The sequence below is a fragment of the Lygodium microphyllum genome, chromosome 18 (assembly GCF_053477565.2).
Source record: "Lygodium microphyllum isolate KBCC chromosome 18, Lygodium_microphyllum_v1.1.10, whole genome shotgun sequence".
Classification (NCBI taxonomy): domain Eukaryota; kingdom Viridiplantae; phylum Streptophyta; class Polypodiopsida; order Schizaeales; family Lygodiaceae; genus Lygodium; species Lygodium microphyllum.
The window spans coordinates 14,258,183-14,402,361 of NC_141152.1; the positions used below are offsets into that span (position 1 = coordinate 14,258,183).

Here is a 144,179-nt window from a genome sequence, read left to right on the forward strand (position 1 = left end):
TTGATTTTTTGAGTACCTTTTAATGGATTTTAACATTCTCTTTTTAATTCTCAATCACACTAAATCATTTTCTTGAAATTTAATAGCCTTACACTTTTTTTTGGCTTGAGCTACATCTTGTGATTGCGATCACTTAATCTTTTCAATGACTTCCCTTAAAAAATTTATATGGTCACTAGCCAAAGTGCGAGTAGGGCTAGAACATTAGTAATAATTGTGGTCATGGGAATATATACTTGTTTTCCATAAATAATTTCACAAGGTGCTCTACTACTAGAATATGAGGTATTATTGTAAGCAAATTGAAGGATAAGTGTGGATCCTAGTTATTTAGTCTATCAATGGTGTAAGATCTAAGAAGGTCAAGGATAGTACTATTACTCACTTTAATCTAACCATTACTCTCAGAGTGGAAGGCTGAGGTAAAGATGTAAAGTCTATCTTAGAGCCTAGATTTTTAAATAATACAACCCAAAAATGATTACAAAATCGGCCATCATGATAAGAAAGTATAACCTTAGGAAACCCATGACGAGGAAAGATGGTATTATTGAAAAGTTTAGTAGCTTGTAGAGAGACAAAGTCTTTTTGCAGGGAATAAAATAAGCATGTTTATTGAATCTATCCACAATTTTCCAAATCATACCACAGTATGCAAATGTTGTTGGAAGACTAATAATAATGTCCATAGAAAGATATTCCCATGGACCATTAAATACAAGTAAGGGTATAAGCAATCCATATGATTTTCCATAATGATATTTAATGCATTGATATACAATGCATTGAAATACAATATTTGCAATGTTATGCTTCAATAATGTAGGCCAACAAAAATATTATCTACATGTAGCTATCATAGATTGGATTTCTCTATATCCCATGAAAGTAGGTGCATGCATTTGAGTCATAGCAATATTTCAAAAAGGTGTAGGCATACACAACTTTCTTTGATAATGAAAAATCCATTCACATAAGAATAATTATCAAAAACACTGGTGTTGGTATTTTGAAATATTTGCCAAATAAAAAAGAAATTAGGATTAGAATCATATACAGGAATCATCGCATCAAAAGTTTGAACTTTAATAATAGAAACATGATTTGAATACACACTTTTGATTTTATCAAAGCCAAGCAAATGGTGTGGTACAATATTTTCCACTGGCATACGACTCAATGCATCAACAACAATTACATTAACATGACCTAGCTAGTTTTGAGTCATCGGATGAATATTTTGAATAAAAGAAGCCCATTCAATGTGTCGATTAGAGATGAAAGATCGGTTCAATAAATGTTTTATTGCCTATTGATGTGTTTTGATGAGAACCTCACATCCCATAAGGTAATGTTTCCAAATATCTAAAGCATGAACTATAGCTAGTAATTCTTTATCATAAGTATTGTAGTTTTATCCTGAAGGTTTTGATTTACAACTCTCATAGGTAATAGGACAATCATTCTACATCAAAATTGCACCTATTTTTGAACTACTAGCATTATGAAAAGAAAGAAAGGTTGGGAAAATTTGGGCAATTGAAGAATAGGTGCATGGGTCAAAAAATATTTCAAAGTGTCAAATGATTTTTATTGACTAGGACCCTGATGAAAAACAATGTTTTTATACAACAACATACTTCGATGCAAAGCAATTAATGAATTTTTTTTGGCAAACTTGTAATAAGACCCTGATAATTCAAGAAAATATCAAACTTCATGCACACTTAGGATCAGACTGATCTTTTATTGTTTGAATTTTCTTAGGGTCAATAATGATATCTTGTGCAAAAACTATGTGTCCCAAATATTTAATTTGATTTTGAAAGAACAAGCTCTTATCATGATTTACATACAACTGATTTTTATGAAGTGAATCAAACATAATAGTAAGATGTTTCTTATGATCCTCTTTTGCTTTACTGAAAACAACTGTTCATCAAAGAAAAGAATTACAAAACCTTGATAATCTAGAAAATTTCTATTCATCATCCATGCATATATTGTTGGTGTATAAGTGAGACCAAAGGACATAACAATAAATTCATAATGACCAAACTATCTCCTAAATGCAATCTTAAATACATCAACTAAATCCATATGAATTTGATAATATCCTGATTTGAGATCTATATTGCAAAAAAGTTCGAGTTCCCTAAGTAGTCATGCATGCCTTTTGTTGCTTTGTAAGTGCTCTTTTAGCTTGTGTGTGAAAATAATTCAGTCACATCAGGATCACTGGTCAAAGAAATTGTTTGTCCTTAAAATTCAAAAGTTATCCATATGAGTGTGATAATCAATGGTAGGATTAAATTTATGTCTAAATGAGATATCAAGGATAGTGTCTGATGATTGAAGAGGTGCAACGAGGAAATCATGTTTTTCTTTATATGTATCCATAAAAAATTCTAACCCTTTAATTTCCCATGTTCCATTATGTCTAATGCCTTGAAATGCAAATTTAACCTTATATAATGAAGAACTAGTTTCTAGTTGTAACCTCTTAGCCAATGTTTCTGAGATAAAATCATGAACACTACCATCTTCATGAAGAATAATAACATCCAAATCAGTCGCAAAAGCTCTCATCTTCAATAAAGCAATAGGTGGCATGCAACTTTGCAGGCGGTCCTTCGCAAAGGTGCCACCACTTGCAGCTGACTTCAGTCACCCACCAAAGGCATTACAGTAGTTTAGATTGTAATTGGCTGATATTTTGTCACTCAATGGAATTGAGTTTATTATCAAAGTCTTTGCATCCTATCTCGACCAACCAGCATTGGTGCTCATCATCAAAACTAGGGACGAATGATGATACGTATTTCAAAGCTATCCTAATATCAAGTTTTTTGAATAGTGTAGATAGTTATTAAATACTTCCTTTGTAGTCAAGCTAGTGATCACATGCTTTTTTATATACAATGATATTTATGGAGGCTCAAACTTGCATTTTGTTCCGATATCATTCTAGAGCCTCGATTCCTACCCTCTACATTGTAGGTCTTCAATCATAGTGCATCGTTCAATGAAGCTGCAATTTTCCTCCTCCTTGAATGCATAGGCTTCTCCTTTCCTTCATGAAAACACAATCAAGGCCGCCCTTTCCCTTCTCTAATTATGGTTCAAAATTATGTTGCAAAAAGAGTGACAGCACATGCATATGAGCGATGCTCTTTGTCATCGAGACAGGCTCCTTAAATTGGCTCCTTAAATTTTAATTTTAGGGGTTTATAATCATGATATTAGCCTCCACAACAACGCAACATAGTTGATGCCATCTCTTATTTGAGCTTTCTATTTACCTGGAATTCAGAGCTCCTTACCAATTCCTTTGTTAGTAGGATTATGTAATCCTCATGGTAATTTTGTCGGATTCATATAGTCATGCAGGTTGTAGTAGAACTTCACGACATATTGTAAAGGATTGTGCTTCCCCAGATCACCTATCGATCTCCTATTGTGATACCCTATCCGAGTAGAAAGCTAACTAAGAAATCGACCTCCAAGTCTTCTTGTAAGCATCCACTCATCCCTTGAATTGGCAGTCTCCTCCTCTTTTTTCACACATGCGTAGCCCTTGCCCCTTCTTTTCCTCTTCTTTTTAACTCAAAATAGCCTCCCACTAACCTCAATCTTAGCTTTTGCCAAAAATCTAGCCCTTTCTGATCCTTAGCTAATAGGAATTTACATTAGACCACAAGACAATCATGTGCTCAAAGTTCTTCATAATGCATAAGTATATCTTTACCAATATCAAATCATTACATAACTCATCCTTCACAAACTTACACATGCTCTTAGACTTGAACATTCCCCTAACTTCATGCATTACCATGACAATTCGCATTTACCATCCATAATCAACCAAACAAGCTTCAAACAATAGTAGCACTACAGTCAACTAAGCATCTCAAGATCCCAACTAAAAACAGAGCTTTGTTTGGTTTTTCATAAGTGGACGTATCGCACTTTGACAACGGTTTATTTTTTGGTCCTTCTTGGTTTGTTGCGTATCGAATACACCCTTCAATATTTGAACTATGCAATCATCTTCATCTTGGATGGTGGAATTTTATTTACATTTGCACTCTTGAAGCATCTTTGTAACTTCGTTCAAATTATGTTAAAGAATATCAATCTGTTGTTGCAAAGTAATTTTAGGAAGAGGCAATTCCATATTTATTTCATCTACGTTCAATGGTTTTGACATGGTAGAAAATATTTAATGCATAATATTAGTCCTTTAAAAACCCCACAGAATAAAATTTACTATGTATGAATAGGGTTTTGTTGTTGGATAATATTTGTGCTTTACTCCACTAGAACATGAGATAAAATTGAACTTCTCACATGCAAAAACAAAGGCTTCCGAAATTGGATAATATATGTGATTTACTGCACTAGAACATGGGATAAAACTGAACCTCTCCCATGCAAAAACAAAGGCTTTCGACAGTGGAAAATACACTTTGAAGTCTCCCTCATCATGAGAACAACCTTAATATTTGGCTATAAAGACTAGATTATGAGAAAAAGTCTTTAGGCATAGGGGGTTTACTTTTAAAAAGTGGCCCCTCCCCAATGTTTGTTGCCTTTATAATAAGCATAAATTGAAAGAAAATAGTAGATTAATAAATTGCAAGGAAGAAGAGAAAATTCAAAGCTTTCACAACATGAGATTGGGTACAAATTTCCCCAGTGCATGGGTGAGCACCTCCTTCACACATGTATTTATTGATTGTATTAAGCTTTTATGCTCAAAATACATTCGAGGCATCTTTTTGAGTTCTTGCTTTTCTTTTTCTTGTAGGACTTGTTTTTGACAAAATAAATCTAGCACAACCTATTCTAAATAGCTTTACATTCAAAAATAATATTTTTATGAGACTTAAAACTATTGTGGATTGATTGCACTATTTCTTCATCCTCATAAACATCACCAAAATCTTGGAAAGAAGTAGGGAAATAAATAAATTGCGCATGTATACATACGAAGTCCTTTGCTTATAGTGCTCGTCTATAATATTTCCATGGCGTATAGCATACAATTTTCATTGATATTTCCATGCTATAAAGCTTATAATGTCCATGCATTAAAATGCACATTCCGAAATGTTAATTTTGTGTTAACTCTTACTAATAATCTACTCACCACAACACAAAACACATTAATATCCTTCCATTTATCTATTAGGCATAATGTGACCAATATCATATATATGTCTCATAAGATAAGTCACGAATCATGTGAAAAATAAAATAAAATCCCCAATAAATAAAATTAACTTATTTACATAATGAGTTTTGATAAAACATAGTGATTAATATAACTCCATAACATAAGTAACAATCTTTCTTAGAAAGATTCACTATCTATGTTTCCTAACAAGGATGGAGTCCATTTGTTTCTTTTTAGATATAACTCCAACTGAAGGGGGAACCTTTGATTGTTGTAAATCAAGGGTAAGATTGTTTTTATCAAGCTCAATGATGAGTGGTTGGTCAAGTGGAAGGCATCCTAGAAGATGAGTTACTTGATAGGCATGATGGTGCAATTGGTTGATAGTGTAGGGCCTATCTCTTCTTGATTCAACTAGGTGTTATGCCACCCTTTCTTCACTTTATTGGTGATAAGAAAAACCATCGCATTGAGGTGCTTTGCACACACATTTATGGACGAGTAAAACAACACACTACAATTAGTAAAGGATAAGAAAGAAAAGAAAGATAGCAACCAAGGTTGTAACGTTTCCACCTAAATTGCTGCCTAGGTGAAGGGAGGCGAGTCCTAAAGTGGAAACACAGAGTGGAAGCAAGAGCTATGATGAAAGGTGCAAGAGCAAGGGAGAGAGACACATAATAAGGGAACTCCAATAGTCACCAATGTGTGATCGGCCTTTCCTTTATTCAAATGTCATTAAAAGAATAAAGAATGAAGTAATAGTGATGGGTGTCCACCACCTGCAATGTACAGATGTGAAGATAGGCGGGTATTGTCAATGTAACTAATACACGGGCGGCTAAGCACATGCACCTTTACCCCCAACAACCTCCTACTTAAAGGCAAATGTGTCCCTAGTGAGAAGATAACAAGAAAAATGTGACAAAGTACAAATGAACATAAGTACAACAAGATGAGGAAAGACATAATCTCATCCAATGCCCATCAACTTTCTAAGGAAGTCGAAACGCTCTACTGAGAGACTTTTAGTGGAGTAGATATGCAAGATTTTGGTTTGTTGAGATCTTTGTAAGCTCAATGGACTTGTCCTCAATGACCTCTCGAATAAAGTGATAGTGTATCCAAATGTACTTTACCTTTGTTTGGAAGACTAGATTCTTAGCCAACTCTCGAATAAAGTACTAGCGTGCCCTCTACATATGAAACCACTCAAGGACATTCTAGATGTACTCCTTCTGTGACAAGTTGAAGAGCCCCTTAGAGCAATTGTGCATAATGTGCATCCCAAGAATATGTGAGGCATGTCCCATGTCCTTCATCTCAAAGCTCTTCTTGAGCTAACCTTCCAAGGTATCCAAATCATCATGAGCACTCCCAACAATCAAAATATCATCCACATGGAGGATCAAAATCATAAGGCTATCACGAGCCTTCTTTGTGTATAAACACAGATCCATATCACTATAGGGATATCCAGGTGAATGCATAAAGGCATCAAAATCATGATACCATTTCCTAGGTGCCTACTTAAGGCCATAAAGACTCTTTCACAATCTACCCTTAGGCTGCTCCATGTAAAACTCATCATGCAAGTCCCCATGAAGAAAATCTATTTTGACATCCATGTGATAAAGATCCAAGTCAAGCTAAGTAACCAAATCCAATACCAAACGTAGGGTAGTCATCTTCACAACAAGAGAAAAGACTTCATCAAAGTCCATACCATGCTCCTACTTGAAACCCTTAGCAACCAATCTAGCCTTGTATACTAGCTTGGGTTATCCAGGGGGCACACTTTCCACTAGGCAAAGGAACCAAATTCCATATATGATTTTTTTACAAGGAGTCATACTCTGATTGCGTGGCCTCTCCCAAGAGTGACTATCACCTCGGCACATAGCCTCATTATAGGTAAGAGGCTCACATGCATCTGTCACCATAACATAATCCATAGAGGGCTCAAACCATGCAAGCTATAATCTATCTCTAATAGACCATCTCAAGACAACTAGGGTGTGGAGCCTGTACATCCTATGGAGCATCAAAGACCTCGGCCAGTGAGGCATTAGCTGTTGTGATAGGCTGTCTAGCGTGTTATACAATAGCAAGAGGCTCCTCCTAAAATATCACCCTATGTACCTCAATGACATGCTCATGTTGCTTATGCATTTTCTCCTCATGGAAAGCAACATCATGGCTATGAATAACCTTCCGATCCAGTTGAAGGGAGGTGATGTTGAGATATCGAGCTCCACTCGTGATACGCCAGAGTGACCGCTGTGTATTTATGTCACCGACTTGTCAGTTGCAGACGCGGTTGGTACACCGCCCATGAATAATAGCTACATGATAGCTATCCTTATCTACTCTAGTTCGTGGCTCAGTTAGTCTGCCACCTTAGTTAGTTGAGTTTGGTTTGAGACCCATATATAGGGTTCTTCTATTTCTTTGTATAAGAGTTCTTTTGGCTTCCACAACTAAGAAGAGGAAAACTGTTTTTCAGCCTCCACCCTTGTGTGTATTCCCCCATTGTGCAAGCAAGAAAGCTACAAGTGAGACTCCTTCCTTCTCTCCCACAATCTTGACATGGTATCAGAGCCTTGTTCACGATAAGGAGCTTAAGAAAGCAAGCCAAGCTCGCGGTGTTTTGGTAAGAGGAGCAGTGTTGCTTTCATTTTCTGTTTTGGGAGCAGATCTCTACAGGTAGCACAGCCGGAAAGTACAGGAGTGCATTGTCTCAGGTTGAGACGCCCTTCGCGGTGAAGTAAGAGGGCAGTATATGCTGCGGGTAAGGGCTTTAGCCCTTGACGACCTTGTTTTTTTGATTTGAGGCCATTTCGGGACCTGTTTTGGAGGCGGAAGTTTTCTGCACGCACTCAGGAAAAGGCCCAGTTTTATGCTGTGCAGCCACTGTTCTACAGGTCGGTGAAAAGTTACTGTAGAAATTGCATCGTATGCTTGTGCGCAAAGACATTGGGAGTTACAGAATCATCCCTGTTGCCTGTTGATGCAAAATCGTCACTAGGAAGTGACTGTGTGGTCAAATACGACTTTTGTCAGTTTTGCAGATTTGCCTTTGTGAGGCTGAAGCTGTGTTCTTTGCAGTGACAGAATTTTTTGCAGTGTTCTGTAATGGCGTCTGATTCTCTCTCACAGATTGTCACTGAAAAGCTTGACAAGAACAACTTCCAAGCATGGAAGTTTAGAATGACGAATTTCCTTATGGGAAAAGGATATTGGGAATTTGTTGCAGGAAATGAAGAAGAACCAGTTCTTCCTGATGTTCCCAATCAACAGCAAATGCAGGCATTTAAAGCATGGCATGAGAGATCCAAGAAAGTTATGTACTGGCTGTCTATCAGCATTTCAGACTCTATGATTGTGCATATTCAAGATGCAAGTACGCCAAAGGAGGCATGGGATACTTTGTCAAAAATGTATAGCACAAATACGCAAGCCAGGAAAATGCAGCCCAAGCAAGAGTTGCATAATGTGCAAAGAGAAAATATGAGCATCAATGACTACCACATGAAGGTGAAGAAGATTGCAGATGCACTTGCTTCCATTGGGTCGCCAGTGGAAGATGATGATTTAGTTTCTGTGACCTTGAATGGTCTAGGAAAGGATTATGCACAGTTCCAAACATCCATTTCCGTCCGTGAAAGATTTCCTGATTTTGAGGAGTTGATTGCTCTTCTAATTTCTGAGGAGCAGAGAAATGGTGGTGCATCTTCTTCAGGAGGAACTTCAAAAGAAGCTGTCTTCTACTCAAATGCTGGAAGAGGTAGAGGCAGAGGTAGAGGAGGCCGATATGGAGGCCGTGGTAGAAATCAGAATATGCAGCAAACTCAAGAAAACCAGTCCTATGGAGGAGGACGTGGTAACTCTAGAGGCAGGGGGAGCCAAAGAGGTCGTGGTGGATGGCAAAGAGGCCAAAATGCAAACAGTAATGTTGAATGCTACTATTGTGGTAAAATGGGTTATATGGCTAAAGACTGCTATAAAAAGCAGAATGACATCATGAATGGAAAACTGCAACAAGAAAATTATGCATCCTCTAGTAGACAGGGTGATGACAGAAATGAGCATCTGTTTATGGTGCAGCATATGAACAATTCTATGACAAGTGCAGAAGAAAGCAACAATGTATGGTATGTTGACTCAGGTGTATTAAACCACATGACAGGTCATGCAGAATGGATGGAGGATGCAAGAAAAATGGAAAAACCAGGATTTGTGGAGACTGGTGATGATACTGCACATCCTATTGTGCAGATTGGAAAAATTCCTTTGTCTATGCAGGATGGGAAAAAGAAATACCTGTCCGATGTATTTCATGTTCCGAATATCACCAAGAATCTGGTTTCTGTTGGTCAAATGGTTGAGCAGGGCTTGCATGTCAGATTTAATCCTCATGGATGCTTTGTTGAGGATATGAAAAATAAAGGTCGCTTGATAGCAAAAGGAAAGAAGAAGGGCAGAATGTTTACATTGGATACAGACATGTCTGAATTGAGTGCAACAATGTTTGCACATGGGACCGGTGTAGTTGCAGATATTGATATCTGGCATAAATGCATTGGTCATGTTAATGTACAGCGACTTAAATCAATGCAGGCCCAAAATATTGTTGCAGGTTTGCCTAAATTCAAGGTTGCAGAAATGCATAAGGTATGTGAAGCCTGTCAGTTTGGAAAACAGGCAAGGAAACCATTTCCTAGACATGTTCAAGAGAGTGAGAAGCCATTGGAATTAGTCCACTCTGATGTGTGGACTACTAAAGCTGTATCTCTTGGAGGCTGTCATTATTTTGTCACTTTTATTGATGACTATAGCAGAAAAGTTTGGGTATATTTTATGAAAAAGAAAAGTGAAGTTTTTGGGCACTTCAAAACTCTTAAAGCTATGGTTGAAAAAGAAACAGGCTTGCAGATAAAATGCCTAAGGTCAGATGGAGGGGGAGAGTACCTCTCAAATGAGTTTGCAAGGTTCCTGCAGGAGCATGGCATAAAGCAACAATATTCATGCAGTCATACCCCACAACAAAATGGAATTGCAGAAAGGAAAAACAGGCATATTGGAGAGGTATCTCGTGCCATGCTCAATGAAAAAGACTTGCCAGATTTTTATTGGGCTGAAGCAGTTGCTACAGCAGTCTACATAATGAACAGGACTCCCACTGCAGCAATACATGGAATGACTCCAGAGGAGAGGTATACTGGTAGGAAACCAGATATTTCTCATTTGAAAATTTTTGGTTGCATTGCCTATGTACATGTGCCAGATGAGTTGAGATCCAAGTTGGATCCAAAAGCTGAGAAGTGCATCTTTATTGGTTACTCTCTGCAGCAAAAAGGGTATAGATGCTATAACCCTTCTACTCGTAAGTTTACAGTGAGCAGAGATGTTGCTTTTGATGAGATGAGTAGCTGGTATAAACCAGTAAATGTGATTGATGATGTAGATGCACAAAATGGTAATGCTGCACAGAATTCACAGCAGCAGTCACAAAATATTAGTGGACCTGGAGCGTCCTCTAGCAGTGGTTCACATTCTTCGCCATGTACAAGCAGATTGAGATCAGGAGAATCTTCTCAAAGTAATGCAGATAGTGGTATGCAGGTATCACGAAAAGGAAAAGAGAAGGTTGATCAGCCCATGTTTGATGTAAATGCAAGTCACTCTTATGTGGATGGTGAATCCAGTGGCTCAGAACAGAGCATTGATGATGAGTTGGGTATCCCCTCTATTGTTACACCTGGAGTAAGGAAGACCAGGGATGTTTTGAGAGCACCTGGAAGTGAACCTACTTTACGCAGGTCAACCAGAGTTAGGTATCCTGTGGATAGGCTGAAATATGATGGATTTACAGCCATTCACTATGCATATATGGTCAAAGTGATACAGGAACCAGAACCCACTTCTTTTGAGCAAGCCATGGGAAAAGAAAAATGGGAGAAAGCCATGGATGAAGAAATGGATGCCTTGGAAGCAAATGCTACATGGGAATTGGTACCTTTGCCTAAAGGTAAGAATGCAATTGGCTGTAAGTGGGTTTATAAGGTGAAGCACAATCCTGATGGTTCTGTGAACAGATACAAGGCAAGATTAGTAGTCAAGGGGTATGCACAAACATATGGCATTGACTATGAAGAAACATTCAGTCCGGTTGCAAGGATGGCAACCGTAAGAGCAGTCATTGCTATGGCTGCGTCAAAGGGATGGTCTTTACATCATATGGATGTAAAGAATGCCTTCTTGCATGGTGATTTGCAAGAAGAGGTCTATATGGAGCAGCCACCAGGTTATGTGCATGATGTTCATCCTGAGTTTGTTTGTAGGTTGAAGAAAGCCTTGTATGGCTTGAAGCAAGCACCTAGAGCATGGTCTGACAAGATAGGACAGTATCTTGTCACTATTGGCTTTCAGATTTCCAAGGCAGATTTCTCACTTTATGTGAGAAAAACAGAGAAAGGTATTATACTACTTGTCATTTATGTTGATGATTTGATTATGACAGGTGACAGTGATGAAGATATCCTTCATGTGAAAATGCTATTGAAGCAGAAGTTTGAGATGAAGGATTTGGGAGAGCTGCGTTATTTCTTGGGCATTGAGGTGATTAGATCACCAAGTGGGATACAACTCTTGCAAAGGCAGTATGGATTGGACATGCTGTCCAAATATGGGATGACAGGCTGTAAGCCTATTTCAGTTCCTTTGGAGCAGAATGTGAAGCTGAGCACAGATGCAGGTGAGCTTTTGGAAGACCCTACTATGTACAGACGCATAGTAGGAAGTTTGATTTATATGACTATTACCAGGCCAGATTTGAGCTATGCTGTTGGATTGGTAAGTCAGTTTATGCAGGCTCCAAGGAAACCGCATTTGGATGCGGCTAGACGCATACTCAGGTATGTGAAATCCACATTGCAGTATGGACTATTTTATGAGACTGGGGTTCAGATACAGCTGCATGAATACACTGATGCTAATTAGGCTGGTAGTATTTCTGATAGACAATCTACCAGTGGATATGTGTTCTCTTTTGGGAGTGCTGCAGTCACTTGGAGCAGCAAGAAACAACCTACAGTTGCCTTGTCGAGCACAGAGGCTGAGTACAGGGGTGCAGCAATGGCTGCATGTGAGGTAGCTTGGTTGCATAAGCTACTTTATGATATGCATCAGTCTATAGATGGGCCAGTTGTCATTTATTGTAACAACATGAGTAGTATACACTTGGCAAATAACCCAGTCTATCATGCTAGAACAAAGCATATTGAGGTGCATTATCACTATGTGCGAGAGAGGGTTTTACTAGGTCTTATTGATCTAGTTTATGTCAGCACAGAGGATCAGGTAGCTGACATATTCACGAAGGCATTGGGCGCAGAGAAGCTGCGCAAGTTCAGAGACCTGCTTAGTGTGCAGGAATTGGGATTGAGCTCGAGGGGGAGTGTTGAGATATCGAGCTCCACTCGTGATACGCCAGAGTGACCGTTGTGTATTTATGTCACCAACTTGTCAGTTGCAGACGCGGTTGGTACACCGCCCATGAATAATAGCTACATGATAGCTATCCTTATCTACTCTAGTTCGTGGCTCAGTTAGTATGCCACCTTAGTTAGTTGAGTTTGGTTTGAGACCCATATATAGGGTTCTTCTATTTCTTTGTATGAGAGTTCTTTTGGCTTCCACAACTAAGAAGAGGAAAACTGTTTTTCAGCCTCCACCCTTGTGTGTATTCCCCCATTGTGCAAGCAAGAAAGCTACAAGTGAGACTCCTTCCTTCTCTCCCACAATCTTGACAGGTGAGTCCTGAAGTGGAAGCATGAAGCGGAAGCAAGAGGTATGGTGGAAGGAGCACGAGCAAGAGATACACAATGTGGGAGCTCCAACAATTGCCAATGTGTGACCGGCCTTCCTTTTATTCAAATGTCCCTGAAAGAATAAAGAATGAAGTGACAATGATGGGTGCTCACCACTTGTAATGTACAAGTGTGAGGGTATGTGGGTATTATCAGTATAACTAATGCACGGGCAGCTAGGCACATGCACCTTTACCCCCAACACCAATCATATCCATGTCTCTCGACGAATTTCATCTCTACTCCCTCTTTATTATTATTTTGTGAGGATTACAATTATAGCAATCATTTTTTATACTTTTATGAGCATTGCAATTATAAAAAGGATAACAAGGCAAACATTTCGTTACTCTCTTAGTTTGGAGTTTAGTCTTTCAAATTTGCATTTGCTTCCATATTTGAAGGAACATTTACAAGTTTTCATTTGGTGCAACTCACATGCAAGACACTTCCACGTCCATCTCACCATTGCATAGAGAGAGAGAGAGAGAGAGAGAGAGAGAGAGAGAGAGAGAGAGAATAAATAAATAAATAAATAAAGGTATATTAACATCTACAAAAGGATACATCGACATATGAGACTAAAATGTTACATTTGAAGAGTCAAGGAATTTCCCAAGCCCCAACGTAGTTATCATTTAATGCTATGAATAACTAAATGGAAAACAAATAGTAAGCAATGCATAGCTCATGAGTACAAAATGATGTCTAATCCATATACAATGTGGAACTACTCAAGAGCTACTCTCATCCTAATATATCTCTCATGGATCTATCTAGCATAGACAAGCTCAAGCGGTGAGGTAGGGTTCCCCCAATGGCAATGTAGTATCATCTATATTTGCAAATGGTGCCTCCTATAGGGGCATGTACCAACTAGGTGCAGGCAATGGACTTTACATCTCTTTGTGATTATGTCTAGTGTGGTCCCTTATGGTGGGGTCGCCGGTCGATCTAATGGCGGCTCTACGGTGGAGGGAGTAGTCGATGCTTTATAGAACTTCGTGACTGTGTGCTAATGTGTAGTTCTACATATCTTCTCTTGACAGAAAATTGAGATCATGTTTTGCAATTGTTCAAGTTAAAAACAATGTTTTGACCATGCATATGATGTGTAGATTCGTTGTGTTTAGGTCTATGCAATAAAAAAGGAGAAGGTAGAGAGGCCCCATGTGCAATTATTATTGGTGTTTGTACAATCCATGGTGCTTTAACTAAGAGAGGGATAATGCTTTGTGTGTAGATACACATATTTGAATTTGTGAGTGTTTTGTGGTAGTTATTGGTAGAGTAATCAAAATAGCTTGATGTGAGCATTTTTATGTGTGTAGCTAAATGAGGGTTTTGAAATTTTTTTAATTTTAATATTCTTTTTGAGATTTTTCTATTCTTTTTTAATGTTGAACATTGTAAGACTATTATGTACATCTATCTTAAGATAAAAGCACACAAAAAAACTAAATATAATGAAACTATCTATGTTGCCAAGCTCCTATTTTTATCATAATCTATCGTGCTTCTTTACCATTGTCTAGATGTAATGAAGAAGAAGTGGGTGGTCAACTCAAACTCCATGGTTCTAAATGCCTTCACGGTGACCCGCCTATGCTGGATGCTCTAGGTCTACTACATGGCCTTTAGCCACCACCTCTTCCCCTTATGGGGCAAGGCTAGCTTAGCTCTTGTAGGCCTTCCTAGTGGTCCAAGCCATCCTACTCGAGACCATGGCTCCACCACCTTCCCTACCCTCACCCCCTTCTATCCCATGGCCACTATGGTCTTCCTCTGTAGTGGATTGATTAGAACTTTGTGAGTTTGTTTTAAAGAAAGTTGCCAACTTTATTACTTTGCCGACAAATGATGAAAGGGGATAGCTTGCCATGAATAGACGGCTAATTAGGTCAATGAACGACTTCAACAAAGCATATCATTTTTTATCGCATGTCCAAAAGGTGACAAATTAAGGAGAGAAGGTGCCAACAATTGTTTATGGTAGGTTCATAAGGTGACCAGTTAAGGAGAGAAGGCACCATTGTAAGTTGGAGAGAATAGTTGAATTTGACTAGCATTTGCCATTTTTTAACAAGAAGGAGCTTGACAAAAGACGAGGACATGTGCTAGAGGCAAGCTACATAGTTGATAAGCTAGTGAGTTAGAGTTGAAGAGTCCGCCCAAAACTATTGATTGGATTTCTCTTCCAATTGGGTGCCATCAACTACTCTAATGGCTATGTCATTCATGTCTCCATGGGAACTGTCAATTTTATGGCTGCTAATTGGGTACATTACTACATTGTTGTAAATCATGGCAGCGGTTAATCACAATGCCACATGTAGATCAATTTAATTACACCATTATTCATAATAAGCAAGTAAGAGAAATGAAAAATGGTAGCCCAAAGATTTAGATGAAATGTTCATTAGATGGATGTGAACAACGTCTTCTTCAACAGGGAGATTCAAGAGGAGTTTTACGTAGAACATCTCATTGTAGGATAGATCATGCTTTCTACTTATAATAAGCCTTTTATGGCTTGGAGCAAACCCCTCATCCTAATGTTTCTTGGCGCTGCATTTTTGGTTATGATGCTTTTGTTCATGTTCTAGACAAAAAATTGAACTTTTGAACTAGTATCCCGAGTATTTTCACTAGAGATATTTTCTCAATATTTTAGTATACGATGAAGTAGGAAGGTTACAAGGTTATGAGCTTATATAACTTTTATGATTGTTTTACAAATATATCTTAATAATAAACAATAAGAATACATAACTATTGGGATTAACTTGAATATAATCTAATCAAAACTATGTTTTGATCACATTTCTTGAATAAATTCATATTTCTTCGAATTCATATTGCTCAAAGAAATATGATGCTCCATCCTACTCTCACAACGTTGGTTTGCTCAAGTCTTATTTACTTAATATATGCCTACCTTACAAATTTAATATTGCTCAAAACTAACAAAGCTTAATCATTGCAACGCCAAATATAAATCGTCCTCCTAGTGGATGTCAAATTGTTGGACATCCTTACTCAGGAAGAAAGGAATTATCGTGCTATCCTTGCATCTTATGTTGATGATCAACATTGATTGTGAAGACCATGTCCTGGCCCTCATAGGCAAATAATATGTCAAAGTTGATGTTGCCAATGCAAGAGTGGAACTTCATGATTTGTGTGTGGAGGACCTCCTTAACGAGGTCCACACAGGTAGTGAAGGAGGAAGATGATGCCATATTTTTATTGGTGACTTGAGCAAGGATAAAGAGAACAGGGGATTGTTGAGGGCTTGAAACAACTTTGAGATGGCATAGGCCTTATGAATGAAGAAGGTCTATGGCTTTATAGGACCTTGATGAAGCACATCAAGTAGATATAGCCTCCTAACTACATGTGTGAACATGAAGGAAATGATGCATAATTATGTAGTCCAACAATCAATTATTTAGTTAGTATTAATTATTACTTAATTTGTGTTTTAGCTCAATAGTAGTTAGTTTTGGTGTTTTAGCTTATATACATACATACGTGCATGCATAATTTAAAACTAGTGTAGCTTGCTCATCCAGTTGTGTCTCATCATTACAGACTTTACTTTAATGAAGGTGACAACTTTTATATGTACAAGCTTTCACAAGGTTTGAATCTATATTTGTTCTTTTTTGTGATAATGGAAAGTAAAGAAAATATATATTCTTGAAAGCCAGAGAAATGCACCTCCCTTATAATTATTCAACAATGAAGAGACATGTGCCAACTCTTCAATATGCTACTTATGTAGCATGTGTATGCGTAGTTTTGTGTTACTGTTATGCTTTTATGAACTTATTATTTGATTCTTAACAAAATAATAATAAAATGTGAAATCTACCACATCTTAAGCTTTGACTAGCTAACTTTCTGGTTTTTTGTATTTTGTTTTGTAAGGTGCTCTTCATCAATATGGGATGTGAGGCTCTATGACAACTTTCCAATCAAATCTTCAAAAACTTGCGACTGTTGTGCATCTCATGTACAGTTTGAAACATGCATATTTCTTTCACTTAGATATGGCCAAAATGCACTGAATTGAGTAAGATTAATATGATCCATATAAAGACACATTTATTTCTCATAGATAGTATAAGAGACACACATTCATTTTGCTTGGATAGCATTTAAGACGAAAAATCATGTTTAATCATAGTGTTACATCCATGAACTAAATCTCTTAACTTCATTTGATTGTAAGTTCTTTTTGGATAACTTGTGCTTTTTAAAAATGCATTTTCTATTCAACTATTATTTTCAAGCAACGTCAAGTCAATCAAACTCTTATCAAAGTATTCAATAACAAGGATATGAACAAAAACCAAGAGAATCACAATACTTGAACCTTGTTGCATCTTGTCAACCTAGTTTTGCATAAAGTGTCAAAGTACATCCATGCAAAGTGGTGTGTCAGAGAGCATCTTAGCATGCTTTGTGATGGAAATTTCAACTCATGAAAACACTTCATATTAATGAAGTTCACATTGTAAGTATTTAACATAAGCTCATGGTATGGATTAAACTAAATGCATCTACTATGAAGGAATACACACAAATACCTTGCAAGTTACAATAGTACGAGGTGGACATGTCATGATGATCCCAAACACATCCAAGCATCCCTTCAAAATAGCATTAGAGTTTTCATGAATCAAAAAACACGAGGATTCTTGGCTAGGGTGTGAAAAGCACTCTGCTTTGGCAATAATGTGTGCATGGACCATAAAAGATTTATTAAGAAGTCGACATCTAAAACATCTATTAGCTATACAATCTTTATCTACACTAGATTACAATTAATGGTCTTCATTATAATTAACAGATCTCATAAACTACAAAAACCAATTAGACATGGTGTAGCGATAGACCAAACAAGCTTGGCAAATAAATTATTTAATTTCAACTTTGAAAATAACAAGACTATAGGTGGACTACTACCTCACACGCACATGCATGCATGCATGCACATACACGCATAATGCACATTCTGTCTTCTTTTTGTGCATGGTCAGGGCTTCTTGATGAGGGTTGACAATGTCAAAATCTTCACTCAATTTTTGAAGTTCAATGGCAACGTGGTAAGTGGTATGCATTGAATGTAGCATGTATTCTATTTCATCTCTTTTTTCTCTTCATCTAGTTTATTTTTTTATGTGCCATGATTGCATTTATGTAATCAAATCTATTATTTGATGTTAGTGCACATTTGCAATTAGCATTGATCGAAATGGTACCCTTTTAGATGCTAACGAGTTGCAAAACATATGTTGATGCTCTTGGTAGCTATAGCCATTATTGGTACTAATTGGCCTAGTCGGTGAAGCTCGCTAACCGCGCTTCGCACAATTGGTGTTGTTGTGAAGCTCACTAAGGTATGCCTCGCTTGCTTTGCATTTTTGTAAGAAAAAGGGAAGCAAACAAGTGATATCATCAATTGCTTCCCTTTGCTTTAAAAGATATCAATCAAACAATGCACTTTGCACACAACAAATAGCATGGTTCATGCACTACAAATAACACATGCCCCACATGATAATGCAATTATTGTTTTGTATATGCAAATCAAACGACTACTACTTTGTAATATTATTTTTTTAAACAACAATAAAAATCTCAGTCAACATTTTGATGTGTATTTTCAAGTTTTTTTTTTTGGGGGGAGGGGGGGGGGGGGGGGTGGTATAAGGGGAGCAATGATTTGATGCGTGACCTTTAGTACAAAAGATTTGCTCATTGGTATTCCACAATCTTTGTCTCAACATGGAAAACATTTAAAAGAGTTTCAAGATAACTTAAAGGTTGAGTATTACCTAGTAAATTTCCTAAAGTTGTGTAGTTACAGGTTATGAAATATTCAAGGATATGAAGGTTTGATTCTCTTCTCCATGCCATCCCTTCTCATGGCAATGTGCTCCACCTTCAAATTATTGAGCAAATTCTCATTGTACTTCCTCTTGCCCAAGCTAAAGTTATGGAAGGGAGATCGCAAATGCAAGTGAGGATGTTGGTGATGATAGTAGTGATGTGGATTCCTACGATCTTCGTTACCAATACACTCTTCTCTTTATTAATTAAAGACTAGCGTTCCATGCGCGCTTCACGTGCACGGAATGCTAGGCGCTTCGTGGCAGCTTCGCTGCCCCAAAGCGGTAATGCTATTGCACAACAACTTCACTCAATAATCTATTTCTCATATTTCTCTCTCCTTTCTAAATTTTTTATTTACTCTCTCTCTCTCTCTCCCCCCAAATTCCCTATGTCTAATTCTCTCTCTCTCTCTCTCTCTCTCTCTGCCTTCTATTTTAGTTTTTTTCTTCGTCTCATGGTTCTCTCTCTCTCTCTCTCTCTCCTTTTATTCTCCCCCTCTCTCCTCTCTTTTCCTTCTCTCTCCCTCTCCCTCTCCCTCTCTATTTTTCTTTTCTTTTTCTTTTTCTTCTCTCTCTCTCTCTCTCTCCTCTCTTTTCCTTCTCTCTTTCTCCTCTATTTTTATTCTCTCTCTTTCTTTTTAAATTGTATATTTTTTCTCTCTATAATTCTCTCTACATGTTCCCTCTCTCTCTCTCTCTCTCTCTCTCTCTCTCTCTCTCTCTCTCTCTCTCTCTCTCTCTCTCTTCTTATTCTTCTTCTTTCACTTTTTTTCCTCCCCTCTCAGTCTCTCTTAAAGTATGTAAATTTTTATATTTTCCCTATATATAATTCTCTCTCTTTATATTTATATTCTCTATCTTCTTCTCCTCTCTCTTTGCCCCCTTTTCTTGTACTCCCCTTTCTCCTATTTTCCCTTTTTTTCTTCTCTCCCTCTCTCTTTTAAATTTTATATTTTCTCTCTCTCTTTCTTCCTCTCTCTCTCTCTCTCTAAAATATTTAAAATTAAAAAAGACTTTTCTATTTTCTCTTTTTCCCCATCTCTCTTCCTCTTTTCCTCTTTCTTCTTCTCTCTCTCTCCTCGCTTTTCTTCTCCCCCCTCTCCTCTGTTTTCCTTCTCTCTACTCTTTTTTCCTTTCTTTTCTTCTTCTCTCTTATTTTTTTTCTTTTTTCTTTTTATTTTTTTTCTTTCCTCTCTCTATAATTCTCTCTCTGTGTTCAAATTCTCTCTTCTTTTTCTTCCTTTCTCTCTCTCCTTTTCTTCTCTTTGTCTCTCTCCTCCCTCTCTCCTCTCTTTTCCTTTTTTCTTTTCCTCTCTCTCTCTCTCTTCCCCCTCTCCTCTTCTTTCTTTTTTGCTCTTTGTATCTCTCTCTCTCTCTCTCTCTCTCTCTCTCTCTCTCTCTCTCTCCTTATTTTTATTTTCCTCTCTATTTCTCTTTCAAGTTTTTTTCTCTCACTCTCTTTTCTCTCTATATTTTGTTTCTCTCGCTCTCTTTGTCTCTCCTCTTTTCCCTCTCTATTTTTAATTTTTTTATTTACTCTCTCTCCCCCCCCCCAAATTTCCTATCTAATTTTCTCTCACTCTTTCTCAGCCTTCTATTTTAGTTTATTTTTTCTCCTCTCCTAGTTCTCTCTCTCTTTCTCGTTTTATTCTCCCCCCTTTCTCCTCTCTTTTCCTTCTCTCCCTCTCTTTTTTCATTTTTTCTTCTTTCTTTTCCTTCTCTCTTTCTCCTCTATTTTTTATTATATATATCTCTCCCTTTTTAAATTTTATATATCCTCTCTCTCTCTCTCTCTCTCTCTCTCTCTTCTTTCTTCCCCCTCTCAATCTCTCTTAAAGTATGTAACTTTTTTCCCTATATATAATTCTCTCTCTTTATGTTTATATTTTCTCTCTTCTCCTCTCTCTCTGTCTCTCTTCGTCCCCTTTTCTTCTACTCCCCTTTCTCCTTTTTTTTCAGTCTCTTCATTATCTATGTCATCATGAGTCTTGTCTTCATCTTCCACCTGCTCTAGATTCGTGTTTTTGACATGGTATATTCTCTTTCTCTTTTCTCCCCTCCTCTCTCCGTCTTTTTCTTTTTATCATTCTTCTTCTTCTTTCTCTCTCTCTCAAAGCGTGTGAAAAACTATGTTCGAAAAACTTTAAATTAATATTTTTTTTAAAGTAAAAAAAAATTAGAGAGAGAGAGAGAGAGAGAGAGAGAGAGAGAGAGAGAGAGAGAGAGAGAGAGAGAGAGAGAGAGAGAGAGAGAGAGCTTAAGCCCTATACATGAGAGAGAGAGGGGGGAGGGGGGAGGGAGGGAGGAGGAATTCAATTAAAAATGGGAGGGGGAAAAAAAAGAGAAAGATTGTAAGTAAGAGAGAGGGGAGGGGGCTTTAATTTAAAAAGAAAAAGGGGGGGGGGGGGGGGGGAGCAAGGAGACTTTTAATGAAAAATGGGAGGGGGAAGAGAAAATGAGAGATTACACATGAGAAAGAGGGGAGGGGAAGGGGTTTTGATTCAAAAGGGAGGTTTGAAAAAGGGGGGGTAGGTTCGGGAAGCCCTCTGAAGGTTCGGGGCTTTTCGAACATACAATGAAAATAATATAGTAGTAAGATGAGCATTTAAAGCATGGCAACACACATGACACCATCCATTCTTTGATGAAAATTCAACCGAAATTGAACATTGTGATGTAATACATAAAGAACACTCCATTAGGGCTTAATTTCTCTGTCTTGGTGAACTTGTAGACATGCCCAATTGATGCTTTTACTTCCTATTTATGTGTATGTGCATCTCCATATAGTGTGTTATATGGTTAAATGTGTGCCCTTAAGTCATATTCTTACACTCCCCTTCCTACATCCATGAGATACTCTCATGTCTGTACACATTACTATAGTCATACTTTTATATCCAAATTAAGCATTTGTGTCACGTGTAGCCAAGTCTTACCATCAAATTCACACACGCACGCCCATACATGCGTGCACACACACACACACACACACACACACACACACACACACACACACACACACACACACATCCTAATAACTATGTGCAAGATTAGATCTGCCTTTTCAATAGCGAAACATGCAACTTGTGGTTGACTTATAAATTCACCCACAAACTTATCCCTCCTTAATATATGTAAGCATCAAACTAACCACACGTGAGGATGATTGGATCTCCCTTCTTCGTAGTGAAACATGGAGCTTGTAGTTGACTTATAAATTCACCCACAAACCAATCACTCCATGTGTAAGAATAGGATTTAAAATTTAATAGCTTGAACTAAAATATATACTAAGATGAGGCATCCAATATGTAATGCATTTCATAGTCGTGTATGTGCATGCCTATGTGCATGCACGTCTTATATGGTTAGAATGTATGCTCTTAAACCATGTTCTTTTGCACCCATTCCTACATCCACGTCATACTCTCATATGACACATATTACCATGGTCAATCCAAAATTAAGCAACTGTGTCTCGCATAACTAGGTCCTACATTGAGTTTTCTCTATCTTTGTCTCTCTCCTCCCCCCAATTAATGAGCCACATGCAAAATTAGAACTCCCTTCTCCACAATGAAGTATGTCAATTGTAATCAACTCATAAACGTCAAATGAAATAGAACCATGTTGATTGTTTTGTAACATGGGCCAATGCCCAAATAGCCAATATATGTCAACATTTCAAAACAAACCAAAGATGGTGATTTCTCTAACAACTTGATGCAACATGAGCATAACTTGGGTTAGCTAGATATTGACGTTCATAGGCTAGAGATTACTGTCATTATAGGGGCCCCATAGCACGAACAACTACAATTGATGTAATGTGGGAGGCTAGCAATAACATAGTAGATGTGCATTGTAATCTCTTTTTCTACCAAGGCCTTGTGTGCATGTCCATTAAGATGTTGTCAGTAGGCCATCAGCTAAGAAGATCCCATTGCACCATTCACTTGTGTTTGGGGTGTGGGGGTGCTCATCAAAAGCTAATCTCTTGATGCACCATGTGCATTTGGGGTGTGAGGGTGTTCACCGGAAGCTAATCTCTCTCTCTCTCTCTCTCATGCAATAGAGGAAACAGAGAGAGAGAGAGAGAGAGAGAGAGAGAGAGAGAGAGAGAGAGAGAGAGAGAGAGAGAGAGAGAGAGAGAGAGAGATCTCAAACCTACTTGTATCTCTACAAATGTGCTATAACTAGTAGCTACCGAAGAAGTTAGATGAGGCTCAATTGTCCCTCTTAGGGCCACTTGTGTTTGTGCACTACATGCTCTTATACTCCTTCCTCTACATCAATGACATGGCCTTGATCCAGTACACTATGCCAACTATTGTAGCCAATTTTGCTACAACAACAAGTAGTCCTTCTCCACCTTTGTTGGCTACAACGTCACCCCTACTCTAACTCGCTTAGCACATGGCACAATGACATCTTCTTGGCCATAGGTGCCCACAATGACATCTTCTATGATTGTGTGTCTTGTAAAGTGTTCTACTTCCTTATGCCATGTAGAAGAGCCTATTGAGAGGGTAGAGGATAGGGAGGGTTCAAGGCACAAACACCTTTGTGTAGTAGGAACATAGCATCAATAGCGATGACAACTTCTTCTAGCTCTTGCATGGAGTTCTTGGGCATGGGGCAAGTGCACACAAGCTAGCTTGGTTGAAGAGCATGCTAGTAGCAGTTGTTGATGCCTTTGGCATGGCCTTTTACTTGAAGTTGACCTGGATTAGTTCAGCAACCTATTCTTCAAGTGAAATGAATCATCAGTATCAAGACCGAGAGGGTGCCTATTGTTGCAACATCAATCTTTAGATGACCTCTATTGTGAAGAAAGAAAGAGGGACATGACTAAGAAGCCCGACTGTTGTTGTTGTGACTCTAAAGTATACATGTGGAGAGAGAGAGAGAGAGAGAGAGAGAGAGAGAGAGAGAGAGAGAGAGAGAGAGTGCATGCTATATTAGATATGCATAAAGTTATATAGTTATAGAGAAATAAAAGCAAGCAATTTGGGAAACAAAATTTTTAATTAAGTTTGAGAGTATCATATGGTTGATACATAGGTACGATGTTAGGTATGGTAGATTCCTCAATTATAAGTTTACTAGATGGATTGTGTATTGGTTTGTCCCATAAGATATATTTGCCTTTTGAAAAGGTTGTGGAGTACTTTTTGCAAGAGAAATAGACATAAACTAGATATAGAATTAAATATTAAATTAATATCATCTATTAATATTAATATAGGTATTACAAATATATTAATGATAAATTATGATACATAATATTTATAAGAATGTATAACCAAATAAAGCATGTTTATACATATGAGAAGATATGTTCTTAAATACATAAATACTTATGCACAACACAAAAGCCTTTGGTATCTCTCCTAGTTGATTTCTTTGTGACTCAACTTGGCACACGAAACGTGCCTTAGGATGTGAGATATCCTGGCTGTTACTGGCACCAATGCTTCGAATTGGAAGAACACGGGCATGAAGCACTAGTTTTATTTATCCTCATCTCTTATCAAAACAAAAGAAAGTTTGGATAGTTTTCTACTTTCAATGTTTACTCCCAATCACCCCAAAAAAAAAACCTTCAAGGAGGTCCTCTATAACTAGATCACTTTTGTTTTCTCGCGCTCATATGCACAAAGCTTTTCATCTTCTTCGGTCTCCCCATTCTACAGCGGAGGGTGTTTCCCCTCCAGATTTTACCCAACTGTCTTTCACCTCTTCCTCTCTTCTTCAGCTCCCCATTCGATAGCAGAGGCCGTTCCCCCTCCGTTTGATACCGTTTGATAGCCGAGTCTGTTTCCCCTTCAGATTACTGTACCGTCTCCCATCCCTGCAGGATTGCGCTCTCTCCTGCCACCAACGATGCAGTTCATCTCTCACCAGAATGCACTTTCCGCAGTAAGTTCATCTCGTTACTTAAACAAGAATGCTGCTTTCTTTGGACGTTTGTAGTTGCTCGAGAGACCTCCCCGGATTCAAGATTCACTACAGGCTGAGACATTAATGGACCTCCCGTTAAAAATAATCCTCGATAAAAGCCAGGAATTCGGAACGGTAACTTGCCATTCGATTACATGCCCTTAAATCAGTTCCAGGTAGTAATCCAAAATCATAACATCATAGATAGCATTTAGCTAGACTTCCATCATTCAAGCTTGAGGTAGTAATCCAAAACGATAATATTACAGATAGCATCCGGTTAGACTTCCATTATTTCAAGCTTCACTCTAGGATGAGGCACACCGGACCTCCCTTAAATGATCCCTCGATAGAGCCAGGAAACAGTGTATTGCAATTTGATTATATGTCCTAAAATCAGTTGCATGTCGTAATTCAAAATGACACATCAAAGATAACTTCTAGCTAGACTTCCATCATTCAAGCTTTGCATTCCGCTGAAACATTAGTGGACCTCATGCTAAGTAATTCTCGATAAATGCTAGGAATTCAGACAGGAACAGTGTCTTGCAAATTTATTACACGTCCTTAAATCAGTTGCATGTAGAAATCCAAAATCATACATCATACATAGCATCTGTCTAGACTTCCATATAGCAGACTGTCATTGGAGATACAACATCCTGTTACCTCCCCTTAAATAATCCCTCGATAAGGTCAGGAAACATTGTCCTGCAATTTGATTATATGTCCTAAAATCAGTTGCATATCGTAATTCAAAATGACACATCAAAGATAACATCTATCTAGACTTCCATCGTTCAAGCTTTACATTCAACTGAAACATTAGTGGACATCATGTTAAGTAATTCTCAATAAATGCTAGGGAATTCAGACAGGAACAGTGTCTTGCAATTTGATCACACTTCCTTAAATCGGTTGCATGTAGAAATCCGAAATGATACATCATACAGAGCATCTGTCTGGACTTCCATATAGCAGACTGTCATTTGAGATACAACATCCTCTTCTTTCAGAAAGAAATATATAACTAAAGCATCATCTATGACCTTATACAAACCGCCGGGCAAAAATGGTGTTATGTCAAATCAATCAAATCCAAAAGGCAACATTTCTCTCTGCTCTGCCCTAGTTGCATTTTCTTTCCTGGCAGATGAAAGACAATACTTCCATAGGAGTTTAAACATTGGAAAGGATGTCAAATTGGGAAATGTTATGGTGATTGTGATTTTGCCAACTCCAACCAATGTGCATGACACAACAAACTTATTGTGGATAAATATGTGCTGACTCCCCATAATGTCAGCTTATCAAGGCAAATGGCACAAACATGCCAGACTTTTCATCAATTATAAATTTGTGATCAGTAATGAAGCAATATATCCGTGGATTTTTGTAGTGGGATTGTCCATATCACCTTGCAATAATGCGATCCGGATCCTGATGGACTGATTGTTTGTTGAGCTAGAAGCTAATCATATGTTGATTCCGAGAAAAACATATATGTTGGTGACACATGCAATGGTGTGTAATTTAGGTTGTTATTTCACTGATTCTTGTTTGAATTTGGTTGAGCAATGGTGGCAAATCCATGAGTAGAGATTTATATTCAGCCATCTTGTTTATCAGATTATCCCTTTCCTTTATGGTAAACTCCTGAAGCTCATATTAAAAAATTCTATGTCTATGGCTACCTTGAGTTGTGTACACTTAGCAAGATGAGCTCAGCAAGTTGATGCAAGTGGAAACTATTCTAATTGGTAGTGAAATTCTAGGCATAAGCCCTTGCATCAATTTGATATTTGTTGCAAACTTGCATGCCCGTCATCATTGGATCAACTTGAGATTGCTCCAAACAGGATTAGGCAGTGGCTCTAATCCTTGTACGAGTTCCAAAGACCGTGGGACTATATCACTTATTGCCTAAGCTTTCTAAGTGGTGAAATTCAACCACTTATTATTAAGAGTATTTTTGGCCATAGCAATGGGAATGTGTGAGCCATATATAGTATGAGGGCGAGTTGTGTACTTTGGAGTACACTTGGGGGATGGCCAGCTAGCTAATAATGATTGTAGACCACATAAATTAAGCTCCAAAAAAATGCTTTCATAAAATATTGTGCCTAAACCCTAACACATGAACTGACTAATTTACTAACATCTCTCTTAGATCACTCAAATTATGGATGATTTGGTACAATATAATATACAATGATAATTACTCATCATAGTACATATAGCAAGGAGTATCAAAATGGACTATGGATACGCAAGCAGTGGGTGATTAAGCCACCACTAAGGTGCCTCAAGGAGAACTTGATGTTGATATCACTTATACCAGCTCTTGAAGATAGAGAGAAGCATAGTAGCTCTCTATGTCTATCAAACAATGTGTCTCTAGTAGCACATACGACCATCCTTTTAGTAATGCCTCTAAGTATATATGACCATGGATTCCTTGCCTTTGGCCAAATGGCCAAAGTGTCCCCTCATGTGAGCTCGAACTAGGAGTCAAGCCCGCTCTTTGGCAAAATACTAGCCCATCATGAACCTGGATGTCAATCTTAGCTCCAGGATTTCAAAACTTGCTAGACTTTGGTTGACATGTTAGGGAATACTCTCTTTGGATCGTGTGTACAGGGGATAGGGTAGATGAGACTCAACTGTCCCACCTCACCATCTGCTCACACTTCCTCTTTGACACCAGAGAGTTATTTGGGGGGATTGCATCATTAGCACTAGAAAGCAGTAGGAGGGGCAACCATGCCATTCCTTTGCTTGATATAATATGAATCCTTTCGTGCCATTTGTTGAAGAGGATGTGCTAGGAGTCATGTTTGTCATGCCTTGTTGTCTCTTGCCTGTGAGCCTCAATCTGAGTTAGATGAGGACTTTAGGAGCTTTGACCTGTCTATCACTTGTTTTGACGGAGGGGGTAGCTCATTCTAGATTACTCAGTTTATTGCATTTCAATGCATTTTCTCCTCCAATTAGGATTTTATGTGCATTTCACAGGGCAGTTTCTGCATTCTTCGGCGTGCCTCACTTGTCAGACATTGTCCACTCTTTTCGGGATTTTTCTGAGCATTTCTAGCATTTTTACCAGTATTAATTGCTGGTCGGACAAATTTTGGGATTTTTGGCTATTTATAGCCATTTCCCACTTGGGTAGCCAGTTAGATTATCATCTTCCCTCCTTCCTTGGTAAGTGCACTCTCCAACTTTGTTATCTTCCTTCGTCTTCAGTGTTGCTGTCATCATTAGCCTGATCTGGTGCCCTCACTGACACCGTGGGCTGCGTGTAGGGATTGATTAGTCCTCCTCCTGTATTTAGCATTTGTTCCTTGTTCAGTGCAAGTTTTTTTTCTTCTTCTCTTGTGCAGATTGGCTCTCTCTTCCTATATGTTTGAGTTCTTTCTTCCATTGTGCACTCTCACATGGTATCAAAGCATGGTATCTGAGAGCGACACAGAGTTTGTGAGGCCATCCACATTTGCGTTTGCTGAAAATGCAAGCTCCTAGTGGCTGGTGATTGCATCTAGCGCTCAGGTGTCATCATCTGAAGTCTATTGGGTGGAGGGGATTGTCTATTGGCCAGGTGACTACCTTCTGTAGTGAAACGCAACCTTTCAGGAGCAAGTGATAGCATTCACATCAGCGTTTTGATGCTTTTGCATCCTTCGTGGCAATCAACAGCATTTTCTCCCTCAGGCGGACCTTCTACATCGAGCTCTCTATATCCTGTAGCCAATTCCTCCTATCTTGGGGTTGTCCATAGCCAAACACAACTTTTTGTGGGTGTTTTGTAGATATATACGAAGATGTCTTACCACCAATTGTTGACTTAGAGGACGAGGTCTCTGTTTCTTCCTTTGAGAGACGGAGAGATTTTTGCGCTAGTTCATGCGACAATCGGAGGTCACCTAGCCCGCTTGTACGAGATCCCTCTGCTCCCTATTCTCTCCATGTTTCACAGAAGGCTCGTTCTGCTGGCCTTCATATGCCTTCCATGGCACTCTCTATATAGGTGCGTGTACTCCCTTCTTTGCCCAAAGAAGACTGGCTTGATGGTTCCAATCACTTGTTTTGTTCATGTAAGGTGGAGTGTATTCTTGATGCCTTCGATCTTTGGGAGTTTGTTACCTATCCTATTCCTCATCTAGTGGCAGTGGAGGATCCCACCATTGGATCATTGATGGATCGTGTGGCCTTATGGAATCAGTTCAACTCAAGAGCTTGATCTTTCCTCTTTATGAGCTTATAGGATTCTGTCCTAGTGCATGTGCATAGGTTGCGAAAAGCAGCGGAAGTGTGGACAAAGCTTACTTCTTTGTACTGTCAGAAGACATTTGCCCATCGGATTACTCTCGAGAAGAAATTACGGATGCTTGCTGTCGATGATTCTTCTTCCATGAAGGATCATATCAACAGGTTGGAGGACATGAGGGATGAGCTTGCGTCCCTTGGCAAGTTGATCTCTTTAGAGGATATGGCCATGATTCTTTTGACTCAGCTGCCATCTCCCTGGGTTGATGTCTTCTACACCAACCTTCTTACATCGAGGACCCGTGAGAAGTTTCTATGGGAGGAGCTTACCCCGCTTGTTTTGGAGCATGATGAGTATGCCAAAGAGGTAGCCAGTGGATCCACCTGTCAAAAGATCACGTACCACCGAGATAGTAGGGTTGGCGGGGAGGAACACGGAGTGAACTCGGCAAACATGGAGAGGAGAAGAGAAGAGAGAAGAAACTCTGATGAATGGAATGATAAAGTTCTGAATCATGGAGTGAATGTGATACAAGGGAACAAGGGTGTTGTAGCACAAGGAAGATGATGAAGACAGCCATGAACCACGAACCGCAATGTCCTCCTGAAGGGGTGTGAAGGTAGTGGAGAGGCTGGAGAGAAGAGGTGACAGACTGAATGAATCAGCCGTGAGGAATGAATGAGAGAGTGGCCTATAAATAGGCACAGTCAGTCTAGGATGGCGCCCCTTTTTGGGGCTGCAAACTTTAAACACAAAAACACAAACTGAGGGTGAAGGGTTTCTCAACACCACCCCCACCAAAGCTTTTGTTGTAGGTTCGGCCGGGGGGGATAGGAGAGTTCCTCAGATTTTGACTCCAACTCGGAGAAGCCTAAATGCCCATATTGTGGGAAGGAGACACAAGCGAAGGATGGAGCTAAAACATCTGAGGCTTCTACCTTTGCTCCAACGGTTACCCATGAGTCAGTGTTCCTTTATATTGTTGACTTGGAGGAGCCTTCTTCAGTGGTTGCCCCATCTTCTCAGAGACCTTGGCTGGTTGATAGTGGAGCTTCTAGTCATATGACTCCATGAGGTGATTTGTTGCAAGATCTATGCCCTTTTGAGGGTTCAGCCATTGTTGATGACATTGCTTCGGTGCCTATTTGTGATGTTGGCACTTTGCCTTTATTTCCTAACCGCACATCGAGCTCCCTTTCACAGGCTCTTTATGTTCTAGACTTGGGCTTTCCACTTCTCTCAGTTTATGGCCTTAGAAGGCTTGGTACCTGATTTGTTTTCATCGAGCAGGCCATTTGTATTGAGGATTCTTCTTCAAGGGTTGTTATCACGATAGGTTGGCAGGAGAGCGGGCTTTACATGCTCCATTCCCCTTCTCTTATGCAGGGTCCTTCGATGCAGTTGTCTATTGCTCACCCATTTCTGCTTGTGCACCCTCGTTTCCACAGGTTCCTTCCCATCCCCCACCCTCTCCTTTGGTGGTTCCCTTGTAAAACCCATCCCTTTCAAGAGGGGACAACCTTGGTGATGCGGCTGTGGATTTTTTGGCCCCTATTGTTTTAGAGGGGGGCTTCCTAGGATGGCGAGGAGCTTCTTCATCGGCAATCTTCATCGACATTGGCATTCCTCTTGCCACCCCAAGATCCGTTTCTTCTTTGGCCTTTCACCACATCTAGGATCTGAGAGGGGGTGTTAGCAGTCATGTTCGTCATGCCTTGTCATCTCCTACTTGTGAGCCTTAGTTTGAGTTAGACGAGGACTTTAGGAGCTCTGACTTGTCTATCACTTGTTTTGACGGAGGAGGTAGCTCATTTTAGATCACTTAGTTTATTGCATTTCAGTGCACTTTCTCCTCCAGCAGGGATTTTATGTGTATTTCTCGGGTAGTTTTTGCATTCTTTAGCCGGCCTCACTTGCATGACATTGTCCACCATTTCTACGATTTTTCTGCGCATTTTTGGCATTTCTACCGGTATTAAATGCTGGTTGTAGCCCCAAATATAAGGCCGGCCAGTTTTTGGGATTTTTGGCTATTTATTAGCCATTTCCCACTTGGTAGTCAATTAGATTATCATCTTCCCTCCTTCCTTGGTAGATGCACTCTTTGACTCCATCATCTTCCTCCGTCTTTGGTGTTGCCGTCATCATCAGCGTGATCTAGTGCCCTCACTGATGCTGTGCCAACCAAAATTCTAGAATCCTATCTTTTTATTTGATTTTCTAGAATTATGTTTGGAGCTATACATGAGTCAAAGAAACTAGCCAGTAATTATCAAAAAATTTAGGCTCAATCTTTAGCTACATAACAAGAGAGTCCATTTTGTGGGCGTTGATTTTTCTGTAAAAGGTCCATTCTTTCTGGCTAGCTGACTAGCATGTGGTAGCAAGAAAGAAACCTACTTCTATTGGAAACTACAGATCTTCTCAGTTGTTTTTTGTTTGTGAAACTTGAAAGTTAAGAACTGTGAATCTACTTCCTTGTTTGGTAGGTCTGTTGTGCTGTCTTTTGGAAGATAGGGATGTATTCGAGATAATACTTCTGTGTTTCAGTTTTCCCTGGAAACTGGTGGTTCGTGGCTTATCACTTCTATGTTATCTGTTTCTTGCAGGGATGCCACAGCAATTTCCTGAGCTCTGCAGAGAGCTCAAAGCTCAAAAGTCATTATCTAACACCATGTCATTGGCAGCATTTTGACATTTTCTTATCAGGAGCTAAGTCTGCAAAATTTCAGTTGCCAAATGTAAGGGCGTATGATGAGTCTTCTGCAAGCTCAAGGTCAGCGAGGGGTGAGGTCAAGCGTGCTCATTCAGTTGGACAGAGAGAGAAGCAATACTTCAGTACTGCAGAACAAGAAACATCCCCCATTGTCAGTACAGGTTTTATTTTGCCAGCTGTTGGTGCTGGTATTTTTCTGGCCATTGTATATGGTATGATTTCTTTTAGCTTCACTTAGCTTTTGTGTACTCTTGCGTTCTCTGGTGAAAGATGAATAGAAGGAAGATTGTTAAAAGTCACAAAGGCAGCGGTTTGTTTTTTTAGCTAGCAGTTCCAGAAGCTACTTCATTGCAGGTTTATAATCGGATAATGTCCTGAGAGCCTTTTTCTTCTAAGAGTCAATATGTATTCTATAGCAGTTATACTTCTTAATCCTTCACCATGTCCATGCAAGAAGGTTTATTTGGGCTTGAACATTTGGCTGTTTTCTATTTTGTTCTTATTCCTTATTATACGTCTTGACATTGGCTCCTTTCTTCCAGTATGAGCCTTTTGTGATTGTTGAAATGGTGATTTCAAAGTTATGGTTGGCTTTATGTGAAATGGTGAAATGTTTCTCATGTGGGAACAGTTTTGAACTGGAAAACACTAGAAATTGCCTCATTGAGGAACATTGAGCTAGTATTTTATCGAAAAAGCACATGTGACTCTTGATGCTATTAGTACTATAAGCTTCACAATGAAACATCCATTGAGAAACTGGTTAAAGAGTTGAAACTTACACATGTACAGGGAGCATAGGGCGAAAGGGTGTTGCTTAAAGTGTAACTTAGATATCTCTCAGAAAAGGATTCTTAGAAGCAAAATTACCTGATTTTTGTTCTGTGTATGGTTTTTGTCAAGGACTGTTTTAAAGGGGCTTTTTTATCTTTGGATATCAGCAACTGTGAAATGGATGGGAAGAACTGGAGGAAGCTTACCCTCACTGAGCAGTGCTGCAGAAAATATTATGCCTGGTGCAGACAGGAGATATAGAAGAGAGTCAGTAGCTCGGTTAAATGAGTTTGCCAAGGAGCTGCGTACATTCCGTAATGTGGACATGAGTGGTGCGTCAACCTTCCAACCTTTCCTGATTCTGCATTGATGTGATGTGTTAATATTTCATGTTGGTTATCCCTGGTTATTTGGGACTTTGACAGTAACTTTGATTCTTAGTTGCTTAAGCATTAGCTTATAATTCAGACATTGTATAGTGTCAACCAACTTTTCAAGAGTTAGCTTATGGTTGTGGTGCTGCTTGGAACCTTGAAGACAATTAACTGCTGTTACACTTAGAAAGGGTGGTAAAACAAGTCTTGCTGAAGGCAATGTAGGTTAGAGGTTGCTAGATGTTGGACAAACTTTTTTGGCAGTCAGTAAACTAGCTAAATGAGTTGATAAGGAGCTGTGTACAGTTTGTGATGTGAACATGAGAGGTATCTTCCATCTTTATTATATTTTGTTGGGTATCTATGAGAATTTGGGCTTTGACAATCGTCAGTAATATGATATTTTCCTTAAGAATAAGCTCCTTTGCATATGCAATTCTGATCTATTAAGTATGTCCTTCTTAATCAAGAGGAAGAATATCACGTGGTGATTATTCTTACAATATAATTGTTGATGTCTTCTTCCCTCTGGGACAATGAAATGTAGAACCAATTATATTATTGCAAAGAAACATGGTGCATAAATTGAGCAGTGGGTGAATCTTCCATTTTCTAGGGTCGTTTTTGGCTATCTGTGGTATTTTGGTCTTAGACAATAACCTTGATTATCTTCCTTCAGAATCAGCTCATATACACACGTAATTGTGATAATTAAGTATGCCTTAAAATCAAGAGGGAGGATCTCAACACGTATGATTTATGCCTATGATACAACTGCTGATGTCTTGTTCATTTTTTGGTGAGTCAGTTCGAGGGGCAAAGGGTCCATGCAGCAACCATCTGTCCAGTAGCCAAACATAGCTGGCCATGCTACTAAAAGGACGTAGTGACCCTTACTGCATCAGTCACTATCATTGATTGGTCAGCATGATCAGTCAACATAATCCCTCTCTAGCTGCAGGATATGTGGGGACAAGGGCATCCTTGCTCTATGCCAAGACATGTGCTGGAGGAGAATAAGTATCGTTGTAGAGAAGATCAAATTATGGCGAAACTTGCATAGGCAAGCTGACAAACCCACCAAGTTCTGGTCTAGCATAGCCATATGGTGGGAGAAGTTGGCTTTTCTACTGGGCACATAACAACCATCTGAGTCAGTCCAAGGGGTCAAGGGTCCATGCAGCAGTCATTTGTCAATAGTTGAATAGAACTGGGCATGCCACCATTGCTTGTTTTTCAGTTAGGTACTAACAATAGTAGGGATCAACTCTCCCTACTAACAATACTAACCATTTTTTGTTCGGGGCAAAGACTCCGACAGTTCAACTTTCCCATATTGATTTTGGAGGCCACGTGACAGCCTTCCTTGAGGCTACCATGGAGGCCATTCATTTCACAAGGTTTCAGCTAAACACGCTCTTCACTCATCTTCATCAGATGCTTCCAACCCTATGGCATTGTCATGATAGGGTGAGATGGGGTGCTTACTTCTCTTTCCACTGTTCAATAATGAGATTGGCAAGTAACCTTCTCTTTGTACTTATAGGATCTAGGTCATTGTATTGACATCTTCATGCATTTATGTCATTTTTCATGTGTCTTGACAATCATGCTTGTAAAAGGGCGTTTGGCCAAGCAAACAATTTCCCTATGAGGGCACTACTCAAGCGGTACACCATACCAATGCATCATGCATAGCATTTTGTTTGAGCATAACACTTTGCATCATAGAAACAGGGAATGCCCGTTCCAGGCCTTAGGAATGGATTAACGCGTTCCGACATGTGTCTACCGGCGAAACGCCCATGGAACGTTCTTCCCCGTTCCCAGCCTCGTTCCTGCCCTTTCCGGGCCGTTCCAACAGCCGTTCCTTGTTTGGAACGGCCGTTCCTTGGAATCAGATTGTCCCGCTTGCTCCTGCCTCTGTCGCCTGCTTTGTTCGCTTGCCTCGCTTAGGCCCTACGTGCTCCTGTCTCTCTTGCCCGCCTGCTGCCTACCTCGCCTGGCCCTACCTGCTCCCGCCTGCCTCGCCTGGGCCCTACCTGCTCCCACCTCTCTTGCCTGCTATATATATATATATATATTCCTCCCGTTCCGGGGGTTCCCGTTCCCAACTTTAGCTGTTCCGGGGGTTCCCGTTCCCATTCCCGTTCCCGTTCCCCGTTCCCCATTCCTGGTAACTATGCTTTGCATTATCCCTTGCATCATCCATGCATTGGTATTGTGTTAATGTGAACCAAAACACTGTGAACAGGGGAGAAACGTGTGAAAGCAGGAGCCAATCCAAGGATGAAAACTCATTGCACTATGTGAGCATATCTCTATTTTACCTTGTGAAAGGAACGGTCAACTTGGATCAACCATATTTGCAGCACATCATCATTATGCATGTCCACTATGGCACTCACCACCGCAATATTGCCTCGTCATTACTTTCTACACTTTGTTACCTCATCCTTGCAACGATTCTTTGTATGGAGGATATAAAAAATCTCAAGTCTAACTATATTCATTTACAGCCATAAAAGAAAAGAAAAGGACACTGTAAGATCCATTTAATTGGGCATTTTAAAAGAAGATATACATTACCTCTATAATCATGGTAGCCCCTTTGGTAGCAGACTGCTGCTAGCCTATCAAGCCACCCTGATTTGATGCCTTGGTTGCTTTGAGGCCGGACCTTATGTGGTTTTAATCCCTATTTATTTCTCCTTAAAATAGCCCCAAAAAGCATTTAATGTTGATTACAAAGATAAATGGCTTTATTTTGTAATAGTATAACAAATGCACTAAAACTCTCTATAACTAGAGGATGAAAACGTGACTTACTCACTGTCCTAGGCACAATCTTTTTGCGCCCAAAAGGGGGATATTGAGCCATTTTAATCAAGGTTTCCACTAATCCTAAATCATTGTGCATTGATCTCTATTCAATTCTCCTTAAAGTAGCCCCAAAAAGCATTTAATGTTGATGATTGAAACTAAAGAACCTTATTTTAGAGCAATAGAACAAATGCACCATAATCATCTATAAATAAGATCAGTTGTTTATGCACCCTTCATCCTTCATTCATTCCACTCTCCAACCTTCAGTTAGCACACATTTGCATTTTTGCTACTCTTCCATCAGCAGACAATTTTGTTTTTACTGCTGCTCTTGGAGATATTCCTGGAGGCATTTCAACCAGCAAACATTTGCATTTTTGCTGCTACAAGTTCTCTCATCAATAAATAATTTCATTCTTGTTGTTGATGCCCTTGGAGCTCATGAATGTCACCATCCAGCCTAGTGGATCATTGTCGTGCTTCAGGATTTGTCATGAGTACAACATAGCCAAAGCCACTGTCAAACACCTCTGTCGTGGTCCTAGAGACATGGAGGTTCAAGGCACCTTGATTGTATCATCTACATTCTCATTCATTCATTCTCATTCCGCTTCTACATATTGTGTTCTCAATGTTGTCATACTTTTTGCATTATTTGTGTTTGCCATACCCTTTCTTCACATCAGCTGCCCATTTCAAAGAGCCTCTTTTAGTAGCTAGTAGAGATATTAGGTCTTGTAACCATAAATGGTCCCCTAGTTGTTCATCTCAAAATATGCCCTTAGTAGATAGTGGGTGATCATGTGTAATAACCATGCATGGTTCAATTATATCTTCAAGCAATACTTTTGGTTGTGGATGGTGCTTTTGTATAAGAGAGTGAAACCAAGTCCTCCTATGGTCTGGTTAGGCTGGTCTAGTGCCTATGCAAATTCTAGCACTCTCTAATATCCACTACAACAATACTCTTTCTCCTCTGGTGCACATCGTGGCACAGCATGAGGATACCCCTGTTCTATAATAGTGGAGCAATGCTCCTCACATATCCTTGGGGCAGAGAGGAATGATTGTGAGAGGGCAGAGGTAGAGCATGCCGATTGACTTTCATACATCCACATAATATAGTCAAAATTGAGGGAGGCTTTATACATGTATCGATGGGTGAGTTTGGCTGTTCAAATCTTGGAGCTAGTTCGACTTTTAGGTCCATGATGGGAGGTTTCGATGGTGAGCAGTGTTTGTTTGCTCCTAGCATCCCAATAGGGGGACACACGGTTTCATGTATGCTCCCTGTCATTGCTTAGGTTATTTTACTACTGACCCATGATATGAGAGAGGGAGTTAGCAGTGTTTTCATGAGTGATAGGCTCCTTCACTCGGCTTGTTATTGGGCACTTGTATGGGCAGCTGGGCAGCTCATTTAGGGCTGGTCCATTTGCCTTGAGTCTTGTCCGATTGTCTATTAGTGGACTTCTTCATCACATGTGCCATCACTTGTGTGGTTTGTATGGTATCTCATATCTTGTATTATGGATTCCATTGCCCGTTCATTCTTTGAGTTCTAGTGTTATGTCTTTCAGTGTTCATTCTTCTTGGTGTTTTAGAGTTATATCCTCCCGCTTTTGTTGCTGATTCTCACATTTGGATGCTATTTGGAGGCTCGTGCTTTTATGACACTTGAGACATGGTATGTGTCTTTAGAGCATTTGTTTATATTAGAAGCTTAGGTTTGCCTTGAAGGCCTACACTTCACAATCACGTTCTTAAGCATATTTATAAAAATGCAACAATCTTTTGCCTCAAACTATGCATAAAACAACTTGTACGCACTAGTGTCGTCGTTAGTTTTGCTAGAATTAGTGAAGGATGGCACCACTATAGGAAAGTACTGCAAATCATTGCAAAACGTAGTTTCTTGTGTAAAGCTGAAAAGGGTGCAGTACACATTAAACCTTCATTTGCTCATTAAGCAGCCCCAAAACTGAAATGCTCTTAGTGTGTTTCAGTGTCTCATAAGCAAGCTCCCTACTTTTTGGTTGGCTTTTCATCTATAAATAGAGAGTGTGCTAGTTCTCAAGTGTCAAGGCTGAAAAGTTAATTATACATAACATTACGCATTACCAATTTACCTGCGAAGGCTCAAGAGATAGAGCGGTCCTCTCAAGAAGCTAGAGATTGCAATGGCAAAACACTAAACACTCTAGTTGGGCAGTTATGCGCTTGTTTCTCTTTTTGGTGTGGAAGAGGGCTTATGTGCTCCAATTCCTCTCAACAAGCCTTGAACTACAATCTTGCGAGAGGACACGAATGACAATATGTTTTTATTCAAATTAAGAGATTGAGGTTAAGTAATTGGTAATTGCTAATAGGTAAGCCGCAAAATCAACATTCAATAGATTATAGAACCACTCTTGGACTCCTGGCTTGTTGACTAATGCATCTGTACATTGGGATAGTGTGAACGGGTGGTATGGGATGCCAACCCTAAAAATCATGTGCTTTCTTTTAAGCTTGATAGTTGTTTCCATGTGATCGAGGGCTATTTATCCTCTAGGATCATAGAAAACAATATACATATGATTTTAGAAATGAAGCGAGCTCAATTTTTTCTGATCCAAGCGTTACTACTTATATTTATTTTGTGAAAAAGTTTCAATCATTGTATTCTCGATGTAATTCAATTTCTTTTAACAATAATCTTATTTTGAATTCAAATGTAAATGAGTATTTGGATACGATATTACATGAGTATATCGACGTCTTTCCGTCCGAGCTACTTGATGGACTTCTGCTATTTTGCGAAACCTTAGACAATAGGATTGAAATGCTGCTTGGTAGCCATTTCGTCTCTCGACAACCTTATTGGTTTAGCCCGAAAGAGGAGGATGACATAGCTAAGCACATTCAAGACTATTTGAAGAAGGGTTTTATTGAGCCGAGTCCCCACTACCAGTTAATCCTCAAAATTTTGAATCATTGTTTGGTTTTATGTTTTATGTTGACTCCTCGGTACGTTCCAAGACTATGATGCCCTAGATATATGCTAAATAATAATCAAAGCACTATCAAAACAGCTCCTGACTAAGGAACACAATGCATCTATATTCCTTCCTTTCCAAGCTTCTAGAAGATTAGTATTTGGAGGATTCATTACACTCAAATCTCATGATTGGGGGTGGTTGTGGCACCCTCTCCAAGAGCTCATAAGAATCAAGGATAATTATAAATTTAAACTTGCACAAAGTGTAGTTTATACTATCTAGCTTGCCTTCATTGAAGATTGGTATACAAAGCCGCACTATTTGAATTGCTTGTACAACACCATCGCTATCCAATGCACTAGAACCACTTTTGAATGACGACATTGCTCCTCTTTGCTATTGAAACCCTTGCCTCTCATGGACTCTTTACTCCCTAGAGCTCTTTGGGCTATAATACTATGTAAAAATTACACAGTGTAGCATACAAAATTTGTGCAAGGAATAAAGAGTACACAATGGATTGACCAATACTCCCTACAACTTTTCAATAGATGATGAATGAATTATTTTGTCCATATCTTGGAAACTGGATAGCCGTTTTCCTTGATGATATCCTTGTTTATAGTAAGGTGTTGGAGGAACATATAAAACATTTATACCTCATCTTACATTTTTTAAGTCAAGAGCCATTGTTTGCTAAATTATCTAAGTGCAAATTTTTTCACATGGAGGTGTTATACCTTGGTCATGTCATCTTGATTGATGGTATTCGGATTGATTCTGAAAAGGTATAAGTAGTGCTTGATTGGCCTATTCCATGGACTAAGACAAGTAAAATCTTTTTTAGGTTTAAAAAAAAATTCATAAAAGACTATGCTCATATTGTTGAACCCTTGATACATTTGCTTAAGTTTATCCAAAGTAAGAAGCATCATGTTAGTCCGCTGGTTGTTTAGAATAGTAAGCTTGACCAATGTTTTCAAACATTGAAACAACTCATTACCAGTACGCCGATGTTGTAAATTATTGCTCCAAATAAACATGTTGAAGTTCATATAGATATTAGCGATTATGCTTCAGGTGCTGTCCTATCAGAGTGCAGTGATGCGGAAGCGTAGGACAAAGACTGAGAGAGAGCGAACACAGAGAGAAGAGCGCGAGAGAAAAGGAGACTGTAAACGCAGAAAATCTGCAGTGTAGTATGCTGTATAAGAGTGCAGAAATATACACGGGGATAGAGGAAATATCTGCGTGTGTCTCCGACTTGATGACCTCGATCTCCATCAGCCTGAGCACAATCTGTCTCAGCCAATAGATCTCAAGACCAGAATCTGAAGTCAATAGATGATTGAGTGTGCCACAAACTGGCTATAAATAGCCAGAAAAATAGGCAATAACAGCACCAGGTTGGCTGCATTAAATGCAGTCGCTGTGCAGTCCGATTGGATAGAACTGCTGTCTGACTGCACGAGTGCCACGTGGCATCTGCTGTACTGTTGACGTGTCCTCTGCGTTGACGTGGAGCCTGCTGTACTTTGGTGTCCACCGACTGTCCAGGAAATGATTGTCTAACATCCCCTCTCAGATCTTGGATGGGGCAAAAGACTGAGGGATCTGGAATGCTGCTGAAGAAGAGCCTGGGGAAGTGCCTTCGTAAACAAATCTGCAAGATTATCCTCCGTCTTGCAATACTCCACATCAATGGTCCCATCTAGAAGCTTCTCCCGAATGAAGTGATACTGGATCGCAATGTGCTTCGTCTGGGCATGGAATACAGGATTCCGTACCAAGGCAATGCAACTCTCATTGTCGCACCGCAGAAGAGTAGGACGAGTCTGGGGGCAGCCAAGCTCCTCCAACAATCTTCGAAGCCACACAACCTCACATGTCGTGGAAGAAAGGGCTACCGTGGGCGGCTTCTTGCTACTCCAAGAGATAACACCTGTACCCAAGGTAAAACAGTAGCGTGTAGTAGACCGTCGGTGGTCCACATCGCCAGCCCAATCCGAGTCACTCCAACTTGCAAGAACCAGATCTGAAGCATCTGTACTGGCGGGATAAGAAATCCCTAAGTCAGAGGTCCCCCTCAAATACCGAAGAATCCTCAGGGCAACCTGCCAATGCAGCTGTTTGGGTGTAGCGTGAAGCATCCATCGCAGGAGAATCTGAATGTGAAGTGGCCTTCCAGTTCGGATCCATAGGAGTAGCAATGGGTCAGCAAGTCTCCATCTCAAAAGTCACCAAGAGCTCCTGAATGTACCTTTGCTGAGAGATGAAAATCCCCCTCTGAGATTGATAAATCTCGTGACCCAAGAAGAAATGAAGAAGCCCCAAATCGGTCATCTCGAATGTTTGATGTAAAGCTATCTTGGTCTCTCAGACCTTCTATGCATGATCCCCTATCAGAATCAAATCATCAACATACAACACAAACAACACAAGACCAACCTCGGAAGTGTGCACATAAAGCTGCAGATCGGCTTGTGAGCGCCGATATTCCAACTTCGACTGAAGAAACGAGTCAATCTTCTTGTTCCATGCATGCAGATCTTGCTTGAGGCCATAGAAGGCCTTTTTCATACTGTAAACTTTCCCATCCGAGGATCCAAAGCTAGGAGGCTGCTCAACATAGATCTCCTCCTGCAAGTCACCAATCAGAAAGGCCGACTTCACATCCAATTGATAGACATGCCATCTTCTATAGCGAGCCAAGGCAAGAACAACTCGAATAGTCGCTATACGAGCAGTGGGGCAAAAGTATCATGGAAATCAATGCCGGGACGCTAAGCAAAACCTTTACAACAAGGCGAGCCTTGTGCTTGTCCAAAGAACCATCGCTAAGGTACTTGGTCTTGAAGACCCACTTAACACCAATCACCTTCTTGTGAGAGGGACGAGGCACAAGCGACTAAGTGCCATTCCTCTCAATAGCCTCCAACTCGGCTTCCATGGCCTTCCGCCAATGATCAGACTGCAAAGCCTCCTTCACTGAAGTGGGCTCACGATCGTGCATAACACGGGTTAGCAAACAATAGTTGGAGCAAATAAGCCCCGAAGAATGTGTCTGGTTCCTCCGCGACCTCTGTGGTCCATCCTGCGGTTTCCACTCCTTAGGGACCTCCTCGATCCTTGAATCTTGGAGTGTGTCACGGGCCCAACGAGGAGGAGGTCGGACCTCTCCTCGTCGCTCTCCAGCTGCTGAAGATTCAGGAACATCCATTGGCGGAAGCTCCTTGGGGGTGGTCGTGGAAGTGAAGACTCGGAATCAGAAGAAGAATCTCCATAAAAAAACTGTGGCTCCAAAGGAACTGTTGCGGGAGCCCATATCTCCCTTGGATCTCCAAGAACGGGGTGCTTCTCACCCTCCTTTGTGGCCGGAACTTCCACGAACTGCACATCTCGGCTCGTGTAGACATCCCGCTTGACGGGATCAAACAGACGATAACCTTGGGACTGGGAGTTGTAGCCAACAAAAACGTGTCGTCGGGAAGCGCCTCGATCTTGTCACGCTGCGTCTTCAGAATGTGCACATAAGCGTCACACCCAAAGATCCTAAAATAAGAGACATCAGGCATAGTCCCGAAGTAAGTCTCAAAAGGTGTCATCCTGTCAACGGCAGAAGTGGGAGATCGATTGAGGATGTGAACGGCGGTAGCCACTGCCTCGGCCCACAGAAATTGAGGTGTTTGTCGATGCTCCATCATGGTGCGCGCCATCTCGATCACGCTTTGGTTCTTTTGCTCCAAAATGCCATTCTCTTGGGGAGTGTTGGTGTTAGCAAACTCTTGGTGAATGCCCCTATCTGCACAAAAACGAGTAAAATCATTAGACATAAATTCACCTCCCTTGTTTGAATGCAAGGTCTTCAGTCATCGGCCAGAACGGTTCTCCTCAAAGAGAAGCCCATCCTTGAAGTGAGAGAAAGTCTCCGACTTCAAAGTCAAGAAATAGGCCCAAGTCATCTTGCTGTAGTTATCTACGATCAACATGAAGTACAAGCTCCCCTTTAGGGACTCGGTCCTCATCGGGCCACAAAGATCTGTAGATACAAGCTCTATGGGTGAAGTAGACCGCCTCGAAGCTTTGTTGGGAATCGCATCCCAATGCAATTTCCCACGAATGCAGGAGACACATGGCTGATGGCTCACCACTATATCCGGCAAACCTCGGACAAACGATCCTCGCGATGCCTTCCGAAGGTACTACATAGTTCAAGTGGCCAAACCGAGCATGCCAAAGCTCTGAGAGGTAAGAAGAAGAGAGGTAAGAGCTAGGGAAGACTTCAACTTGTAGATGCCATCCTCCTCATACCCTACAGAGAGAACCTTTCTCGATCCACGATCAAGGACGCGAATAATATCATTGTTAAACTCCACCAAGAGACCAAGAGCACAAATCTTATGGACCGAAAGCAAATGATACCCCAAGCCTGGCACATGCAATACCTTGGAAGTGTGGGTATCACCATATCCATCTGGAATAAGCTGCATCTCATCCCGCGCAGCAATAGGCGCAGAAGAGCTATCTCCAATGAGAATCTACCCATACAAAGGTCGCAAATGGGCAACACCATTGGAAGGAGTCATGTGCCGTGAGGCACCATTGTCCACAATCCACTCTCGAGCCTGGGGAGCTGTCATTGCAGCATCAAAAGTCTTGGATGTAGAGTCCTCAATGACTACTAAGTGTAGAAAAGTAGTTGATGAGGGTGCAGCCGCCGCTCCAGAATCCTTCGTGTCCTTCTTCTTGGTGTCCTTCTTGTCTTTGTCGGGGCAATCCTTCTTCCAATGATCGGTCTTACTACAAATATGGCAAGTCGATTCCTTCTCCTTATCCTTCTTGGATTTGTTGTCCTTCTTCTTCTTCTTTTGGTCCTTCCTCTTCTTCTGAGAGGCTTGACTAACCAATGCCTCCGATTTAGAAGCATTTAGTCCCTTCAACTGTTCCTCTTGGTCCAAGACCATAGGAACCAACTCTTCACACCGAAGAGTTGACTCTCGCCCTGAAGCAATAAGAGCGGAATAAAAGATACCGAATCGTGGCGGCAACTGGGACAGTAATGTGATCGCCATGTCTTCGGAGGAAATAGGCTTCCCCGCATTTTGAACCTACATCTGAAGCTGCTGAAGCTTGTTGATGTGTTCCCGAAGTGAAGAAGACTTATTCATGGACAAGGTCCGCATCTGCACCTCCAAAGAAACCATCTTCATCAGGGTCATCCGGTTGTACATCTGGTCGAGCTCCAGCCATATCTCACGAGCCACCGATATGAGCTATCACGGCTATGGTGCAAGACAGAAACAGAAAAGATCAAATCCTGGCATTTAGTTTGTCCCAATGAGACTGGGCCTTGGTCAACTCCGCACGAGCATTGGAAGAGAGTTTGGACTCATCCCTCACAGAGGGCCTGTTAATCTCCTCCATCACTAGTTCCGCCAAATCATAAGACTCCAAAATGGCCAACATCATCACCCGCCAGATGCGGTAATTGTCACCATCAAGCTTTTGATCCGATGGAAGAGCCGGTAGGATAGGCACCTTCCTGTCCATTATCTCCTGGAACTCCAAATCAGTCTCTGTAGATATGCTAACCTGCAATACCTGCACAAACACAAAATCAGCCCCCTTTGACTGTGTAAACGCAGCCTTCTAGGGCTGGTTCCTCTGCTGCCCAAACCTTCTTCACTCGGGGGGGGGGGGGGGGGGGGGGGGGGGGGGGGGGCGATGAAAAAGTAAAATCTGCAATGGAAGGCCTCAAACGCAGCTTTCCTCCCCTTCGAACAGCAATAACCTGCAGCAAATTCACCGATTAGACTCCTTTCCCGCACGCCTATGCTCGCTTCAGCCTTGATCCGATGCACAACCCTCCCGCTCGCCCTCGAATCCCAGAAACGCAGCCTTGTGTCGCGCTGAAATCTCCTCTTTAGATAGGTTCAACCCTCAGTCGGTCCATCTTCACCGCTCTGATACCATGTCAAAGTGCAGCGATGCGGAAGTGTAGGACAAAGACTGAGAGAGAGTGAACACAGAGAGAAGAGAGAGAGAGAAAAGGAGACAGTGTAAACGCAGAAAATCTGCAGTGTAGTATGATGTATAAGAGTGTAGAAATATACACGGGAGCAGAGGAAATATCTGCGTGTGTCTCCGACTTGATGACCTCGATCTCCGTCAATCCAAGCACAGTTTGTCTCAGCCAACAGATCTCAAGATTAGAATTTGAAGTCAATAGATGACTGAGTGTGCCATAAACTGGTTTTAAATAGCCAGTCGACTGCAGTAAAATTGGCCGACTGTGCAGTCCGACTGGATAGAACTACTGTTTGATTGCACCAGTGCCACGTGGCATCTTGCCGTACTGCAGACGTGTCCTCGGCGTTGACATGGAGCCTGCTGTACTCTGCCGTCCAACGACTGTCCAGGAAATGACTGTCTAACATGTCCTTTATCAAGATGACTGACCTATCGCATTCAAGAGCCGTAAGCTCGCTAATGCCCAAATACATTTCTCCACTCAAGAGAAGGAATTATTGGCAGTCACCCATGTGCTTAAAGTATAGCATCATTATTTATACATCATCCAATTTATTATTTGGACGGAAATCATATACCTTAGTGATTAGCCTGATCCCCATGGCCGCAAGGCGAGATAGATAGAGTTTATGCAAGAGTTTGACTTCAAAATTCATTATAGAAAGGGTGCAACTAATATGTTTGTCGATGCTCTTAGTCGAATTCTTGAAGTCAATACCTAATCCTTCTCCAAAATTTTGATTGATTTCTTTCTGTCTTTCGAAAGGCATTGCTAAAATGATCTTTACTTTGATAAGATCTAGCATGTTTATGCTTATGTATGGTTATGAGTGGAAACCACTGATTGCCTCAAAGCTTAAGGAGGTGAAAATGCAGACTATAGTCAACTTTTTGCATGATATGCAAGAGATGTTGACAATTGCTAGGAAAAGTATTAAAACAACCCAAGATCATGCCACATTTCATGCGAACTGACATTGTACTCCTAGAGAGCTCAAGGAGGTCATGTGGATTTACCTTTTAAGTCCCAAACGACTCCAATTCAATGACTACCGACAAGTGCTATAAATTATCTTCGAGGTATTGTGGTCCTTTTCAAATTACTAAGAAGATAAGTAGTGTGACCTATGAGTTGATTCACCTTTGGAAATCCGAGTTCACCGTGTGTTCCACATGAGTCATTTGAAAGAACAACCAAAGACAAGGTGAATTGGTTGTCTCGATAGAGGCAGTCCTGTGGCTTGAGGATACTGCTTATTTTTTCCTACTCGAAAGTCGTGTGTGCATGTTGGATCCTAGGGGAACATTTTAGATACGATCGACATTGACATCATCGTCCTTCCGAAGCACCTTGGTGATGGCTTGATCACCCACTACTTGCATATCTAGTTCCTAATGTCTCCATTAACATTAATGGCTAATAAAATGATCTAGGCCAAAATCTATAACCAAATACCACCTAGTACTTGTCAATGAGAGATGCGACTAGGCGCCAAAATTGAAGCAGAAAATGAAGCATTTGAGGTAAAAATAAAGAGGCCCCGGAATTTTCTAAGCAAAAGTGAGTGGCCCAGAACACATTGGAAGCGTCCTTTCATCAATTGGAGTTTGTTAGATTGTCCATTTAAAGAGGCGCAACTTTAGCATTACACAATAGCTACTTGATCTAGAAGCCAAAAATAGCATCCAAGAGGCTGACTCAATAGAAAACAATGCCAACAACGTAGTTCTACTTTCAAATTTCAAATCCGAGTTTGTTTGCACCTCCGATTTTAGCCATTGACAGTGTGAACACAAAAGGGCTGAACTAGATATTTGATTAATTGGGCTTAAGAGAGTGAAAACGGGGGAGGGGGGCATATCTTTTTGCATATCCCTTCATGGCCTAAAAAATCAGTTTTCTGTCTGTCCGAACCATAAGGAATGCTCCTGGCCATGAGATCTTGCAATTCTTCACTTCAAAACACCACAAAAATTGCTGAGAATGATGCATTCTATCAAAAGTTCAGTTTTTAATCTCTCTCTGTTTTATGATTAGAAATTGCAAAATTATCAGTAATTATGACAATAGTAATTGAGAAAAATAGTGAAAAATTAGAAAAAATGAGGAAAAAATCAATTTTTGAGCTTTAAAATAAAAGAATAAAGAAAACATTGATGAATGTATAGTGAGCAGTAGGGCTTGGGGGGTAGCCTCAACCTATGCTTGCTTTTGTGTTAAAGTGGTCGGGTAAGTATAGATTCTATGTAAAATAATAGATAAAATATAAAAATCGATAGATACAAGGCATAGACACGAAATGAATGCTGAAATCTTACGTCTTTGCAATGAAGAACTAAATGTTTGTACATCGCAGTAAGGCATTTAGGGTTTTAGCAAACATTTAAAGGAGTGGAAGCACGGGTTAGCTTGGTTCCATCTCTTTAACGCCGCACTACGTTAGAATAAATCATGAAAAGAATAGTTTTGCATGTCACGTGGTTGTTTTATTAGTTAGAATGGTTTGAGCACCATGTGGCACGACACATTGCATATGTATATAAGCATAATATCGAAATAAATCTCCTGGATGCATAGCAATTGTCTGCAAACCTATTGACCCACGTAGAGTGGAAGAGGATCCCTAGTCGTAGGTTAGGGCATTTATTCTAAGGGAACAATTAGGTGAGGATATGAAAAATCTTCTGGAACAATAAATATCAAGAGAGGAGTATGTTACGATGTTTTATATTTTTCAAACGTCGCATTTGGGGGCCAATCCTTGGGGTGTAGGAGAGCAATAGGAACCACAACACTCGACTCGGGGATGCCCTTTATGTATGTGATTTAAGGTGAGATAGTCACCTATGTGTAGCAAACTCTGTTGCTTGGAGTTAGGAAGGGTAATTAGTTGGACTACAATCCGAAATTTCATCTACAAACACAACAATTAGAAGAGTTAGTTAGAGTACCCAAACACTCCTTGCTACAAGACTGTGTGGGGCCGTTTAGTGTGTTTAGGAGCCTAGCTAGAGCTGTTAGATTAGTGTTGGGCTCATTTTAGGTCCCGATAGGTGGTGTGTTTGCCGAGAGTTGCTAATAAGTGGCAGTTTCCAAAGCTTGGCTATAAGGGGCCTAGTTTTTTTTAGTTTCGACCTGGGAGCCGCCTTGAAGTGGTGGATTTTAAATTGGGGATCATTAAAGCCTTTTGTCATTAGCATGACGGTTAGTCTAAAAAGTTCGCGCAATCCAGAAGACAATCCGTCAATCTTGAATGGTTAAGTGGGATCTTTGGCTATGGTCATGTTGCTGGTCATGTGGCTAACTATTTCATCCTTTGCCCCGTAGGTGATACCATGCATGAGTTTGGGCCACTATGGGAAAGTAACCATGGAGTTTCCTACCAGATTAATAGCCCATGGGAGATAGAGAAAAGAGAAAGGCAGCACGGTCATTTATGACTACTAATGATGATAATTTTGTAGAAGAAAAGACTAAAACGACAATGGTCAATATGCCATAGCAAGACATGATTATGACCCAAGGAGATGTTCGATGCTAGTGCTTGACACAGTTAGTTAGCGCAGTAAAATTACTAAGATCCATAAAGCATTTGATGATGTCTGTGCGGAAAACCGTTGTTAGCAAGGAAGGTTCTATTGGGACCTATCCTTGGTTTAAGTAAAGCGATGACATATGAGAATATACTTGCTAAAGCACCACTAGTAAGTGATGGGGTAGATCCCCTGTTTCATGGTATTGGATTCCCTAAATTGCTTTGTTAGTTGGAAAGGGAAGTCCATGGAACAAGTAACTTTACTACACCATTAGAGGTGGAAATAAAAGAGAGCAGAATCTCTAAGACATTGGAACTAGGTTAAGACGAGTATGAAGATCTAGATGATTCAATGTTGATCCTTAAGAAGAGGATTAAATGCCCTCCTCCTTATAGGGATCTCCTAGTGTTTTATGGGCTGCTAGATGAGGATCCGATGTTGCATTTGAAAAAATACAGCTTAACTTGCCTTGCAAGTAGATTTGATGATATATATCAGATGCTTGTGTTTTTAAGTATCCTGAAGGGAGAGGCGAGGAAATGGTACCGAAGTCTCCCAAGAGGGTCAATTAGAACCTTTGTGTGACAAATTTCTAGATGAGTATAAGAAGAAGGTTCCCATGACTCAGGTCTTGGAACAACTTGCACAGATTCGGTCAGAGTCGTATATCTCCATTAAAGAGTACACAATAGCCTTTGATGACATTTTGAAGCTTTGACCAATGAAAGTTAGTCAATTGCTAGAAGATGTGCTTTGTGACCTCTTTGTCAATGGCTTGGAAATAAACATGTAGTTTTAAATGAGGATGAGAAACCCTAAGCCATTGAAGGAGGTAAAGATTCAAGCATATGATTATGAGAGCGATATTCAAAGGTGTTGGGAGAACTATTGGAGTTTTTCCTGCACCCTTGAAGTTCATAAGGATTGGCAGCATTTGTTGAATGATAACAATGCTGGAGATGCAAATGAGAGGCATACTAGGGAGAATCTTAGCATTAACTGTGAAGATCCCAACTCTCTCTCTCTCTGGCTGTGGGAACATGCAATACAGGCAAGGAGATCTAGAATTGGCTCCCTTTGATACATTAATGGCTGAAAAGAATATGCCAAATCATTTTTGGTTTGAAGCTGTCCATACTGCTGTCTATATTGTGAACATGACCCCCAAGTATCCAACAAAGACACACTTTTCAGCCTTTGGATCCAGTTTCTTGCGCAACTCATTTGGCACATGAACATATGCAATACTAGGAGATATTTGATGTGAGTATCGTGCACATTAGTGAGTTGCCTCTTGACGAGGTTACCGCAGAGGCCTACTCGTCACAGCCGAGCACATCAGCACCTGTTTTGGATTATGGATAGTGGAGCTACACATCACATGACTCCTATAGAGAACATCTTTCTAACCCGAGCCCCTGTAGTCGAGGGGGTCCATGTAGGAAACAACTCCTCGGTCAAAATCTAGGCTCAAGGTTGCGCCAGTTTTGCCATTGACAAGGGCCTGGATTCGGCTTCATTGGACAATGTATACCATGTCCCTTAACTTGGGGTGAACTTGTTATTTGTTCAGCAGCTTTGCTGGTTGGGGCGAGTAGTTTTCTTTACAACGACCACAGTCGAGGTCCTTGGCTCTCAGACTGGTTTAGTGATTACTTGCAGTGAGGCACAGTCTGATGGCCTATAACACATGACTCACTTTCTTATTGATCCGATAGCAGAGGGCTTTGTGTGCCATAGCTTCCAAGCATTAGCCACATCTCGGGAGCCTATGAATAATGAGTGTCTTTGGCATTTTCTGCGTAGGGTATCTTCGCTCTGACTCTCTTGATGAGTTGTCTTGCCGTGAGATGGTTGAGGGCCTTCCTCGCTTAAAGCTAGCTCGAGATGTCTGTGGAGCATATCAGCTCGGGAATCGGCACCATACCCCATTTCCTCAACAGTCTACATAGAGTTGAGGCACCTCTTAGATTGATTCACTTGATCTTTGTGGACCCACATCCACTGCTGCCTTGAACGGTGCGTCATACTTCTTTTTGATACTGATGATCATTCGAGATACATGTGGGTGTTCTTCCTCAAGCATAAGTCCAATGCTTTCGTATATTTTTTTTCTTGGATGCTGGTTGTTCATAACCAAATGGGTTGTTGTGTTGGTTGTGTGAGGAGTGATAGTGGTGGTGAGTTTATCTTCCACCAGTTTTCCGAGTTTCTACAGGAGTATGGTATCTCTTGCCAGCTCATCTCTACCAACTTTTCCTCTTAGAATGGAGTTCTAGAGTGTCGGAACCAGACAATCATGGAAACGGCACGCTCTATATTGTTCGTAGTAGAGCTTCTCGAGCACCTTTGGATTGAGGCTGCTAACACTGCGGTGTATATCCTTAACCGGTGCCCGACTGCGGCTCTTTCTCAGAAGACCTCGCACGAGGCATTCTTTGACTCTCGGCTTGTTATATCCCACTTCAAAGTTTTCTGGTGTCATGCATACATACACACGCCTGATGATAAAATAGGAAAGCTCACTCCCCGAGCTAATCTTCTTACTGTTGTAGGGAAATTTCTTTGGTTAATTCATACTAGGCTAGACTTAGCTTACTCAGTCAACATTCTCAGTTAGTATTTCACAGTATCTAGGATGTCACATTGGATCGCATGTCTTCATGTGTTGTGTTATTTACGGTGTACTTCTTCTTATGGTGTCATTTATGGTTCTGGTTTATGTTTGTAAGGGTATATTGATTTTGATTGGGCAGGAAATTTTGACACCCAATGTTCCCATGGCGGTTACCTCTTCACCTTGGGTACGGCTCCCATTTCTTGGTCCACCCATAAGCAAGAGATGGTGGTGGCTTCCTAGACCGAGGTTGAGTATAGAGTTCTCTTCGATGGCACCATCGAAGCCATCTACTTGAGGAGCTTATTGGCGGCGCTTCACTTCCCTTGTGACTCTCCCACCATTGTCTATTGCGACAACCAAAGTGCCATTGCCCTTGCAGGCAATCCAATCATCACACAATGGAGGCGGCATGTGGGAGTCCACTTCCACTTTTCTAGAGAGCAAGTTGAGCTAGGCACTATTCGCCTAGAGTTTGTGTCTTCATTAAGCGGTCAATCGGCCGGTTCTTCAATATCTTCTACCTAGGATCGGCTTGGGTACACTGTCTCCTACTTCAGATTGACGGGGAGAGTGTGCTTCCCTCTTGCTTTCCCTTCCAATTTGAGAGGGGGCGGCTACTTCTCTCGATAGTGACAGTGATTCTGCTTATAATTTTTTCATTCATTTATTCTTTTGTATTGTGCTTATAGACATTTGAAACTTCATCCGCACTGTTAGGATGGCATGATTGTAAAAGGGCACTTAGGCAAGTGAACAATTTCCCTGCAAGAGCACTGTCCAAGTGGCATCGTTGCATTGCATTTTGTGGAGCACGACATCTTGCATCTTCCTTTGTATTACCCCATGCGTTGGCATTCTGTTCATGTAAACATGTATTTGTATACATTTATCCCTTTTCGGTCTTTTGGAGTGGTCGACTCTAGATCCATCATATTCGTGACATTGCCCATGGCAGTCCCCAAGGTAGTTCTCCCTAGCTTGCTTGCTTGCTTCACATTTTTGCTATATTTGTGTCACCCATACCTTAGTCGTTTTGCTTTTCCACCGACACCCAGTAATGGTAGGGATAGTATGCTTGTTTTGTGAAGGTCTTGGGTCGAGACTTGGGCTTTCCACTCCTCAATATATGGTCTTATTAGACTTGGTATTTGAGTTGTCTTCACTAAGCAAACCATGCTTATTGAGGATTCTTTTTAGGAGCTATTCTAGGAATAGGTTGGTAGGAGAGCAGGCTCTACAAGCTCCCCTTCTCTTATGTAGGGTCCTCCTATGCAGTTGTCTATTACTGCAGCTATTCCCACTTGTGTACCATCTACTCCATAGGTTCCTTTCCATTCCCCACCCTCTCCTTGGGAGCCACCAAAAACCCCATCCCTTTTAGAGGGGGATGATCTTGATGATGCGGCGGTGGATTCTCTAGCCCCTAGTGTCTCAGAGGGGGATCGCTAGGATCGTGAGGAGCTTCTTCATCGGCAGTCTACATCCAACGGTATTGGCACTCTTTTTGCCACCCTCGGATCCGTGTCTTCTTTAGCCTTTAGCCACATCCATGATTTGAGAGGGGGTGTTAGTAATTATGTTTGTCATGCACTGTCATCTCCTACATGTGAGCCTCAATTTGAGTAGGCAGGGATGTTAGGAGTTCTGACATGTTTGTCATTTGTTTTGATGTCAAGCATTTTAGAGCGTGTACTGCCCAGCTAGTCAGTTTCCAGCGCCTGGAGTTTGTGACTGCTCCAGGACTGCCACACTAGCATTTTTGCAGTTTCTTATTGTAGTGGGATTGCGTATTTTGATTGGCCAGTTTTGGAGGTTTTCAGCTATTTATAGTTGGCACATTTGGCTGGGCAGATCATTCTTCTTTCTGGTAGGTAAGTGCACATTCAGATTGCTGCGTGCTTCTCCCTCTCCGGTGAGGACTGCTGCTTGCACAGTCTCCATCACTGTCTCCGTTATTGTCACCATCTCTGTCACCATCACAGTGCTGTCATCATTATTCAGCTTGATCCCGTGCCCTCACTGACGGCTTGGACTGCATACAAGGACTGATTAGTCCTCGTTGTATTCAGCTTTTCTTCATTGTTTAGTGCAGATTTTTCTTCTTTTCTTGTTGTCTCTTCTCTTCTCCTTTCTCTTTGTGTTCGTGACTCTCTTCCATTGCGCTCTCTCACAAGATCAATGTAAAGAGGGTGGTGTAGTATGTACAATTCATGATGAGTGATACGTGCAAACCCTCTCTAAAGATAACATTAAAGGAAAGGTACAACCCGGGAAAAAGAAAAAGAAAAGTGGTGAACAAGAGTCGACGGCTGCAAAAACACTTCAGCCCAAAGCAGGTCTGATGAGAATGTGGGAAAATGCAACTTTAGACAGTTCACAACAGGCAAAGGATGAACCAGGCAAGAGTACAAACCAGGGCGCAGCTGAGAGGGGTTGTTTTGGTTAGGTAGTTGATATTTTGTATGCATTACTGAGGCAGAAGAAACAGTTGTGAGGCAGAAGAAGCAGTTGTGCAGCACAGCAGAAAGTGACATAGCCTTGCCAAGAATAGGCAGACTGAAAACACAGCATTAAGGCAGGAAAATACAGGTTTTGTCAGGTCTGACAATAGGTCAATAGGTCATGCAGCAAGAGGTGAAGTCACCCAGCCCTGCGATCAGTCCACAGCAGTCAAATGTAGGTAGGAAAGGGGAAAACACAGGCCTGCAGAGTACAGAACTTGGAGAACACTAAGACAGATGTCTGATACCATGTCAAAATAGGGGGCAGCAATGGAAGCGAGTGACACTGCTGTAATAGACTGCACAAACACAAATAACAAGAAGAACACTGCAAAGAACACAAGAACTCAAGAAGAATATGCTTGCGAAATGAAATCCACATACCAAGGCAGAAGAACAGGCACTGAGTCACCAGCAGTGGACACAGTCTCCCTCTCTCTACCAGGACGAGTATGTGCAAGTGTAAGACTGAGGAGGCGGGAGCCTGCCTAAATAGGCAAACAGTATGCTAAAGCGGATGACCAGATTGAAAAGTGGACACCTTAATACCAGTCGGCCAGCTACAAAAGTGTCTGGCATAAAATACTAAAATGCCATGAATACACAAACTTGCCCAGGAGACGTACACTCTGCTAACACCATTGGGTCACCAGTTTATAGGGTTACCTAGATTTCGGTTGGGCCAGTGACAGCAACACTAGAGTGATCACATGGTGGTTTTTGCCTCTCCCTTGGCTTAGGACTTATTTGTTGATTTAGTTGGAAGCAGCCTACTATTGTAGGATCTTCAGCACAGGCAAGAGTACCAGGCATGCTATGATGTCACCTTGAGCTAATGTATCTTCGACACCTTCTAGAAGATTTAGTGCACTCCTAGGCTCACCCTACCACAGTCTTCTTGGATAGCTAGAGTGCCATTGCCCTTGGTTGAAACTTGTTCTTTGAGTTGAGGATCAAGCACATAAGAGTTTGTTACCATCTTTTTCGTGAGCAGATTGAGCAAGGAGCTCTTTGATTTGAGTTTGTTCCTTTGTAGGAGAATGTTATTCATTGATGCTTTACTCATTAGCAGCCTTGGGTATATTTTGTATCGAGTTTGCATTGGTGAGAGGGGAGCCATATTTTCCCCTCCATTACACTGTATATATTTTGTATGCATTACTCATCTCTTTTGGGTTTGATATGTTGCTGAGAGGGGTTGTTTTGGTGTGTCCCCTTCCATATAAGACACCCATTGCATGGGCACTGCCCAGACAGTCTTTGGGACATTTCCATTTGCCACTTTTGCCACATCATCAGGGCAGCTATATTCTTGCACCTACATGATTTGTAACCAGCCTTCCTCCTCAAATAGGGTGGTAAATCCCTGATTACAACTTAATTACAGCAGCAAACAATTAATGCAAATCTGAAAATACAAATTTACCTACTGATTTTGGACAATGCACACCCGATTGGCCCCAAAATTGGCGCCCCTTTCGGTATTTCTTTTGCTTTATTGAAGAAAAAGTTGATTTACAATGGGATTCTCCCAATCCCTTTCGGTATTTGAACTCCCCTTGCTGTCCAAAGTGACCAACAAGTCTTCAATCTATTTTTCCCCTTGATTCGGGCACTCAATTGGCCTTCACCTACTTCATAGATGATGGAAATGCCCCGAATTCAATGGCTGGCTAGTCCTCCACCTGAATTCAGCTGAAATTCACCTTCAGCCTTGTTGAATCCAAGTCTTGGAGCTTCCAATTTTTGGCACGCTTCCCAAGGCTACTGCTAAACCCTAATTTCTGTTGTAAATTAGGGTTTACAACAGAGAAATTTGCAATTTCTCAGCCTCTAAGGTCCAAATGCTGAGATCTTCGGAGCAAGGTTGTGAAATGGTTGGGAGATGAGAGGGAAGGTTGTAGAGAGAGAAAATTCAGAGTTTTGTCGTGAAGAATAACTGAAAATCAGTCAAGTGCAGCTGCTGCCCTACTACAACAGCATGTAGATGCAAAGAACTGAAGAAAATCAGTCATTTACTATTGGTGCCTTGCCTCAACAGCGTGTAGATACTGTCTCTTGCTGTTGATTGGTCTTTTATTTTTCCCTGGTTGCCTTAGAAGGTCCTCCAATGGCTGCTAATCAGACCAGCAACCTCCCCTCTCTCTCTCTTGCAGGCTGAATTTATAGAAATGCCTCTCTCCAGCCTCTAAAGACGTTTTTCAGTCTTGCATGGGCATTTTTCACAAGTGTTCCCAAATGGTTTTTCTAGTATTTTTCATAATTAAATATTAATTTTCAGCCTTAAAATACGAAAAATTAATCTAATAATTATTTTGGTGCCCTGAAAAATAATCTAACTGGCCAATAATTAAATTGGCTAGGCAACTTCCATTTCTGAGTGTCTCTGTGCCATCTTTGACTATCATATTGGCAGTAGGTATCATTAAATGCCATTTTTCTAGTGTCACCAACTAACACTTATGGCCAAATGGATGACCTAGGCCAACAACTGGCACCAAATACCACCAAGTACCTGTGCGGTGTAACTTATAGCAACCTTTGCCTTTGACATCCCGTGATTTCTTTGGGTCCCGGGCTCGTAAATTTACTTTAACCCCAGTTGCATCTCACCTGTGCATCATTTACTTAATCATGTGATTAAAAATTAATTCACATGTTAAGTGAGGTTTCAAAAATACATGTCCTCATGATAGGATCAATTCAGTTTGTTTCTGGGCTGTTGCGTGTTTGGCCTCTATCCTTTCTTGTACATTCATTCCATCAAAGTCATTCCGCATGCATCTTTCAGCTCTGGCTGCTCTAGTCTTTTACTAAGGGTTGCAACTGCACATGGCTAAAGCAAGAACCTAGTTTCTGCATTTGCACAACAATCAAGAAAATTGTTGCAAGGAGGCAAAAGGGCAGGAGGCACACTACACAATATAGTGGTTTTGAGGGTGAGACAGATGAGCATGACATGTATGTTTTTTTTGGGGGGAGCACAGGTAGGAACATATAGATCAGCACGTGACAAGGGTAGAGGTGGGGACATTGGTGGCATCAATTGATGCCAGACAGCCGGGTGCCAGCCAAGCAAGGTTTTCTATGGGGAGAGTCCTGGCTGTGCCAAGGCCCAAGGGGCAGCAGACAGGCAATGCATGGTAGAGACATGGTGGCTGGACAACAATAAGGGAAGAAAGGGCCAGATGGGGGCAAGGAAGGCAATATGGTGAGTAGACAATAATGATAGCCACTGGAGAGGAGCTCAGTGACCATTGTGACCACTTTATAATCCAACAGTATGAGCGAGAGAGAGTCAGATACTGCACGTTACCTCTTATAGGAAGGAATGCAAGTGGATCTTGACAATCTCAGAGAAAAATACTTTCTACCATACACATAGACTGTCACTGGATTCTGAGCAATTTACCAGTGAAGTATTTCCTTCTAACAGTTAGTAAGGCCATTGTTTCTGACTGTTATACTTTAATTTTCTTATGCCAATGCTTGCTTGTCATCTCACAATTAACCCTCTAGATGGGCTAAATAGACTCACTAGTGTGGTGCAAGACTGAGCTTATGCTGTTTATAAGGCTCCTGTTAGGACTCTGATTGATTTGAAAATATTATGCACATGTATTAAAGGATCCATTGGCATCACTTGGCTAGAACTAGCAATACAGAGGAATAAGGTAAGCCTTAGTTTCTGACAGGAAAGGAGTAGCTTTGAAATCATGGTAATTTGTTTATTTCTTTCGAGATTGGGGCTTGTCCTCCTACTACTTGTCAGGAAAGTCATATGAAAAATTAACTGGTACAATGTGCTCACTGCTTCCATTCTTTAGGTCGGAATTTTGGAGATGAGGGGTTTGTTTTCCTGGCTGAAAGTCTGGCATTCAACAAGGTACGATGAAGAATAAAAAGAGGCGAAACAAGATCTTCTGACAGTTGTATCATCACTTGATTGGAGAGTATCTCAAGTTCCAAAGCATGGCAAGATAATGTGGACACTGATGCCATGTTCTTTGATTTAGAGTGCAGAAGCTGTAGATTTCTCAGCAAATGGGATAACAGCAGTGGGTCTGAAAGCACTTATAGATGTCTTACCAACAAACAACTATTTGAAGACACTTAACTTCTCTGGTAACGACTTTGGTGATGATGGTGCGAAGGTAATAGCTTGTGATTTTTCTTTTTGTTGCTTACTGATTCTTATGGTGTAGCTTTTTGACGTGTGGCACTTGGTGTTTCATTGTTAGCTCTTTCTCCTTTTAGTGTATTCCATTATTTTTCTCCAATGAATGAGTCTTTCATGGGGAAATAGGGTTTATACTGTTCCCGTTCCTCCTCTACATTAAATGTCTACTTCTACTGTATGGCATATTTGACCTTCTTACATGTCTCAAAGGGAGCCTAATCTATGGAAAGCTCAACCTTCTTTTATGCCTCAAAGGTAGGGGAAAATAACAGGCAAGCCAATGAAATCCAGATGCTTAACCTTCTTCCATGTCTCTAAGTTAGAGACAAGCAACAGGCAAGCCAACAAAACTGAGATGCTAATCTTCAGAGCACCAAATGGTCGGGACTAAAGAAAAATCGAACCCATCAGGTGCAAGATGGAGTGTTGCTTAAAGAGCCAAATGTATACTGTCAACAGGGGTTTAATGGGTTGCTAGACTTGGCTTTTGGCAACAATATATTGGTTTATGTTGTCGATGACAATGGTGTTAAACTAGGAGAGAGCCCTTTTGACACCGATTTACAGAGTAGGGATGTGCATCAGTGCAGATTGGTGGTCATGATATCAAATAGTAGATCTAGGGTATCATATTACTCGGTCTGCCAATTTTGACATGGCCACATAGCAGATCATGTGAACAGTAATATAGAATTTAGAGTTGGATATTTCTCACATTTCCATATGTTTACTTTAACTGCAAGATGGATGGGGTCCTTGCGGGGGGAGACATAGGGGGTTGGTCTTGTACCTTCTATAGATTATTTACATAGCTGTACCATGCTTCTGGTACTGTGATCAGGGTACCTGAACGTCTCTCCTAAAACATCTTTGGAGACATCTTCCATGCCCTCTTGTTGTACTGCCCCAAAAACAATCAGGGTCATGATCTCACCCAACGGGTCATGTGATCCTTAGGTGTTTTTTGGGAGGCAGGGGCACAGAGAGAGAGAGAGAGAGAGAGAGAGAGAGAGAGAGAGAGAGAGAGAGAGAGAGTTTCTGTTATGGGATTGTTATATAAAATCTTCTCCAAAATTATTGCCAACAGATTGCAAAAAGTTTTTCCACTCCTCATTCATCCACGTTAATACGGTTTTATTAAAGGTCGGAATATGATGCACAACATTTTGAATGTTCAGCTCGGAATTGACTATGCCAAAGCTTCTAGCCAGCAGGTTGTTATGCTTCAGCTGGATATTGAGAAGGCTTTTGATCATGTCAGCTAGTCTTTCTTGCGGCAATTAATGTCTACAATGGGTTTTGGGCCTCGTATGGTTTCTCTAGTTGATACTATTAGTCAGGGTGCTGTGGCCCATATTGCTCTTAATGGAGGGATTACTGAGGAAATTGCCTTATCCCGGTCCCTTCGGCAAGGTTGTCCTCTTAGCCCTTTGGTGTTTGCTTTGGTTACTCACCCCATGCTCTCATTATTGGATAAGTTGGCAGCTCAAGGTGAGATAGTTGGCTTAACTCTTCCTGGTGGTGACTAGCTTGTGGGTCAATCTTTGGCGGATGATTCTTTTATGTTCCTTAAGGCGGATGGTATTAATGTTAACCGGGCAATGGTGGCCTGGAATCTTTTTGCTTTGGCATCGGGTCTTCACATTAATACTTAGAAATCCACCCTTCTCTCCTGTACGGAGAATGATCTGTAGGCCTTGGGCTGGAATGGAATTACAATCACAAGGGGCAATATAATCAGACACTTGGGATACCCTATTGGTGTGGAGGTTGCTCCCCGAGCCTTGCTGGATTGGATGGCCTCCCGAATTCATGACAGGTTCATGTACTGGAAATCCCAGAGTTGGCTACTACATGTTAGATTAAAAGTGGCTCAATGTATAATGATTAGTATGATCTCATTCTTTCTGCCACAACTTCCTTGGACAAAGAAGTCCATTTTGGATTTGGTTCAGCCTATCAGATTTATGCTCTGGAAAAAGAAAGGCAATCGTTTGGGACAGGTATGGATCTCTTGGCAGCATGTGACCACTCCGAAAAGGATGGGGGGTGCAACTTTACTAGATGTCAATTTGCATATGGCCGCTTTGAGGCTTTACCTGTTTGAGAGTCTATGTACTCAGTGTCATCCTTGGTTAGACATTGCCAAGTTCTTCTTCATAGAAAAGACTGGCATCTCTCATGGTAGCATTGTTATTCATGCTTCCTGGTGGCATGTGGCATGTGCTTAATTCAATGAGGCCTTTAAAGGTCTCCCGTTCTTTTCTTCTTTCTCATTTGATAGCTTCCTGGCAAGAGATGCTTCGTTTTGTAGTTTGGTGTCCCTTGGATATTCGTAAAGAGGAAAATTCGCTGCAAGGAGAAATACTGGCTTGCTCAAGGTTATTGGATTGGCCACAAAAAGATTTATAGCGAGACAAGTTCAATCAGATGGCTAGGTTGGGGTTGAAGACAATCAGTGATGGTGTTATTCCTGGGCAGGCCCGTCTTTATTCCTTTAGGCGTATTCGTTAGTACTTTCAGGTGCCTTGTGGATACAGGGACATTTGGTCATCCATACAGGATAGTCTTCAGAGGTTCTTTCCTTTGCTTGTATTACATCCATTGGATCCTTGGCGTGACTGGATGTTTGTGCTTCCTGATGATTTTGGAAAAAGGTCAGCTAATCAGATATATCATTAGATGGTGGAAGCCAACAGATGGGTCATGGGGAAAGTGAATAGATTATGGCATCGTAGGGACAATAAAAAGAAGTGGAGGGAAAGATTTATCCAGCTTTGGAAGTCTAAGGTCCCGTATTAGGGAAAAGTGTTCATGTGGCGGCTGCTTATTGGGGGTCTTCCAACGGGCGAAGTGCTCCGTGCCCGAAAGATCTCTGCTGGGCTTTGTGTTTTCTGCACTACGTGTGATGAGACATTGCTTCACCTCTTTGTCTCTTGCCTTGTTGCGCGACAGATCTGGAATTTCATTTCCCGTGTCTGGTCCTCCGTGACTCAGCACTGCCTATTAGTTCGTTCGTGGATTATGGGAGATATGTCCTCTATGCCCTCTTTAAGTTCAGATTGTTCATGCCTATTTCATTTCCTTAGATGGTCAGCCCTGTGGCATATATGGTGTACTCGCAATGCCTTTATTTTTGATTCAGCATCGGGCATCCATGGGCATGTGGCCTGTGTGTGAGGAATAGTGTTATGGCAAATCTCCTCTATGATGTCAGTGGACCTGGTTCTTCCAGAATCTGGATATTGCTGCTCCCTGGATGGTGATTGTTCGCTCTACTCCAGCTCCTCCTTCTGTGTGATCTGATAGTATTGTTCATGTAATAGGTTGTTCTGGTTGTTTTGATAGCCTGCAGGCCTTATGTAAATATTAGCTACTTAGCTACACAAAGAGTGAGAGAGACAGAGTATGCTGACATCTTGGTCTGATGTAATAGAAAATAACTGCTACAGACAGAATGTTGACCTGATGGCCTGATGTAAATATTCACTATCTAATTCAATTATCTTCACGAAAAAAAGAGAGAGGGAGGGAGTCTGCATGGTGCTGTGATCAGGGTACCTGACTGTCTCTCCTAAAACATCTTTGGAGACATCTTCCATGCCCTCTTGTTGTACTGCCCCAAAAACAATCGGGGTCATGATCTCACCCAAAGGGTGATGGGATCCTTAAATGTTTTTTTTTGGGGGGGGGCGCAGAGAGAGAGAGAGAGGGAGGGAGTCTGCATCCTAAGTTTTTTCTAATCAGTTTGAATGGCCTTTTAGCAGAGGATGTTTTTAGCACTCAAGTGCAACTCTAGATTTATATTCTCTTAAACTCTGACATGAATTTTTTGAGCTTAGTGACAAATTACAACTTCCATTTCTTTTCAGGATCTTGCTTTAACTCTTGAAAAAAATTATGGAGTTCAGAAACTTCAGCTAAATAGCACAAATATTGGTGATGAGGTACAGAAGTCCTTTTAATCAGAAACATTTTAGGGATTGTTAGTTCTGATGATTGTAATCTTGTTAACTCCTCTAATTCGGCAGGGAGCCAAGGCACTAGCAGAAATGCTGAAAAAAAATTCTCACATATCTACTCTAGAACTCAACAACAATCTGATTGAGTATCCTGTAAGCTGAAATGTTAGGTTCTGTTTCATCAGCTGTTTCAGTTAAGCTGACAACTCATCCATTGGTGTTGAGCTATGTGATCTGGCCATTAAATAGAATAAAGCTTCTCCCTCTTTGTATACAGGGATTTTCTGCCCTTGCGGACGCCTTGGCAGTCAATAATTCCCTCAGATCATTGCATTTGAAGTGAGTTTTCAAGAATTGTCCGTTGACTGCTTAACATTATGCAATGACCAGACTTAGAAAGTAGCAATTGATTATGATTAGATTATGGGTATTTCATGGTCTGTTCTTTTTATTGATTTCTTTCATTCTCTTTCTTGAGTGTTTTATCAATTGTTTGATTGTTTTATAAAATTTTGCAGTGGCAATTATGGAGGTCCACTAGGAGCTTCTGCACTTGCTAAAGGTGTAGAATTGAACAAAGCTCTACGAGTAAGCTATATCCAAAAGTATACTCTTCATCAACCCTAGGAAAAAATATAAAGACTACCTGATTCAAAGCTTTCTACAATGAGCACCTTGAAGTGATTGTCCTCCTAGTCTTTGGATACTTTATCAAGCTAGCCCAACTCATACTTCAAAGAAGATTGTTTTGAGTGATTGTGTCTTGGACTTTCAGGAACTACATTTACATGGCAATAACATAGGCAATGAGGGGGCTCGCACATTGATGTCAGGCCTAATTGCTCATAAAGGCAAGCAGTCTATCTTCTCACCTTCGTGTGAGTTATTCTTGTGAGTGGAAATGCATAGTTGGTATCCTAGTAGACACACATCTGACCTTTTGCTAGACTGCTAATCTTGGGAATTCGAATAGCATTTATCAATGTCAAAACTTATGTTTAGAATGCGAATATTAATTCATGTGTCATCTTTTTTATGTAGGACCGTTACTTTGGACACATCTTTGTGGAGTCATATAATGGAATGAAGAGATCATTTTCCTTGAATGGGAAATGATAGATGTTGTCCCTCCAAGAGATAAAGCCCAGGCTAGGTGCCCCTCGGTGGAGAATGTGGCATGCTCCTCTCCACATTGATCACGCTGCCTCACAAGACCAAAGGTTATTAGAGTGCAGCGAATGCAGAAGTGTATGGACAAGATTGAAAGAAATGAACACAGACAGAAGAATGTAGAAATGTGCAGTCAATGAATGCTGAAATGAAGAAGGCAGATATATAAATGGGTTGTTGAAGTATCCCCTTGAGCCAATCTCTTTCTCCACCACCTGAATGTCAAGTTAGATGGGCCAGCTGAAGACTGGCCATAAATAGCACAGAATATGCGAATAAAATAATCAGGGTGGCCAGCTGACCAGCAGCCAACTGGTTGCAATAAATGCCAAAAAATGGCAAGCTACTGCCATACTACCACATGGCACTATCCTTGGCCAGTAAAAGGTCCCCAAAGGTAACTGCTGGAAAATGCCCAAAAACTGACAGGAAATGCGTAACTGTGGCCTAGAGAACTGAATGTACCAATTGTAGCATGAGAATGCCAATCCATGGAACGACTAAATCTCTAACACCCCCTCTTAGATCCTAGACACAACATAAAGCTCAGGGATTTGGAGTGTTGTCATCCAAGATCTTCTCTTGAATGAATTGATTTTGTATCTCAATGTGCTTTGACCTAGCATGAAACACAGGGCTCCGTGCCAAAGCAATGCAACTCTGATTTTCATAATGAAGTGTCATAGGACTTGGCTGTGAGGAGCCAAGCTCTGCTAGTAACCTTAGAAAATAACATTCCAACAATTTTGTTAACGCTATCCCCTAGTTGCTAAAAGAAATTTGAAAGCATACTGACAAGAAGACGTGGCCTAAGGATTGCCCGCATAGTTGCCACTAAGTCCAATAAAGCCCTAGAGCCTGTAAAGAAGTGGACGTGGCTAATGCCTTTTTGGATCTTGGTACCCTAGAGATTGGTATTTGGATTGAAGGATGTTTTATTGTAGATGCATTGATTGATGGCGGCTTATCTGTGAATATAATGATGGATGTGGCAATGAAGGATTTAGATTTGCAAGGCATGGAGCCTACACAATACCACCTTGTCTCACATGTGGTAGAAGACGTTGCTCTGTACTTTGCATTGGTAGAAGAAAATGCAACTATGGGCTTTTTCTTGCTATATGATAAGATAACACTTGCACTCAAAGTAAAGTGATATCTTGTTGCTGACCTTTGTTGGTCAATATCTCTAGCCCTATTTGAATCCATCTAGCTTGTAAGAACCAAAGCTTTATCACTAGTACTTGTTAGATAATGAATACCAAGATTAGGGATTCTCCTTGAGAAACCACAAAATCCTCATAGTAGCCTACTAATGAACCATCTTGGGTTCACTCATAAACCTCGCAAGCAAACCTATAGGAAAGTATAAATCAATTGGAATGTTAAGGAGCCATATCAATGATCCAATCATCTGCTTGTGGCATGTAGTACCTGTTGCCAGTGAATCTACATGGGTTATGGCTTTACATTTTAGATCCATAAGGGTAAAAATAGCCTTGCAGCCCTCCATCTCAAATAAAGTCAAAAGTTCTTGCACGTACTAGTGTTGCGAGATGAAAATCCCCCTTAGAGTCTGCATAAAAAGAAATGGAGAAGGCCCATATTTGTCATCTTGAATGCCTTATATAGTACCTTCTTTGTTTGCTTGACCTTTTGGGCATGGTTACTTGCCAAGATGAGATCATTCACACAAAGCACGAATAATGGGTGCCCTCTAGCTGGGGATTGGAAGAGGAACGACGATACTCTAACTTTCCTTGGAGAAACGAGTCTATCTTCTCATTCCATGCACATGGAGCCAATTTGAGGCAGTAAAGGTCCTTCTTCAATGGATGAGGAGTGGCCAAACCGAGCATGCCATAGCTCAGACTGAGTTTGAGAACAAAGAAGGAGAGAAGGAAAGGTAAACGAAGACCGCATTGCGGAGACTCCATTCTCCTTATGTCCTGCTTAAAGAACTTGTCGAGAAACTCCATCAAAAATCCAAAAGGAGTTCTTATCAAACTGGATCGTAAGGCCAAGAGCACAAATCTTGCTCACATAAAGTAGATGATACCCTAAATGTGGCACATAGAGCATCTTTGACGTCTGGGCACGCCTTTCCTATTTGGGATCAGCTGCATATTACCTTTGCCTTTGATGGGAACCAAAGAGTTGTCACATGTGAGAATTTGCCCATGCATTGAACGCATATGGGCAATACCATCTAAAAAAAGAGTCATACGGCGTGAAGTACCACTATCCACAACCCACTCACAGATTGTGGAGCCATCATCACTACATCAATGGCCATCAAAGGAACATCCTCTATCACCTCTTAATGGAGGAAGTTGGTGGATGGAGCAGCCGCTTCTCCGGAGTCCTTTGTAGTCTCCTTCTTAGTTTCCTTGTCCTTGTCAGGGAAATTCTTTTTCCAATGACCTTTCTTGCCACAGATGAGGCAAATGGACTCCTTGGCTATATCTTGCTTGGACTTTTATTCTTCTTTTTGTTGTTCTTCTTTCCTTTCTGTTGGGAAGATTGACCAGTCAAAGCCTCTGACTTGGGAGTGTTTTGACCTTTGAGTTATTCCTCTTGGTCTAAGACCATTGGAACCAACTTCTTCCACTTATGGTCATGCCAGAAACAAAACGTGAGAGACGTGTTTTGCAAGTTTCTTTCAAGAGGGGGTGAAATAAGAAATGCGGGTTTTTTTATATAGGGATTTTTAATAGTTTTGACTAGGGAAAGAGGTTCTAAACCTCTATGGAACTCTCTCTTAAACAAACTTCAAAGAATGGCCAATTGAGCTTGAGTGATAATAGAGTCAATTGAGAATATTGTGTTATATATCCATGATTCATTATTGACTTGTCACTTATGTCAAAGTTAGTCCTTGGACAAGCTATACTATGGTTTAGAACTCAAATATTATGATTCATATATATCATACAAAGAAAATTGAAATTAACATGTAAATAGCCTATCTACAATATGGCTTGAGTCAAGTTGCAACATCACGATTCTCATTTCAAAACAAACTGACAAAATGTCAAAATCAAGAATGAATCATAATATATCATAAATAACTCATAAATGAGACTAAAGTTATATAATATTCAACTTTGAAGACAAGAATAGATACTAGATTAACAAAGTCCAATAACTAAATAAAATCACAAAAAAATCTGGCCCTTGTTCAAAATCTTGAGCCCTCACAAGTCATTACACATCATCATCATCATGTTTAATATTGGCCAATAAATTTTATTTAAAAAAGCCATGTTTTGGATTCCAGAAAAAAAAAAACCACCCACGTTTTTAACTCTAAAAAACGTTTTGTATTTTAAGAAACGTTACGTAAGTTTCGAATTCAAAGAAATGCGTTTCTTAGCTGCTATGATCCACCCTAAAGCAATCAATGCAGAATGGGATGCATTGAATTGGGGCAATAACTGAGAAAGAAGAGTTGTCACCATGTCTTTCTCGTTGTGTTATGGACCTACATTTGCAATTGCCAAAGCTTATTGACATACTTCCGCATAGAAGAAGACTTGTTGGGACTCGAAGTTTGCATCTTAACCTCTAAAGACACCTGCTTCATCATGGTCATCCGATTGTAGAATTGATCTAACTCTAGCCATATCTCTTGAGCCATGGTCAAGTGCTCGAGGTGAGCAATGATATCATCTGTAGGATGGTCTATAGCCTTAGTCAAGAGCTCCGCCAAATCATAGGACTCTAGGATGGCAAGTATCATTATCTGCCATATGTGGTAGTTTCCCCCCTCAAGGTTTTGATTTGAAGGAAGAGCGGGTAACACGGGGACCTTTACAATCCATAATAGCTTGAAACTCCGTGTTAAGTTTGGCAGATATTGTCAACAAGATAACCTGCAAAAAAACAAGGGCATCCCTCTCTAACGTGGCACACGGTGCTAGTGCCTACTAGGGCTTCCTTTACTTGTTCTCAATGAGTTCCCACTGGCGGAGGCGATGAAACCTCAAAATCTACTCCAAAAGATTGAAGAACATAGACTCTTCTTGTTCACCCAACAAGAACAACTTCGCTCCTTTCCAACACTTCACCTGTGCGCCTCAGCCTCTAAATGCTGAAAACACAAACTTTTGTTGCCGTGAAGAATCCTCCTAATTAGGTCTGCCCATGATCAATCAGCCATTCTACATTGCTCTGATACCATGTCAGAGTGCAATGAACACAGAAGCATATGGACAAGTCTAAAAGACAATGAACAAGAAAGAAGAGGGAGAGAGAAAAGAGACAAAAGAATGCAGAAATTTGTACTCAATGAATGCTGAAGTGAAGAAGGTAGATATACAAACGAGTTATCAAAGTATCTCCTAGCGTTGATCTCTTTCTCCACCACTTGAATGACAAGTTAGATGTGTAGTTTGAAGGCTGGCCAAATGGTGTGAAATATGCCAAAAAAATAAACAAGACAGTCAGCTAACCAGCAGCTGACTTGTTGCAATAAATGCGGAAACATGGCGATTTATTGCTGTACTGCCATGCGGCGTTGCCCTTGCGTGGTGAAAAGTACCCACACTTGGTTAATTGCTGAAAAATGCCCAAAAACTGATAAGACATGCGTAACTGTGCCTGAGAGAATTGAATGTAGCAAGTGTAGCTTGAGAATGCTAGTCCAGGGGATGATTGGATCTCTAACAAAGGCAATGATTTGGAGTTTTCAAACGCTGTAGTTGACGGTGCTTGTAGAGTCCACCTTGTTGTATCTAAACTTACCAACTCCCAACTATCAAGCCTTCATAGCCATAGGAAATAAGACACCCTTTGTGGCCTCCGGCCTCCAGCTATCTGGCGTTGTCAAAAGGTCCATTAGAAGACCTTGGTAATTTGTTTTTGTTTTTTGAGCCGGGTGCCCAAGCAGACTCAAAGGCGGAACCCTGTTCCACTAGCTTATGATTTCGCTACTTCCTTCAGAACCAAAGTTCTTGGAAGACTCCTCTCAATGAGTGGAGCGTGGGTAGGCATCTAGCACCCCAGTGCAGGGGTCCAGGTAGTGCTGGATTCTCACCAGCTAAAACCGCGGATTCCGGCGGGTTCCCTCAAAGGGATGCCATACCCCAAGGTTGGGCGTCGGCTCAAAGAAGACCTTGGTAATGCTGTGCTCTGTCCAATGCCTATTGTGTGAGGGTGCCCAATCCATGTTCCTGTGCATCAAAACATGTCTACCAATTTGTTTAGTGTAGGGGTTTTGGGGTCCCACTCCGCCTCATTGAGAGGCTGGCTCTCCCAAATCCATAGACGCCATTCTTGGAGCTCACTCTAGGGTATGTAGGGATTGAGCACAACTCCGTCGCTGAAAATGAGTTGTCTAGCACCAGCAGCACGAGTAGTCAAAAGTCACGAGTTGATGTTGACTTGATCAAGAAAGCACAGTTGTAGTTGACAATAAAATGTAGACATAGTGCCAAGGCTTCGATACCATATCAGCTTGTGCTGCCAAAGGTGTGTAGTGAAAGAAGGAATGGTGACGTGAATGCAAGAAGCTAAGGAACTCCATAAATGATATAATCAAGGTACAAGATATGAGATGATAGCCTAAGTGAGTGCAAGATGGACATGAGTAAGACATTGTTGAAATCGTAATTTCCTTCTCCATGGATGAACCTTTAAGTTTTGAGATCATAGTCTAGGTGGAAGCATGGTAAGGTGGCCTCAAAAACATGTCCTAATAGGTCTATTATTCAATAGTATAAAATACCATTGATGCACATAGTATAAAAATCCAAAAAGTGCTACTTGACTTTTATAAATAGTGAGATATGTCTTCTTTAAAATGATTTTAGAAATTAAATCTCTATGAGTATGATACATATTGTCTACTATGACTCATATTTCCCTTTTTTCTTGGTTTGCTCCTAATTGCTTGGACACTTAAGGGTCAATGTAGGGTTTTGGTCCCTTTGTGTATTTATTGAGATGCTCAATCTCATACTTCATCTCATATGTGTGTTCCTTGGTTTCTCAATGTGGTTCTTTTGAAGATATGCTAATGTTTGCAAAAGAAAACATTGAGTGTACGACCATGACAGAAACACAGAGAACTCAAACACAAATACAAAAATGCAAAATGAAAAAACACAAATAGAGAAGGAAGAGAACTTTGAAGGAAACGAATGAATGTTGTAAATGAATGAAAGAATGTACAAGATGCTCAAAGGCAGGGTTGTTCAACAATGAATGACTCTCGCAGGAGTAGGTTGAGGGAGTAGTTGGAGAGTAATGTCCATGAGAGACAGATCTTGAGTGCTGTAACCATTAGAGGGAGTTGAGGTTAGGCTAAAAAAATGAAGGGGCATTAGGCTGGAAATCAAAATGCAATAATCTTTGGGACTGGAATTGGTAAATGCAACAATGTAACTGCTTAGAGATGATGTTTGCTGATTGCTCACTAGCAACAGTGAGAGGTTGGGCGACAGTTGTAGGAGGAAGATTTGATGGAGGGCTGCTTGTTGATATAGAAAATGTAGGCTGTAAGAGAGCAGGGTGATAGACAATGGTGTTAGCATTGTGCAACAAAAGCATCTTGGAAGAGGGCCCCAAGTGGCTTGCGATAGTTGATATCAAGTGCTAAATGTTGGAGAGGATAGGGCAGCAAGAGAGCTGATGATATGGACTTGCAAAATAAGGGATGAGTTGAATGGTGGGGAACTTGTCTATTTATAGATGAGTGGATTCTCTCAAATTTAGGGTGTGGCTCATGGGAAAAAGACACTCTCTAGGACCGCGCATTGTTTCATGAAACTTTAGGCAATTTATATGTGTTAGGGCTATTTTAAATAGCCGATAAGTTATAATGCAATTTAGGTCCAAAATTAAAACTTGAAAGGGACCACAAGCGTAGCTCTAGTTCATAATCATCCTAATGTGTCTCATCTCAAAGCAACTAGGATATCGAACAAAGATGCATATTGGTTGCTATCTACCAAGACTATAGAGGTGATGATCATCTTACATTAGAAGCCCCAAGTGTTATAATACAACAGAGATAATTTGTAACCTTTTTATCATAGTTACCTGGAACGGGGAACGGGAATGGGAGTGGGACCCCCTAGAACGGGGGGAACGTCCAAGGTGGGGGAACGGGAACGGGGGGGAACGGCACATATCTTAAGTGCCCCAAGTATGCCCTGCATGATCAAGTTGCCCCAAAGAATGTCCCTCTAATTGCCCCAATACCCCTCAATGCTCCAAATTGACCCAAATGTCCCAAAATTGACTCGATTACCCCCACAGCTCCAAATTGCTCATGAATTGCTCCAATTATTCTAGTTTCCCTTGAAATTAGACAATATAAATGGATGATTACCTTGGAATTGAAAATAGGCTGAAATTTGATTGTGATTTGCAAGAGTTCATAATGCATCAAATTTGAGCTTTGCATGGACTCCTAATTGGCTTGTGGGTTGTCTTGACACTTTGAATATTCAAAAGAGAGAGAGAGAGAGAGAGAGAGAGAGAGAGAGAGAGAGAGAGAGAGAGAGAGAGAGATTAGTGTGCGCACATTAGGCAATGGAGATAGGTGAACATGTAGTAGAAGGAGTGTGATATAAGCAAAAAGAAAAAAGGTGGAAAAATGTAAATTTTTGGTCAACAGGCCTGGAATGGCTGTTCCAAACAGGGAACGACAGGGGGAACGGCAGGGAACGGTAGGGAACGGCCCAGGGAACGGCAGGGAACGTTCCCTGGCCGTTTCACCCCCTCCAAGGATCTGGAACGCGTTAAACCGTTCCTATAGGCCGGAACGGCCGTTCCCTGTTTCTATGCTTTTTATTATTTTACATGTTTAGTTATTTATTAAATTTATTTCCTTTGTACTTACTGGCAAAGAAAAGTGCATTAGAGTTAACCATTGATAAGAGGTCACATGTTACGGTGGATCCACGCAGTGGATTAAAGAAAGGGCAGTATACACTTCCACCTATGTGATCCGTTTGGGTACCTATGATCGGAATTCAAGCATATTAAGGTTTGACTCGCACGTAGAAATGACTAATGCCTTAAAGTGTGGGCTAGATCTGAAAAACCAATTACAATCAACAAGATGGCATGATCATGAATTCTTTGTATGGTGTTCATGTGTAGTCTTAAAGCTTAATATGCATATATCTTTGTATGGAAAACTTGTGTAAAGATTTCAAGACTGTTTTTGTAATGCACTCATAAAGAGCTTTCACATGATACCCATATTTAGGGAGTCCCTAGATTTTAGAGGATCCCTTGAATTTTAGGGGCCTCAGATTGATTTAGAAATGCTAGCTCTAAAAAATAGGCATGGCATTCTAAAAATAGTAAGCTTTCTATTCTGGAAGTGCTTACTAAATTTGGTTGTTTCTATTTTTGACACAAGCTTCCAAGTGTCCTACCACTTGTCACACCTGATGAAATGTGATTGGATACTCGTCTTGTGCTACTTCGCTCTCTCTTTTTGAACTAGATCTCCCCTTTTTCTTGTAAAGAGAGCTTTTTTTCCTCATTGTACATCGATTTTCTTGGCTGTAAACTCTTGTACAATATAGTTCTTATTGCATAGTAAGTGATGTATGTGTGCATGTGCATCTTCTCATGATCTTATATGAGTGAGAATTACTTTCTCTCACTTATTGGTTGATTGTAACTAAGCTCTTCTTTGAAGGGGGGGGGGGGGGGGAGGTTTGTCCATCTTTAATCCTAAATTTTGTCTCCATTACTTTTACGTTTCCATGGCTCTAATTTTTTGAGTAGTTGTTGTGTCATCTTTTAGTATTTGTTCTCTCTGTTTCTTGAAATATTAAGTCTTGAAAACAAACAAATATTATAGTTGCTCAACATACTACATTGTTGGAGGCATTTACAGAAAGGTTCAACGGAGAGAGGCCAAGGCATTGGATAAAGGGTGCTCATTAGTTGTGCAATGGCTTTTTGACTAGGACATGCAATGGTTGATGGAACCGCTTTGAATTCCTTTTTTGTTGGTGGTGGATTGGTTGTGATATGGTTTACAGTGTATCAAGTATTTTGCCCTAGGAGAAGAAAAAGGGATAATTAGATCCAACACAACACAAAAGAGGCAAGCTATCTTGACCATCTATGAATATCGGTGACAAAGGAAAAGAGTGAAGAAGTATATGGAGGTGTGGTGATAAGGTGGTAAAAGAAATGCCGGTGGAAACAACTTGGGATTTGCTTAGGGGTGCTTTGCATAATGAGATTCATAGAGTAATGCTACATCTTGAGAATGTGCATGCAGTAGGTGCCACTTGGACAGTGCTCCTCGTGGAGAAATTGTTTGCTTGCCCAAGTGCTCTTTTACAAAGATGAGTGTGATTATACAATGCAAAGGGTAGGTATATCAAGGAAAGCAGGTCGATATCAAAGACAATACTGGAACCTGTAAATATCAATGAAGGATAGAAATCCCCTCTCAGCCATGGATACTGTTGCCAAAGGAGAAGGATCTGATGTCAACCTTTGTGTCGTGCGAAGAACCATGATGTAGAATGAAGTTGATGAGGAAGGTAGACCTAACATTTGGGTATGTGAGATATGCCCGTACTTGTTCTTAGGAGAGGGCTCCTTTGCTCACTAATTGAGATAGTCAAGCTTGAATGTCAACCTCGAGAGATGACTCCAATGCTAGTCGAGAATTGCCAAGTTAGTAGTCGAATGGATGTAATGGATGAAGAAGGAAGAGGTGACACTGCAAGAGTGGGGGAAGAGTCAGCCCCCAAGGCAGTTGGGATGTATCTTTACTCAATCTTGGGAGATGGCTCCAATGTTGATCAAGTGTCGTAGGCATGCTTGGAACTCAACCTTGAAAGATGGCTCCTATTTCAATCACGAATGTGAAGGCGCAATCACCAAGATAGTAGTCCACTTGGCATGAAAAATAAATAAACTAATAGCATAGAAAATGATGTTTAAAGGATAAAAAAACCTTAGCTGAAATGAAAGAAAGATAAATGGCAAGATAAGGAAAAAGGATGCCCAAGTTTTGATCTCGGGAGAGAAGATACTATCTTTGTCTCCATGCTGATGGAGGCAATACTCACCAAGGCAAGAACTGAAAAACCAAGCCTTCAGCCCAAGTGGAACCGGTAATGTACCTACAATGTTAGCTTTAACTGAAATGCGAAACGTAGAATGAAAGGATCAAGAAAGAAAGCAGCACATGAGATGTTTCATATTGAGATGCGTTGGATGTTGTATGAAATGCAAAAAAGAGTGAAGGGAGTGTTAGAATGCAGTGGAACAGAATGAAAGGTAGGTTTATTGGGTGTGTAGTGGAAGACTTGAAAATTGTTAAAGTACTGCTAAGCCGATGGTAGTGTAGAGGAAGTGAAGCTAGCCTAAGGTTCCCAAGGATGGCCTGACTCCTTAGAAACTAGCCTAGTGCATTGTAATGACCATCTAGTTGGAGGTGTCTTAAGGCACTGACCAAAGGGGAATTCCATGATCCATTGTACTAGTGCTAGCCACTGATGAACACGGATTTTATGGAATGGAGAAATTGCGGTACCTCCTTGGGGAAGGCCCCCTTTCAATTGCCTTGGAGTGGCACTACAATTGTCGAATGGGACTGAAGTTGGTTTGGAAATCGGTATTGGATTCCACTTTGGTATGGGTAGAATATCCAAGTTGTAGATGGTGTGATTTTGGATGGATGTATTGGCCATTGAGCAACAATTCTCATTTATATGGCTGGTTTTTTGGCAGAGGAACAAAACCTAATCTTTTTTGGCAAGTAATGCTAGAAGGGTCTTTGTGGTGATTGGACTTTACTACTCCCTTTTTCCTTCAAAGAAGGAGATTGAGCATTAGCATTGGAAGGTGGTCTGTGTTTAGGATTGATTGGGGAGGATGGCACTAGGTCTAAATGGCTAGGTGATTTGTGTCCTCTCCTTGAGTCCTTCAAAGAAGGAGGTGACTCATCAGCACAAGAAAGGTTCATGCATTTGAGTAATTGGGAAGGGTGGTACAATGTGCAGTAGGGTGATTCCCCACACAATAGGACTAGAGGAAAGAGAGTGATGCGTTTGTAATATATCTTTGAGAGATTAGTGATGGCCTAAAACCTAAATATGCATCAAAGACAATATGAGCTAAGATAGGATAACCTATTGTAGGTCTAAAGTAAGGGTGAAACCAGCCTTCCTGCTCGGATAGGGTGGTAATTCCTAATCAAGCACGTAATTATAGCAATCAGTAAATAAGCATAAACTGAAAATACACAATTTACCTTGAAATTCTTGGAAAGTAGATACCTTTTGGCCCCAAAACCAGCACCCCTTTTAGTATTTCTTTAGCTTAATTGACTAACGGATTGGATACAAGCTGAGATTCCACAATCTCCTTGGCTGATCCAAAAGCCCCTTGTTGTAGACGTAATTAGCACACAAATTGGGCAAATTGCCCCTTGAATTTCATCCAAGACTTGGCTCTAATTGGACCTCAAAAGGCCAAATGCTGCCCCACATTTAAAATGGATGGGTTGGCATCTGAATTCCCTAATAATTCCAAAATTTTTAAGTGCTGAATTCAGTGTACAATACCTTCTCCTAATGACATGGGTCCCAAGGTGGCTGTAATCCCTAATTTCTACAAAAATTTAGGGTTTACTGCAGAATTTCCCTTGCTGTCCACCAAATTAGGCTGAAATCTGCTCCAAGCTGAGATCTTTTGAGAATTGATTAGAGAGAGAGAGAGAGAGAGAGAGAGAGAGAGAGAGAGATTTACGAAAAAAAAAAGAGAGAGAGAGAGAATTCAGAGATTTCTCGTGGAGAAACCCTTCAATCTGCCTATTGCTTGTTTCAACTAGCAAGAAAAGTAGTTGCTTGCAGCTTGGAAGCACTAGAATTGTTGTTGGCAGCCAGCTGATGATGTCACCAGTCCCTGATGGGCCTTCTCCTACTGTGGGCTGTTTGTTGATGGCTCTAGATGGTGGTCACTGCTGTAATCTGCTGTTTTCTGCTTAGAAAATGGACCAGCTACCTTCTCTCTCTCCTCCTCAACTTGAAAATTGATTTGAATGCTTGAGACCAAGCCCCAAAAATATTTTCTTAGTTTCATGTGTATTTTCACCAAGTGGCAGCCTTCTAAATGCAAATTTCAGCATTATCCGTCCATTAAATTAATTTTTAGAATTAAATAATTCTGAAAATTGATTTCATCCCTTCTGATCTTGCTCAAAATTAAATGTACCCATCCATAATTAAATTAGCTAGGCCATTTGTAACCTAGAATGGCATCCAATCTCCTTTTTTTTTTTTGCAAGTAAAATGTGACTAATTATATTACTAAAAAAAACTGATTACAACGGGGTGCTCATGCTCAATAGACTAGCCGGAGTTGATGCAAAGTCACAACTACATCATGTATACAAGCTCTCAAGGTGGTTTGGGGGAGATGGGGGCATGAAGACATGGGGGGGGGGGGTGTATCGCCAATTGGGGTTGCTTGCTTGCATCACGAAGAACAGGTCCTGGCCGCCCCAAGTGTGCATGAAATGACAATGGAGCTCCTGATGAGCCCTAGACTCACCCTATACCTGGTCCCATCGGCCGCGGGGGGAGTGAATGATGGAGGTCCAAAGCTCTGGTAAGGTTGCCTGTACTGAAAGTCTCTCTTTGCCAAAAGCCTCCTAACGCCGCGCTTTCCAGATATGCCATCCAGTAAGACTCCCTATGATCTTCCATACCTCCGAGCGGTCTGCTGTGGGCTTCAGTACCTGGCAGATGGGTAGAGCCTCCAAACAGACCACTGCGCACGACCCTGTCTCGATAATGAATATTGTGTCCTGCATCTCGACCTCATATAGAGGGTGACGGCCCTGGTTGACTGCCTGCCAACAGAAAGGTTCCCATGAGATACATCCAAGGTTGGGTGCTATACGGCGAAGGATGCGGCATGCTCCTCTCTACACGAGCTGCGTCTCCTCACATGACCAAAGGTAGTGCTTTGGGATTTCCAGAGGCTGGTGTGCAGTGCTTACAACCTCCCTCCTTCTGACCTGGGCAAGCCAACTTCCCACCGCCAAGCCTCCATGTGCCACCAGCCATAAGAAATAGGACACCCTCCTCGGCCTCCAGCTATCCCATAGGCGGCACCAGAAGGTCCGTCGGAAAGGCTCCGTGATGCTGTGCTCCGCCAAGTGCTTGCTACGTGACAGCGCCCAATCCATATCCTTCTGCATCAGTACGTGTCTGCCAATCCTGGAAGTGTACTCCAGGAACTTGGATGGCTTCTTGGCGACCGTAGTGGCTGGCCATAGCCACTCTCTTGGATCCCACTCCAGCTCATCAAGTGGTCTGCTCTCCTAGATCCAAAGGTGCCACTCCCTGAGCTCCTTCCATAAAACATAGGGGTCCAGTCACCATGTCTTCCCCTGAAGGCCCACCACCCGAATCCTCCTCCATAAAAGGGCGGCTATCCCCTCATCCTGCTATCCAAGGGCTAGACCCCCCCACTCCCCCCCCCCCCCCCCCCCAAAACACCCCCCCCTGAACGGCGAAGAAAGTCCCCTGTGGGGCGCCGCCCACTCTACCTGCCACCTGTAGGGGGATGCTTGTTGGTGAAAACCTAGCTACCCAATACCTCCCCGGGCTCTATCGGCTCTAATATCGGGGGAGCAAGCCACTCCAAAGATATTACTGCGTCTATCTCCCTTCTTCTCAACTCCACTCCTCTGTGGCAGCTTGATACTCGCTGCAGCACCTCCTCGCCCGCCATCCTATACACCTCCTGCCAAATCCTGATGGTACGAGCCGGGGCCGGTCTCTCAACTAGCATACTGGATGGGGGCGTGCTCGTCGATCGGTGCCCTTACCCAATCTTTGACGTGGGGATTCTAGATCAGCGCCTGATGGTCTATATCCTCCTCGCAGCCTGGGGGCTCTGGATTAGGGCCTTACGGAGGCTCTGCCACATGCGGAGTAAGCTGCGCAAGAAAGGTGATCTGGGGGGGGGGGGTAATCTGGGATGATGTGAAGATCCATCTCAGGGATGACCTCCACTCACCGCCAAGCCTCGGTCTATAGTCTTGAGGCCCTCCTACAAAAAGACCTTGCAGGTTTGCTCGCCCGGTGTGTGGCCGTGGACAACTAGCTTGCCCAAGAGGGCGATACTCTGATACTTTGGGTCTATGATTCCAAGCCCTCCCTCTGACCGATGTCGTATAATGGTTGCCCATGCTACCTTGGCCATGGAATCCCTAGAACCATTTGACCCTGACCAAAAGAAATTCCACACTAGGCGGCGAAGCTCCACTACGCATGATAAAGAGAAGCACCAACACGAGGCAATGTACCAGGCCGTTGCTAGGAGGACCTGGTTAACCACCAGGGCTCGGTTGGCTAGTGAGAGGCGAGGCGAGGCGTGCTCGAGTAGGTCAGTTTCCTCCGAATAGAATCAAGGACAGGAAGAAATTGCAGGGCAGGAGTGATGTCGAGTCCCACGTGGAACCCTAGGTACCGGACGGTTTGCCCCTGGGACAGATGCCAGGGAGTCTTTCGAGAGGCCTTATTAGTAATCTCCCCAAAGGGTGAGACCGGTTGGAGCTTTCCCAATGGAGACTGATCACCTTATTGTCAGTGGTCTATAAGGCACTGGCAAAGATGATTGGTAGGCGACTACGCCCCGTGCTTCCAGACATCATCCATGACACACAGACATGCTTTGTTTGAGATAGGAGCATCCTAGACCATGTATTTACCTTCTTTGAGGCGACAGAGTAGACTCAACACAATGGGCAGAGACTGGCCGTACTACTCTTGGATTTCAAGAAAGCTTATGACAAGGTGGACTAGGATTTCCTAGAGGGCACTATGGTGAGGTTGGGATTTCCCCAAGTTTGGATTCGCGGGATCTCCACCCTTTACAAATCGGCCGCCAGCAAGGTTCTCATAGGCAAAAAGCGAGGGGAGGAGTTTCGGCTGGAGAGATCGGCTTGACAAGGCTATCCCCTGTCCCCATACCTGTTTCTACTCTTTGCAAAGGCAATGTCTCACTTCCTCAGGTCATGCGTGAGCGGATTACGTGGCCTCCAACTTCCAGTGAGAGAGGAGATTGAGTTGTTAGACCCAGAGTATGCGATAATACAGCACTCTACATAGAGGACGATGAGTTGATGCTAGAGAGAGTGAGGCTGGCTCTTGACGTGTTCCGTTCTGCAGAAGCGGGAGCAAAAATCAACTGGCGAAAGTCGATTGGTTTCCTCACAAACCTGGACTCTAGCACAGAGTGGGGCATCCACCTGGGATTTAGATGGGTGGAAGGCCATCAGTAGGGGGTCCTTCACCACTTCCCAGTAGGTAGTGAAGAAGGCCTTAGAGAGGCCATCCTCTCCCGGGCATTTCTGCCCATCCTGTGTATGGAAAGCCTCCTTTGGTGCTCTGTGAATTGGGCTAGGAGGGAGCGTTTCATCTTTTCTGTGATGAGGGACGGGATGTGATTCAGGCCTGCTGTCTACATCTCTGTCCCCTGGGTGATGCTGTCTCCTGTTGGAAAAGGCGCGTGTAATAGTCAGTGGCAATCTCCATCACCTCGTGTGGGCTATAACGAGTCCTTTCATATTGATCCTGAAGGCTATGTATTTGCTCTCCTGCGGTGCGAGGTTGGTGCACTTGGAAGAACTCCTTGCACATTGTGTCCCCCTTCTGCGCCCAGAAGGCTGCTGAGGTTTGGAAAGAGAACTTCGAGCGCCTGTCCTCTAGGCCAGCAATGGCTGCTTGCGCGCACATCTCGTGTGCGTGGAGGGTGGGATCCCCTAGTGTCTCCTGTAATAGGCTCTGCGTGGCTGCAAGGTCCCGCCGGAGTGCGCTCTCCTCCTCCCAGCTCTGCTGCCTGGCCTGTATGGCAGCCTCTTGGCAGATTCTGCTCGACTTGGCTAGGACCTCCGCAACCACCTTTGCTATATCCGGTCCCTCCTGTCCCACTCTTTGGTCCAAATCTGCTCTATCTGTCTCGTCACCTCCTCCCTCCTATAGATCGAGTTAAGGATCCGACAGGATTGTGTGTCTAGGGTGGATGTTGGGGGATCAAGTGTCAGGAGAATTGGGCAATGATCGGTCAACGTGGTGTCTACCAACTGCTCAATCCGGCCTCCATGAGAGCCTCCCCACTCTCCCACATAAAACCTGTCCAACCGCTCCAGCAGGACTCCAGCTAGCCGCTTGTATCCCTAAGAGAAGTCCAACGACCTCTCCCTCTTGTGGAAGGCAGGGTCTCTCCAAGCATCGCGTGCTCCTATTGCTAGCGGAAAGACCTTCCATGCCTCTTGCTCCTCCCCAACCATGCCGTGGTAGTTTCTGCCTCTTCCCTGTTGGTCCTTCAAAGCCTCCAGGTTGGTCAAGTGTCCTCCAAGGATCCAGGAGTCCACCTCTGGGAGTCCATCCACGATTTCCACCCAGAACCTGCTGTGTGCGCTAACCTCTGTAGGGGCATAGACATTGAGGACTCCAAGGCACAAGTCCCCACTATCCAATTTGATACATAGAACCCTCCTTGCCACTATCGTCCCGTGGTCTTGTACATAGACGGTGAGACTTGGGCCACTAGAGGTGCATATGCCTCCACTCCTGCCGTGGGCGCCTATGGCATGCTCCCAGTAAGTGTGCGAGCTGCCCGAAAGTACCTTCCCAACCCGCTGGGCTTGGGTGGGGGTGAGCTTGTGCTCCTGTAGAAGTAAGATGTCGATCCGACTGTCCGGCAAGGGCAGGCTGCAGCTCCTGCGGAACAATCAACTTCCTGGAACCGTGTGCCCCATTGTAGTGGAGACTATTGATATTCTAGGATGTAAGGTGTAAGTTCATGGGGAAACCTGTGACTGACGGAATAGGCATCTATTCGGTGTGGAGGTTGCTAATGAGGAGAAGAAGCTACGAGGCATGTAAGTACGCTTTACCGCTGGTCTGGAGAGTGAATTCCAGTCCCCCATGGAGGCCCTCGGCCACGGACCATAGGGGTGATAGATGCTCCAGGTGGTACTATCAATGCATCTACTAGCCATGTTGAGAGTCATGACTGTACATTGGTAGAAACGGGCCGCCTGTGCCAAGGGCCACTCGATCACATCCCTTAAAGCTCTCCATTGTGGAGGGGCTCGAAAGATAATGCTTAAGTGTGGGACCTCGGCACCAGCCCACCAGTTAATGTCCATCATGCAACCAGGCCACTGATGTGGAAACAGTGCTAGTCCTTCTTCTCCCATCCATTGGGAGATGTGGTCCGCCACCTGACTCTTCAACTCTTCCTCTATCTGTGTAGTCGTCCACTCCCCTGAGTGAGACGACTGAAGAAAAAAGGCGTAGTTTGGTCCATCCAATGGTACTAGTAGATGGACCTTGCCCTCCTTGACTTACGAACCATGAAGATCCCCACTTCTAGAGGTAGTGGAAACTCTCTGCGCTCCGTAACTCTCAGGTAGGACCGTGGGCCATTGCGGAAGAACTCTTGTGGCAACAACTGTGCCTGTCTCGGGAAAGTGTGAGGGGCGCCAGGGGCAGATGAGCTGGTGGCTGTATGGAAGGGGGAAGATTGCTGGTGCGAGGAGGATGTAGACTTGTGTGGCTCATCACCTCTTGTGGGAGGAAGGGGGGTGGGTCTGGGGGGGAACACCTGTATCGAGTGCGGGTTAGGAGGGATGCTTGGTAGGGGAGGTGGTGGGGGGAGGAGGATCGAGGGATGGTGGGATGGACGGAGATGCATGGCGGGTGTGGGGGGGGGGGGTTTTGGTGGCCTTGGAAAGGGGGGGCTGTGGGCCAGGGTCAGTGTGGGGGGTATGGGATGTGGAGGGGGGGGGGGTGGGTGTGGGGGCTGTGGGATCTCAGGTGAGGTAGTCTGTGGTGCGAGTGGTATATGTGGGGGGTTGCGGTCCTCTCGATCATTGATAATCATGCCATATGATTAGCCTTTATTTTCTTTTTGACCAAAATGAAATGGGCCTGCTTGCTAAACCTTGAAATTTATAGTGCATATACCATCATTCCCATAGGTGTCCTAGGAAGCTCAAAAATAAAATCCATCACAATGCTCTGCCAAGGCCTATCTTGAACAGGCAAGGCTGTAACAAGTCCAACATCTTTTGCCTATCATGCTTTATCTTTTGACATACGATGCCTATCTTGACAAATTGCTCTACTTCATACCTCAAAGATGGCCAATAAAGGAAATATTCCACTTTCTTGACTGTGGCATCAATGCTTATATGTCCTACATACGGAGGAGCATGACTTGTAGTGATGACTCTAGGCCTCAATTGCTTTGTGACACAGAGTCATCCATGCATCATTAGAAATCCATCTCTAAGCACAAAGTGCTCATGCCTTTGGTTGCAAAGCTGATCATAAACATTAGCAAAGTCCAAATCAATAGCATATTGCTCGTTCATGGCATCCAACTCAGTGTGATAAACCATGCCGATGGCTAAAATTTGTGGCATACATGATAGTGCATCAACCAAATATTCTTTTTGCCGTCAATATGTACAATGTGAAAATGAAACATAAAGAGAGAATCTTTCCATCTCATGTCTCTCTGACAACTTTGTCTGTGTTAGAAAATATCTCAAAGTTTGATGGTCTTTCCGCACTATAAATCAACTCCAAACAAGTAATGTTTCCATGCAGACAATGCATGAATTATAGCCAAGAACTCTTTCTTATAGATCTGCAAATTCTTTTATGCACCGTGGAAAATTTGACTCTCATAAGTCAAAACTTGGCTATTCTGCATAAGAATAGCCCCAATGCTGTTACCACATGTATCACATTGAACCAAAATGACTAAGATAGGGCAACACAAGCACAAGATCTAAAGTCATCTTTTCCTTCAACTTCTCAAATATTGAAATTTTCACTGTTGTCCATCTAAATGGTACATTCTTCTTTTGCAAAGCATGCAATGGAGGTGCAATTTCAGCAAACCCGCATACATACTTCCTGTAGCAAGAACATAAACCTAAAAAGCAGTAGATCTAATGAACATTCTTCAAAGGTAGCCATGAATGTATTGCCTCAACCTTAGCAAGGTCCATACGAATACCATCAGCCGACAAAATGTGTCCCAAAAAGTAGATTTCATGCAAAAAGAATTTACTTTTCTTATCATTGGTAACCAACCTATGCTTATGGAGTTCATTAAACACAATGTCCAAGTGCTTTCTATGCGCTGCCTCATTCTTTGAATAGACAATCATGTCATCAAAGAAAATATCCACAAATTCTCTATGTGGCTTGAAGTTGCAATCTATTAATTATTAAATGTGAAAGGAGGATTCATAAGTCCAAAAGACATGACAAGAAATTCATACATTCCAAAAGATGTCTTGAAAGCTGTCTTAGGCACATCCTGTGATCTAATGCGTATCTAATGATAACCACTTTTCAAATGTGTACAACTAAAAATGGCTGTCCCCTGTAATCTATCTATAACATTATCGATCCGAGGGATCGAAAATCGGTTCTTTATCGTGATCTTGTTCAAAGAAAGATAGTCAATGCACATATGCCATGAACCACCATTTTTTTGTACCAAAAGCACTAGAGAACAAAAAGGAGATGAGTTGGGATGAATCAGCCCTTTTTATAACAGCTCATTTACCTAACTCATAATCTCCTTCTATTGGGCTACACTAACTTTGTAGGGTGGCTTATTAGGTGGGCTACTTCTAGGGATAAGATCTATGCTATGATCTTCAGGCCTTTCAGGCGGTATCTGGCTTGGAAGTGACTGAGAGAAGCAATCAACATACATTTTCAAAAATGACATGTGATCATTGTCTAATTTAGACATATTACCAACATTCTCACTATCATCCTTTTTCTTAGTAAAAACCAAGTAGCTGAAAGATTATTTTTCATTACTTTAGAAGTAGTAGCTATAGACGGAGGAGGAGGCACAAATTATGATGGTGATATGGCCGAGGATTCAAAGAGAAGTGGCCACTCGAGGGGCAAACACATGTGAAAGATAGGATTGCAAGTCTCCAAGTATTTGAGGGCTCACAAGCAACTAGCATGGAGGTCTCCCTCTTTGTCTTTCCTATATTCTTTTTCTTCACTAGAAGCATTGTGGGCAACAAGAGTAAAGGTGATCTTTGGTTCTCTCTCCATTTTCTTCTCCTTTTCTATGACTTTCTAGATCCTGCGATGGATTTAATGCAAAAATCCTTGATTCCTTTGGACAGTCCACATACATATTTTTCCACTTGCTCATGAAGGGATACGAGGCAATAAGAAGTGATGGGTAACAATGCATCCCAAAACTTCTTATTGTATTGTTCCAAATTTTTGCATTCCTTAGCATCCAGCTTGTTCCAAGCTGTCATGATGTCCATCTCAAAGGTACTTGTCAACCAATTCAATGTAAACATTTGCTTGAATTATATCCATGTTGACGGTGCTCTACCCTGCATCAAAAGCCTAGACCATCACTGCAATGCATTCCCCTTCAAGAAAGTGGCTCCCTTTTGAATCTTTGAGGATTTGGTAAAGTTTCCCCCTAAATAGACAGCAACAAACTGTTGAATGAAAATGAAAGCTTTCAGCCTGTCTTGTGCACCATTAAAGAACTCAAACTTCTCTGCTTTTCCACCCTCATCATAGTACTTTGTTGCCCCTTTGGGTGTCAAGTTGTCATACACTGGCTATTGTAAAAAGGGTGCATTTGCTGAATTTACATAAAAACCAATACCAAGCAGAGCATTTGCATGGCCAGTACTCATTCCTTGAGCCCAATAAACATCCGGGGGTGTAGATGCATTACGAAACATGCTACTTTGACCCTAGGCATCAAGCCAATACTGCTATACATAGTGTTTTGCATGTTTCCAGTCATACCCGATACATTGGGCCTTGCATACCATGCATTGGCTGTTGCATAGCATAGGGATTTGTGCCATCCATTCCTATATGCAGTCTCTATCCAACCATACTTGAAAAAATTTTGCTACCACCAAAGTATCCTGGCTGCCCCATCATAGCATGCATGCTTGGCTGTCCAAAATCCATTGAATTGGCGCTTTCATGTTGGCCTTGCAGTTGTATCCTTGCTTTGAAGGTACCAAGTGCTTGTTCATTGGTCTCTTTGGGAGCTTCAAGTGAAGGCTTTGGCATTACCTTCGATGCCTCTTGCTGTCCCAAGGTGTAGAAGATGACTTCTTCTTCTTGCCCTTGCTGTCCTTCTTCGGAGAATTGAAAAATCGGGTGATTTGAGGATTCTTTGCCAATTCAACAAAGAGATTTGTTGCTATCCTCATCTGATTCTTGAATTGGTGATCAAATTCCTATTCACTTTACTGGTCATCAGCCTCATTATGCCTCGAAGGCCCTATATCTTTCCCCTACAACTATTTCAGCTTGCTGTCTATCATATAAGCCTTGTCCAAGTTCAGACATTGCATTTCCTTCATTCCCATGTGAATATCCATACTGAGAGGCATCATCACTGCTTGATTCTATCTCACTGTATGAAGACATCTTGCTGTAATTTCTTAGCTAAACATAAAAATCAGCATTAACACAAAGCTTTGGCTTGCAATCAAGTGCGTCGGGCCCACCAAATCAAATTATTAAGTAGTATCCTAGCAATGGAACCATGAAACCAGCCTTCCTTCTTGGATAGGATGGTAATTCTTGATCAAGCACTTAATTACAACAATTAGTAAATAAACATAAATTGAAAATGCACAATTCACCTTAAAATTCTTGGATAGTAGACACCTTGTTCACTGCAAAACCGGCGCCTATAGTTACGTGGAATAGGAAACGGGAATGGGAACAGGAACGGGATCCCTTGCAATGGGGGAAGATGCCCAAGGTCAAGGAATGAGAACGAAGGGAACCACACATGTCTTAAGTATCCTAAATATGCCCTGCATGACCCAAATTGCTCCAAATTGCCACAAATTGCCCCAATAGCCTCCCAATGCTACAAATCACCCAAATTGTCATAAATGCCCCAAAATTGCTCCAAATTACTCTCAATGTGTAACCAACCTTCCTTTTTGGAATGGGTGGTGATAACCTGATTTAAGAGTTAATTACAGCAATAAATAAATGCACATAAAACGAAATACACACTTTACCATAACATTCTTGGACAGTAGACTCCTTGTTGGCCCCAAAATTGGTGCCTCTTGCGGTATTTCTTTAGCTTTCATTCAATTGGAAGGAGTACAACTTGAGATTCTTTAATCTCCTCCTGCTAACCAATTGCTCTTGTTGTCATAAATGACCAGCAAGCCTTTTGGGTCATTTGCCCCTTGATTCACCTAGGACTTCTTCTCCAATTTGACCCTTGGCTGGCCAAATGCTGCGCCAAATCAATTCGAGATGGGTTGGCTCCTGAAATCCCTTGATAATCTTCAATTACCATTTGGCCAAATCAATTCGAGATGGGCAGGCTCCTGAAATCCCTTGATAATCTTCAATTACCAGCTGGGATTTCAATCCCTTGAGCCTTCAATCTTTGGCACGGATCCCAAGGTGGTTGTTAAACCCTAATTTCTGCTATAAATTAGGGTTTACTGTAGAAATTACAGATTAGCCCACCAAAAATGGCAGAAATCTCCTCCAAATGGCTGAGAATCGCTAAGAATGGCTGACATAGGCTGAAGGAGATGAGAGAATGCTGTAAAGAGAGAAAATTTTGAGATTTATCGCGAAAAACTGATCAAAATCAGTTGCTGCCCTGTTGTACCAGCCCCAAATGGATGCACCAATAACAAAAGGAGCATTAGAGACTGTGATCTTCAGGAGAAAGTGTATCAGCAGCAATTGTCAGCTTCCCAAGGTCAAGAATATGCAATCTCCATTACCAAAATGGTCTCCAATGGCTGGGAATTGGCCCCAAAAGCTGGCAGCAACAGTCCAACACCTCTTCCCAACAGCTCCAAAATGAAAAAACGAGATTTTCCTCTCCCTTCAGCCCTATTTAGCCTTTCTCCCACTTGCATGGGAAAGTTTTGCCAAGTGGCAGCTTTCTTAATCCATTTTCAGCAATTTCCAGCCATTTAATTAATTTTCAGAATTAATTAATTTTGAAAATTAATTCAGCCCTTAATCCATCCCTAGAAAATTGACCTTGCCCATCCAAAAATTAATTGGCTAGGCCATTTGCAACCCAAAGTGGTCCCATGCATTAATTGATCCTTGGACAAGCATTAATCCATTAATTAATGCCTAGTCCCTAGTGTCACCACTGACACTTAATGGCCAATTAATGGTCCTAGGGGCAAACTGGCACCAAAATTCACCTAGAATCTAACAAGTGTAACTTGTTACTATTTTTGCCTTTGACACCCATCTTTTTCACAGGGGCCTTCGGCCTTCAACTGTGAGAAAGTAGCTTGCACCTCACATGCCCAACACATGCGTATCTTTTAATTGCACATTTGATTAATCCTTTAATCAAATGTCAATTAAACATAAGCAAAGTATCAAATTTTCACGTCCTCGTGACAGCTGTGGGCGGCAAGCTCTGCCTCTCTCTGTAGCTCTATTCAAGGTGACTGCTCGGAGTGGAGCCACTGGTCGGTTGGTTGCAGTCCTCATTGTAGAGGGGGTGGCCGAGGGTCTGTAGAATCTTGGAGGATGCATTGTTTTGTGTTCGCTACTGTTTGGTCCCGGACCCGTCGAAGGTGGTCTCTATGTCGGCGTAGCTCCAGGAGGAAGAGCCTGAGGCATTTTTGGTCGGGGAAGTCTAGTGTTTGGGAGAGTGGCCCGAATCCCTCCTTGAAGAGATAGTGGAAGCAGCCTTTGATCTCGTAGTACACTGGGCATCTATATATGTAATGTTATTCTCTCTCTGGCTCCAGTTGACATAGTTGGCAGATCCTGTTCTCTGGGGGGGAGAGAGTCTGCTCCATATCTGCTTGTCTCAATCCATAGCTGGTGTAATGACGTACGGAGTTGCCCGATGGCACTTCGGACCCCATGGGATAGGTGTACATCCATGTATCTCGGAGCTGTCAGGTGTGAGGCATAGGAGGTACTCTCGGTAGAAGGTCATCTTCTTCCCAAAGAGAGAGAGAGAGAGAGAGAGAGAGAGAGAGAGAGAGAGAGAGAGAGATTAGCGGGTGCACATTAGGCAATGGAAATGGATGAACAGGTGGCAAAAGGAGTGTGACATGGGCAAGAAGAAAAAACAGGAAAAATGTGAATTTTAGGTCAGCAGGCTTGGAACGGCCTTTCCAAACAAGGAATGGTAGGGAATGGGCTTGGAAATTGCAAGGAATGTTCCTTGGCGGTTTCACCTTCTCGGAGGGTTTGGAACACATACCTATATGCCTGAATTGCTGTTCTCTGTTTCTATGTCAATGCCCCTTTGGGTATTTCTTTAACTTTCTTGACTAATGGATTGGGTATAAGCTAAGATTCCACAATCTCCTTGGCTGATCCAAAAGCCCCTTGTTGTAGACGCAATTAGCACACAAATTGGGCAAATTGCTGAATTTCTCCCAAGACTTGCTTCAATTGGACAACAAAAGGCCAAATGCTACCCCAAATTCACAATGGAGTAATTGGCATTTGAATTCCTTGATTCCACAAATTGGAGGTGTTGAATTTAGTGCACAATGCCTTCTCCTAATGGCATGGGTCTTGAGTAGTTGCTAAACCCTAATTTCTCCAAAAATTTAGGGTTTACTGCAGAATTCCTTTGCTGTCCACCAAATTATGTTAAGATTTGCTCCAAATGGTTGAGATAAGTTGAGATCTTTTGAGAATTGACTAAATGAGGTGAGAGAATGCCAAAGAGAGAAGATTAAGAGATTTCCTCATGGAGAAACCCTCCAATCTACCTATTGCTTGTTTCAACCAGCACGAAAAGCAGCTGATTGCAGCCTAGAAGCACTAGAATTGTTGTCGCTAGTCAACTAATGATGTTGCCAACCCTTGATGGGCCATCTCCTGCTATGGGCTGCCTATTGATGTCTCCAAATGGTTGTCACCTGTTGTAATCTGCTGTTTTCTACTGAGAAAATGAACCACCAGCCTTCTCTCTCTCCTCCTCCACTTGAAAATCAATTTGAGTGGTTGAGACCAAGTCCCAAAAACGTTTTCTGAGTTTGTTTGTGGTCTCTAGGATAGCTCCCACAATTTTTGGTGCATTTCACACTACTTGGGGCTATCCTCCTCTTGCCCTCCCTCAGTAGAACCCTTTTTGGTTGTTGCTCCCATGGTCTTCAAGCTATTGTTGACCCCTCCTCTCAGGCATAAAAACCTTACTGTATCCTTTTTTTATCAGCCTCAGTACAAGCTCCCCAAGCTCTGAAATCTTAGCCCTTAGGAGCTCCTTCAACCATTCTTGGCCACACTTGCCCAGATTGAAGACATGGAGCTCAACATGCAGGATTTCTCATGGGCAGCCATGAAAACTCTACTTGAAGCTTTCAAGTTTGAACTTTTTGCTATATCCTAAGTGGATAGTCTCTCTCAACTGAGAAGTCACCAATCTCGTTAGAGGAGTGCTTTGACCAAGATGGACATTGTGAAGGAATATGAGATGAAGAAGAGCCGAGTCTCAATGATCCCTAAATGAAATGTTTAGATGAAGTCCTCCAAAGCAAAACCATAATGCCTCAATAGAGCCTTGATTGAAGGAGTAGCTTGAGAAAGCATTAAAGGATTCGAAGATGGAGGGGTCTAAGCCATCGTGAATTAGCATGTGATGTATAGTATAATCAAGAACAAACCAAGCAAAACCATAATGCCTCAATAGAGCCTTGATTGAAGGAGTAGCTTGAGAAAGCATCAAAGGATTCGAAGATGGAGGGGTCTAAGCCATCGTGAATTAACACGTGATGACAAACCAAGCAATTCATGATAGCCTCAAGTAACTCTTTAGAAGAGCATTGGCTTTAATACCATGTAGCATGTGGAGATATTCTAGGGTTTACAAAAGAAAACATTGAGTATATGGCCATGATTGGAATGTAGAAAACTCAAACACAAATGCAAAAACACAAAACACAAAAACACAAACATAGAAGAAAGAGAACTTTGAAGTAAATGAATGAATGCTGTAAATGAATGAAAGAAAGTACAAGATGCTCAAAGGCAAAGCTATTCAACAACATATGACTCTCTTGGGAGTGGGCTGAGGGAGTAGTCAGAGAGTGAGATCCGCTGGAGACGGATCCTAAGTGCCATAACCATTAGTGGGAGCTGAGATGAGGGTGAAAGTGGAAGGGCATCAGGTTGGTGGGCCGGAACTGGTAAATGCAGCAATGATGGCAGCTGATCACCGACAGAAGTGGGAGGCTGGATGACAGCAACGGGAGGAAGTTCTGATGTAGGACAGCTTGCTGATGCAGAAAACACAGGCTGTAGGGTTAGCAGCAGTGTGACGGCTGATGATTCAGCAGTGTGCAGCAAACACAGCTGGGAAGAGGGGGGTAGGTTGCTTGCGACAACTGGTATTAGGCACCTAGTGTTAGAGAGAACAGGGCAGCAAGACAGCTGATGGTGTGGACCTGCAAAACAAGGGATGAGCTGAATGGTGAGCAGCCTATCTATTTATAGATGAGTGGGTCCTCCCAAATTTATTGAAACCTCGCATTGGGACGTAGACACTCTCTAGGACCTCACATTGTTTAATGAAACTTTAGGTAATCTACATGTTTAGGGCTGTTTTAAAGAGCTAAGATTACCTCGCGGGTTGCCACTCTCCAACATAGTTTTATTAATGACAAATCTTGAGAGTTTTAGAATTTCTTTGGAACATTTGAAAGAGAATGGTTGTCCTTTGAATGTTTAATCTTCCTACCATCCTGGGCTTTTTATATTTTGACAGGCAAACTCACCACTTTGGATATTGGGAACAACAGTATTGGACATAAAGGGGCTTTACATGTAGCAGACCTTATCAAGAAAACAAAAACCCTTCAGTGGTTGAATCTTTACATGAATGACATCAGTGATGAGGTAGATCTGGTTCCTATTTGCCCATATGAAATTGTAGATATTTGTCTGCTTACAACTTATCCTGCTAAAGTGTCAAACAGTCAAGTTTGTTTGTATCAGTAGAAGTGGCTCACTAGAAGTATAAGTATACTCGCAAAGTTTTTGTTTGCTTCAAACAGTTGGATGAAGGCTTCAAGGAACCTAAGAACAACTAGAAGCATTGCATTATTGACGCTTTTTTCGACATTTTTTATGCTTTTATGCAGGGAGCACATCGAATTGCAGATGCATTAAAGAGGAATGTCACATTGACGACAATAGATCTGGTTTGCACCTATTTTCTTCTCATACATGTGTGTTTGGTCTATGTGATGATGGCATTGTGTAGAAGTCTACTTGTGAAGTATTTGGTCCTTCTATTGAAGAAAGGGCATTGTGTAGAAGTCTAGTTGTGAAGTATTTGGTCCTTCTATTGAAGGAAGGGCATGAAGGGCTTGGCTGGGATTAAGTTTTTGTCGTTTCCTTTTTTGTGGATAGGGTGGAAATAACATACATGCAGAAGGTACGGGTTACATTGCAAATGCTTTGAAAGAGAACACAACTATCACTACGGTGAGTTATTGCTTATTAATGGATTTGGTTGCTATGTTTATCTCTTTGAGATTATTATTTTTCAGCATAAGCTATAATTGCATTTTAGGTGCTGTTATACTGAGCTGTCCGCAAAAGGCACAGAGCATTGTGGTATGGTCTTATACTGGATGGGACATCTTCCAAATGCAAAAACACTCACAAATATTTGTGCAAAGGAAGGACTTGAATGCTAAGCAAGGTGAAATTGTCTAGGAGGATGGATTGAGAGGAATGGAACTGGACTGAACTTCCCAGCAGGTCCGCTGAGCTATTGTTCCTACCTTCCCACATTCAGCCAGCTGCTGTTACCGCCTTCCCATGCCCAGCCATTCTGTCTCCTTGCCAGCCAATTTGCTGACTCAGCCAGCTGCACCCTAGTCTGCCCTCCTAGCCAGCAGACTGTCCCTCAGCCACAGTCATTGTGCTGCTGTCTCTCTGGCAGACAGCGCACCTGCATCCCGTCCTTCTGCACGTCTCTCTGTGCATGCAGCCTGCACCTTTTACCAGCCTTAATTGCACACATTTTCGGTACCTTCCCATCCTGCACACAGCATTTCCCTGTTTCATACACCCTCCTTTTCTTTCCTGGTAGCCAATCCTTCCCCTTTAATAGCCCTATTCAAGCTCCTCTCCTCGCTTACATTTTTCCCCATCCACCATGACAGAACCTGCTGAGCAAATTTCAGGCATCCACGTTGTGTAGCCTGCCTTGATCTTCAGTGGCCTACTTCGACAGATACCTCTGGGTTAGAGTTATTGTCCATATTGACTCTATTGATACTTTTCTTGAATCATTCAGGATTCCTTCCAATCACAGAGCATACCTCACTGGACCTGTTCCTTACTCTGACCTCCCTAGGTAGTGCATCTGTCATGTAGGCTAAACTGACATGATGGGAAACACTAAAAAGCTGCGACCATGGGTGTATTTAATTATACATGTATGGGGTTCAAGGGACATGATTATTACATACATATGTATGTTACTCGTGTGAACACAAGTTGAGGCTTCATAGCAGCTAGAAAAGTTTAGAAACGAAATGTCAGAAATGTGCATAAGTTTCTTTCAAGAGGGGGTAAAATAAGAAATGCGGGTTTTTTTACATAGGGATTTTTAATAGTTTTGACTAGGGAAAGAGTTTCTAAACCTCTATGGAATTCTCTCTTAAACAAAGAATGGCCAATTGAGTTTGAGTGATAATAGAATCAATTGAGAATAGTACATTATACATTACATATCCATGATCCATTATTGACTTGTCACTTATGTCAAAGTTAGTCTTTGGACAAGCTATACTATGGTTTAGAACTCAAACATTATGATTCATACATGTCATACAAAGAAAATCGAAATTAAAATGTAAATAGCCTATCAATAATATGGACTGAGTCAAGTCGCAACATCATGATTCTCATTTCAAAACAAACTTACAAAATGTCAAAATTGAGAATGAATCGTAATATATCATAAATGAGACTAAAGTCATATAATATTCAACTCTCAAGACAAGAATAGATGCTAGATTGACAAAGTCCAATAAGTAAACAAAATCACAAAAAAATCAGTCTCTTGTCTAAAATCTTGAGCCCTCACGAGTCATTACACATCATCATCATCATGTTTAATAGTGTCCAATAGTTTTTGTCAAAAAAACCATGTTTTGGGTTTCAATTCACAAAAAAAAAAACCCCACGTTTTCAACTCTCAGAAACATTTTGTAAGTTTCAAATTCAAAGAAATGCATTTCTTAGCTGCTATGTGAGGCTTAATATTTATGGGCTTTAAGCCAATTAATATGTGTAAAGGAGGACTATGGCCAAGTAAGCTGGTGAGGTTGGCAGGTGAATCGATAAATACAGCCTTGTGAGGTTGGGAGGTGAAACATGATAGCTTGCATCCACTTTTCTACTACTTGAATTTCTTACTAAATTTCAATTTTTGTGCATAACGATAGTCACTACTAGCCTTCATTCATTGGTCTCAGAGCCTAATGATGTCGCAAAAGATGAAGAAATGTGGGCCAGATACTTTATCAGTGTCATGACACCTTGGTGCATTACAGTAAGGGGTTAAAAATGCTTATAGTTCAGTCAAATAGCAATTTCATCGGTCTCAAATGTGTAAAGACATCCTAGATTATGTAGTGAAATATAGTAAATGTGGGGACAATAAAGCTGAAACTTGAAAGATTAAGGATGGGAGGACTTTTCCATCTTTGGGCATTCCTTCAAGAAGATAGTAGTGTATCATGGATTTCACTTTGGATTACTTTAGGATGCAGAAAAGCACGACTTTGTGTGTATCGTTGTGCATTAGGCTAACCAAAATGGCTAGGAGTCTAGAAGTGACTAGATTGTTCATAGAGAATCTATACTGATTATATTGCCTTTAGGCAATTATTCGGAAAATATGGTGGAGTACCATAACCGATGGGCAAACTAAAAGGGTTTATCAAATTCTTAGAGCCTTATTTGATATGAAAACTGTAGAATTGGCTAGATTGTTAATGGAAAATTTATGGCGATTATTGCCTTTAGGCCATTATTATTGTGGATTTTGATAGAAAGTTTGATAGTACATCAGATTTTGCACAACCAATGGGCAAACTACCAAGTTCTTAGAGGGTTTGCTTCAGGTTGTGTTAGAAGACGAGAAGGGGAAGAGTACTTACTAGTTACCCATAGTAGCAAAGGATTTCCTAGAAGATACGAACAAACTTTTAAAACTTGTTGAAACTAGCATTAAGAAGGTAGAAGATAGAGCCAGAGCCTATACTGATCCACATAGCAAATGTCCCTCTTTTGAAATACCAATGTTTTTAGTAGTTCCTAAAATTTCTATAATCACGGAGAGGGGACAATGTCCAAAGTTCTTATCTTGGTATGGTGTTCTCTTCATAGAATTTTGGAAGATAGAAGAGATGGCTTATAAGCTCCAAGTACTTGCCACAAGTAGGGTCCATCCAATGTTTCCCATAGGCTGCCAAGAGTGTCTAGGAAAGTGGAAAGAGTACTTTGAAATAGCTCAATATGGTAGCAAGCAAGCATCACTCAAAGACCATTTCTCAATTTATAGTTAGACCTTTTGGATACGGTTTTTGAGGACGAAAACGTTTCTTAAGGGAAAGGAAATGTTTCATAGATTAAAGTGGATGATGTGGAAACACTAGAAAGATGTGACTGTCCGTATATTTGATTATACACATACACAGTTCAGGGGGCCATGACCATTATACACACAAAAGTTATTCCCATTTATGTGTGTAAAAGGGGCTAAGGCCAAGTAAGTTGGTGATGTGGTAGGTGTGCATTAATTGATCAAAATGATTTTTATTTGGTTTTACATTTCCAACCCCAGTTCTTTGAAGGGGGGTCTTTAGTTTGGGGTGTACACAACTAAACTGATCTCTGAGATGATCCCAAAAGCTACGTTTAAAATGCTAGCTTCTGAATTATGTGACTTACCTTTGAGCCATGGTTGTTGTTGTTAAGCCTTTGAGCTATATATCTTCCACCCTTGATTAATGTGGCAACTTTGAATCTTTAAGTTTCTTGGTAGTATATGTCATAGATTGTTCCAACTTTCATGTGCCTAACCACATTTTTGTAAACTCTCAATATGTTGAACTAGTGTAAAGGGAGTAGACACTACTCCTACATTGGAGTTAGACCTTCCTGCTTGTATGTTCTTCTTTGGCCGGGATTTGACACTATTTGATCTTCAAGTAAGACCTTCCCATAGGTTTATGCATTCATGTTTCATATCATAGGTTCGGTCACTTGTCATAGGGATGTGTAGTTTTATTGCTTTGCTTTGACATAATTAAGATGTGCACATGTGAAGTGCATGTTAATTTGGGTGATACTCTAAAACCCAAGGTGGGAAGTGAGAGACATTGGCAAGCTGCAAAAGTTGTCATAAGTTATGTTAGAGAGGTACTAATGGGTGCTTGGTGACGATCTTGGTATTAGAGATTAAATAGGCTCCTAGGTTTGACTGCTGGTGTCATTTGGGCAGGAAAAATCAAGCATTTAAATGTCTAGATTGAGGTTGATGAAAGTTAAAACAAGTTTCGAGTTCAAAGGGCTCAGCACATAAAAGGTCAATGGTCAGTGGTCAATTTATGGGCAGGGACGAGGATTTTTAATTTCCGCAATTAATTAATTGCTGGCAATTAGAGTCTAGAGGTTCAGAGTGCATTGGAAGGTGTACCACTTGTCAAGCTAAGAGAGAACATGCCATGCAAGGCTGTCTAAGAATATTGGGGGTTGGCTGACGCTGAGGAAAGATCATTCCAGCAAGGGTAACTACTGTTGTGTGCATTTTGTGGGCTGCAGGATCAGCTTGGAGGTAGGCAACAACAGACCATGTGTGCATAGCAAGAAAGGGACAGCAAGTTTTTCTCACTGCCTTTGTAAGAGGCAGTGGTAGGACAGAAGGGCTGGCCAATTGCATTGCAGTTTTACCCCCCTTTTGAAGCTATCAGAATTGCCATTAGAGTTGCTATTTGAAAGATTCTCTCTAGCTAATTTTCTCTCTATATAATGGGAATGTGTATTTGAGGTGCACATGTGAAGTGCAAGTGAATGAAGTGACATTAACGGCCTAAGTACCCCACATGAGGAGTGGGTGACATTGGCAAATGTTGTAAGAGTCATGCTGCACAAGTACTTCTGGATTCTTGGTGTCCATTTGGGTCTAGGCCATTAATTGGGCCATTAAAATGTTGTAAGTGTCATGCTATACAAGTACTTCTAGATGCTTGGTGTCAATTTGGGTCTAGGCCATTAATTGGGCCATTAAAATGTCTAGCGGCAACATTAGCGACTAGGCATTAATGAAAAAAATGATGCTAGTCCGAGGGTTGTCTTCGTACGTAGTGCGGACTGATTCGTACGGTATGTATTTGTACAATTCAGTACGAAAAATAAGGCACTTTTTGGCCACTCTCCTTCAAGCCTACAACTTGTTTTTTTCTTCCTCCTTTCTTTTTTTTTCTTCTTTCTTTCTTTCTTATCTCTCTCCCCCAAGCCTCTCTCTCTCTCTTTTTTTCGTGAAGGTAATTGAATTAAGTAGCAATATTTACATCAGACCAAGTCTCTCTCTCTCTCTCTTTCTCTCTCTCTCTTCTCACACCCTCATTCTCTCAAGCCTCTTATCTTTTTTTTCTTCATGAAGATAATTGAATTAAGTAGAAAATATTTACATCAGACCATTAGGTCAGCGAGGAAAAAAGCACAGGTACAAGTGAAAGTCTACCACGACTGTAACACAGAAATGTCACTTAGAAAGGACAGTTGGAGTAGAGTGAACAAAATCTAGCTAGGGAGTAACAATGTTAGGAAAAACTAGATCAGCTAACACCATAGAGGAGATCTGCCATAACACTAAACCATGAATACGGGCCACATGACCATGGATACTCCATACTGAATAAAAATGAACATTCCGAGTACGTCAAATATGCCACAAGGCTGTCCATCTAAGGAAATGGAAAAGACATGAATAATCTTAGTGCAAAGAGGACGTAGAAGTCATCTTTCCCATAATTCACGAACAAATTGATTTCTGGTGCTAAGTTTCACCGGACCACACACGGGAAACAAAACTCCAAATTTGTCTAGCAATAGGGCAAAAGACAAAGAGATGAAGCATTGTTTCATCACATGTAGTGCAGAATAAGCAACCACAAGCAAAGATATTGCGGGAATGCAGCACATCACCAGTTGGAAGAACCCCAATAAGCAGCCTCCACATGAACACTTTATCCTGATACGGAATCTTAGACTTCCAGAGTTGGATGAATCTTTCCTGCCACTTCTTTTTGCTATCCCGAATATGCCATAACTTATTAGCCTTTCCTGTGACCCATCACTTGGCCTCCACCATTTGATGATAAATCTGGTTAGGTGACATTTTCTCAAAATCATCAGGAATCACAAACTTCCAATCACACCAGGGAGACAATGGTTGTAATGCTGGCAAAGGAGAGAACCTCAAAAGTCTGCCTTGTATAGACGACCAAATGTCATGATAACCTCGATGTACTCGGAAGTACTGACGGATACGCCGAAAAGAATAAAGACGGGCGTATCAAGGAACGACACCATCAAGGACTGTCTGCAACCCCAAACGAGCCATCCGATTAAACTTATCTCTTTGCAAATCTTTATCAGGCCAATCCAACAACCTGGAAGTAGCCAACACTCCACCTTGCATTGAATTCTCGTCCTTACGAAAATCAGGAGGGTGCCAATTTGCAAACCGTAACATCGCTTGCCAAGATGCAATCAAATAAGAAAGGAGAAAAGATTAGGAGACCTTTACAGGTCTTGTGCAATTAAGCACATGCCACAAAGAAGCATGAATAACTGTGCTGCCATGAGAGATTCCCGTCTTTTCTATAAAAAACTTTGCAATATCTGACCAGGGATGACTCTCTATACATAGTGTCTACAAAAGAGCTAGCCTCAAGGCTACCATATGCAAGTTAATATCCAACAAAGCTGCTCCCCCCATCCTTTTAGGAGTAGTTATATGCTGCCACGAAATCCACACTTGGCCCTAGCGATTCCCTTTCTTTTTCCACAACATGAATCGGATAGGTTGAACCAATTTTAGAAGAGACTTCTTAGTCCAAGGAAGCAAAGACAGGAAAAACGAAATCATGCTGATCATGATGCATTGAGCAACCTTAGGTCTCACATGAAGAGGCCAGTCTTAAGATTTCCAGTACGTGAACCGATCATGAATACAGGATGGCATCCAATCCAGCAATGCATGGGGAGCTACATCCACACCAATAGGATAACCCAAGTATCTGGTTATGTTTCCCTTAGAAATCACAATTCCATGTTAGCCCAAGGCCTGCAAATCGTTCTCCGTGCAAGAAAGCAGTGTAGATTATTGAGTATTAATATGAAGACCCAATGCCATAGCAAAAATATTCCATGCAACCATTGCTCGATTGACATTCGAGCGATTAGCCTTAAGGAAGGAATCATTTGCCAAAGATTGACCCAAAAGTTGGGCCCCATTGGGAAGAGTCAAACCAACAATCTCACCTTGATCAGTCAACTTGTCCAACAATGAAAGCATCGGGTGAGTGACTAAAGTAAACAACAAAGGGCTGAGAGGGTAGCCTTGCCGAAGAGACCGGGATAAGGCAATTTCATATGTGATCCCTCCATTAAGTGCAATGCGGGCCACAACACCCTAACTAATGGTATCCACAAGAGAAATCATCCGAGACCCAAATCCCATGGTGGTCATTAGTTGCTGCAAAAAAGACGAGCTAACATGATCAAATGCCTTTTCAATATCATGTTGAAGCATAACAACCTGCTGAGCTGAAGCTTTAGCATTGTCAATTCCTAGTTGAACATTCAAAATGTTTTGTATTATATTCCGGACCTTAATGAAACTGTATTGGTGTGGATGAACCAACTACATAAATACTTTCTGCAATCTGTTGGCAATGATTTTTAAAGATTTTATATAAAGAACCCATAATAGAAATGGGTCTCCATTGTTTCAAGGAGGTTGGAGAGGGAACCTTAGGCAATAACCGAATGATATTAATCTTTCAGTTTGAAGGCATCTCACCAGAATTCCACACTTGCTGACACAGACGAATCAATGGGTCCTAGAGTTGCTCCACATGGGTTGAAAACAGTTCATTAGGAAGCCCATCCCAGCCAGGGCTTTTCCTTCGAGGCAAATGAGACAGCACCTCTTCCACTTCCTCCTCCGAAATATCGGCCTCCATCAAATCAACCCATTCTAGCTTAACCTTATTACCAACCAAATTCAAGCCTCTCTCTCTCTCTCTCTCTCTCTCTCTAGCCTCTCCCTCTCTCTTAACCTTCTCTCTCTCAAGCCCACACTTCTCTTATTTGTATGATCATTCATGTATGATGTATCCACTCAATCTATGTAGTTGTAAGTTGTAGGTAGCCCTAGTGCATGTTTCACATGGAGCATCAGGTTTTGGCATGTTACCCTCAAGTATTCATCTCATATACTCTAATAGCATTGCTATTTAGACTTGAAACATCTATTCTATTATATTTAGTCCAAAATAATCAAGTTAAATTTTTTTTCGTACTAATATCGTACCATGCCTTCTAAAATCTTAAGGTACCATTTAGTACTATATTTTATCATACTGTAATGTATCGTACCTAACATCTATGGCTAGTCCTAGGCCAATATTGGGACGTTTTTTCTGATAGAGTCAATAGCGTTGCAACAAACAATGCATAATTTTTTTTTTGGATATTGGTGGGGAGACAAACTACAACCACCTAAAAATAGACACCCAAGGTATCACTCTACATATGAGACCTCTAGTATGTATAGTGTGACAATGTGGAATGGGTTATGGAATATGATTCCTAATAGTTCCTTGGAGGAACTCACTAGCACCTTGGGTCCTTTGATGATACAATACATACATCTGCAAGGTGTGCATTTCCACATAGCAAAACCCTGGAGATGGGCACCGGCACCTCAGAATAATTGGCTTGATGATGAATGCTTTTGTTCAGTACATGTACAGACAGTCAAGCAAAGAGAATAGCTCGATGCTTAGTTTGATAGAAGAAACACAGCTGAGCTAGAAATAAGTTTTTAAAAAGCCCACATGTCAACTATTTTAGGACAGGACTACAAGAGGGCACAAAAGATGTTTCAAGAGAAAGGATCACCCACCTAAATTGCAACACCAGAAATATGGTATGAATAAATCTCATTTGATTGCTTCTTTTCCGACATGCCACACCCAGCTACACCTAGACCAACCCAAAGCAATTTCTTTACAAGTCGTAGATGCTATTGAGAGGTTGCAGACAGGGAGGGGACAGGATCATGATGGCCTAGTGGCTGAACATTTCTCACATGCCTGAGATACATTGGGCCCAATCTTAGTACACATGTTTAATAAAGCTACATGTGAGGAACTCTCAACTAGTTGGGCAGACCATACTATTGTGCCATTCTTAAGGGTGGGGATCTTGTTCTCACCAACTACATGATAATTATGATTAGACATTGCTTGGCAAAAATATATGTCTCTATTTTGGAACACCAATTGAGTCTTTGGACATAGAAATATAATCAGAGCTTAGCAAAAGCTGGTTTTAGGAAAGCTTCACCAGGTTGGACCGTGCACTTACACTCAAAGCTCCCATAGAAGAGGAAAGGGCACAAGATAAGTGGATTTATTACTGTTTTGAAAGTTTTTGACACTACCACAGTCAAGGCTCATGAGAGACTACAAAATATGGCCGTATTAAAGGATATACAATCGAGCATATATGAATTTGTATGAAACAGTGGATGAAGAGTACAGGCACAGAAAGGCCTGTTAAAAAAGGTGAAGACACTATTGCGGTGAAACAAGGTTGCCCATTGGCATCTACATTGCTTGGCCTATACATTGATCAGTAACAAATTATATAGACAGATTTGGAGGACATGGGCCAAGCTTGGTCAAAGTTTAAACATCTATCCTCTTGTATGTTGATGCCATTGTTCTCATCTCAGATTCACCAAAAGGGTTGCAACAACATCTACATGGTTTACATGTTATCTGCACAGACAGAGATCTCTCGCTAACCCTCAGTAAATCTGAGATCATGGTGTTCAACACCACCTAGGCTGTGTAAACCAGGGCAGAACAACAACTTATCTTTGACAAGAGCCACATAGACATGGCCAAATTATATGTATATTTAGGTGCGACCTTCAAAGGACATCAACTGTCTATGTGACAAGCTGCAAAGCAAGTTAGCATGAGGCTTTGCAGCAGTTAACATACTAGAAAGGCAATGTGCACACATACAATTCTCAAGAACCACACACCAAATATGGCTATTTGACACTCTAGTAACATTGACACTTCTTTATGGACATAGGTTTGGGGGCCTAGTCTCTACCACACAAGAAGAGAGCCACTACTAGAGCAAGATGGATCAAAGAAAGAACTATACGGGTTGTTACTTGACCGATAGTAGGGGTGTGCTTGTGTGTCCTCGAGAGCATGTGTTGAGAGTCGACTATGATGATAGTATGCATAACTTGTAGCAAGTCATTGACACTGCATGCTATCATCTAAGTTGAGCTAGGAGTTGTACCATTGGTTACAGGGGCACTATTTAAGGCAGTGCTTTTATTCAGAGATTATGGAAGCTTTTGTAGCACATATACTCACGCCTAGCACTCAAGTCTTCTAGACAGTTTACATCTAAAGGAGACAAGCTCTTTTGGTATGCTCAAATATATGTGCATGGCTCAGCTTGCATGGGATGAGTATTCAATATTGACAGTCTCTTCTCTTTTGATTACAGTCTAGATATTGACACCTTATACTTAGCAAGGCTGAAGTGAGCTGAGTGATTAAAATGGATACTCAATGCCAAGTTTACTACTATGAGATCAATGGGAGATACTATTGTGTCTTCCACGAGGGTTTTGGTACACCTCTGTGGGTCATGGAATATGAGTATGGGAAATGCTTAGGCTTACTCTTATTGGAGCTAAGGAGACATTGTTGAGCTAAAAATGCATTAGCTTTACTTAAACAGCCCCAAAACTTGCTTAATTAGTGAAGAAACCTTATTTATTTAAAAGAAGAGCGATCTTAGAGAGTTTTTGTGCCCCATAAGCACAAACGCACTTGGGAGGGCCCAAACTTTCTATAAATACGTATGCTGCCCTCCATTCAGCCCTCAATCTCATTTTTGTAGATTTCAAGTGTTTCAGCTTGCTATCCACATCCCGTCCGCGGAGGACATCTCAGCCAAAGCTGTCCATTGCTGTCTACATCAGCTGGTGCCTGATTTCCAGTCCTCTTCTGGCTGTTTGGAGCTGATCCCAGCCAGGCGACTGCTGTTCCTACACAGATGTGCTACTGTACTACCTGCCACGTCATTTGCAGCTTGTGTTTGACAGTTTTTTCTCTCCTCCGGCTGTCGCCCAGCTTCTGGTGTAGGTTGTTGCTAGGCTATCCACGTTTGGCAGTTTTCTCTCTTGCAGGCTGTTCTTCCTGCGTTTTTAGTCTTTCTCTCTCCTATAGCTTATGTTTTTAGTCTTTCTCTCTCCTCACTGTTGTCTGTATCAGATCCAACTTCTCACTACTATGTTTGCTGGTATTCGACATTCGGAGGTTGCCTTGCTGCGATTCAGGATTTGTTCGGAGTACAACACACTCTCCACCTCATTACCCCTGTCGTGATCCTTGATATACAAGAGTTCGAGGTTTAGTATTCATTCAATGCATAGTGTGTTTGTTGTATAAGCATTGTATATTCAACAGTTATATCACTTCAATTATTTTATGTGTTCATTGTCTTTGAGTTACCCTAACCCTAACAACCGAGTTCTTTTATCAGTCTATGCTTTGTCGTACGATTGTTATTTGTGTTTCTGTGTCAAAGTGTTTCTTTACATACTATCAGAGCTAGGTACTCTTTGAGAAACCTAGGCCTTTGATTTGAAACTTCTCCTAAGAAGCAAGAACAACAGTAGGTTCAAATGACTTCGAACACATCAACACCAATTCAGTCTCCGGAACAACCTATGCCGAGAACCGAGCGAGAGTGGGTAGAACAGCTTGCTTCACGAAGTTCCGACATGGTGAAAGACACTTCTGACAACATAGAAGAAAGGCTATACAGGCTTTCCACTGAAGAATATCATGTGATCATGGACTTTAGATGAAAGAAGATTGAGGAGCTTGATCGAAGGATTGCCCTTCAGAAGAAGCTACTCAATGCAGGTATGCATGAATTTCTCTCTTCAGATGTTGTGCATAAATCTGATGATATTGCAGGACCGTCGAGACCTCCCTCAGGGATGGGCCCCCTTGTTGGAGAAAGAGATCCGGAGTATGTTCCATTTTTTCATCCTCTTCCGTCCACTTCAGTGCAAGGTACATAGATTCGTGTTTTGTTCCTTTGTCTTTTACCTCTTCTGCTTTGCAAGATACTGATAGAAATCATGAGGAAGATAGAGTACAATGTGTTGACTACGGAAAAGGTTCTCTTGAGGCCCAATTGTTGTATATTAACACACGTTGTGGGGATTATAAGCAAAAGTTAGGTACCTCTTCTTCTACCCTTCCTTCTTTTCAGTTTACTTCTCAAAATCAGAATGAATTGGTATTTCTATTTCTACATTGCACGGTGCATCATCATCATCATTTCATTTTCAATCATTAAATGGTAGAAATGAACAAAATGCATCTACATCTTTCACACCACAAATTCAAAACCAACCTATCCGAACACATTCTTCCACTGCTTTTCATACCATTTACATTCCCCTATCAAACACCTCATGTTGCCCATCACACCGCACTGGGGGGTTATGGAAACATAGGCATCGCCTTGAGGACCTCATCCTTTCCTCAGTCGGGTGGTGTTCCACCTACTTCACACACTCTTTTAGAATCATTGCAGCTTGGGTATCCCCCTTAGTCTCTCCCGAGTGTGGATCTGTTGGTACCATAGCTTGCCTCTATAACATTACCTAGTAGACTTGTTGGTTATGTTGCTATGCCCCAACCGAGCTTTGGACAAGGCTTTCGTGTCCCAGTGCCTCCAGCTCCATCGGCACCTTATGGAAACATTCACGTTTCAGTGTCTCTGCATCAATCACTACTCATTGGATACTCCTCGCCTATTTTTGCCTACCCATCTTTTCTCTCTCATTCTTCCTATTAGACACACCCACCACCACCACCATCTTACCCTCCATCTTTAGCTTATTTCACTTTCCCGACACCTCATGGTTCCAGCTCATCTTTTACCAAGCATGCTTTCAATGATAAGACTCGTTGTACGGGTGAAACTTTACCACTTGGTTGAATTTGATGAGACATGCCCTTGACTCCTAGAACCTATGGGATCTTGTGCAGGGGTTGGAACCACAACCCGATCCCACACTTGTTCCATATGAGGTTCTCCGCTCATGGAAGGCTAGGAATGCCTCCACTATAGTTGAGCTGCTACTTGTAGGGCTTATTGTCTAAGTTTTATTCTCAACTTAAGCTTTTTGATTTAGCATCAAAACAATGGGCACACTTGACTGACCGCTATGCGGCTCGAGATAGGACCCGTTGTATAAATCTTGACTATGAGCTCCAACTCTTTAAAATCACTGAGCGGGATGACTTGAAAGTCAAGTTGGCTGAGTATCGGTGACTTCTTGCCGAATTTTCCACTACAGGGACTCCCAAGTCCTTTGACGATCAAGTCACATTATTTCTGAACAAACTTCTCAGGAAATACTCCAATTTTGTGGAAGGTATAGTTTCAAAGCCTACCATGCCTACTTTTTATGAATTTGAGTGTTAGCTGTTGTGTCCGGCGGCACGGTTGTTTGATCAATTTCATATGAATTCTTCCTCAGACGGGGCTCTTGTTGCTTATTCTCAAACGCGGCAAGAAGGGAAGGGCAAACAAAATCAAATCTCCACTCAAAATAAAAAACAAAGTCCATCCGAGGAATCCCAAGGAAACTCGCAGTCACAACTCAAACAAGGGTGACAGAATGTACCTAAAAAGAATAGGTATTGTCAACATTGTCAAAAGGTTGGACATTTTGACAATGAGTGTCGCTCAAAGACAGAGGCACAACACCCAAATCTAAGTCTCAGACCCCCACCCCTCAGTCGGGTAACCCCTAGCAGGGGAGGCAGGGTTATGGCAAGGAGTAGTTTAAAGGTCAGACTCATACTGCCATCGCTCAGTCATCTCAGTCGACAATGTTCTTAACTCCAGAGGGCTTGTCTGACTGGTCTGCAGAGGCCCACATCGTCTCCTTAGAGACAACAGATGCGAGTCTCGTCCACATCTGTGAGTTGCCTCTTGACGAGGTTACCGCAGAGGCCCACTCGTCAACCGAGCACTTCAGCTCCTGTTTGGATTGTGGACAGTGGAGCTATACATCATATGACTCCTATAAAGGATATTTTCCGTACCTGAGTCCTTGCAGTCGGGCGAACCCACGTAGGAAACAACTCCTCGGTCAAGATTAGACTCAAGATAGCGTCAGTTTTGCCACTAACAAGGGTCCAAATCTGGCTCCAGTGGACAATGTATACCATGTCCCCCAACTTGGGGTAAACTTGTTATCTGTTCAGTAGCTTTGCCAGTTGGGGCGAGTAGTTTTCTTTACAGCGACCACAGTCGAGGTCCTCGACTCTCAGACTGGTTTAGTGATTGCTCGTGGTGAGGCATAACCTAATGGCCTTTACCACATGACTCACTTTTTGACCAAGCTGACAACCAAGGGCTCCGTGTTCCATAACTTCCAGGTATTAGCCACATCTCGGGAGTCTACGAACAATGAGCGTCTTTGGCACTTTTGCTTAGGGCATATTGGTTATGACTCTCTTTATGAGTTATCCCGTCGTCAGTTGGTTGAGGGCCTTCCCTGTCTAAAACTAGCTTTCAATGTCTGTAAAGCTTGTCAACTCGAAAAGCAGCACCATATCCCATTCCTTCAACGGTCCACACATCGTGCTGAGAAGCCTTTTAGGTTGATTCATGTTGATCTTTGTGGGCCGACATCCACTGCCGTCTTAAATGACGCATTGTACTTCTTTTTGATAGTGGATGATTATTCTAGATACATGTGAGTGTACTTTCTCAAGCATAAGTCAGATGCTTTCACATATTTTTTTGCTTGGGTGCTGCTGGTTCATAACCAGATTGAACGTCGTATTGGTTGTATGAGGAGTGACAGCGGTGGTGAGTTTATCTCCCACGAGTTTTCCAAGTTTCTACTGAAGCATGGCATCTCTTGCTAGCTCACCTCTACTAACTTCCCCTCTCAGAATGGAGTCGTAGAGCGTAGGAACCGGATAGTCATGAAAATGACACACTCATTTATTGTATTATGGACATTTGTAACTTCACATCCGCATTGTCAGGATGATATGATTGTAAAAGGGCGCTTGGGAAAGTGAACAATTCCCCTGTGAGGGCACTGTCCAAGTGGCACTGTTGCATTGCATCTTGCATGAGCATGACATCTTGCATAGCCCTTTGCATTACCCCATGCATTGGCATTCTGTTTATGTAAACATGCATGTCTGCGCATTTATCCCTTTTTGGTTTTTTGGAGTAGTCAACTTTGGATCCACCATATTAATGGCATTGCCCATGGCAATCTCCAAGGCAGGTTTTCCTTAGCTTGCATGCTTCACCTATTATCTATATCCACGCCTTAGCCTTATTCTTCTTCATCAACACCCAGTAATGATAGGGATAGTATGCTTGTTTTGTGAAGGTCTTGGATCTAACCATCCTTATCATTTTCCCGTTTGGGGCACAGATGCTCAATAGGACGAAAACTGATTTGAACCTCCACTGAATGCTACATCTATCAAATTTATTTATAAAAAAAACACCGACAAAAAAAAACAAAAAAAAAGTCCATAGTCAATTCCATCCACCTTTGTAGGGCTTGGTAGGCCACTAGGCAGTCGACGTGCACCTTTTGTCCGATGCCCTGTCCTCTCTAGGGTGATCACTTAGGCTCCCTTGGTAAGATAACCATCGCCTCTGTAGTCTTAGTAGGCCACTGGGCAGCTGATGTGCACCCTTTGTTCGATGCTCTGGTTGCTTTGGGGTGGGATGCCTTGGGGTAAAAGATATTTTTCGTGGTACTGTTGTTGGGCCTGAGAGGGGATGTTGAGCTAAAAATGCATTAGCTTTACTTAAACAGTCCCAAAACTTACTTAATTAATGAAGAAACCTTGTTTATTTAAAAGAAATGCGATCCTAGAGAGTTTCAGTATCCCATAAGCACAAACCCGCTTGGGAGGGCCCAAACTTTCTATAAGTACATATGCTGCCCTCCATTCAGCCCTCAATCTCGTTTTTGCAGATTTCAGGTGTTTCAGCTTGCTGCCCACACCCCGTTTGCGGAGGACATCTTAGCCAAAATTTGTCCATTGCTGTCTACATTAGTTGGCGCCTGATTTCCAAACCTCTTCTCACAGTTTGGAGTTGATCCCAGCTAGGCGACTGTTGTTCCTGCACAAACCTGCTGTCGTACTACTTGCCACATCATCGGCAGCTTGTGTTTGGCAGGTTTCTCTCTCCTCCAGCTATCACCTAGCTTCTGCAAGGTGTTGCCAGGCTGTCCAGCCTGCGTTTGGCAGTTTTCTCTCTCCTCCAACTGTTGCCCAAGTTCTGCAGGCTGTTCCTAGGCTGTCCTACCTACGTTTTTAGTTCTCTAGCTCCCTCACCCTGTAGCGCCGAGTTGTGTTGATGCGCATTGATAGCTGCACTCTCGCCTTTGCGAACCATGTTACCTCTGTGCCTTTGGCTTGCGATATACAAAGTCCCTCTTGTGAATATGAGGTTTGCCCTCAAGATGGGCCATTCTGCGAACTTTTGTGCCGTGTCACGCTAAGGTATGCGTATTGTGTTGTGATGGGTGTATGGTGAGTTGAGAAACGGTGTCGCATCGCGGTCGTGCATGATTCCTCCAAGGGGTCGCAGGCAAGTCCCGCGGGGGATTCCAAGGGTCGAGACCGTAGGATGTCCTGCTTGCGTTTTTAGTCTTTCTCTCTCCTACAAGCTGCCGTGTCTATGTTTTTAGTCTCTCTCTTGCAGCTTGCATTTTTAGTCTTTCTCTCTCCTCAGTATTGTCTGCATCAAATCCAGCTTCTCATTGCTGCGTTTGCCCATGTTCGACATCCGGAGGCTGCCTTACTGTAATTCGGGATCCGTTCGGAGTATGACACTCTCCAGCTCATTATCCCTGCCCTGATCCTTGAGATACAGGAGTTCGAGGTTCAGTATTCATTCACTGCATAGTGTGTTTGCTGCATGAGCATTGTATATTCAGCAGTTATATCACTTTAGTTATTTTCTGTGTTCATTGTCTCTGAGTTATCCTAACCCTTACTGAGTTCTTTTATCAGTCTGTGCTTTGTCGTATGATTGTTATTTGTGTTTCTGTGTCAGAGTATTTCTTTACGGACATAGGGAGGCAACTTCTCAAGAACTGAAGCACACCATCACCCTTATGTCCGCCTAGCCAGAGACCCTTTGTAGATTTGTTCACTATAGCCACTACTGAAGAATCCATTTACCCCCCAACAACTACCAGACCCTCTTCTACATTGACAGATGGATAGACCATCCATGCAAGGAGTTACCATGCAGCGAGCCACTGCCTTGCGTTGCACGAGGCACCCATCACCCTCAAGCTCACCGCCTGTTATCACCAAATCAGGTCTATTATCATCTGACACCAGAGATTCCCACCAAAATACTGGAGCATAGACAAGGAGCAGTGGGCATACCATTCTATTACAGATATACTCTACATTAGAGGGGTGGCTTGACACTAAATATGGAAGATGGATGCTTATGGTGAACAGGCCTACAATTAATGTCTTCCGTTAGCTTTAGATGTAGATTTCTTAGCTAGGCTGAGACAGATTTATTTTACTTATTAGATCTTATTAGATCAAGATTGGACCAGATATTTTCTTTTGTTCTGCTTTATGTTCAATATTTGTATTTATACTTTTCACTTAATATGTGTCTCATCTTTTATTCATATCATGATAAGACGTCATCTGTAAGTGTAGAACACACTTAGGTCTCATAGGTTTTTGCAGCCTTTTGCAGACACATTTTTTTTGTTTGTAATAGACACCTCTCTCTCTCTCTCTCTCTCTCTCTCTGTGGCAAAAAAAAAAAAAGGAGTTCTATCCTCCATAGCCCTTGCTTCACTCTATCAAGCTGCAATATCCAGCACATTTTTGACTAGCACTTTCAACAAGGGAAAATCAAGCACCATGTCATGCCATGCCCTTTTAGGCAAAGCAAAATGTCGTATTTTAAATGACCAACTACCATGCCACAACTTAGTGTCATCAATGATTGAGGCATCAACTTCCTCATGCGCACTTAAGATCATAGGTGGACAGTGCAGCTTGTACAACCCATTCCATAATGTGCCAGTAATTATGTGATCATTGCTACAATTATGCACACTACATCTCTCCATATGAAAACATACAAAAAACTAGCAAACTTGCATGAATCCATCCTCAAGAAAGTCAGAACACTGCATCTTTCCAGGTGCATAAACCTCACGTGCATGTTTTATTAGCAGTTTCAACAAGGGTAGATCAAGCACCATGTCATGCTCTTTCTGATGAAGCAAATTGTCATTCAAATAACCAAACCCAACATGCCTTGAACAACTGAGGCATTGATTGCTATAGCATTCTCAGATGCACTCCTCTCATTTGTATTTAGCTAGTTCAACCCATTGTACTGTGTGCCAGCACTAATTATAATATCACCGTCACTGCAATCATGCACACTGCATCTATCCACATGAAAACAAACCGCAAAGCATGACATCTTTCAATATCATTGCGCCCCCATTTAACTACAAATATAGGAACCTCTTCAATGCATTTAATGGTATATGATGTGTTGTTGGTGCAAATGACAGATCCCCCCTTGTGTGCATTCCGCATAGAGACAAACAACCCTTTGTAAGAGATAATGTGCTTAGAAGCACAATCATCAACATACCATGCAGACACTAACAAGCATTGTGTTAGCTAGAAAGATCTATATTTGCTTGATTCTTTTTAGAATATATGAAATTTTGGGGTTTGGGGGGGAGAGAGAGAGAGAGAGAAAGAGATCTTGGTTGTGGATTGCAGTTAGAGCTGAGTTACAATCCAATCGGCCCAGATGGAGCAAAGATTCTTGCTGAAGTACTCAAATTTTATGGGAAGATACAAACTCTCCGTTTGGGCTGGTGTCAGGTTATTTGTGGTTTATTCTTTTGTGCTTGGAACCATGTCTTGTGATGAAGCATTTGGACATCCACCTTATGGTTTTTGTACTGTATAGGTAGGTATAAAAGGGGCTGAGTACATTTCGGAGGCATTGCAGTATAATAATACAATCTCAACTCTTGATCTTCGTGGGAATGGATTGGGTGATGATGTAAGTGAAACTTTGACCTATCTTGACATCAGGGATTTTGGAAATAAAAAGACGTGCTAAATGCTGATTGGTATTTGTACTGACCCATCCAGGGTGCTGCTGCATTGGGTCGAAGTCTACGAGTTGTAAATGAGACCTTGACTTCTCTAGATCTTGGTTTTAACGAGATAAGAGTAAGTGTTTCATAGTCTGTAAATGAGACCTTGACTTCTCTAGATCTTGGTTTTAACGAGATAAGAGTAAGTGTTTCATAGTCTGCTGAAACTTGAAGGAGCACATGTTTATGCTACAGTTTGTGCACCCGTTCTCAAGTGTTTTGAAAAGAACCTGTTTGGATAATTTGTTGTTTTATCCGTTTGAAAAGTCTTGAAAATGACCTACTTGTGACAAATCCTCTCTCTCTCTCTCTCTCTCTCTCTCTCTCTCTCTCTCTCTCTCTCGCTCTCTCACATATGTACCTTCTTATAGAATTTGCCTTTAGAAGATTAATAGCACAGGTTTTTTCATGCATATGAAGCAGTTAGTTGAGTTTTAAGCTATGTGCTGCAGGACAGGGGTGCATTTTCTTTGTCACAGGCTTTGAAAGCCAACCCTGATGCGGCAGTTACAACACTAAACCTTACAAATAACTACTTCACTAAGTATGGCCAGGTGTGTCTCTGTTACTGTTAAGTTTATCTAAATATTAAAATGTCTCAAGTTATGGATTCAGCTAATGAAGGCACTATGATATTCTCAGGTTGCTCTAACAGAGGCCAAAGATCATGTAATGGAGATGAATGATGGCAAAGAAGTGAATATCTATTTCTAGATATTACCTCCCAATTGCAACCCAATTTTGTTCTTGACAGTGCACATGATAGATTTCATGGGAGTGCGGCGAGAAACTTTTGTATGTATTGAACATCTTATCTGTTGCAGTAGTGCGGAAAGAGATTGTTTGGTCTCATGCATTAATGTGAGAAGAGGACAGATGATACCGTAGCATATTTGGGCAGATTTTGTAGTGAAGAGGAAATATAACTGCGGAATAGTCAAGGATGTACAAAACCTCCCACAGAGTTTGTGTGAGCACCATGTCTCTTTGTCCTATATGCCTTTGAAGTGTGTATAAGGACATTGTGTGTGTGTGTGTGTGTGTGTGTGTGTGCGTGCGTGCGTGTGTGTGCACACGTGCGCGCCTATGATTATATAGAGAGAGCACTTCAATGCAAAGGCTCCCCAAAGTTGCAAACAATGGGAATCTGATTGATACTGAGCTTATAATGGTCACGTTGATTGTTCCATAGAAGCTTTTATCTAAAAATTCTGTATGTAATCTGCAAGCTAAGCACCCAGCCCATGAGGATTTAAGAGTTTTTATCTCAGAACTCTATAGTTTGCAGCTGGTTTGTTTGTTGACGAAATCATGGGATTTGTTTACGTGGGTAGGGATCTTGTTTTGCCCTCTATCTCTCTATAGCAACTCTTATCACTGAGAGTTAGATCATTGGGCTGGATATGCAACAATATCTGTGTTTAGATAATCTGTGTTTAATACTTTTTAGATAATCTGTGTTGATTTTCATGTACAATTACTTCATCAAATGGATTAGAGAGAAAGCATGGCATCCTAGTATGAAAACAATAATCCTCCTTGCCTTGTTACAATGAACTTGGTACATGGCTATTGGTAACAAAAGGTCAGGACCTAGTTGCTACAAATATTGAACCAACTTTCTCTTGCAACTCCATTGTGACTTAATGCCCTTCTTTCAAAGCATAGAATTGAAGTTGTATGCAATAACAATAGCAATTAAGCCATTTGAAAATCTCATTGGCTAAATTTCCATAGTCAGACTGTACTAGGAATAAGATGACTTCCTTTCAGTTGGTACATAAAAAAATACTTAAAAGAGTTCGGTCAAAGACTCAAAAGAGGGAGCATGTGATAAAGTTGCATTGCTAATTGTTTGATCTTCAAATGAACAAGCTCTTTAAGATGAGCAAGCTCTTAGAGGGATGTTTTGAAGACGCTTGTGTCCATCATAGTGAATAGGTTATACTTTGGGGATACCTTTTGAACCATATCCACTTTTGTTTCTCATCCACCCACAAGGCTTGCTCCTAGACCACCTTAGGATTCATTACCTTGTTTGTACCTCTAGACCATGTAGGACGTGAGGGTCATTTCACCAAACTTTATCCACGATCGTCCAAGAAGATTTGTTAGGGTCGCTCGTACTTTCTTTACATTTGTCCATGGTAGATTTCCATTGTGCATTTTGGGTTGAACATATGGCATGTAAACTTTCACTTGGTTAGATTCATCCAAGGTCCCAATGTGTACATTGTTAACTTGTGTTGCTTTTGTGAAAATTAGTCACATTTTAACTTTGCTCAAAACCTTATATAAATTAGTGTTGCAATGTTGACTAGATTAGATGTATGTATTGTTTTCATTTTGAATGTCTTTATTTTATACTATTAGTTTATAAGTAATTGGGCAAATATTTGCTTAGTCACTTTTCTTGGATCATAATGTAAGGTTATGTTATGGTTATCCATTCTTGATGCATTTACTACAGTATGGAGAAGGTTATCCTAGTAGTGCTATCTTGCTTTGTTCTTTGAGCTCTCTGTTGTGTTTTATTAATGCTTATTGTACATCCAATTTGATGTTTGTACGTGTTTATGGATATCATGATATGTTGGCCAAATGCATTTACAAAAGGCATGCATTGCTTGGCAAATAGAAACATTTTTTCAAATGTAGTGTGTATGCATGCTTGTGTGGGTGTGATTATCTTGAGATCGTATGATTAACCATAGCTAGATGTATCTAAAACAAGGAATGGTTTAATTTGTAAACACATGCGTACATTGAAAACATGTTAGATTGCTTCATAATTTTCATTTGAATGGCGGTATATCATACTCTCACTTGATCAATTGAATAGATATTGATTACAAATTGCTTGAATCATAGTATGAGATAATATTGTCATTATTTATTTATTTTCCTTTGAAACTTGGGTTTTTTAAAATTATTTGAATGTAGTGTGTACCCATGTCAATGTCATGAACTTTGGGTTGTATAGTTAACCATGTGATGCTTTGATCCTAACACTTACTTAGATTGAACAAAATTCTATTTATTAATTTCTTTTGAATACATTTATATTCTTACTATATATAGATAGTGATGTGTTTGAACACACTTATGACCATTGAGGTACATTTTTCTCTCTTTAGGAGGTTATTTTCCCTCAGGTTTATATACATGCATTTTCACTTTTGGGGCATACTAAGCCTTGTAAATCTTCTTTATTGATACCTCTCAATACAATAAGTTGTGTTGTCTCAAGCTCCTATTCCAAGCTGTCTACTTGCATTTTTATAACCCTAAATCCAACAATTGCTAGGCTTCGACCTCTTGGGTAGATTTGTAAACATGCTTTGCTTCATTTTCTCGGATTGGAATGATGTGATGAGTGTTTTCAAGTCAATATATATTATGGGAGTATCAATAAGGACTTTATGTCGTTTGATTTTTTATTTTGCCTCTATTCACACTACTATTAGTACTATGCAAGTTATTTTGTGATTTTGTGTAGAATTTTTGACATTAGTCATTTATATATGTAAGAGCCCTTACCTGGACTCCTTAATATGGTGGCTTTACTTGTTCTTACATCTCATCTATTATTATCTTAGATGCTTCCACCTTGATTGTGGGGTTTGAAAAGTTCTAAGGAGATGAACAATCTTGTCCATATTGGGGTCATTCCAGTGTTATGATGATAGGAGGCATTGTGGGCAAATGCTCTATGGTTCCTTGTTGTAAGATGCTCTCAATATATCTTCAATCACTTGGGTCACCTTTTGAATCTATCCATCCATTTGTGGATGAGTGTAGTTGTGTATAAAAGATTTAAACAAACTTGTTAAGAATTTGGAGATAAATATTGTGCCTTTGTTACTTACTATCCTCTTAGGTAGACCATGAAGCCGAAAGATTTCCTTCACAAAAGTCCCATAAGCAATAACAAAAGAGAGATGATCCCAAATGATCAAGGTTACAGCAAGAAACAAATCCAAAAATTTAAAAAGGATTCTAATGCAAGATAAATAATGCACCAACTTGGAGATGATCATGCACATGATCACAACGGTTTGTATATCTGAAGCCTTAAAAGTGGTCTTCATTGGGCCGTAGTGAGCATATCCCCTATGACTACAGAAGAGTTCTAGTCCCCTTTAATTGTTTGACATCTTAGCACAAGTCCATGCTAATGATGAACCCTTTTGGCTTTAACTCTCTAACAACTTAAGAAGTGCATCATATATTGGAGCACATTGTCTTTTTTTTGGGGCAATGATAGCTTCATCTTACTTCACTTAGGTTTGGGCATACCTAGATGTCTTGCAATGGGAGAATTCAGGCTCCAGTCCTTGAGAATGCACAACTTATCATTAAAGAAGAGGTATTCTCCCTAAATGTGATAGTTTGCGAACTTGGTCTACAATTGGGGGTCTTCATGTTTACTTAAGATGCGTTGCTTTTACTCCTCATAGCTAGGATCCTTAGGGATTTCCTCAGCAACAATTTCAAGGATCGGGTTACTCAGGGCATAGCCAAGATTCTCTTCTTGCTTGGTCTTCTATGATCAAAGCATTGAGGAATGCCTATCAACTTAAGGTGTTAGCAACCACATTCTCCTTCCCTAGATGGAAATTGATCTCAAAGTTGAACTCGAGGCTTTTATGGTCTATCAACATCAGGGTGAATTTTCTTCCAAGTAGCGATACCATATCTTTAAGGCATGAATGTTTGCCAACAATTCCAAGTCATGAGTTGGGTAGTTTCTTTCATAAGATTTAAGTTTGCATGAATAATATGTGATGGGATGTCCTTATTGGCAAAGAACATAGCTTGCATCTTTGATGACTTCAAGTTCTTATGTACGTCTGGCAACTTCAAAATTGGGGTGGTGGTCAAGCATTTCTTAGCTTGTCAAAGCTTTTCTACTCTACATAGTTCTAGATAATTTGGGATTGCTTCTTGAGAAATTTAGAAATGGATGTGGCTATTAATGCGTAGTCCTCGTAACTTCCGTGAATAACTTTAGAGGAGGCCAGTCTTGAACATCTCTTATTTTTGTTGGTCTACTATGATCCCTTATTTGAAGAATATGAATCTAAGGTATTCAATTTGGCATTTAAAGAATGCACACTTGCTCTTTTTGGCATACAACTCGTTTACCCTTAGTGTCTCCAAGATGATGCATAAGTGTACCATGTGTTCCTCTACTTCTTTAGAATAGGCAAGATCTTGCCATAGAAGACTAGGACGAGCTCATCCAAATAATGTATGGACCAGTGTGTTGAAGCTAGCTAGAGCATTTGCTAGTCCAAAGAACGTGACCAAAAAATTGTAGTATCCTTATGCTAAAGTTTATCTTTGGAATATCCTCTTCCTTTATTCAGAGTTGGTAGTATCTGGATCAAAGATCAATCTTTGGGAATATCTTTGCACCTTAGAGGTGCTCATCAATTTAGAAAATTAGATACTTGTTATTTATCATGACTTGGTTTAACCATCAATAATTTGATACACAATCTTAGTATTCCATCTTTTTTTTTTTGAAATAGGACTAGAGCTCCCCAAGGTTAGTTACTTAGGCATACGAACACCTGATATGTAGCAATTGCCGAAGTTCTTCTTCACCTCACAACTACCTTAAGTATTGATATCTTATAAGGCCTCTTAGTAATAGTTCTTGCTCCAAGAATTGGTTTGATCTCATGATCTACTTCCCCCTTGGTGTCAATTCATGAAATATGTCCACATAATCCTGCATCCAAGAGGGTTCATCTTCTTTGCCTAGATTTTGGTCCAGCTTGTTAAGCTTGATCAAATAGAGTGGATGTCCCTTTTTTATCCCTTGGGCTATGCAGGAGGGCTTGACTACTTGGATTTGGGGTTTTCCTATTACAATGTCAAATCTAGAGCATGGCTATGGAGATTGAAAGAGGAAGAGTGAGCTCATGAGGTAACAAACATCAAGACTAAATGTCACACAAGTGAATTAGGTTCCAAGATTGAGACTTGGACTCTTAAACACAATCTTGTGTGTTGACAATGACACAAACACTTTCCCGAAAGGACAAAAGTACTATATCATTGCATTAAAAAAGATTGCAAGTACAATGCTTTATAGGAATAGAATAGGCTGCACTTTCCACCATTGTGCATATGGGATTCTACATCCTGAGCCCACGCTGCTCCATACAAAGAGGCTAAGCTAGGTGTGATTGATAATATCTCAACACCCCTCCTCAATCACAACCAGAGAAGTACAAAGTGCGTAGAGGCTTTAATGAGCAACCATATGCAAAGTGTGGGCACACCACAAACATGGTAAACACCAGAGGTTGTAGCAGAAAGGGCTAAGTGTAGGTACAAAAACATGGTGAACATCTAGATGCTGTAACAGGGGCCTCACAAAGTGTTCAAAGGCTTTATTACACGGTTACATGAGGAGTTTACAAGCTTATGTTAGAAGCATTAGGGCTAGGCAATACAAGGCTAAAAAAGTCTATCAGAATAGAAGGACTAATGAGGTTTGACCTTCTCTTGGTGGTCTTCTTCTTCTTCTTCTTCTTTTGCTCCATGGTCTTCTTCTTCTTTAACAACAACTAGATAGACCTTTTCAGATCTCTTCTTGGCATGACAAAATTTCTTTGTGTGCCTGATCCTTTTGCAGAAGTCACATGCCAATTGATCTTTCTTGCCCTTATACATGTTACTAACATATAACATTTGTTCATCTTTAGAGGTGCTTGGTTCTTCTTTGGAATTTACCTTCTTTTCTTCTTATAGCAAGGAGGCCTTAATGTCAACTAGTTTAGGACTAGGCATGTTGATCAATGTAGTTGACACATTATTATAGCCAAGAGGCAGACTTTTAAACAAGACACCAATACAAATATCTTCATCCATCTTGAGATCAATTCCTGCAAGTTGAGTTGAGAGACTTTCCATGTAGTTTAAATGAGTTGCAAGAGATGTGTTATGTTTCATATCTAGCCCTGAAAAGTTCAATCAGTAATCCATACTTAGATGACTTTGATTGTGCACCAAACAAAGTATCTAATCTCTTCCATGTATCATTAGAGGTTTCACAAGTATCCACATGGTGGATGTAGCTGTCATCCAATCCCATCTTAATGATGGTTGTGCTTTGTCATCATTCTTTTGCCAAGTAGCTGCAAGGTCCGCATCCCGAGGCTTCTTCTCTTTGCCATTGGTAATGGCCCAAAGACCCTTCTTCATTAGGATGAGCTTGATGCGGGTTTGCCAAGTGTAAAACCCGACCCTTTTGAACCAAACACTTTGAGAGTTTTTGCCCATGCTAGAGTAACAAATTGGCACAAAAAACTCTTAGATTTGAGTAGTAGAAGTTTTAATTATGTCAAGGGACACAAGGAATGTAGTTTCAAATAACACTTGATAAGTATCAATAGATATTATGCTTTCAAGCACTTGATGTTGAGAGTTTGATGCTTGGATTTCTCCCCTCCTTGCCTATTTGATGGGAAATGCTTGTTGGAAACTTCAATTCTCAGTGGATCGGAGTGGTAGGTTTTGGTTTGAGTGGCAAGAGAGAGAAAATGAAGTAGAAGAGAAGCTTCAAGTTGAAATGGCTATGGCAGATTAGGTTTTGTAGGACAAGGGCCTAGTTTTTCTCTCTATGTGTGCTCTATACTCAATCATTTCCAAAAGTTTTGTAATGAAAATGAAGCTTAGCTAATAGGCTTCCAAATCCTTATGATCCTAGACCAAGTTTACAAACTATAGTAAGTGCAAACAGGGCAGCGATCTCGAATTTCTACAATTTTGGGCATATAGATCAGCAATGTTATACTTTGAGATGCTAGGAACAACTGCACGAAAGGAAGAGCTAAGAAATATTGCTTGTAGAGTGAGATATGAAAGCTCCAAGTAGGGTATGTATAGGCTAGCTATGGCTGCCACAAGGTGGAAGTTGAAGATGAAGCCATGAGCTGCCACTGAGTTGAATTGAGGTTGAGAGAGATTGAGAGAGTAAAGAGAGGAGTTGAGTTGAGCTTAGGCCATACCCGACTGGGCTCTGATACCATGTTGCAATGTTGGATCTAGAGCATGGCTATGGAGGTTGAAAGAGGAAGAGTAAGCTCATGAGGTAACAGACATCAAGACCAAATGTCACACAAGTGAATTAGGTTCCAAGATTGAGACTTGGACTCTTAAACGCAATCTTGTGTGTTGACAATGACACAAACACTCTGCTAAAAGGACAAAATTACTATATCATTGCATTCAAAAAGAGAGCAAGTACAATGCTTTATTGAAATAGACTAGGCTGCACTTTCCACCACTGTGCATATGGGATTCTGCATCTTGAGCCCACACTGCTCCATACAAAGAGGCTAAGACAAGTGTGATTGCCAATATTTCAACATTTTCCAATTCTCCTTGGACAATAACTATATTGCATTAGAGGTTCCAAAAGGGGACTAACACTTTTCTACAATGGATGTTGACATCACTGGCCACAAGCCATCCATGCTGCCTAGGAGTAAGTCACAAGCCCCTAATTTCATTACTTAGAATCTAGCTTTGGTGAGCTCATTCCCCAACTCAAATTTGGTTAGTTTTGTTCGTTCTGTGGATGATACTTCTTTTACATTAGCAAGTTCTACTGACAATTTATTAACATGTTCAAGCTCTAGACCTATTCTTTGTGCACATTTAGAATAGATGCAAGAGTATGTGCTTCCACAATCAATAAACACTTTAAAGGGTGTACCTTTTCTTAAGGCTGGCATTTGGATTAGGATTTTTGATTGGATCATTGTCCTAATCCACATGGGCGTTGCCTCATTTGAGTTCTTCTAGGGATGGATCTTTGATGTCTTCTTCATATGTGGCATGGATGCTAGTTATTTGTTCCTTCCCCTTGTGGGCCTTGTTTGAGGGGTTTACTCTAAGACCAAATTATTCCTATCCACTTGTTCTCCTTAGCTTTGGGCACTGTGCCTTGAAGTGTCCTAGATCTTTGCAATTAAAGCACATGTTTCCAATATTATCCTAGTTGGCTTGAAGGCGAAATATTTGTTGCTAGATTGACCCTTCCCTTTTATCCCTTCTTTGTCTTGAGAGAATATATTTTTTCTTATTAATCCCTTCTAGAAAATGAAGCATGCAAAAGAGTAATAGAAATTTTAAATTTTAAAAGGACAAGTGAAGTGAAAATTAGAGCTACTATCCAATGCATATAATTATTGGATATGAACGTAAAAGAGAGCTATGCTAGCTTCATTGCAAATTATAAAACCAAATTGAGGCATGGACGTAAGAGATCTCTACTGAATAAAATAAAAAACAAATTGTAAACAATAAAAGAGTGTGTGCAAGGTAATAGAAGGTTGGTCTAAGCTAATGCATTGGGAGGGTGCCCACAAGGAAACTAAGACTATATATAAAAGCTAGAAAATGAATGCATAAACTCATTCTTGTGGATTGCAATCTTGTGAGCTCTCTTCTTTCTTCTTGCATGCATCTTACTTGTGTGTGTGTGTGTGTGTGTGTGTGTGTGTGTGTGTGTGTGTGTGTGTGTGTGTGTGTGTGTGTGTGTGTGTGTGTGTGTGTGTGTGTGTGTGTGTGTGTGTGTGTGTGTGTGTGTGAAGGGCTAGTATGGGAGAAGCTCTTGCTCCATCATCATCATCATCATCTTCTTCTTCTCTATAAAGCTTGCACGATGATTGAAGCTATGAAGGTAGAGCTCACTTGAGACGCATCACTTGGATTGTAGAGCCATTGATGACCCTTTTGTGGATAGACTGTGATGAGAAAGTACATTAGCAAGTTCACAATATTTGTTTGGAGAGTTTATAATAGTTATACAATGATATTTTGGTTACGTTGTGCTAGGATTACATATTCGAGCAACTAGATGTATACTCCCTACACTGAGCAATGGAATAGGGGCTTATACTTTGAAACATCATAGGGATCAACATAGAGCAAGCAAGTTGAGAGGCAATTGACTTGGTTGTGTATTTGTATTTTCGTTGGAGTCATGGGTAGGTTCAAATTTTTGTAGGAAGGTAGGAATGTTTGAATTAAGGTTAAGTTTTAATAATCAATAAAGACATAAAATTTCTCGATTTTGCAATGACAGAGGGAGAGGTATGAAAGTAAGAGCCTTGTAGGCCACTAGGCCTCTTTCACAAGAATTAGCCATGCCTATGCTATAGCCAAGTAAGCCTTTATGCCAAAAATCATATGTCCTTCTCCATCATCGTTGTGGCCAATAGGCCTAACTCCAAAAATTGGCAGCCATTATGGGCCATAAGGCCTTGGAATCCACTCAATCATTAGCTAGAATCACAAGCCAAAAAGGCCTAAGGTCATAGAGAAGACCATAAGGCCTTTATTGGCTGAAATCACAAGGTCATAAGACCATAAGACCATATCTCAATTCGGATGACTGTAAGACCTTGCTCTACTCGGACGGCCATATGGCCATGGCCATATGGCCATCAACCACTTATTAGGCCCATAAATTCGCACAATTTGGCTTGCCTACTTGGATGGCTTATCACAAATTTGGATGCCACACCTTGTCTATTTCACACACTAATAAAGCCTTAGACTCATTCAAATGGGGCACAAAAAGCTTAACTTAATTAAATTCACTCCGCAATAAGGCAACCACAAGGCCTCAAAGTCAAATGCAAGGGAAAAAGAAAAAGGCCTTATAATCAAAACTTTAGGCCAAAATGCCTTTTTGGCTTGGCTTTTGACTTTACAAAGATCATGAAGGCCTTGGGGTAATCACCCAATTGATAAGGATTTAGACTGGCCTAGATGCTAAGACCCTCACCTCTTGAACCCACAAGTAAAAGAAGAGGGTAGGACCTAGGGTACACATGAGTATCATGCCATGCTTCATGCATCAGTTACCCCAAGCTTGCCTTGTCAGTCTTACCACTATTAAGGACCATGGTTTTATCAAACTGCATGACTAAGTCACCAACACATTGTTGAAGTTGCCAATGTGTGGACAAACCATCGATTTACTTTTCAAAGGCAACTCTCCCTTGCCAATTCGTGTCTTTGACCATCATCACCCCTCTAAAAGGCACATTATGATTTACATCTTGCAAATATTCCCAAGATAGGAAATGCAATAGTATGCAAGTGTGACAGCTTGAACCTTGTGCCAAGGAACCTTGTAAACCAATGGTGTAGTCACCTTATTTGGAGGATAAAAGAGTTTGAGTTACCAATTCAAGGTCTACAGGGCTAGAAAAGAAACAACAACCTCTAGACTATTCTTGGGAAACACACTTTAGTCCAATGGGGCACTCGAGGGAGCATCATCACATGAATAACATACACATTGGAAGATCTTGTTGTTTAGTGTGCATGCCCTAGATACACCAAACCTTGAGTCTCCTTAGAAGGACGATGCCATCATTTGAGGAAGAATCACACAAATACTACCAAGAAACACCCAAGGCTCATAAGATTCATACTACATTTCCAAAACTCTAGGCCTAGCCTTATAAAGACCCATTCAAGTAGGATGTGGTGGTTCTAGAAGCATCACATTGAGAGAGGCTTTGTGTACCTAGACTAGGCTTATAAAGACCCATTCAAGTAGGATGTGGTGGTACTAGAAGCATCACATTGAGAGAGGCTCTGTGCACTTGGACTAGCATACAAAGGACTTATTCAAGCTAGGACCCATGACTAAAGGAAAGGTTTTGCACGACAATCTCAAGGTGCCTAGTACTTCCTAGCAAGAGCATCTCAACTATCCTAACCTTCAAAGGATTGATTGGGTTGTAGACACTCATGTGAGCTTGGGTCCTTTCCACAAAGCACTAAGCCAAGTGATCCAACAGTGAAGAAACTTTAAGGTGCCTAGCTCATTAGGTCGGTGACACATGGTCTTGGCTTTGAGACACTAACCCTATCTAATGACGAGCAATGATACCCTCAATATACGGACTAAGATCATAGCAACATGGTATTTTGATCACCAAGGCACAAATTCTACGAGCAATTATAACCCCACCTAAAAGGATTGAGAACTAAGGCACACTTGAGTGGGAATGTGTCATTTGAACCATTGATAGATTGGAAAGATCTAAACCATTGAGTATAGTACCTAGCATGAATATTTTGGCAAGGGAACTCTTTAGGCTCTACATTGTCAATGAAAAGGGAGCTTTCTTAGTCTCAAGGATAACTTTGCAATTGAAACTCTTGTGTAGAAAGCTCACTTGTGGGAACCATTGGAGAGTTGCACTTGAAGCTGGAATTTTGAGACAACTCTCTTAGGAGCCAAATAGCTACTTGCATGACAAACAAAAGTTCTAAGAACCCAAGGCTACTCTCACACCTTTGACTTTGCACTTGACTAGCTATATCAAAAGAGTCCAAATGATCAAATCTAACATGGCTAGGTTGACTCAAGCTACAAATCAAAGTGTGTCAACCGGCATTTCAAGTAGGACCGCCACCATATGCACAAGGCTTGTGAGAAATTGCATTCCATAAAGAACCCACTTAGCTACAATCGAGGTTGCCAAGAAGACTATACCCGAATTGAGGGAACATTGGCCTAGAACCAAAGAAAGGCACCATAGCACATTGTGCTAAGAAGTCGATTGGGCATGACACATTGTTGATAGAAAAGCAGAAAGCCTCATTGAGTACTAGCTGCAATTAGGGCACTTGAATTGTGTTTGAACATATTAAATATGGTAAGCAAGTGTTGGTTGTGCATGCACATGGTTGTCACAAGATCTTGGGAAATGAAATGGTCACTAAGGTGGCAAGTGGTTGAAGAGAAACACTAAGTTGGAAATAACTAGCACCTATAACTTGGAACCAAGTGAGTGAAACAAGGGTGAAACCACTAGTGAAAAGACAATCAAAGCAAACTAAAACAAACACAATCACATAAGGGCCAAAGAACCATTAACTTGGTGACATCACAAGGAAAGTGCTAGTGCCTGAAAAAATTAAGGTGTGAAGCTGCTATCATTTCAAACAAACAACGCATTTCCCTCAAGAAATACCCTTGACATAGTCAAAGTGTCTCTAATGCTTTTTCATTAAGAGCAAGCTCAAAGTCAACTTCATATGATGACATTGATCCCCCTATGACTCCTCGTGCTAGGTGAATCACCAGTTTTTGGCGGAATCAAAAGCCACTCAATGTAGGAAGCTCAACAAGGACAAGTCAATTGCCTTGAGGTTTTTTGCAACCTTGGGCAATTACAATCATTGAGAAGCATCATCCTTGACAAGGGAGTATACCCTCACCATGAAACTTATCAAAACATAAGCACACTTCGAGGTTACACCCAATCCCAGACCTAGGTATAGGATCGAGGAACACAAGCTATAGTAGCAACTATAGTAGCAATAGTATTACTACAAAATTGTGAGATGACACTAGGATCCTATTTGGAACCTGTTGATGTACGATAAAAGGAAAAGGCCAAAGATTGCTAGACAAAGTCCAGAATAGATACAACACTTAAGTGACCAAACCTTGTGAGCATTATTAGATCATTCATGATGAAGTGAAGCTGAAAGTAGGAACGCGAACAACCCTTGTGACAATCAGATGACATATGGAACTAGCATCTAATTTCAAAGGGGTTGAGATTTTGAGTCAAACAACAATATCAAGTATCTAAAATCATTGAAGGATAATGTTAAATTCTTGAGTTAGTGTTAGAGCCTAGTTGCACCAAAGCTAGTATCACTAAGACAAAAATATCCCTCCCCCACTAATATTATGATTGCATGGTGGGGGGAGGGAACTTAATGCTAAGCATAGCAACAAAATTTGGCAAGAAAAATAAATTCAATGATTGATTATAGCTCAATAATCAAGTTGTAGAATAAAAAAGGCACGTAGCTAATTGGTTAGCACCTCACTAGCACTATAAGCCTTTCTTTAGAACACTGATTTTCCTTCGTGTCTTTTATGGGGTGATTGTAGGGGGAAGCAAGCCCTACTAACCCCACCCACCCTGGGTGCAGCCAAATGGGCTAGTAGGGGGAGTGACCCACTCCTGCTACTAGTCTTGGGCACGATAGGGCTCTTGCTTATTTTTAGCTTTGAAGTTTGCATGAAAATTACATGAAAAATGCGATTCCACTCCATTGTTACAAAAAGTGCATTGTATCCATTCACATTCATTGGGAAAAGATCAAATGCTTGTTTGCGCATTGTGCACTATCAATTGCTTAAGGCACCAAAGATTGTCTGTCACTAAAAGGAACACATACCCTACCCAATGAAGTTAAAAGAAAGGGAAGTCAAACCAAATGTAGGGGATCAAACGAGGAAACAAAAACCTGGAATTGTGTAACTAAGCCACAACCATTCGATCATAGGGAAAGAAGGGTACACCAAAGAATGAAGCCAATTATCAAAACAAATTGAGCAAAGACAAGCAAAAAAAGTTCATATCAGGGAAAAATCCCTAGAAACAAAGAAATTTGTCTTCGAGAGGGGCTCATGATGCTCTACATAATCTCATTTGTATCATTGAAATCGTAATTGCACAAGAAGAAGAAGCGACCATGTTAGCCTTGAATTCAAACATCAATGACCTAGGGTTTGGTACTAGATAATTTTCGAGTGAAATCTAGCAATTGCTAATGTAATATGAGTAGAAAGCACAAATTTTTCATGTGGGTAGACCAACATATGAGATCATAGGTGAATTAGAAGAAGAAAGAAGGTTAGGAAAACTTCATATTGTAGAAGGTTGCAAGCTTTACACAAGTGCAAAGGGCCAATTAGGTAGAGAAAAGAGGCCAAGATCAACCAAGTCTAGTGCATATTTGCATTGGCTGAATGCACCAAACTAGGAGCCAATGCAAACAAGGAGATATTTCTTGAGAATGAGCTCACTCTAAATGAACACTTGACCAAATGGTTTTGCTAGATAATACATCTAACAAACAAAGTAGTGCGGCATTAGTTGCCTCTGGATTAGAAACAACAACCGACACAAAGAGTCAAATGAAATCCTAATAGTCACAAAACAAATCAAAAAGTACAAGGCAGGAGATGACCCTTACAACTTCATTGAGAAATTTGAGTAGGCCTATGAGGACAACAACCTCCATGATACTAATCAATGTGCACAAGCTTTTGGGTTGTGCTTTGGGAGAAAAAGGGTGCATGTGGTTCATTAGTCTCGATGATGCCGAAAGCAATGACTTTTTCATGCTTAAGGACCTTTTCATTAAGAGATTCTCCAAAGCATGATATTAAAATCATTTGATTGTCAAACTAATGAACCTCCATCATCACAAAGATCAAGAGGAGATCTGTGATTACATTACCCATGTCCGAAGTCTATACAAGAGGATTCTAACAACTAAATGACCCACTCAGAAATTAGTTTCCATAAAATTGAGATTGATGAACTCTATAAAGCATGCAATTCAAGTCTACAAAGGGAAACACTAGCCAAGGTTTTTGAAGAAGCAATCCATATGGACAATCTACTACTAAAGGAGAGAAACACATAAACTATTCAACCATCAGGCAACATTACCATCCATAGCAAAGATCAATGATCTACAATGATCAACCTCTTGTAGATATACAAGACAAGGAAAAGAGTGTATACATCACATAAGAAATGGTAAGGCTTAAGGAGCTTGCAAAAAATTCAAGATGGACTGTGACGCCCATTAGATTGCACATTCAATGTATCTACTACAAGGGCAATCACCTTCCTTCAAAATGTTCGAACGTGCAACCATGCACCTACATGAATTGTGGAATAGTTGGCCACAAAGCTGTGCATTGCCAATTTTTGAGGAGGCTGCATTATCCTCATCCTTACCCACACCGGTATTACCCCACAAATAGGTTGTTGAACTATGGAAGAGAAGCTCTGCTCGCTCTACTAGTGCAAACAATGACCTATAGCTCCTAGGGGAAATATCATCTGACAAGAATACCCAATCCACCCCAACCCATTGTCACCCATCCATTGAGTGATGCTCTCGTGCACTTTGTGGAAGAGCTACTTGAAGAAGAGCCATATATGAATCCTTATCTCATTTATGACACATAGAAGGATAGCCAATCTTAATAGATTTTAGACCAATTCTAAGCATGGCATTGGATAGGTTATGAGGTCAAGTCATATGAGGGAACCCATCACATGAACCTCTAACCTATTGGAAGCATGGTTATGCAAGACACATATCATCTAGATGCCCAAAAAAAGAACAGGAAAATAAAGACAAAGCTAATTTGAGATGTCTAGAATGTGGTGTCACACACTTGTATGTTGATTTCCCTAGGCAAAAATCCTCCAATAGCTTTACCATTATACCATCAATGCATGCCACTTCAACTCTTTAGCATCAAAATGCCCTACCACATTGGTTCCCTTACATGTTATGACTAGAGCCCAAGCAAAACATGTTAGCATTTTAGTACCTAGACCTAGTAACTTGGATGCCTCTATCATGGGCACAAAGAACTAGAAGAAAAGAAAGAAGAGAGCCTAATCAAATCTAACACTCAAAACCGATAGTGTCACAATGTTAAAAAAAAGAAAAAAAGTCTCCAATGCAAAATCTGAAACATCTGCTCCAAAACAAAAGAGAAGGGGAGTGCCAATGTTGGAGAATACCCTGATCTGAAGTAATAGTTGGATGCAATAAACAAGGTGAGAAGTTGGGTGAAGGAGGCTTAGGTGCATCTCCAAGCCACTAAACATATAGTAAAAGAGGAGTTGCATGACTTATCAATGATGAGTCTACTCGCTTCTCCTACTTATATGGGACCAAAAAAAAGCTAAATACAAAATGCATCCTCTCTAGAAGCAATTGGTGCTATGGCTGAACATCAGCCACCACTACATGATCCAACATGATCAATGGAGACATAATATTGAGGGATACTAGCGAGAGAAATTGAGTGCTAACTTACTGGCTACTTTGACCTCAATGCCAATCTCCCTGCCTCTAGGACAATTATTGAAGCAAAGCCCTTTGCTCCAGAAACACGTTGAAAAAGTGGATAGAATGACCAATGCAACCAAAAATGACAACCCCACAAAACCACAACACTGACATCCATATACCCATCCTAACCCTAAACCCCACGATAAGAAATCTACAAGTAAACACTTTTGGGAGGGAATGGAAATGCACACAATTCTTCATGTCATTGCATTGGGAAATTCCACTAGAAAGGGGATTGTGGACACAGAAGCATGGGCTATTATCTTTAGCCATGCAGTTTTGCAAGTTGGGATAGTCCACTTGTGCGAAAACTGCACATTTGGTCAATGGAACAAAGGTCTCCATTTGGTGTGCTGAACGATTAGCCTAATAAAATTGCAAGCATAAGGTTATTAGTGAACTTCATTGTCATGGACATAATCGACTATGACATCCTACTTGGTCAACCCTAGATTAGAAGTACAGAAGAAATCAAGGATTGGGGTAACGGCTTAATGTTCTTCGAAAAATGGCATGGAAGTAGTTAGGATTAAGATTGGAAGACCTCACCAATTGACCTGGACACCATCTTTGCCTTGCTAAAGGGCAACATCAAAACTGTACCAAACTATGACCTACTCATGAAATATATCCCCTATCTAAACAATGAGAAAGATTGGATGCATATCCTTGCTACCATGGACTTTTCCTTGTTGGAAAATGAGGATAACTATGTGAGGTCACCCAATGAATGCACAATGCAGTAGAGAAATTAGAGTCATTAAGAATACAAAAGAAAAACCCGCCTTTTATCTCGATATGTATGATGCCAAGAAGTGCTATAATAGCTCTTGGCATGATCTATCATGTGCCTATAAACAGGCTGGAGCTTATGAGATCATGGACCTTTTGAAAGAAATACTACATGAAAATCCTAGTGCAAAAAATAAATTGCTCGAAGAGCTCTTGGAAGCTCAACGATGGAAATGGACCAAGGTACATGATCTAAACATTCTCTAGAACTAGGCCCTTCTTGAGAGAAATGTTGAGTTAAAAGGAGCAATGATGAATTATGAGTTTTCTAATTCAAAAGGTGCAAAAAGCATATATACTAATTGCAAACTAGAAGAAGAAGCCTCAGCCATAGGACTCGAAACAATTGACTATGACACTAATGGGCACTTGATAAACCTGAAACACATGCATTGCTTGTTGATGGAGTAATTAGGATGGATTATGATAGGAATTGGCTAGAGTACTTGGAACTATTGGATTATGAGTAAGTGGGATGTAGCCAAGCATATTCAATGACATTATATGAAATCAGGACCACTTCTAAGCTATGACTGCCTAGAGAAAAAACCTCATCTAGCGAAGGATATGATTTTAACTCCGAATTAGGAGTCAGCTCAAATAATGGCCTGGAAATACCTTTGCTACCTAAGATCTAATGCATCAAGGGGGATCTCCCAATCCACTTGCAATGCAAAAGGTTAAAGGAGGAGTTGAAAAATATTGACAAAAAAACATCAATGCTAAGAAACATAAAAACTATAGAATCTTCCTAAATGCTTCAATAAATTTTTTCTAAAAGACCAAATAGTGGTAGTTCTTGGGGCTAACAAGAATGACAAACTAGTGAGCCGATAGAAGGTCTAGCCCAAGTTAAATAAATCAGTTTAGCAAGAGAGCATGAAAAGCATGGACTCGTTTTTATCGTCAACCACCGCTGACAACCTTACCTAGAACAAGAAAACTAATCTTGTGAGTCCCTTGCAAGAGTTCAAGGATGTGTTTGCCTAGTCACTTGAAGAGCTTAAGGAAATAGACCTGAGCATCATCACCCATATTATCCCCATGGTGCCTAATGAGGTGCCAATTAAACATCTCCCTTATGAAATGAATCCTAAGCACACTAAAGCAGTCAAGGAGGAGGTTGATAGACTCTTGAATGCCAAATTCGTCTATTGTTGGGGATTAAAGGCTACATATGCCTAGCTGCCTATATTTACATGTATATTATACCTACACACTTATATACTATAGGTGGAAGGTGCCCATCATTATCGCTTTATTCTTTATTCTTTTAGTGGCAATAGAACAAGGAAAGGCAGATCACACATTGTGACTGTTGGAGTTTCCATATACCAATCTCTCTCTTGTTGTTTGAACCTCCATAGCTCCTACTCCCTTCTTGCTTCCTCTTGTGCTTCCAATTTTGCTCCAAGAACCTTCATTATTACTTGATTTTGCCCAAGAAGAAGAGGTTTACTTCAAGCTTTCATAGCAGCCCACCCTTCATCCTTCCAAAGTAAGCATTGAGTCTCAGCTTGTTCTTGACCTTTTAAGACTTATTCTAGGGCTTTGGGGGGATCCACTGAGTATTTTTTATCAGTCATAGAGCTGAGAAGAATCAATAGAGGGTACATGAGTAGCCAACTCAATTTGCATTGATTTTTTAGCCCTTGTTTTGCAACTCATACTTCAATCATTGTTTGCTTTGTGATGATGGTACTACTCTTTGGCAATCATTCCAACATTGCTTGGCTTGCTCTTTAGCACTCTTTGGAGAGTTCTTGATCCATAATACACTCACAATTTGGCACAGGCTTTCAGTATATACTATGGATAGCAAAGAAAGGGTTTCATAAAGCTTATGTAATGCTTCAGCGATGCTATTTTGATGTTAGGATGTTATGGAGATGCTTTAAGATACTATTTGGTTTGGATATAGCTCATTTAGCTCAGTTTTAGAAGAGTTTATTACTCTAAATACTAAGCATACAATAGTGAAGATTTATGCTTTGAATGGCTACAAGTGCTTTAAGTATTCTACATGCTTATATGGATGCTTGGAATTAATGCATGTGCCCAGATATACTTATGATGCACTTGACCTTTAGATTTAAGCTCTGTTGGATGTATTTGGGCTTCGGAGATTGTTTTAGTGATCCTTCACTTGTGGGTTAAAGACATATTGTATGTACATACTCCTGAATATACTTATCATGTATCTTGGTTGCCCGGATGTTATAAGCATTGTGTATTGGGCTTTGCCTTAGCACTTGGAGATCTTGGATTCACTTCTAGTGGGAGAATACTTGTATTTTTCTTTGTAGAGCTTGGTTCTTTAGAGATAGCATGAGTCTCTTACCTACATACATGCTCAATTGATGTACACATATACTATTCTTGAAAACATTATCTTGTAGGCTGATTTGCTTTTGAGCATTCGAATACCTTGTACCTATCATTGTCAATGGGTTGATAATAGTGGATGCTTGACACACATTGGTTGTATGCATTTGCATATATGACACTCCATATGCTTTGATAGTTCTTGGTACTTGGTTGTTATACTACTAGTTGCATTCTATATATCCCAAATTGCTACCTAAATATTCCTAAGAATGGGAGCTTACTGTGTTGGTCATTTGCCTCTATTGATGTATAGGCATTTGTTGTAGTTTTATGGACAATAATACTAAATACTATTTATGAGCAATTTCTTTGAGTCTTGCTTGTCCTTTTGGCTCAATTTTAGGGCCATTTTTTTGTAATTACAGTAATCCCTCTCATATCCTACAATCATTATGATAGGCATTAGTGCAAAAGAAGCAGATTAGGCCATTGAAGACCAAGCATGTAAAGCAAAAAAACTAGGATAGACTGGATGAGTTATGTAAGTTATTATCATACTCTCTTTGTCAAAGTAGGCATATTTCAATGCTATCTCTATTATTGTTGGTGCATATAATCTTTGGAAGAACATATGTGATCTTTATGACAGACAGAGTCCTACTCAATTGTACTGGCGGTTGAAGAAGCTTGTGGATGGTGGAAGAAGCTTATGGATCTTCGTATAAAGGAGGGTACCCCTATGTCTACTCATTTGAATAAGTTCCACTCTATTTTTAGCCATCTTATCTTGTAGGACATCAAGTTTGAAGATGACATAAAGTCTTTGTTCTTGCTTATCACACTACTAGAATATTTCATACTACTATGAGTGCCAATCCTCCTAAGGATGGTTCTAATTGCAATGATATAGAAGTGTTTACTTACAAAAGAAGTAAACATGAAGACTATTGATGTAGCCTACACTTCTCATGTAGTGATAGCTAGAGGCAAAAATGGTGGAAATGGTAATAATAACCATGGTAGAGACTCATAATCCAACAAGGGTAAGTGTTAGTCTCATGGGCAATCCTAGGCAAGTCCCGCAATCATAAGTCCTCTTTGACATATTATTATTGTGGGCAATAGAATCACATTAGGCCATAGTGCCATAAAATGCATAATGATGGGTGCAATGAGAAAGGCAAGGGGAAAGTACAAAAAAATCCAAAGTCCACTAAGATTATACTTAAGTTACAGTGTGAAGATAGAGGAGAAAAATACCTTAGAGTACAGTTCCAATAATTACATTCTTGTTACTTCAACTCTTGATGCTACTTAGTTGATCGAGAAACCGTATTTTTACTCTTAATATTGGCTTCTTGATCTGGGGGCTTCATTCCATGTTACATGATATTATCATTGGGGTTATGAGTTCCATTAGACTGAGAGATGAAATTGCATTGGATATCATTGGCATAAGTGATGTTAAACTATAGTTTGATACTAGTACTCCTTTTGTGCTTCATGATATATACATGATGTCCCACCTTTGATGAAAAGCCTTATTTCAGCTCGACAGTTGGATGATGACATGTACCATGTATCTTTTGGTGATTCTTCATTTAAGATCACATGTGGAAGTTCTATTTTTGCTAGATGTGCCAAGATTGATAGCCTCTACCATGTACTTGTTTCTGGGTTTATTGATTGTGTTTTAGCTGTGACCAATCTTCCACATGTATCTTTATGGCATCGTCACCTTGGGCACATGTCTTTGAAAGAAATGAAAGTATTGATCCATTTATGGTATCTTCCACCCTTGGATTATTCTTTTTTTGATTCATGCGATCATTGTTTTTATGGTAGACAGACTCATAACTCGCATAAAATGTTTGGTTCTACTTGTGTGGTGAGCCTTTGACTCTTATACATCTAGATATTTTTGACAGCATGCCATGTAAGTCCTTGGGGGACATGAAGTATTTTATAACATTCATAGAAAATTATTCACATGAGGTTTGGGCCTATCCCATTAAAAGTAAAAATTGGGTATTTTGCCTAGCATTAGTGCTTTCTTGCCATGGTTAAGATTTAGTTTGGGTATAGGCTCAAATATCTACAGTTTGGCAATGGAGATGATTATGTTTCTAAAGCTTTTAAGCAACTATGTAATGTTGGGGGTAAAGGCACCTCTGCCTAGCCGCCCATGTATTACTACACTGACAGTACTCACCACTGCACACTGCAGGGGGCAAGCGCCCATCACTGTCACTTTGTTCTTTATTCTTTTAGTGATAGTTTGAATAAAGGAAGGCCCGGTCACACGTTGTGACTGTTGGAGTTCCCATTTGGTCTCTCTCTCTTTCTTGTTCTTGCTCTCCCGCCATAGCTCTTCCAAGCAAGCTTCGATCCTTCTCACCTTTCAACTAGTATCGAAGTTGTTCCTTCTTGCAAGTGCTTCTCAGCAGCATCGACATGAGGTATGGGACTTCTTCTCTCACTCAATTTTCAGCTCACAATTCACAGCAGGGTTTGAGCTTGTAGCAGCAATTGGAGAGCTCATTTGCTTATTTAGCTTGATTTGTGGCCTTCCTTGGCCCCTTGGGGACCCCCCCACCACTTGCAACCTTCGTATCAGCCCTCCAGCCCCATATCTACAACTAGCGTAATCACGCCATGCTCACATACATTTTTTCTAGCATGACAGAGATCTACAGTAGCTCCTCACCCACTTGGCACTTGTTTATGATCTATTGAGACCCCCCAGTAGTTGGTATTGAGCTTGGGCACTTGGCCCTGGGTTATGGCTTGTTGAAGCCTCCCAACTCTTGGCTTTGGGTTTGGGCACTGATATTTATGGTTGGCATTGAGCTTGGAGATAAATTAGCTTAGCCATGAACTATTTGAAGAGTCCTAGAATTGTCATAAACAGGGCAGTACCCTGTCATTGATTTGTACAAGTACATGTGATGGTAATTTTGATGCCCGATTATCCCCGAAATGCCTATATGTCAGGGAATGTATGCCTATGGTTTGCCTATCGATTCAGGCTTGGTTTGAGCATTGATTTTCTCAATTTACAGAGGTTATTTACTGTTGGAATATTCTGGGCTGAAGCTAATTTGCCCTATCATTGATCTTTACAGGTACATGTGATGGTCATTTGATGCTCGATTATGCCTGGTTGGTGCCTATACATATGGGAAAGTATGCCTATGGTTTGTCTATGGTTTTGAGCTTGGATTGAGCCACTGTTTGCTCAATTTTGGACATTTATTTACTACTGGAATATTCAAGGCTGAAGCTCTTTTGCTTATGTTTGGATATACCTATTGCATTCGGGCTATGTCTTGGATGTATACATTGGTATAGTGACTCTCGTGGATCGACATAGAGCTTGGATTTGCTCTCGAATCATTAGTTGAGCTTGATCTCACTTCACATAGCATTTGGATCTTCATCTCTGATGTCCTTATGGCATGTACTTTGATTATGTCTGACCGATCTTGACATGCTTGGCCTATGCCACTACTACATGCTCATTACATTGTTTGGAGTTGGATGCTACTGAGCCTTGCTTTGGCTTGACATTTGATTGCCCGGAGCTTACTTTGCCTATTTCTCAGCTTGCCAGAGTTACAGTTTGGATGTATTTGATGCCTATGGATGCTATGTACAGATGCTACATGGCCTATATGCTCATGAGGTCTTATTGATGCTTGATCTTGGATCTTCTGGCACTAGTGCTAGCTATCATATGCCCTTGTTGAGCTTCTTTGCTTAATATTTACGGCTTTTGTGCCAGTGGGAGCATATTATATGCTTGACAAACATTGAGCTGACGCTTTGTGCTACTTGAACATTCGAATACTTTTGAGACTAGGATCTTCACTTGGATGTTGCATGGTTGATATGCCATGGTCCTCACAAATGTACTTGGGCTGATTTAGGCTTTCCACTCCCTGAGCATACATCTCTTTGTGTTAGGTCTTGCCAGTGTTGTATACACTTTGCCCTATTACGCAGGGGGTGTGCCAGCTTACTAACAGATTCTTTTGACATGCCTTGATGTTTGCTTGATATCCGTATGACTGTCACTTGCTAATTTATGCCCGCTTGATGTTGATTATGCTTTGATAGTCTATGGTTGACTTGGTGCATTCATTTTGCATATAGTTTTCTCTCATTGTACTTGGCTGTACTTTATTATAGCAAGCAGTTATACATGGACTAACGTGGAATTTTCATGCTGAACCATCCTAATTTTATGTACTTATGATGGTACTTGGTGGTGGGCAGCATCATTAACTATCAATTCGTGGTCATTTTGCCTTCGTTTTGGTGGTATTTTGGATGTTTACAGTAGAAAACAACAAGCAGTTTTGAACTGTCTACACCACTTTGGACTGTAGTATGGCATCTTCTTCCACTGACAGTGCTATCTTCAACATCACTAAGCTTGATGGTATAAATTATGCCTATTGAAAGAGCCAAGTTTGGCAGGTATTGGTGCAAAAATTGCAGATAAAGCCACTAAGGATGCATGGCGAGCAGCTTAAAACTATAATTGATGACGAATGGGATAAGCTTGATGAGTTATGCAAGTCCATCCTCACCTTGTCTCTCACTAAACAGGTGCATTACAATGTGGTTGAGGAAGCACGGAGTACTTGGCAGCTTTGGGATAAGATCAAGAACCTCTATGATAAGAAAAGTCAAACAAATCAGATGTATTGACTGAAGCAACTTATGGACCTGCACATGAAGGAGAATATGACGATGTCTGCTCATTTTAGCCAATTCCATGCTATTCTCAAGAACTTGACTTCACATGGTATTACCTTTAATGATGAGGTTACTCCATTGTTTTTGCTTGGGACTCTGAGTGAGTCATGGGATGTATTCCACACTGCCTTATATGCTCCTGCTACTATTTTGAATTTGCCTGATGTAGAGACTGCTCTTCTGTAGGAAGAGATCAACCATAAGAACTTGGATGCCTCTCGTGTGTCGCATGTTTTAATTGTTAGAGGCAGAGATAGTAATGGAAAGAATGACTGTGAGTATGGACATGGCAGAGACTCGCAGAAGTCTAGGTCTAAGTCATGTGGTAAATCGTGCAACAAGTCTCATGGGAGAAATGCTAATGTGACATGTCATCATTGCAGCAAGAAGGGTCATATACACCCACAGTGTCATGAGTTGCGCAATGAGAAGCGCAAAGAGAAGGGGAAAGACAAAGTATAGGAAAATTCCTCTGATAGCAGTATGGTGCATACAAAATCCAATGTGAAAATCGAGAAAATAAATGTCATGCAGATTGATGACTTTGATGGGGAGTATGTACTTGCAGCTAGTTCTTGTGATGCTACGCCGTTGACCGAGGTTCACTCTATGTATGCGCAGTGTTGGCTTTTGGACTCTAGTGCTTCACTTCATGTTACACCATGTTGTGAGTGGTTTCACTCCTACCACATTGTCTCTAGTTTAGTTTGCTTGGGTGATGATAGGTCACTTCCTATTGTTGGCATTGGGAATGTACGGTTGCAGTTCTCTACTGGCAGTACTTTTCTGTTACACGATGTACGTCATGTACATATGCTTACACACAGTCTTGTCTGCGCAAGGCAGCTTGATGATACTAGGTTTCATGTATCTTTTGGGGATGCTAGCTAGAAGATCACCCTTGGCAGACTTGTGCTTGCTAGAGGCTTAAGGCCTACCAGAGGCTGGTTGGACTCGATAGACTCAACAGCTACCATCTGCGGTTGCGGCTGCTCTTGAATGTGCGGTTTAGCCTGTTGTGTGCAGTAAGCATGGTTTGTGATTATGATGTTGTACTGCCAGATGTTTGTGGGGCTTTAAGGGCACTAGCAGGGCTAGGTTGAGTCAGTTTGGAGATAGTGCCAAGGCTGGCAGCCTCTATCCTCTTGTAGTTGATAGGTCCTCTGTTGACCATGTTTTGTCAATGGGTTCCATCCCACATATATATCTTTGGCATGCCCATTTGGGCCATATGTCCTTGAAGGAAATGAAAATGTTTTCTAGTTTGCAATACTTACCGCCCCTTGACTATGCATGTTTTGATTCATGTGACCATTGTCTTTATGGCAGATAGACTAGGAATATGCATAAGTCATTTGGTAGGACACGTATGAGTGAGTCCCAGGCATTGGTACATTCGGATATCTCTAGCCCATCCCCTCTCAGTCTATGGGTGGTACAAAGTATTTTGTGACGTTTATTGATGATTTTTTGCATAAAGTCTGGGCTTATCCCATTAAGCTTAAGTAAGATGTCTTGGCTGTGATTCAAAGATGGCTTGCATTGGTTGAGAACCAAACTGAAAATAGGCTAAAATGCCTTAGGACTAACAATGGGGTAGAATATGTGACACATGCCTTTGAGTAGCTATGTGATGAGAGGAGTATTAAGCGTCAGTTGACTACCCCCTATACCCCACCCCAGAATGGTTTGGCTGAGTGGATGAATAGAACCATCCAGGAGCATGTACGCAGTATGCTTAGCACAGAGCTTTTGGGCTGAGGCAGTCAGTACAACTGTGCATGTCATCAATAGATCACCTTCCACTAGCTTGGATTTCCAGGTTGGAGAGGAGGTATGGACTAGGAAACCTCTGTCTTATATGCATCTACGTGTCTTTGGATGTGATGCATTATGCCATGTGCCCAAAGACAAGCGGACTAAGTTGGATCCTAAGAGTGTCAAATGCATTTTCCTTGGCTATGGAGATTCAGGCAAGATGGGTTACCGCCACTAGGATCCCCAGGCATGGAAAGTCATCCGCATCCATGATGTAGTCTTCCATGAAGACAAGATGCATTGGCAGCCTGAGAAGGTGGTAGAGATACACAGGGTTATATCCCAAGAGAAGCCACATGCTCTTGCAAAGCTAGTTGGACAACCTGTGGTAGCAGTTGGTATACATAGCCAGGGTGTTGGATAGGATGCTAGACATACACAGCAGAGCCTACAGTGAGACGGTCTACTAGAGCTAGACATCCACCTGATCGATTTGAGCCCTCGATGCATTATGTCTTGGTTACAAATATAGGAGAGCCTCTCACCTATGATGAGGCTATGCGTAAGGGTGACAGTCACTCCTAGGAGAGGGCTATGCAGTCTGAGATGGACTCCTTGCATAAGAATATGACTTGGGATTTGGTTGCATTGCCTAATAGCAAGAATGCTTTGCCATGAAAATGGGTGCACAAGCTGAAAAGTACCCCTGAAAATCCCAAGCTGGCTTATAAGGCAAGACTTGTTGCTAAGGGTTTTAAATAGGAGCATGGAGTTGACTTTGATGAAGTATTTTCCCCGTGATCAAGATGACCACCCTACGCTTGGTTTTGGCCTTAGTTGCGTATCTTGACTTTGACATGTATAAGATGGAGGTCAAGACTGCATTCTTGCATGGGGATTTGCATGATGAGATTTACATGGAGCAATCCAAGGGCTTTGCGAAACCTGGCAGGGAGCACCTAGTGTGCAAGTTGAAGAAAAGTCTTTATGGCTTGAAGTAGGCACCTAGGGAGTGGCATCATTAGTTTGATGCCTTTATGCAGTCACACATAGCTATAGCAGGAGTGCTATGGATTCGTATCTTTACACGAAGGCAGCCTGTGATGGCTTAAGAGCTTATTTTGGTACTTTATATGGACGATATGCTGATAGCAGGGAAATCTCATGATGAGCTGGATGCTCTTAAATCTCAACTAAAGAAAAGCTTTGAGATGAAGGATTTGGGACAGGCCTCTCACATTCTTGGTATGCGCATTAAGTGCGATAGGCATCAGGGACTACTCTACCTCTCACAGAGGGAGTACATTCATAAAGTCATTTTCTGCATGCAAGAGGTGAAGCCTATTTGCTGCCCATTACCTTCTTATGTAAAGATCTCACAGGCTGATTTTCCACAGATAGATAAGCAGAGGACCAAGATGGTCAAGATTCCTTATGCATCAGCCATGGGCAGTTTGATGTATGCCGTGATAGCCACTCGTCCAGATATTGCCTTTGCAGTTGGTGTTGTGGCACGCTATATGGCTACACCTAGCAAGAAACATAGGGATGCTATGAAGGGTATCATGAGATACCTGAAGGGAATAGTAGATATGTATATTTGCTATGGTAGCTAGGATACATGAGTTGTGGGGTACACAGACTCAGATTATGCAGGACATGCATATATAATAGAAAGTCCACTTCCGGCTATGTATTCACCTATGTCGGAGGTACTGTCTCTTGGATGTCCAGGGTTAAGAAGTGTACGGCTCTCTCTACCACTGAGACCGAGTATGTTGCAGCCACTGAGGCTTGCAAGGAGGCCATATCGTTGGGTTGTTTGGTTCATGACCTTGGGATTGATGCTATACCTACACTGCATTCGAGTTCAATGAGTGTTATTCAACTAGCCAGGAATCCGGTCTTCCATGCAAAGACGAAACACATCGGAGTAAGGTATCACTTCATACATGGAGGACATGAATTCAAAGGGGTATTCTTGTAGTGATATGGATCCATGTCTATATAGAAGAAGGCATGTGATGGTAGCCTTATTATCTTAGTGCTTTATGTTAATAATATGATTCTTGCTAGGAGTGATAATACTGAGTTGGATGCCTTAAAGACTCAGCACAAAAAGAGCTTTGGGATGGCGAAGATGGAGTAAGTCTAAGATATACTTGGTATATGCATTATATGCACGGACTTCTCTACTTGTCCCTAAAGGAGTACTTACATTTTCTTGTGAAGGTTAGTTAGGCAAATTATTCTCAGTCAAATTATGAGAGGGCAAATATGGCCAAGGTCCCATATGCACCTGCAATGGGTAGTTTGATGTATGATATGATAGCCACTCAACGTGACAACATAGCATTTGCAATGGGAGTTATGGCACGTTATATAGCTACACCTGGTAGGTAACATTGGGATGTCGTGAAGGGTATCATGAGATGCATTAAAGGAGTGGTAGATATATGCATTTGCTGTGGTAGCTAAGATGATACAATAATTGCGAGTTACACTAAGAGTATGCAAGTCATGCAGATAGTAGGAAGTCCATATCTAGGTATATCTTTATATTTTATGGCTACATTGTCTCTTGGATTCATTGAATATTGATAAGCAATAACTTTAGGAAGTTGCTAGTCCATCCTCTTGGTCAAAGTCCCCTAAACAAAAGGAGCATTTCTCACCCAATCCCAAAGATAAAATCTAATAACAACAACCTAATGCAATTGCTCAATCATAGAAAAAGGATCCATAATGGACAACTCAAAAAACATCTATAGATCAATGACCTCCATCTAAGAGTGTTGTCAAAAAAATATATATATAGAAATTCCAAGTTTGAGACGATTTTCAATCAATCTAGGAATCCAAGTGTGTAGCCGTCTTTGACTTTCAAGATTGACCAACCCACTAAATTAGAAGTTACTGCTTCAAATTCTAATGTGGAATCCTTATAATCATAGCGATGTCACTTTACTTGAGGAAAAGTCTTTAGTACTTCTACCTTACAAAAGAATACAAGCTCTAGCCCAATAAAGAGCACAATGAATCCATTGATTCTCATGAGACATGTTCTTCTCAGCCCGAACCCCATATTTACTTGAACCATAAACAATCTCTCTTGGAGAAGGTGAGTAAGTTGATATAGCAAGAAGATCAAGTGGTAGCTAAACATCATAAGGAATTGGAAGATGTCATATTATCACTCACTCATGCATATGTTTATGGGAATTTAGACTTCTGAGTATGAGAAGCTCTTAAAAAGGCTTTTGCCATGGTCAAAGCAAGTACGAATTTGTTGGTATTATCCAACAATTATGGGAGAAGTCATAAGGCAAATGACCAAGGTTGAGTAGGAGAAGCATTTCTTGATTCCCATATTCCACACTGGGCAAGTAGGGAGGAAGTTGCAAAATTGGCTAGGAAAGCATGAGGAAAAAATGAATTTGAAATAAAATAGTTTACTGGTCAAGCTCTAACTACAAGATATGGCAGATACCTATGGATTATTACTGAGCAAAGAAAGGAACTCTAGACTTCAATGAATGATCAAACATATATAGACCCTACATCCTTGAGAATGCTTGTGCAACTATCCTAGTGTCAACCCTTTTAAACTTTCCCCAAAACATCCCTCGTGTGACAAAGTATCATAGGAAGAGCTACATGTTGAGAGTTGATTAGGACAAGGTAACATGATTGTGGATATCATTACATCAAAGACATGTCAATACTTGAAGAGCTTGAGTAGAATCGCAATTCATGGAGTCCATTCTTACAAACATGGTGTTCTTGTCAACTTGAGATTGCTTGCAATGGCAGTCATCTTATGGCAAAGGTTGATGAACAGTGATGTATAGTTCATACACTTCAATCTGACCCGACTTACTATGAGATCACTTCCATGTGCTCTATTATCCTAGCTCACAATTTGGACATGCCATCTCATATTAAGTTGGGTTAGATTGAAGTGTATAGTCCATACACTTCAATCTAGACCCAACTTACTATATGAGATCACTTCCATGTGCTCTATTATCCTAGCTCACAATCTAGACATGCCATCAAAGCTGAAATATCACCCACTGCTTGATAAGATTCTAGATGAAGAGGAATTACATATAGATATTCTCTTTGCAAGACCTTCCTTGCTTATCAATTTGATTGCTTATCTTTATGGACAAGCTACACAACCAACTAACTTGGATGTTTTTGCTAAGTTGGAGCACAACCCAAATTTCTGCACTTGGTGAATTCCAAAACAATAAAACACTAACTGTTTGAATTTCTACAACTAGTGGATTCCAAAACAACAAAACTCTAACTTTTTTATATAGCCAACCCTAGTTAACTTATACATTCTTTATTGTTTTTCTCAATGTGTTGCACTAATGAGAACCAAAGACCCTCTAATTTTTGGAACAATGCTACATCTTATGTGAGGGCAAGATCCAAGGAATGAGATCTAACTTAATTTTTGTTTTAGGTATATTGGCTTAAAGCAACACAATTGTCGTTACTTCTTTCTATCTTTTACCTTTGAATCCATTGCATGGTACTCTTAAAGTTTCACCAAGTGAATATAGGGACATGATATCACATCAATGACAAATTCTAGCAAATGAACATTGAAGGCTTAAAGATACCACTCACACTAGAAACTTTCCTAAAAACCTCAAGTCCTAAAAGTCTTCTGATGGTAAATCATCAAAACATCAATCTATCAAGATCAACTGAGAGACTCCAACAAGAGATACCCATCCACAATGAGATTCTTGGTTTCTTCAATGAAGACATCCCTTGATTGCAACATACCATAGTCATTACTTCTTGAGAAGAAGTCATAATTGCTTTATCAACACTACACCTCTTCATCAAGCACCAATACTAGTTCTTCTTCAACAACTACTTTATCGACAATAAGAGGCAATGGGCATTTAGTGTCCAAGCTTGCTACTTAATCTTCATTGTGTACACTCCTATACATAGCTCCATTATCATGAGCTAGGTTTACTATCTCCCTCTTAGCCTTTAGCTTTCTCATACTTCCATTTATCATTGTAAGGTTGTATGCCTTTTTCTATAACAATGTGATTATTCATAGCAAAAGGGAGAAGAAAACAAAGAAAAAAATAAAGGGAAAGGAAAACAATGAGAAAATATGGCAAAAGATAAAATATAAGAAAAAAAACAAGAGAACTCAATAGACAAGAAAAGCAAAAGAAATATGCACTCACGTGCATTGCACTACACCTAAGAGACCTCGAGTTAGATGTGTCCAATGGCTTCGATCAGTTGGCTTCGTCTCTAACCCCCTAGCCCTCTTTCCCAACATCCTCCACATTTTCTTAGGGCACATCAATGTTAGGATATACTTAAAAAGGCTCGACTTGCCCTTGGTAGACCTATCTCCGTAAGTCACTTACACTTTTCTATTCATTCATCCCAATGCTAGCAAATTAACTTTGAAGCAAGGAGAAAAAGGTCTTTCAAGGAAAAAGAGACCCACTGTATCAACTAACACATGTGTTTGATCCAGTAAAGGCCCATGTGCTTAAGAGCTTATTGGACTAGGCTCCACCTTCTATCCATCTCACCATCAATATCTCTCCAATATCTTCATCAACAATTCTCTTTTCTCTCTATAACAATAATTCCTTCCATCCTCATGAGTTCAAATTGTTTTGCTTTATAATCCAATCATCAGTAAAAGAGCCCTTGGAGTAGTCTTCTAATTAAGTATTACCTTAAGAAAGCATGTGCACTCATTGTAGTATTTGCACTATAACCTAGACACAATTTTAGGTCCTTAAGTGTGGGACAACACTTTAAGGTTTCCTAGAGTTTGGCCTATCTCCCAAACCAATAATAACATCTTGTGCACAAACACAAGATCACAAACAAAAGGCCAGCACTCTCCCCTAGGAAGTGATTATCCAATAAGAAGGCTCAATAGTCAAGAGTGGTGATGTCAATAATCCCATCTTCTCCCAACTATTTCAACTATAAGAATCTTAGTTGCCATCTACCAATGTACCTATATAATAGGCTATACCATTAGCCAAAACAACATCTTCTTTAGCCACTAATAATTCTTCACCAACATCATATATCACTCCACCAAGACTCCCACTTCTCCAGAGCTACTTCATCGACTATTCCCAGCATTTTGCATCTGGAGCCCCAAGAGGAACACCAAGGAAAAGGGTATTGTACTGTAAGAAAATCTATCTTGTAACATCAACAAGGTTTTATTTCATTCTTTTGATAACCACAACAAAGAAAACAACAAATCTTCACGCAGCATCATAGTAGATATCTCCCACGGATTTGATAGAATCAACCATAATCTTCAACATCTTCATAGAATCCATCAATAGAATAATGAACGTAAAAGAATACACCATTTTTGAATGAAAATCAATCACATAGTATTCATCTTCAATGTCTTCATAGTTTTCTCTCTCAATCTCTCATATACAGTTACACTGTTTTGATAGAATTGGCTATCTCTGACTCTCTCTCTCTCTCTCTCTCTCTCTCTCTCTCTCTCTCTCTCTCTCTCTCTCTCTCTCTCTCTCTCTCTCTCTCTCTCTCTCTCTCTCTCTCTCTCTCTCTCTCTCTCTCTCTCTCTCTCTCTCTCTCTCTCTCTCTCTCTCTCTCTTTCTTTCTCAATAGTACATCATCTCCTCACTAAAATACTCTAATAATAACTCTCAATAATCCTTCTTAGATCGTGGATGCACCTCCTAAGAGGTATGTCTGATGTGAAGAGGCACCAGAGTCACTACAGTGTCTCTTCATACCTCACTACTGTCACTGTCACTCCAGTCTTCTCTTCAGTCTTTAGCAGCTGCTTCTTCCATTTGTTTTACCTCTTTTGAACTTAGATTCCTTTCCAAAAGTTAGAAAAATTTCCCAAAGTCACACATACATTCTACAGAACACTTACAAAAGATCTACAGAACAGTACAGAATAGGAACATAGCAGATACAGAGCAGAAACAGAGGCTCTACAGAAGGTTTACAGAGGATACATAAGGTCATCAGAGAATATCAAATCCTCATAACTCATACTAAAACCATTCCAAACTACAAAAACTATTCAATAAGATTTCAAAATATTTCAACCTTCATCAATCATCAATCCATGCTTCATACAGAAGAAAAACAGAACAAAACAGAAGCTATACAGAAGGTATCAGAACCAATCAGAACCTCAAGAGAACCTATCAGAACATCATAGAGCTTCATATCTTCACTAAAAATCATCATAAGATTCCAAAACATAATCAATATCATCCAAAACACTCTCAAACACTTCCTTTAACAACCATACATCACTCTAAATCCATCAAAAATCAATCATTCAGACCTCAAAAACAACAAAAATCAGTCAAAAATTTAGTCTTTTTCCACTCTCAACGTATCCCCACACTTAGAAAGAAAGCATCCTCGCGACCTAAGAAAAAGAAGAATATAATTTCACTAAAGAGCTCAATTTTATCTTTTGTAGTATCTTCAATAATCTCGCCAAACCATGACCCCAACTTATCACCTGTATCTCTAGAAAAAATACTACTAAAGGAAAACTTCATTATTCATTAACACATCCGATAATCAATAAAAAGTCATAAAAATTTTGTAAAGGATATAAGAGGTTCTTCTTCAGCTTTCCATCATAGGCTTGCTATCCACCATCACCATCAATAGTTGAAAAGAGAGCTCTCGAACAAATTATCCAACCAGCACGAACTCATCACATAAGATAATGAAAGCAATCAACCATGGAATGAAATCTAACTGAAATTGAAAAATCAACTAAGCTACAACAAAGAATTAACAAATCTATTGCACCAAGACATCCTCATCATGTATTAATGGTTGGGGTTTCAAGAATACATGACGGCCATGGCTGAGTGCTTCAAAGCTAAGAAGAAGCTAACTCCAAGAAAATGGTAAAGCCAAGATTATTGAATGATCAAAAGATCTCTTGCCTTTGGCCTCTAGTCCCTTTTTAATCTAACCCTCTTCCAAACTTAAGGGCTGTTCACACATGTACACATAGGCTAGGGCTAAATTTACAAAGGCTAGAATTAATCCAAAGTG

At 41.0% G+C, this 144,179-nt stretch overlaps 1 protein-coding gene across 6 annotated transcripts; it reads left to right on the forward strand.

The window, feature by feature from the left end:
- The first annotated feature begins 24,574 nt into the window (after nucleotides 1-24,574).
- On the forward strand, nucleotides 24,575-110,669 carry LOC148020607 (uncharacterized). 6 transcript variants are annotated; one of them, XM_087698393.1, is made up of 18 exons: nucleotides 24,590-24,878; nucleotides 31,776-32,094; nucleotides 32,824-32,988; nucleotides 57,353-57,411; nucleotides 57,542-57,679; nucleotides 61,578-61,651; nucleotides 61,733-61,820; nucleotides 61,945-62,006; nucleotides 62,186-62,255; nucleotides 62,443-62,545; nucleotides 89,634-89,764; nucleotides 90,010-90,069; nucleotides 90,281-90,355; nucleotides 109,090-109,194; nucleotides 109,283-109,378; nucleotides 109,471-109,551; nucleotides 109,928-110,029; nucleotides 110,118-110,669. In XM_087698393.1, the coding sequence occupies exons 1-18, from the start codon at nucleotides 24,843-24,845 to the stop codon at nucleotides 110,187-110,189; spliced, it is 1,836 nt and encodes a 611-aa protein (XP_087554519.1). In that variant the 5' UTR covers nucleotides 24,590-24,842; the 3' UTR covers nucleotides 110,190-110,669. The 6 variants fall into 6 exon arrangements, 5 of the variants coding, with proteins under 5 accessions (XP_087554522.1, XP_087554523.1, XP_087554519.1 ...); XM_087698394.1 differs by having other exon boundaries at nucleotides 24,591-24,878; nucleotides 61,578-61,652; nucleotides 61,737-61,820; nucleotides 62,443-62,518; XM_087698395.1 differs by lacking the exon at nucleotides 61,733-61,820 and having other exon boundaries at nucleotides 61,578-61,652.
- Nucleotides 110,670-144,179: the final 33,510 nt, after the last annotated feature.

What these genes read in the sequence shown, in the direction of transcription:
- LOC148020607 (XM_087698393.1), top strand. Translation starts at nt 24,843, where the DNA reads ATGCAGTTCATCTCTCACCAGAATGCACTTTCCGCA. An exon ending in ACCAGAATGCACTTTCCGCA is followed by an intron (nt 24,879 to 31,775) that starts GTAAGTTCATCT and finishes TGTTTCTTGCAG; the next exon opens with GGATGCCACAGCAATTTCCT. An exon ending in AGAACACAACTATCACTACG is followed by an intron (nt 90,356 to 109,089) that starts GTGAGTTATTGC and finishes TGTGGATTGCAG; the next exon opens with TTAGAGCTGAGTTACAATCC.